Genomic DNA, 133,119 nt, shown 5'->3' on the forward strand with positions numbered 1-133,119 from the left:
AGACACTCTAACCACCCACCCCCCTCTGACATTCACACACACATGCATACACTCCAAGTGGGCTGAAAGGACGCTTTAACTCTTGGAGTACTAAATTGTGATTTGCAAAAAAGGATACAAGAAGAGGGACTGGTCTTTACAAATGTTAAAAAAAAAAAAAAGGAAGTTAAGTTACATGTGTCTGCGCTTGGTTGTGTGTTAACCACTACAAACAGGCACAGCTAAATGTAAAAGACAACTCTATGGTTATTAAATAAGCACAGTTAAAAACAAAATGTTGCTTGATCACCACATTGTGGGTTTCATACGGTTTGTCTTTCAAAAGTTTTTATATACCTTAAATGAGTTCAGATTTTGCCACCCTTTAGCCATAAATGCACTTTATTGGAATATTATGTGGCAAAGCAGCACATAAAGTGATGTACAGAGAGAGAGAATGATCCATGAGTGAACAATTTTACAATTAATCTGAAAAGCATGACATTGTACACAGACTATTTGACAGTATAACCAGGAACCACCTACTCAATTCACAAAATCCACTGATCCTGGTATAAATTCAGGTGTTCTGTAAAAGGTTTCAGGGTTTAGAACAAACAACATCACAAAGCCCAACAAACACAGGTCAGAGATAAAGTTGTGGAGAAGTTGAAAGTAGATTGATGTATAAATCAACAGGCTGGACAAGGAGTGCATTAGCTTGAGAAACAACCAAGAAGCCCATCGTAACTCTGGAGGAGTTACAGAGATTCACAGCTCAGGTGAGAGGATCTGCAGACAGAAAAACCACCAGAGTGGATTGCTGAGTGAGTTTTATATGTCTGGCCTCAATGAAAGAGTAACAAAAATAAAGTCTAGTTTACAGTTTGCCAAAAAAAACAAAAACTAAAAGGTGTCTGTACACTACAGCATTAAGTAAAGTGGGCAAATAAAAATGCGCACCACACTTTTTAACCTTTCTTTTGTAAAAATATGAGAAATCCATACTTTTCCTTCTATCTGGGAATGATTCCCTGCTTAGTCTTTGAGATAAAATCCTAATGACACATTTGTCACAAAAAAAAAGTGAAAAGTTAAAAATACTTTTGCAAAGGCACTATATGACCTTTTCCTTCATATCGCGCTCTGCTCCTGAACATGCAAATGAATGACACAAAGCGTGTGTGTAGACACATTTCACCATTTTGATCACATGAAGGCTCCGCTGAGTTTTAAATGAACCAAAACATTCTGACTCCCAAGATAAGATTATAGGCAAGTGCTCTCTGTGAGAAATATTAAAGAAACACACAGAAGTGAATGAAAGAAGGCCATTATAAGAGCTCAAAGAGGACAGGCTAGCCCAAGGACAGATTGCGAAGCCAGCCCACATAAAACAGAAAAGTATATAATGTCAACAGCCTCATCTTTTCATATACTACTAAAATGACATGGGGGGGATGACATACCATATACTTGCAAAACAAAAAAGGCAGAATTCTCAAATATTTTCACAATGCAAATCGATGTGTGAATTTCAGGGTGGGTTCATTCAGCGTCTCTGCTGAGGCTGGGAAACGAACACGAGCAGGTGGTACCTATTCAGAGCCGGGATCACAATCCATCCAATGAAACACTTTTAATCATAATGTATTGGAATTATATTTAAAACTGCACATAACTTCTCTCATACTAAGGTCAGGGTCGCAGGTTCACCGTTCTTTGCAGTAAATAGACTCATAAAATGCCCAATTTCTTACAAGCGTGAGTGGAAAGGACACAGTTGCAGTGATTACACCCAAAATATCTCCATCCATTTATTTTTAAGCAATGAGAAAAAGTAAGCTGATGTAAAAAAATAAAAATAAAAAAAGTTGGTATCCGGTGCTGCTTTCCTGGCTGTGGCATGCAGGCAGGGGCAGCGGGATGGAGAGAAGAAGACGGGAGGAGAATAGACAAATGAGGGAGAGAAGCTGCGCAGCTTCTGCTTCTTCTCCCAGGCGGCGGCGAAGATCCAGCGGTTCGTGCCTCTGCCGGACACTCAGCTGACAATAAACACCTTTGATGCCGACTTGCTGTTGGGCTGTTAAAAAAAAAAAAGTTCTCAGTAATCCCCTACGGTCCGGGTGTTTGGGGCGGGAAGAGGGAGAACATCCAAGCAGACCGCCTCATATCCCCCCATGACTTAATTAGCGCACTCTGATTCCCCGCATTAGTTTACTGTATAGGAACAACTTTTATCCTTAACTGTAATCAGCTTGCCCAGAAGAACTGAGCACAATAAGAAGCCCCGTTTGAAGTTTTCCTTTTGTGTTATCTTGAGTACTTGAACAAAAGCCCAGTGCAGCTATCCTCAGCGTATAATAATGGTCCAGTAGGCAGTCTGCTTGTTGGAAACCTGCGATGTTGCATGTGCCACCTGCAGTTACTTTTCCCCAGACTAACGCAGTTGTATTTATTATCCCTTAATTACAGCACAAGCGCTTATGGCTTCAGAGGTTCCTCGAGGATTAGATGTTTTTGCGGGTAAGTGATCATATTACATATAAAATTGATTTTGTTAAATTATTTAAGAATTCCAGCAGCCTGGTCCACCAATCTCGTGAAAATGCTCTCTCCTGATTAAAGGATTTATTCCTTAAGTGAATAAATTCTGCCATTTATCACCATTTGCCCTCCTCACCCACTTGAAATAATAAAAAAAAGAATTAAAAAAAAAAGAGAATAATTCTTGAGGTGTCATAAATATGCATAATCAAGGAAGGCTGGACATCACTCCGGCTTTTAGGTCTGTCATCAAGAGACGACCAGGACAGGCTGCAGAGAGTTTATGAAGCTCTTTCAAATCACCCTGAAGCTCAAGGTTGCCTCTGATTTGATGGTAACCTTCATCTATCACGGAAAACACACACAAAATTTATGTTTAGTTGGAGAGTTTAAACGTATAAATATTTACTTTGTTTAAAATTATAAATGACTCTGAGAATCTTCTGTTTAACAAGGTGATTTAGCGTAGATCAGACAAACAGTCTAGCAGTATTTGCATCCAGGAAGTTGAGTAATCTTTCACTTTGACCAGCATGTTTCTTTTGACTAGAAATATCCGTGACTCAAATTTGATGCAGTCTATGGAGGAAGCTACAGATTAGGGCAATAGAAAGGAGACCTTGTGACCCCTAAGCCAGAGAAAATGTGCAAAAAGATGGTCGTCAATTAGAAGAGAAGTTTAACTGTATAATGCCAATAAAGATTTTTTCTTTCATTATTAAGAATGTAAGTCAAAAAAAAAGATTTTGAACTTTTTCTGTGTTAATAAAATGTAAATATGAACAGATAAATCTTTCATCTCCGTGCCTCTCCCAAAAAATTTATAGTCTCTTAACACTGTTTTATATATTCTGAGATATATCAGCGGCCAAAAGTTAAATTAAAAACAATAATGAATCCAACTTCGGCAGATGTATGAACATTTTGGGGCTCAACTATCAATATCTCTGACTTATTATTTAAGTTAGACGAAGATTTCAAGAAAAAAAGTGGTGAAGGCACAAGGAATTAGGCTTTTTTAAATTTTTTATTTAAAGACCATTTGGGTTTCTTTACTGCGTTCGATTTCTTTACCGCTGAGCAGGTTGTATGTGTTGCAGCCGCTCCATGGTAGTCTCTATTCACAGTGCATCTGCACCATCTAGTGTGTAAAGACGAGAAAGGGAGACTTAAGACCTGTCCAGTCACACGCCTCACACACGTTGATTTTACTTATTTGTCCGGAGACTGTTTTTCTGAATAAACCAGAGATCCACAAATGTAAATAAGACATCCTCTCTAACGAGACTAACAGAATAAAAGATTAAAACTCCATCTTTAAAAATGATGTAGCTTTATGTTATTAAAGCTAAAGTTTAATCAGTAATGCTTCTATAACAAATTTATGTCAGATCATGATTTCTTGGTAAATGACAAGTTGTCATGATGAAGACATTTGGAATAATGTCAACTTTGTATTAAAAGTGTCATGATTTACCAAATGACACTTGATGACAACAATCATAAATATTCATCAAGACTTACTCATGTTCAGGACCGTCATGTTTAGAACATTGTCATGACAGTCTTATTCACAACCCGTCCAATAAAAATGACCAATTCTTTTCTCATTGTGGAAAATGACTACATTTCTCTGGAAATTACTTGGCACTTTATTGTTAAGAATCTTTGTCTTTTTTTTCTTTTTTTTTAATATATCATAAGTCTATTTATTTTGTTGGGCTTACTTCGTTCTGTCAAAACAGGTGTTTTTTTGGTAAATGAGATCTTAGACAACCTGTATGAATAAAGTGCAAATAAAAATAAAGACATTTGATTGGTTTCCCGCCCCCAGTGAAACAGCACCAAGCATTTAAGTTCCCAGGATGATGCTTGTCCATGTGGACCGGGGTCACAGGGGGTTCTTAGGATTGCTTTCTGTTTTAACACCAATTGAAAACATCGTTGTGGCTAAATGATTTTGTTTCATCTGACCACAGAGCAGAAGACGAAAGGTCTCATTCTTCAAACCTTAGTAGTAATCAGATTCTATTTACATTTCTGAGACCATGACTTGTTGTACACATTAGATTTTTAAACACCATTTTTGCTCTGACCTCTAGGACATGAGGCCATACACATGGCCTTGTAGCCGCCTTACAAGTTGTGACCTTCCACACTGTTCAGCTGCAGGTTCTCAATGAGCATTTGTTTCAGAGATAAAGTGCCACAATCCACAAAGCAGAGCTCCTTTTTTCACCTGTTAAATTGATGGAAACACCTGTTTCCATCAAACAGGCTTCTGATATATATATATATATATATATATATATAATATATATATATATATATATATATATATATATATATATATATATATATATATATATATATATATATATATATAGGGCATAGCTGTGCCCTGCCAGTAATCAGATACCCTGCTGGAATAATTAGCTGGCCAAAGGAGGAGATAAAAGCCACAGATATTAAGACTAGAAAGCTACTAACCATGCATGGAGGGTTCCATCCCAAATCCAGCACCCTGAGACTGTACACGAGCCGCAAGGACGGAGGCAGAGGACTAGTGAGTGTGAGAACCACTGTCCAGGACGAAACAACTAAGATCCATAAATACATCAGGGACAAAGCCTCAACAGACAATGTGCTCAGTGAATGTCTCAGACAACAGGGAACGGAGGTTGAGGTGCCAGAGATACCATCATGGGAGGACAAACCCCTACATGGGATGTACCACCAGCAAATAACCCAAGTGGCTGATATCAGTAAATCCTACCATGGCTGGAAAAAGCTGGACTCAAGGACAGCACAGAGGCCCTCATCCTGGCCGCCCAGGAACAGGCCCTAAACACCAGAGCAATAGAGGCCCAGATCTACCACACCAGACAAGACCCAAGGTGTAGGTTGTGCAAGGAGGCCCCTGAGACAGTCCAGCACATCACAGCAGGGTGCAAGATACTGGCAGGGAAAGCGTACATGGAGCGACATAACCAAGTGGCAGGCATTGTGTACAGAAACATCTGTGCAGAATATGGACTGGAAACCCCGAGATCAAAGTGGGAAATACCCCCAAAGGTGGTAGAGAACACCAGAGCTAAGATCCTGTGGACTTCCAGATCCAGACAGACAAAATGGTAATGGCGAACCAACCAGACATTGTCGTAGTGGATAAACATCAGAGGTAAGCCGTTGTGGTAGATGTAGCAATACCAAGTGATTGCAACATCAGGAAAAAGGAGCACGGAAAACTGGAGAAATACCAGGGCCTCAGGGAAGAACTGGAGAGGGCCTGGAAGGTGAAGACCACAGTGGTGCCTGTGGTCATCGGGGCCCTCGGGGCAGTAACCCCCAAACTGGAGCAGTGGCTACAACAGATCCCAGGAACAACATCAGACATCTCAGTCCAGAAATGTGCAGTCCTTGGCACAGCCAAGATACTGCGCAGAACCCTCAAGCTCCCAGGCCTCTGGTAGAGGACCCGAGCTCAGAGGATAAGAACCACCCGCGGTGGGTGAGAAGGGAATTTTTATATATATATATATATATATATATATATATATATATATATATATATATATATATATATATATATATATATATATATATATATATATATATATATATATAATTGATATCAATATATATCAATTATACTGATATATAATCCCAATTATATATCAGTATAATTGGGATGCTTCAGAACAGCATGGACTATTTCAATCAGTGTAGAAACTTGAATTTTCTGCAGTTTCATAATTTTCAAAAGATGTAAATAATTTCACAAAGGCTCCTTTACAGAAAATGTAAGTAAAACCTGGAAAAAAAAATGACACGTGTCTCCATTTAAAAGTGTTACTTTTAATCTAAATCTGCCAGGAGAATGAATCAAATTGGGATTAGGTTTATTTGGAGTTCAAATGAAAGCGACTTTCTTATTTCAATTTTACGATTGATGGGCTGCAAGTTTGTTTGGGTTTTTTTTAAGCATCTGATTGCGTGTGCGATCCAGCAGAGGGCGCCACGGTCATCTTTAGAGATTTCCCCCCCCAAACTACGTGGCAAGGGTTACACTCTTATAAAATGATCACACAACGCACTGGGGCTGAGTGTTTTTGATTCTAACGTGAAAAGCCTAAAAACATAAAACACCAAAGTGTTGTCATTAAGACATCTTTAAGTGAGAGTGTTTTCGCTTCTTGCATAAGCGCTCCATTATTTCTCTAACCTTATTATTGGCTTTCACCTGAGGCAGTAAATATTTGGATAGAAGAAACTTTATCAAAACATTCATGTCTTAGCAGGAGAAGCTGGTATAATGAACATCAATTATGATTCATTTTCACCATTGCTCAACACAGTGGCTCACAAGAACATCCATGTGTGAGGGATGCTTGAAAATGTGTTTAAGATGGAAAAATACAACAGCCTCACACACTGACATTACAATATCTTCATTGATAATAGATGGAAATCAGTCAATGTTGACATTACTTTGCAGTCTTTGTAGACACTTTGTTAGTCTTTGCTCACAGAATAAACTTGCTAAGTGCTATTGGTTGTGCCTGAGCTCACAGGACTTAAATTGGACTTCTGTATTTCTTTGTAAGCTTAAACTGTGTTCCGTGTCTTGCAAAAACTTTTACAACTTTTTTCCAAATTTTGAGACGTTACAATAACCATCTTACAAAAGTAAATATGAAAAGTTCGCACAAATAAACATTTTCCATTTCCATGATCGCCGTTTGCTGCAATAGAGTTGCAAGTTTTTTATGGTATGTCTCAACTTGCTGTGAACCCTGCATATATATATATATATATTATTTTTTTTTTATTAAACCAATAGTTGTCTTTGCTTTCCAGAGATAAGGTCATAGGGTTAACAGGCTCTGCATGGAAACTTGGTTGTCTCTATGCCCAACGGCACCCTGCAGTTCATCCAGAGGGATTTTGAAGGGATTCCCAGACCAGAAGAGACATATAATCCCCTGAGTGATCTCTGGGTCTGCACCGAGATCTCCGTCCAGCGGAACATGCCCAAAACATAAATAAATAAATAAACCTCCCTAAGGATATAGCCAAGCGGAATCCTGATCAGATGGTCTCACTAAAATGTCATGTTAGGCCTCACATAATCACGGGGGAAGAATGCTGACTGGAAGAAGTTGTCCCACAGACGGGCACCAACCCCTACGAGGTGGGACAGCCACAAAATATCATTGCTAAAAACACTGGATGTTTGTAGTGGTCCACAATCCTCTTAGTTTGGAAATCAAGGTCTTAAGAGTATGGAGAAACGCTGGAGGCACAGAATCCAAAGCTGCTGTGATTTTTCCAGTCAGTGGTGATTTAGTGAGGAACTTCATCGACTGGCGTTGCTGCATTGTGTTTTATCGAGACCAAAATCAGCAGAGCCGTCCGTCTCAAAGTTTCAGATTGAACGTTGCAATAAAAAAAAAAAAAAAAAAAAAGAACAAAACCTGATGGAAAAAATAAATAAATAAATAATGGCATCGAGATCATTTGGGGAAAAAAAAAAAAAAAAGTTTATTAACTTAACAAGCATACAAAACAACAAATCATTTTTAAACTACCAGTGCAGTTTTAGTGCAATTCCAAAATATATAGATATTTGTATTTTCCATATGGGCATTGTTAATCAATCGTCAGAAACAACCGTTTTAAGTAATTTGATTATCTTTTAAACAATTATCCTAGCCAGAGGAAATTCACACATCATACCATCTTGAGGTAAAACTGTACACATCCAACCCTTTATGTACAAAACAAAGCACTAAAGATCGACACATTAAATATAGAACAGAAACATTAGCACAATACAAATCAATCCATTTGTTAACTTTAAAAAAAGAAAAGAAAAAACAGTCTTTTGGTTTTTGAGTTTAATAAATATGTAGGTAATGCACCATTTCTTACACAGACAGAAATTGGTCTGAAAAGATACAGACTGTCAGTTTCTATTTAAAAATAAAATAAGATTTTTCTCATTAAATGTGTTTTTTTTTCTGAATTAAAAGCTGCAGCATAGATGAACGTGGGGGCAAAGTGACTTATTTAGTCACATTATTTATCCTCAGCCTTCAGGTGAAGAAAAAAAAAAGAAAAAAATATATATTAACGATAAAACATTCAATGTTCGATTCCTCAACAGCGATAGCAGACACCACAAGTAAATTTTATTAATTTCTTACTGAATGCTAATCTCACTGTAACTTTAAGACCAGATCATAGAATTACACAGCAAAGATGCGAGAGCAAGAGCTCAAAGAGGCGAATCAACAAATACAGAGAGAGTAGTTGCTTGTAGTTGGTTCCTGGTCACATCCACCTTTCAAATGTTCCTAGTCTTGCAAGTTTCATGCACAACTTCACCATAAATGAAAAGGAGTAGTCTTTTTACAGGACCAGTCAAGTATCACTTCATATCCACCAGAGAAACACTCTGTACCCATTTCACAATGAATTTTATGGTCATTTCCAATATTTTGCCAACACAAACCATTTTCTGGTTTGTGTCGGAGTCAGTCTGTCAGAACCGCAATTAGTGGAAATATGGCATAATTTCATGTTTTCAGTAAGTACAAGGAATGTAAAATATTTGGGGTTTTAGCATTTTTTTTATGATTGCTCATCAATAGAATTAATCAATTAATTGCTCAATTAATTTAAACTTGTGCACAATGGCTAAGTGCAGGTATGAACCTTTTTCTTGCAGGTAAAAATATACATGTAAGAAGGGAGAAAATGGCAACATTGAGGTACAAACTGGCCAAGGAGCGATTTGACCCAGAGCCCTTTTGAGTTTGAACTCTGACCTGCTGGTCCTTTCTGTCCAACAAACAGAACCGGACAGTGCTTCATTGTCGGCAAACACAATGTGAAAAGAGGTTTGAACCTTAGAAGTTGTCAGCTTCACCATTCAGTGTGCCACCCTGAACAGTTCTCTAAAAAGCTCTGTAGATCAACCTATAAAATGCATGACTAAGGCCCATTTATAAAAGGCAAATATTTTAACTATCCATGATTATTCCCCTTGGTTGACTTGTTTCTTGTTCTTCAGGTGCTGCAGGTATGATGTTGCATAAATAAATTTATCTTGGATCCTGACACCCTTGCAAAGCTTATGTTTGATACATTCCCTCATTTCATTAAATTAGATCCCTCATTTATATTACATACTGTATAAGTTAGTATGTTAGTAAGGAAAACTGGTTTACCTTGGGGTTAAATACTAAATACGCTGCCATCACAAGTGTACAAACCAAAAATAAAATCTATCCATGGTAACATCTTTCACTTGTATACAATTTGAAATTGTATGGTACCTTAAATACTATGTGCCCTTTGAAAAGCAAGGAACGTGTACATCATTGAATATTTGTGCCATTTCTCTAATATGTGAGATTCAAAAAGCACTCGAGGTTTCATTCAGCACCAAGCCACACAGCGAGAACACATATAGGCCTTTAAGACACAGCTCTCAATCACAGCATGTTATCTGTACAGAACACAACTGGGTGAGCTGTGGCCATCCTTTCACAGAGTCGGAAATAAATTAAATGCCATCTTCTATCGCTTCTTCTGCTTTACTCATCGTTAAACAAAAAGAAAGTAAGAGGCAAGAATGTCCTCCGATCTCCTCAGCTACATATTTTATAATAGCTTGAATAAATCAGCTTTATATATATATATATATATATCTGTGCTTTACCATTGTAAATTAAAGAAGAGAAAGGCATGGCCACAGCTTAAAGGGTAACTCAACAAAAACTTTGGTGCACCTCTGCTTCACTGCCACGCCCCAATGATGTCACAGCAGGTGTTCCCCGCTATCCATCAAAGACGAAACACCTGCTGCAGCATCAGTTTGACGAATGATTAGAAGCTGCAGTCACAGCCCACACAGAGGATTACAGCAGAGCTTATCAGCCTTATGCGATTCAGTGTTCAGTTACCCTTTAATGCTTCTCTTTTTGGTCTCCTCCCAGCATAGTCTGTACACTCTTCCAGCTCCACCTCCCCAGTTAATGAATGTCGTCCACTAGGTTCCTCTTACATTGTCCGTGTTGCACTCTACCTAATGCACTCCTCCTCTGACGGGCTTTCCGATTCTTCGTTTTCACTGTCATCCAACTCTGGAAGATCTCCCCAAAGGAGCAGATTTAGACCTGCACGGATATTTAGGTTAAAAAAAATAAATAAAACATTTAAATATTTAACAGGAAGACACCACATGTTTATATCAGCCCACATTGGCGCCCTCTGCAACGACATGGAAGTGGTTGAACAGAATTAATCTTTCACTGCGGCTGCAAAATTTCACACTGAAAATGTATTTAAATATGCCAATTCATTTAGTGGGGGGAGGGAAACAAAACGAACGGAACAGCGGCACAATCAATGCTGTCAATGCTAATCAAACTTGAATAAAATCAGATGACAAACATATCAACTCATCTGTTGATATTTTGGTTTGTTGAAACAAACTTCAACATTAAAAGGAAGATGTCTGGAATAGATAAATGCACTGGGTGTTTACATAAAGTTAAATTAGAAATTTTGAAAACAGCAAGTCACAACAAAAAATCATCTTTTGAGAAGATGGTTGTAAGGATCAGATATTTGTATGAATAGCAAATGATTGGAGCAAAAACCACAGGTGAAGGCTTTCTGATGAAAACATAAACCTCTGTGTATGATGAAATAAATATGGATCTTCATTGTGTGAAACAAAATGACCAGCTGGGTAACAGAAGACGATAAATTGTTAGGATGCTGAGAAATTTAATAAAGACTCAATTTCAGCTACATTTATTTTATCCAAATAGTGAAATGTTACTGACTGTTATATTGAAAAGCAATGGGAGTTTTTCCAACTGACGGAATGGAGTGCAATTTCAAAGGTTCGATTTTTCAACCCTTAATCTTCAGCGGTAAAAGAAAAGTTTCTTTTAAGGTGTCTTGCACATCTTTAACATGGGTGCCTAAAGAACAAAGCTCCTGGTAAAAAAAAAAATAAATAAAAAAATCATAAAAGAGGAGGGAGACCTTATACTAACCCGTAGCATCAAGTCTGTTGAGAGTGGACACAGCGTCGCTGTTGAACATCCAGAAATGGCCATTGTTACATGACAGCAAGCAGGGTTTGCAGGGGGCAACCACATGGTAACCCACAACATTGCCACTGTGAGCAGGAGTTAGAGGGAATAAAGAAGAAACCATAGGTCAGCTCTTTTCCAGGGGACATGTGTGAAAAGTGCCAACTCCACTATTATCTGCCAGGTGTTTGTTTTGTTTTTTTTTGTCCTGTGTACAACAACAAAAGACTGGGAATACAAAAGAGGCTCAAACTGTGCTGCACTGTGAACTCACCTCAAATCTACAGCAATGAAACTGCTTAGCAATTACCAGTGACTCGTTCAAGTAGCCAAAGCAAGTGGGAAATTAAAAGAAGTTAGCTTTTTGTTTATAAAACATAAACAAGCCTAATTTCTGAGTTAATATGATGCCTATTGATAGCCTGGAAGAAAACGATAAAGTGAACTCACCACTTGAGACATGCAATGTCTCTCAGTTTGCATTTGCAGCTATCGGTCGAGTAGCAGCTGGCCACAAAGTCAACCGTCCTGACGGGAGGAAGCATTCAAATAGACACACAATCCATTAAATACGTGGACAAAAAATAATATCGAGTCTTGCCATGCGCAATACTTCACTGAACAACAGCTTTTGAAGCTAATTCCTACCCAGTGGCGGACATAAACAGAGGCTAGCAGCTAGGCTAACCAAGTTAGCACCTACCTGTTTGGAGGGATGTCCGTGGAGAAGAGCTCAACTTCGGTGTCTGCGAGAAGCACAGCCTTCATCCCCCTGGTGCACAACAGACTGTCACAGTAGATGCAGTTCACCTGGGCCACGCATTTGTTCTTAAAGCTGGCGTTGGACGTGGACATTGTTGTTTAGCTAACAAAGATGAACCCCCTCTCGTTGTTCAAAGCCGGCGGTGTTAAACCAGTGTGGATCGGGTAAATAGCGGACGATTAACGTTTACTGTCGATGCTGCAACGGCAACTGGTCCTAACGTCCTTGTACAAAAGCGTTAGTTGTTTTGGGGGTTTTTTCTCCCCTCAGCGCTAAAACGGAAGACAGGTAACCGTACCTAAGAGAAATACATCCGAGGAATGTCCGCAAAACGACAGCTACATTGAAACCGATTAGCTTTATTACTTAAAAGTAACGAATATCGCCTTTTTATTCAGCTATTTCAAGACCAATGCAGCTATACCTAACAGCTAACTCAATAGCTGTCAGCTTTGTTTACAACTTCCTGGTGTTTAACGACGCTTCCTAAAACCACGTTTAAAAGACCCGACATCGGATTCTCATTGGACGACTGCTGCAGGAGCTCATGTTATTGGCCAGATTCTTTGCAGGACGGGAATCTGATTGGTTGAAAATCGAAGTTGAAAAGCCCTCTGTAAATAATGTAAAAAAATATAATAAAATAAAATAAATACACTTGTTAAGTGAAATGCCATTTAAATCTCGTGCCACTGTTTGAGGAGCTAAAAGTCGGTCCGCATCATTTGTCAGCCAACGGGACAGAAAGTGGTGTTCCGGGTAGACGGGATTTGCGCAACCATTTCATCCAGTGCATCCGGGGCATAAACGAGCAGATCCATCGTTGAACTCCTCCACCTTGTTGCTAAAATATAGAACAATAAAGGACGGAAAAAGGAAGTAACATGAGAAATGGCTCTCTGACAAGGTACAAAGTCAAAACAAAACAGAAAAAAGTTATGATCACTTAAGCACTTCATGGAAGTCGTTTAGTGAATGGGACTATGCACACCAGAACAATTTACTGTACACCTTTGATGATGTTTAAATCTTAATTGGTATGGTATGATAAGGTTAAAGGTCTTGGTATTTGATTTGAAGAGTTGAGATTGCATTTTGTTATCTGTTGATTCAAAATCCTGTAACTGAGCAATGACTCAATGTTACTGAGCCATTGCTCAGTTACAAAAGAGAGTCTCTAAAAACATATTGTGATTTATCTTTTTTTCTATTGGTGTTGACAACAACAGTTAATTTTCAGTGTTTCCTTGATTAGAATCACATTAGACTGGGAAGAGCCAGACAAATAAAGTCTGGACTGAGTCGTTCTACAATGGTTGCAAGTGGTTTAAAACTGATTTTGTGAAACCTGATTTTCCATTTGGGGCACTCATAGTTGTTATATTATCTCTGTTAAACTTTGTTGCTCATGTTGCCAGCAATTAATGACATGATAAACTTTGTGAAGAATTGCTTCCCACCCAACTTGAATCAAATTAATAAAATGTCAGGATATTAATTTTTAATTTTGATATTTCATTCAAAATTAAAGCTTCCCTCTGTTAAAAATAGCTAACGCACAATTTGTTTAACGTATTTGCTCTATTTTGATCCCACCAATCAACAAGCCACGCACTAAATTAATAGACATGAACCTGGTATAGTCACACACAGTGACTGTAGAGGGCGCTGTTTCTGCGAAGGTGTTGTGCAATGTTGACCACGAAAACATATATGGGTCGATTAAATATTATCTGAACACATATCTGTAACACGCATCCCCACCGCAATGGCAACAAGTGAAGCATTCAGAAGTGTGTAATAAGTTGAAATATAAAGGGATGGAATTTTAAATCAGCCATCTTTCCACAGGACGTTGCCACCGCATGCTCAAATGTCTAAATGAAGAGGAAACAATGACAGAAACACACAGCTGAGCATTCTGAAACCCAAATAAGCTTTGATTACTTGGATTATTTGAGCTCACCCATACATGTGGAAGTTTGTTAGATTTTATTAAGATTTTTTTATATATATAAACATTGTCTCACAGCAAAAGACATTGTTTATGTTTTTGTTTCACAAAAGACATGACCAATATCTTTTGTTTATGTCTGAAGACAAAACCAAAGACAAACTGACATGTTGTTGAGCGGCAAATTGGACAGTTTAGTGAAATGCCCCCTTACAGACTTCTTCTGCTTTTGATTTTCTTGTCACAATTAATCACGTTCTCACAACAGAGAGTGCTGAACCAAAGTGCTTCCCATGGGTGCAGTAAAGGAAAAAAAAAAGATAAAATAGAGATCAGAATAAAGATGGGTGAAAAACAAGCAATTAGACAACATAGGTAAAAACATGAGAGTGTTTGAGGTTGTTCTGGGTCGTCACCTCCCTGGATGAGTTGTCAGTATCCTCCTGGAGTCATTTCGCTAGAAATAAAGGCAGGACAGAGAACTCCAGGGAATGCTCATCGTTGTGTCGTTGATATTGGCTTTAATTGTGATTTTATGGAGTTTTACACTTTTAGAAATGCCATTGTTATCCTTTCCTGACTGATGTACATTATATTAGTGAATTTGCTTCTTGTGATGTGCTGAGTTTTGAGACTTCTGTTTACCTGTTGAGTTGTTTTGAATTAATTTATTAATTTTTTTTTTTTTTTTCATTTACAGGCCTGGCAGTAATCTTTCTTGGATGTAATTGGTAAAAAAAAAAAAAATTAATAATATATATATATAAAGAAAAACTATGGATAAAGAGGCATAAAACGTAACTCAACAACATAAAGTTACATTTTCAGATAGTTTGAAATGTTTGAAATAGCTTTTCCTCCCTTAATAAATCACTGAAAACTGATTGTTCCATTACCTCTAATGGTCTGATATTAAAATCAGCCTGAGAATCTGGAACGCTTGTTGAAGTGTGACAACATCGCATAAACAACACAAATCTGAAAGAGGCACAAAGCTTTTCGCTGCTCTGGGAACCAAAAAAGGGTCTGTCTGTTAACTTAAAAAACAAACACAAAAAAAAACTCTTTGGACTGTATTCCATGGTGGAGGTATAAGATGTTGCTCCCTTGCTTGCCCGTGTGAGTTCTGCCCATGTGTGCACGCAGGCATCCATGCTTGTCCTGCGCAGTAGAGCTGACCAAACACTCCATCACCACTTCGGTTTCCTGCCTCTTTCTCTCTCTCACTCCAGGAGGAGGAAGAAGAACAGATCAGTTGAGTTCAGGCGGGCGGGCGGGCACCAAGGCGAAAAGCCTCTCGGAGAGTTTTTCGCCGTCGGAGCAAGTTTTGGAAGGGCTCACTTATGCGCTCTGCGTCTCAGGTCTTATTTTCATCGTTCCTTTATGAGGGGAATGACTCTTTTTCCGCTTGAAGTTTTTTTCACCACAACCGGTTTTGAGGAGGCGGAGAGGCAGCAGCAGCAGCAGCAGCCGCCGCGCCAAACTCACAATGCGCCCTGAGTGAAGCCGAGGCAGGGAGACAATACAGACCGCACCGAGAGGAGAGGAGCTGCCGTCTCCCCACCCGGGATCTCCCCGTGCTTTTTTCTTTTTGTTTGTTTGTTTGTTTTTGCTCTAGAAGTGTCGTTTTCTTTTCTTTTCTTTTTTTTCTTTTTCCTACCCACAGCCGGTTAAGCGAGCTGTTCAGAGTGGGGGGAAACAAGTGGGATCTGATCTCCAAACTCAGCCATGACGTCTCCGGCGAAATTCCGAAAGGACAAGGAGATCGTGGCCGAATATGAAACTCAAGTTAAAGGTACAACTTTTCTCCTTTTTTTTTAACGCATTTCGCTGCACAAAGTGACGCAGTGTCGCGTTCGCCTCCCCATCCGCTTCCTTACTATAATATTTTCTATGGATCGGCGTGTGATTTTCTCCCTCCACCTCCTGTGTCTGCGCCCTCACCTCATCCTTTCCTGCGCCTTTTAAATTGCGCCGATCCTTTGCGAGAAAAACGAGTTTTGTCGCCAGGCAGATGAATCAGATCTCCGCTATTTAATTAATCGGGAGTCATTACAGGGTAATTATGATGTCTCCAAGCGTGTGATCGCATGGGTGAGAGGCAGCGCAGAGATGGCTAACAAAGACAGGGGGAGGAAGAAGGAAAAAACGCGCAGAAATCAGAGGTGTAGTCCAGATGTGGCCTCGGCGGTCTGTTAGAGAGAGAGAGGAAAACCATATGCAAAGGTGATGTGTAGTAGAAGCAGGAGGTGGAGGGGAAGGACGGGGGGGTTCAACACAAGCTGGGGTGAAGGGCGTTTTCTTCCCCTCTGTGTCTCCTGCGTGTCTGCCTCGCTATCCTGCGTTATACTCCTCGTTTATGGGCTAAACACACATTGCAATTCAAAGATGGGAGGCATGCTCATTGACTGCATGCTCATCTACAGGTTAGGCTGGTAAAATGAGATAAATAAATCAAAAAATCAGTACAATCCAATTGTACTGATTGGGCTCTGTAGTGGCTTGGGCTATGAGAGTTAAAGTGACTGCTTATCAGATCTGTGAGGTTATGTGGTTCATACCTCAAGCTGCAGGGGGGATAAAGGGAAAAGAAAATCAGGGGTGGCTGGTAGGTGGAGAGGGGATGAAGACAGGATATGATCCTCCCATGTGAACAGCCTGTGTGCTCCAAGCTCTGCCACCGCCTCTGCTGGATCAGTTGATAAGATGGGCCACCACTTGCCTCATCATCATCACCACCACTTCTCACCTCCGCTTAGGACCGGTCTGATCCTTTCTTCTCACTTGCACTGTCACCCTCAGGTGCTCCCCCCGTTTCCTCAGTAAGAAACTGCTTTCCATGATCAACTTGTTTTGTCAGAGCTGGATTAGTCAGCCGCAAGGGGAAGAGGCATAAATTATGCAGTTGGACTGGAATTTCTTGTGTTAAAGTACACAAATTGAAAGGAAAACACAAGATGAACGTTTAGGTGTGGAGCCTTGGAACACTATTTTCCTTTGGAAAAGGTTCAGAAGATAAACGTGCCTCTCTCAGACGACTCAGACCGATGACAAGAAAGGAAAAGTTCATGGTCGTCGGTAATGACCGTAAAGAATTGCAAACCGGGCTTTGTTTGGATTGTGACTAATGACGCTAATAAACGTACAGGGTTTTCAAAATCTTTGACGAATAAAATGCGAAAAGCGTGGCTTGCCTCCTGTTACTCTCATGACCCTAGACCCGATCGATTTGTTTTTCAAGCTCAGTTTAAGACAGCTGTTCTGGGATGACCTCAGAAGGTTCTCATCGAAGTTATGGACACGTCTGAGTATGAGCTATAATCTTGGTAGAATTTCCATCTGTGTGCAAAGTTGGTGGGTAAATACTCAAAAAGACTCCCATCAGCGCAAGGTGGTCCCACGGAGTAGAACGTAAAGTCATGTTAAAATTTTCAGCTTTTGTGTTGCAAAAAATATTGGAGAACCCTTACAGAAAGTTAACAGTTTTACAGTGACAAAATGGCAAAAGATGTTAAGTCGTGTGATTACTTTCATAATGCCCTGCATGTTTCTCCACAGTGAATATTTGCTCCGTTGTCAAAACTATCCGTACTCTGACACCAAAGGTGTTAGTTTACAGGCGTTTCCTGTAAACTGAACAAGAATCTTAGCTGCAGTGACTCACCTCACTGTTCCCTGCTTCCTCTTTGCCTGTTTGAAAACTCTTGTGAAGTCGCCACCACCGTCCCATTAGTGTTTGTGTCTTAATCTCCCTCTAGACAGCTGTTTACGCCGGACAGGCGGCGTGAAGGCTTTTTTATCCTTGCTGCATTGTGACGGCTGCCTGCCACGCATGTCACACCGTGGACTTAATGTTTGTCCATCGACCCACCGCATCGATTTCCACAGTCATTTACTCCACTGCTCCCGGGTGATCAGCTGCACTGCTGCTCTGCCGCCACTGTTTCTGACTTGAACCTGCACATTTTTACACATTCGAACTTACGGAAAGGTAAATCTGCACATCTGCTGAGTCGTTGATTTGTCTGCTGTTAATATGTGCAGGTTGTCTCTTTGCAGGGGCAGTTTGTCATGCTGTTTGTGGTTGTGTGACCGAGGGGATACCTTTCTGAAACGATAACGCTTGCCGCAGCAACACACCGCAGCATCACGGGGAAAATAAATGCAAATCCTTCTGTGGATACGAGACAAGTTTGCCGCAGAAGTAGCAGTACAAGTATGCACCTCACAAATAGCTTTTGCATTGTAAATTGACCAGCTAAGGAATCTACTTAGCCTGACCATTTAAGAGTTATGCTGTAGCTGTTACCTCTTCAGCCTCGTAGTGTTTATATCACGTTTTACTGCACTATATATGTCCAGAATGCTTTCAGTAACAGTGAAGTCATTTCAGTCTGCCATTCCTATTCGTTTTTCACTGTTTCTTTTTTAGATTTTCTTCTAGTTTTCACTTCCTCATCTGTGCTTTACGGGAAATAAAAGAAAAAAGAAATACCCATAAATCCAAATAAGACAGTGTTGGCTCTAACAGATATTGTTCTGTTGCAGTCTGACTGAAGCATGTTGCCGTTATTTGCTTTCGCCGTGCACATTGATGCTTTGGTGCCCTCATTGCTCGCTGAGTCTACTGTACTTCGCACAAATGGAGTGCTGATATGGGATTCTGGCTGAGGAGAGGAATGTTCCTACTTGCTTAGGAACAGGGTGTGTTTGTTAGTGTGCGCGTACGAATGTGTGTGCGCATTTAAAGGGACACAGATAGGTGAAAGAAAATAAAATACAGAATACAGAGGAAAAAAGAAACAGACATGGCAAGAACAACAGTGAGAGGAAACAAGGGGAAATCTCAAATAAGGATGAATACATACAACACAGTTCAGTGTTTTTTTGTTGTTGTTGTTTTTCGGTCTTAGGGCTTTACATTTGAGTTCATTTTTTTGAAGCATGAAAAGAAACAGATTTTATGAGAAATACATTTTCAAAAACAACAAAAAAACCCTGCTTGTGTTCAACCCTCCTGAGTCACTTTGATAAACCCTGAGCCACTGGACTCACAGGCTTTTGAGGTATTCCTCTCACAGCTTTAACCAAAGCAATTGTTAACAAAATAGCTGAAACTCAGTCAAACTGGACGGTGAGTGTATGTGAACATATAGTACATTTCCAAGTCTCCCCATAAATTAAAATTGGATTTAGCTCTACCTTCACTGAGCCATTCTAACTGATAAATATGCCTTGACCTAAAACATTTCACTGTTGCTCCGGTTGTTGGTTTTGGGATTGTTGTTGCCTCCGCCCCTGTGTGGAATCTGTTATTGCCTCTCGCCGGTTTTCTTCCAAAATTGCTCTGCATTTGACTCCATCTACCTTCCCAGCATCTTTGTACTCATTAAAGAAAAGCATCCCTGCAGCATGATGCAGCCGCCACCCTTTTTGTGTGTTAGGATTTAGGATGCTTTCTCCATCTGTACATGTTAGTTTTCTTGCTCACATTGCAAAAACATATTGTGCCTTCTCCCACGTGTTGGTTGTCTCCTTTTACATGGCTCGTAGCAAACAGGAAACAGGACTTTTTATGGCCTTCTTTCAGCAGTGACTGTCTTGTTTCCGCTCTTTCATAAAGGCCAGGTTGGTGGCATGCACGGGTAACAGTTACCATGTGTCCAGATTGTCCCACCTTGTGGTGGTTTGTACATTAGTGTAAATTTTTCTAATCTCTGAGGTCTTCACACGGAAGCTGGATTTACACTCCGATTAAATCACACACAAGTGGATTTCATTCACTAATTAGGTGACCTCTGAAGGCAGTTTGTCGTGTTTTGGTGGATTATAGAATAAACTCAGAGTCTTCAATGCTTTCCATCCATTGAACATTTTGGTAACAGTTAATTTGAAGGCGAGTGCATAAGACTGACATGATACTATTATGAGCATGACATAGCATCTGGCATGAACACGAAGGAGTCTTCATGAATGTTTATGACTGTTGTCATAAACATAATGCAAAGTTGTAATGAAACTTCCATTGAAAGTGCATTAAAAGTGTCAACTTTGCACTAAAAATGTCATTATTTACCATATGAGACTTCATGACAATAGTCATATATATTTATGAAGACTCCTTCATGTTCATAACAGGTGTTATGTTTTGTTTATGACAGTAATTTTCCAGTCTTATGCACACTCCTTCAAATAAAGTGTTACCAAGATTTAAAAAAAAAACAACAAATCAGCATTTTCCCTTCCACATCACAACCACTGTGTTGCCCTGTCATATTAAAATTTCTAATGTAATATATTGAAGTTTATTTTCACAAATGTACACTGCAAATTCAGAAACAGTGTAGATTTGTTTAGGGATTGGGGCCTAAACTGTGTGACAAAGCAGCTGTGGAAACGTATGATTTAGGATAAAAGAGTGCTTTCACTGCCACACAATGGGAGAAGTGGTGAGACAGAGCGGGGCTGTGGGTCTGTGTCTTCGTCTCATTGAAGCCCCGTGCTTGGGCCATACGTTGAGGCGACAGCTGTAATTCATTAAAACGAAACAACAGTCGGGAAGATGTACACAACGGCTCCACGTCGGACGCGCGCGGCTGAAAACACGCCGCGGATTCAGGTCGTGTTCAAATCGATGCAATTCAATGGGGCAATCGTAACACATAGCATTTACTTCCTGCAGCCCCGTCCAAGTGCTCTGATTGAAACTGCTGACATGGCTCAAAATAATCAGACAGGAAGGAAGGATGTTTGTGTGAAACGGGAACACACATGGATCATACAGAAGTGTGTGAAGCTTCCTGTTTAGGCCCGTGGCTTTGTGTTTAGCCAAAGGAATCAGCTGCCTCTCATATAACACATGCACGCACGCGCACACACACACATAAACTGCAGGACTTTGTGGTCTGTGAGGTTTATTTTGACCCTGCAGTTACAATTCTTGCACCCTACAATGAAAAGGAGTAGAATGGGACACACAGCCTCCTCTATCCGTGGCGTGGCAAAAAAACAAACCAGGTGTCCTCTGTCCTGTAAGATGTGTGTGTGTGTGTGTGTGTGTGTATGCTGTGTCAGCACTCTACCCGGCGCTTATTGATTTCCTGCTTCCTCCGCCTGTTTGCTTTCTTATTCTTTGCTGCTCAATATGAAAATTTACTGCCGCACCTGAAAGAAAACACGCAGCTCTACATCTACTAGCTCTGTAAGTGCTGAAGTGGCCTTCTGCAGTGGACGGGCTGCAGCCTCGTGACGCAGCACTGCGTAGTTGCGGTTTGATTGAGACGTCTAATCCATCTCTGTCAGCTCCACAACTTATATGCTTGTTGGCTGAAGGATGGCCTCTGTTACCAGTTCATGCCAAAACAATACAAATGAGAAGGATTTTGAAATATAATCTAGTAAAGAAGAAAAGTGCATTCAAGTTGTGAAAGATCAGAGTTCATCTGCTGTGCCAGATGTTCCAGACGTGAAATCAATTGAGAAACAGATGTTCAGCTCGTTCTGATTGGCTAATCCCGTCACTCTGATTGGCCCCCTCTGGCCCGCCCACCTTTTCAGGTGCTCACTGTTTAATGTGTGTTGAGCTACACCCCTGAAAGTCGGGTTGAATAGGTCAGCTTTTGTGCAACGGCACTCAAACAAGCACGAAAAGCCCAAATTAGTTCATGTAAAGCACAAAGTCGCTCACAGCCGCACTCAGCCCTGCGGGCTTTGCTGGGTTTGTTCTTACCTGCTGCGGGATTTTATTTAATTTTTTTTGCATAATGTCAACTGTCGCATTCCTCTGAGACAGTTGGTTAATGTGCGATGATAAAGTTGTGGTGCAGAAGAAGTTGCTACATGCCTGTGTTTGTATTTGTGGGCACTACGGTTAGGAAGTTGCACCATCTTCTCAAATGATTTTTGTTTCAAGGTGTGAGAAATGTCATTTATAAAACTATTTGGATGTTTGAAAATGAGTCAAAAAGCATTATGAAAATAACATGCTCTGATTAAAAATTATATGCAGCTGAGAAGGTTAACTTAAGAACAACAATATAGATGTGGATGTGCACAAAAAACAAGACTCGGCTTCAGTAATGGTTAGAAAGTCTAACAAAGGACCTGTGATCCACCACCTTTTGTGCCCGTTGGATGCAGCAGTTTGCATTTGAAGTATTAAAATAGGCAGTCATTAGAGTTTCTTAAGCAGATTTCAGTTATTTGTGGTCCTAAAAACCTTGAATACTAGGCGGTCCGATGCAAAATGTGGTTGCAAAAGTGATAGAAAACTGAATTTGGGAAAACCGAAGATGAACTTCAGTGGCCAGGAAAACCGACCACGATTTTTTTTTTTAATCAGCTGTGGAGTCGTCATCAGGGCTGCCGATCATCTAAAAAAATATGTCCGTCCCTCATTTTTACAGTTTATTTCAGTCAGCATTCAGTCAAAATTCACGCCATATTGTCCTCCTTTCTCCCCACTGTGTTTCCTTCCATGGTGTTTGTCAGTTGTCTTGAAATATGACCCTCATCCTCCTATGACAACCTAAACCTATAATCTGCAACCGTTGATTACAGTATACGGCTCACATATGGTGCGTGTGTGCATGCCTCACCCTCTCCTGCTGGACGCTGACTTAAAAACAAGCTGGGATATTTAGGTGTCACTGAGGATGTGCTGGTGGACAGCACTTTTAGGAGGACAAGAGATCTATATGAAACCAAGCAGGGTGGAGACAAGGCCCAGTCACATCCTCTGTAAGACAATCAAATAGGTGAAGAGTCACCCGACTGCAAATAAACAGAGAAGGAAAGGAGAGAAAATACTCCAGAAGACAGGTTGTATAATTCTCCCGAGGGGCACCAAAGGAAACAGGTTGTGTTTGAACAGCCTTCGTTCTGGACGGAGAGCCGGAGGAGACGGAGCGAGGGGCTCTCGCCAAAGGAGGAAAAAGGGCAGGGGGGAAAAAAAGGAGCGGAAAGAGGAGGTGGATCTGGAAAACATGTGAAAGGAAGCCAGGATAGATTTTAAAGATGCTCAGAACTGCCTCTGACACTCCTTGTATGCGTTGCTCTTCTAGCAGCCGTATCTCCGTCTCTTCCTCTCCGCTTCCCCCTCCATCCCGGCGCCGATGAACAGTTTGGTTGCCAGGGTTACCAATTTGCCCCATTTTTTTTTCTGCGTTTGGGAGAAGCAGAAGGAAAAAATGAAAAAGAATGATGTAGATTTGACTCCCCTGCAGGGCCTGGTTAATCGGGTTAGCACCAAACACATGCACAGTTTGAAGCCATTTGCAGACCTTTGTTTTGAAAGGTTTTTCCTCTTTAGTGATTTAAACTCTTATTTACATTTATACCTTAATTACTGCGAGACGCCAGTGCTGTTGTCCCTCTTTTCCCCCTTATTTTTGAGAAAGTAAGAATGAGAGATGAATAAAGTTTCTTTTGTTGTTGTTTTGTTCTGTATGTAAGATTTGGTCGTGTATATTTGCTGCACTCAAAAACAAAGGATTTTTCATCCAGTTTATTGATCCGTTACAGACAAAGTGTGGTGGGAGTTCTGAGTTTTGATTTATTCAATGAACAAGAAAGAAAAACAAATTTTTCAGAATTTAACCTGCCAATCTTTGGTAGATTTATTAGTTCATCTTTAATAAAAAGATAATAATAATAATAAATTCCTGCAGCTGCTTCTCCAGTTTAAGTCGCTGATCCAAACTAATATTATCTGAAGCGCAGCAGATTTCTGGGAGCCTGGTGTTGCATTTTGAACTCTGTAAATAATTAGCAGAGAGAAAACAGGATGTTCTGGGACCGAGGGGAGAATCTGGCTTTTGCGACAGGTTTTTCTCTGTTGGAACAGAGCAGTCGCAGCACACTGGCCCTCTCTATTCAAGTTCACACCTCTCCTAATGCTGTTTTAATGAAGCCATTCATCACCTCTTCTCAGCTGAATCCGCATCACTTTTCACACACACTCACACACACCAAGCTTCCTGCTTTTTCTTCCTTCTGTATGGGCGAGTGTGAGAACGTTGTGTTCCCCCCCGCAACCCCCCACGCTTTGCCATGTGGATGCACCAGTTCTATTTTAGTTTCGCCCAGATTTGGAGCGGCACTGGTAGGGATTTCTCCCACTTCGCGCTTCCAAGTATTTTTCCTGAAACAGGCTGATTTAAAACGCTGAGTCCTACCTTTTGCTTTAAGCCCACGGTTACACGGGAGTGCTGCAGTTTCGCTTCCCACGGTCAGCACGCATGCGCTCGTTATCCGCAGTAAGAATGATTGAAAAAACATGCCGCACATTCCCTTCGAACGACCATCCCCGGGTCTGTGATCCTTAAAACAGAGAGAGTTGAGCGTCTGTGTCTTTTCCCAGATCTCAGTTTCACATCGTCTGTTGTAATGAACGAACAGTTTTGCATCTAGATCAAAGTGTGTCTTAAACTTTTCTTCTTAAAAGACAAAAAAAAATGTTCCTGCATGCATGCAGCCACCAGAAATCTTCTCAAATCAAAGTCAAGGGTTAAAAGACTGATTATTACTGAAAATATTTATCACAGGCCTGTCGGTTTGGTGCATATGAATATAAAACCTGAACACACGCAGAGTGTTGATATGTGGAGCTAAGTGTGAAATGCAATGTTCTGTATATTTTTAGGCAAACTGTCGTGACTCCCAGTGATCACTAAACTCTAAATTTGGGAATATTTCAGCTTATCCTGCAGCTACAGTGGGAATGACCTGAGATAAAGATTGTTCATGGGACTCGAGTTCCAAGCCTCGACTCCAAGTCAGGCCCAGAGTCGGAGTATAAGTCAAATATAAAATGTTTTTATGATTTAAATGTTATTCAGACTTGTGCCACCATTTGGACCAAATTCATTAACAGCCAACAATAGAAAGGCTCAGTAGCTACTAACATCCATGATTTCAGATTGATAATCATGACAACAGTGATCTAGTTGCTTTCACTTCAAACAGAGCAGCAACAATCGGTAACCGCTGGAGTCGGGTTCGTCACTTCTTGGCATTTGAAATGTACTTCAAACATGTTTCTTGTTCAGATTGTTATATTTTTGCTATGCTTATTGTTTATCTTGAGTGCATTTGATGAACTTTACTGTAAACTTTATCAAATGTGCTCAAGATCAACTCTGTCTGGCGTGTGCCTGTTGAAAAAGATACAGCTTATGGGAACATTTTTGTTACTATCATATTATTTTGCATAAAGCGATGCTATTTCAGTCTACACTTTAAACAACAAACACACAGAAAGAAGCCATTCAGGTTTGGTGAGTTTCTGTTAAATTCAAATTAAAAGGTGGCTGCAGTTTTACGCTTAAAAAGTAAAAAAATAAAAACTGCTCAAAGGCGGTTTAAAGACAAAGCACCAACATCATTTTCCAATCAAAGCAGTTTATACTTCAGGGTGTGGTTGTTTCATCTCTCAAGTTTCTAAATAGATTCATCTATTCGTTTTGAGCCAACATGCCGCTGTGGCCCAGTGCCACGGTGCCGGGTTTTGATGATCCCCACCTTAAACTGCGGTTTACCTGCAGCGTGCTGTGTTCTCCGGCTGCCGGGTTGCGCAGGCGGGAAGAAACAGACCCGAGGCCTGTTATTTACCTCGCTGCAGGAGCATGTTAGCTGATGCAGGCTCTTGGAGCGGCTCTCACTGAGAATGGCCGAAGGTGCGGCGGCACGAAGAGCAGGCTCTCTCGTGCTCCTCTCTCTTGCATGTGTGAAGTGTGTCCCGAGGCTGTGGGAGATGTGCTAAACCAGCCGTCTCCAAACCGGAGGGAAAGAGAGCGGATGATTGTTGTGCTGATGCATTTCACACAGTCGCACATTCCGGGGGGCTTTGGTGCAATGACATCATCGTGGATATTATATAGAAGTACAGACAGACTTGAACAAAAGCCTTGCAATGAATTTTTGGGGGATTTTTCTTTTTTTTATTATTATTGTTACAGTTGAGACAGAGGTATGTTGAATGACTAGATGCATATCCACATACCAGTGAGATTAGAGTTGTGATATGCTAAGCATGGTGAAGTACGATTAGTTGAAAAATACTCGTCCATATTGATAAGGCTTTCTGTTCAAGACTCTTTGTGTTGTGATGGTGGAGTCTTCTCATTTCTGTGTCAGTTTTCAACAGGGGCAGCGTGACCTAATAAACAATTCACTAATAAATAAAAGCTTTTTTCACTTGCATCACAAACATATATTTTTTTTGCACATGTCCTGAATGGGGTATTTTGCACAAATTAAGCACTGTTAAAAACATATGCTAAGTTAGTGCTTCAAGAAAATTTTTTATCCGCCATCATCGGTGGCCACGCTAACGAGCCTGAACATTCACAGCAGGCTCCGTTGGTGGGGAACTCGCCGTAGCGCTGCAGGGAGCAAGAGGGAGGGTTTGAGCAGCACGTACACAAGGAGGATTGACAGTGATAAGACCCTTCTCCTTTCTCTGATTGGTTGTTTCTGAAAGGGAGCAGTGTATCTCTGCAGATGGCAGTAGGACTAAAGGGAGGAGGCAAAGGAGCTCAAATTCTTAACGATGATCTGACTCACATTATGCTGCTAGAACGTGGTGACAGTTTTAACAATTATTTTAAAAAGCGTGTGTTTTTTATATATAAGCTGCTTTAAATTCCTGGATTGCAATAGGTATAAAGTAATCCGAACAGTCAGGATTTTTTTTTTCTTTTTTCTGATAGGGCTGAACAATTCACACCAGTGATTTTCCTTCGGAGTGCCTCTCTTTCAGCTTTTAGCCCACAGAAGTGTATAAAGGCCATGTGCCTGCCTGCACTGTGGGATACTCCTCTCTGGTTACTCCCTTCGCCCACCCCCTGTCTTCCTCCCTCTTTTGCTCTTCTCCTCCCCCGGCAGATTCCCGACTCTGTCCATGTGCTTCAAACAGAGTGGAAACGTGAACATCCCACCCCTCATACATGCACACACACATACTCATTCCTGTTGTTCAGTGGCCCATTTAGCACAGGAGTTACAGTGTTATTTCCATTACAGATAATACACTTTGCAGTCCGTTACATCTGATGGAAGAAAGTGGGACGTTTACTTCTGTCTGGACCTGTTCTGAGGTTTTTCGCCAAAATAAGAAAAGTCAACTCCCTCATGTCAGAGGGGTGAAGAATAGAGAGTTGAGAGGGGGGTTGAGGCTTCGCACAAAGACCCCTCCCATCAATCACTCCATCACATTTGTGGCATAGCTGTTTGACACCAGCATGTTCTTGTGACCCTCATCACTCTTTTTTTCTTTTCTCAGAATCTCTTCTCTCCCTTCTGTGCAATTTCTTTCTGTTCGAAGCAGAGTTGCGTGTCAAAGGTTGCTGCCCATGACACATCTGCATATACACACAGGCATTGTCTCTGTGTGCAAAGGTTGCAGTGGGAGGCAGCAGGCTAAGTGACTGGAGAGTGAGAAGAGCTCTTGTTGTAAGCTGGTGGTGTTCCCTATCAGGAATCTGTTCTGGAATGCTGGATTCCATAGCATGATCGTAAAGCGTTGGGAATTATTGTGGCCCTGTTTGCTTGCTGAATTTATGGTATCATCTTGTTAAGTAACTGATCAGAAGCTGTGTCACATATGGTAGGTTTTAAGGAAATCATAAAACCTCAGGCTGGTGCATCAAGCACATCTATTTTACACCTCATCATGGCAATATCCATCCATCCATCCTTTATCTAACACGCTTGTCCCTTGTGGGGTCGTGAGAGGTGCTGGTACCTATCTGCGCTCCGTTTGGTCTGGAAGGGTAAAAGTTAAGCCAAAATATATCCAAACTTCTGGTATTTTTACCCACTTGTTTCTTAGGAATGAAGTAGTGTTAGAGTTTTAAAGTGGCCTGATCAGAGTTCTGACCTGAGCTACATATTAGGGTGATGGCAAAGAGGAATTCCCAACCTTCAAGACTTGGAGATCAGAAACAAACCTTATTATTATTGTGCTATCCCCAATAAAGGATTTTAAAGTAAGAGTATGAAATAGTTTTTGGCATGCCATTTTCTAAAGAAATGGCAGTATAAATAGATAAATAACTTCTTTCAAAAGTTGTGCTCCTTTTACATATTTACATAGTTTTGAGAGTTAAATATCAGAAAAATCCTTACTGGCTAAATTGAGCAGTTTGACTTTTTTGAACGAAGCGCAATAAAAGAATAAACAAAGTTATGTACAAACAAAATAAATTTCAAACAAAGGCTAACAAAACAAAAGAAGAACAGTAGTAATGACAATCATTTACAATTTGATATACTACCTAGATAAATTAATTTGGGCTTATCTGTAAATACAAAGTGACCTGATGTTATCTAATGAAACCGTTTCAATAAATTAGAGCGGCTCTGCTGGGTTTGGATAGAAACACAGCTGTTGCACCGCCACACGTCATGCTAACACTTACTGCCCATTGTTTTCTGCCCCCCTCTTGAGTTACAGCAAACAGCCAGGAAGGCTTTACAGTGTGTGCGTCAGGTTCCTGGTCGTATCCCTCTCCATTGTGCCGTGCTCTCCTGGGGATGACAATGTTGGCCACTGTGTCCTGAATGAAATACATTGCTGACATAGCTTGCATTCTGCACGGGCCTTACGCAGCCAGCACAGCTGTCCTCAGCACCGCGTCTGCTGCATTTTGAATAAATGAATAATTTTGTTGTTTTCTGGAGGTAAAACAGCAGAATGTCTGATTTCTAACAAGAGGAGGGTTCTGGGAGGTGATCCTGGGATTTCTGTGGAAGTATAAGGAGAGTAAGTTCCCATGTTCAGAGAGAGAGAGAGAGAAACAGAGGAGTGTTCGCTTGATGTCTGGGAGCCAGAGAGTCAGAACAGCAGGACTCTGCAAGATCAAACAGGCTTCCTCTGCGGATAAGAAAGATAGCCTGGCGGGAAGGGAGAGAAAACACGAGTTGGGATGGGATAAAGGAAAGCAGGAAGATGGCTCTCAGCAGCCTTTCAAGCTGAGCATGACTGTAAGGCAGCGAGCAACAACACCAACCGCCTTACTGTAGCGGATCATTCAATCATCTGTTTGTTTACCGAGCCAAGTTCAGAACAGGTGCAAACCGCACCTCTGAGAGCACAGACTCTCCCTGAATCAGCTCACGCTTGGCACCACATGGGACGGTCACTGTGTGTTTTCCTGACTGCTCCGCAGACGAGAGAGCTGGAAAGTGGTAATTACCAGGAGGTTCAGTTGTGCAAGGGAGTTTCATCTTCCCGACCTGAAACTCAAAGCGAGCCATCAATAATTTAGCCAAAGATTCGTCTAAGCGCCACCGAGCGCAGACGATTCTCTCTTTTAAAACAAAAAAAAAATCACAGCATTCCTCAGTGTTTATTCTCATTTCATCCATTAGCATGCCCTCATTTTTTTGTGCTTGCTAGTCTTCCTCAGACAGATCTTTTACAAAGCTTTTGCTTTTCTTGCCTTCCTGTGTCTTTGTTTTCGGATCGGCCATGTTGTTATTTCCAGTTTTCTTCTCCCTCCTCCACTCCACTTTGTTCTTGAGGAGCCAAAGAAGAGCCTTCAGGGAGAATGTGGAAGGAAAAGGTGTGTCCACCCACACCGTTGTGCTCCATTGTTTTGCTCTGATTCCGTCATGTCCTTACTCTGACCAAACACACGTTTACCATCACCACGTGGAGCCGTCGACGGCTTGTCCCACTGTTCTCCATGTGGAGTGTATTCTCTTGGTATCAGGGCTGTCCTTTCCTGAGCACAGATAGCTTTATTGAAAGCAGGAATGGACAGTCCTGATACAAGAAGAACACTGTCTCCAGTTTCTGGTCAGTGAGCTCATGTGTTAAAAGCTCACTGACCATCCGGCATGTGTCAAAGGTGAGAAAGCCTGAGACAACGGATCTACAAATGTACAGAGAGGTTGCAAGAGTGGCTTAAAGACAGGCGATTCAGCAGGCAATGAAATATTTTTTGAGAAATTGGCTGGATTACATATTTTTACTGATCAGGACATCAGAAACTCAAAAATCTATTTTTTTACCCTGTCAGTAAACATACTGTACCTTAGTGCTAAAAGGTCATGCTACCCACAACAAGGTTGGACGCTTCAGCTGCTTGTCACTGACTGAAGATGAGTCAGAATTAGTCATTTTCTCTGTCAGTGAAGTGTTTGGAAAACAAAGTCAGAGGAGCAACAGGTGTTAGAAATCTTTAGAAAGGAAGCTGCATTTTCTGTGGAAACATGTAAAAACAGGAAGTGGGACTTCAGTAGACGATAGAAGGTTTTAGTTTTTTCCCTTGTTAGGAAAATGTCTGGAGCATTTCGGGGTTTGTTTTAGAGGGTGAGAATTTGCATCAGTGGTCTCAAACTCCAGGACCAACTACAGGCCTGTAGTTTTTTAATGTTACTGTTTCTGCATCTCAAGCTCTAAAGGTTTTGCTAATATTTAATATATGTTAAAAAAAAATTAAAAATTAAAGAAAGTCCTTTGTGATTTTAGGGAGATGTTTCCCAACTCAACAATCCTGTAATTCAGCCTGACAGCAGGGAGCGTGGGTCTGAACATGCTGCTGCATGTTTTGGTGAGAAGATGGAAAAACAATCAGACTCCACGTTAAGTAAAAAATTGAGTTTGAAGGCTCATCAGATGGCAGGTTATACTACTTTAGGTGAACATTTGCAACTCTCAGTGGATGAATCACAGAATGTAATGAAACTGCATTTGCATCTCTGTGTCTTTTCGACATCCACATGGCTCATAAAGTCATAGCTTTAGAGTTAGATCCTGTGTTAGAAGATCCTCAGGCTGCCTACAGGTGAACTGGAAGGGCTTCAAAAAACTCTCAACCAAGAATGAACAACATGGCAGAGATTTATGGAAGGCTCTGCTCTATTTCGACAGTCCAAATCTGATTTCTTGATAAGGTTTGCTAGTTGTGAGCAAATCTTTAAACTTGTTAAAACAGATCGCAGTGCTTGACTTCAGGGTGGATTTTGATGTGGTGCATGTGGGCAGTTACCCAGGGTGCTATTAAAAAAATACTCTTTCACTTTTTTGCATGTGCAGTGCAGTTGGGATCCTGAGCCTGTTACTGACTTGGCGACCCCTTCACTGGCCCTCAGAACTTTAGATTTCTTGTATTTCAGTTAGTTGGGAGGTGACAACTAATGCCTTCAGGTGTCTGTTTCTGACCTTAGTTTAACATAATATTGATTATCCTAATTGATCACTATCGAGGCCTTTCATTTGGAATAAGTTTTTATGTAAATTTGCTAAAATATCTTAGTTTTTTGTTCTTGAAAAGTAGAAACCATGTCTACTGGTCCTTCTTTAAAGTCCAACGATGTGTGAAAAGTTTCACATGTGCCAGTCAATTCAGCTGAATTTTCCTGTTCTTATATTGTTCTTTGTTTTGTGAGATAATGGGTGCTGATTTGAACAATTACCTACCTCTAAGTGCATCTAAACAGTTGCTTTTCTTTCGCAAAAGCTTGCGATAGATGGATCTATCAAAACTCACAAAAGCAGAATTAGCTAATTGGTTTCTTCTCACATCACTGCACGTAGTGCAGAACTATCATCCCTATAAGAAGTGCTACAGGCTTGGAGACAATTATTAGTGTAATCTGTCTCACTGTCATATTAAGCCTGTTGAAAACCAATGAACTGCCTATAATCTTATTTTCTGCCTTTTTATTTATTGTATCCAGAATTCTAATATATTCATCGATGGACAGGGTTTTTCATTGCAAATTCAGAACAGAAACCACATCTGAAATGTTTTTAATGTGAATTTCACTTCTCATTTCCCTTTTCACTGCAGCCATTTGTTGTTATCACATGATAGCTTTTCACCACCACAGCTAATGGTCAAGCAATATCCCTCTCTGTGTATTAATAACAAAGCCCTGTGCATGCTTTGGGTTTATTTCCTGTTTATCTGTGGCTATGTCTGTTTCACTTCTTTAAACAATTGCCTCGTGTGTGAATTGATGTGATCGTCGCTTTCAGTTATAATTTGCTGTTTTTCACATTGAGTGAGCAATAGAGAGCAGTAGGCTTTTAATTGAATGAAATTATCCACAAACTGAACCATCCGAACACATTTATTATGCCATCGGTCTCTTTTAGCATTATGGATGACTGTAATGTAAACCACTTGATGCAGAACTCATCTTTATATCCCTTGTCATCTAAAAATTAGATATGCCTTATTTGTGTTTTTTTTTAAATGCATGGTAGCAGCATTTTTAAAGAATTACTCAAAAACTTAGCTCAAGTGTAGTATAAAATGAAAGAGGCATAAAAATAGTGATCGCTTCTCTACATTTTGAGCCACAAAGTTACTTTGTCAGAATGAAAGCAACAGCAAACAAATGAGAGAAAAACGACACACATCCGTAAAGTGAATCCTACTCTTGGTGAGGTCTCTAGCAACATCTTTGTGCTAATCTGTTGCAGTATTTTTCCTCCCTATTGTCTGCTGAGTTTGATTCCCTTTCCTTAGAGCTTGGCCCAGTTTCTCCTTTCTGTTCTTTGCCATTGTCCCCGCAGCGCTCAGACAGATGTTTCGGTGGATATGTGCGGAGGTGGGAACGCTGAGTGGTCTGCTTTTTTTACAAAGAGAGAACTGCGGCGTTCACTCAGGCACATTCATAACTCTTTCTGGTGAGCAGATACCGTAGGCTGGAGCTCTCAAACTCCCAGAATGTTTTTTTTTTTTTAACTATTCTCCAGGTGCAGAATTATTGTATCTGCATGGATAGTGTGCTTTGCAAAAATCCTAAAATGTTATTATATTTTTGAGCTTGGTTATGGATACCCATAAATTTTGCTTAGTATGTCTGAGTTTTGGTCCCACAAGCTGATCATTTGAAGACCTCCTCCAATCATGAAGACATAATAAGAGTTCCTGTGGGTACAAAGTGTTTTCCTTTACAGTAAAAAACAATACTGTTCTTCTATGTTGACATGGGGTTGTTAAGATGGCTCTTTCTGTGTTTTTGCGACAGACTGCTGCCACATTGAAAGTCTTCTGTATTTCTTTTGCCGCCTCTGCAGCAGTCATTGTAAAAGCATCCGACGAAAGCATTTAGACTTATATACAAAAGCTGCGTAAGCTTAATGCTATGTCTTTGGTGTCGTTGGTCGGTAAGAACGAGGACGTACAGACGGAGGAGAAAAGAGGACAGGTGAACGCGATCTTGTGGTACCTCACCAGCTAACACACCTTTCGCCGCACTGGAATGATCCAAACATGTGTGAAAAGGTTTAATTCAGTCCCTAAATGCAAATGATGTGACCTCAAGGTGGATTTGCTGATGCTATCTTCTGTTCGTGGTCTCACCCTTCATCTGATGTAACATATCCCTTTGCTCTCTTCTCATTGCCTCTGTGCTCGCCCTGGCGTTCAGATAAGAATCAGTAGCCATCAGCAGATATCTGTGACTGCCCAGCCGCAGTTCCAACTCTATCCTCTGTTTCCATCTTTTCTATTTTCCTGCAGTCATTAGCTGCGTGCCGCTCAAGTCTTGTGGAATGTCGAGATAAGAATCTGCTGTCTAAGGATGTACATACCAGTCACGTAGACAAAGCTGGTATCATTTATGTCCTTCTGTGTGACTTTCCTATGTTTTGTTTATGGTTTACTGTTTGACTCTGGCTGTGTTAGACTGCTCTCAGGCGATGCCTTTACACGCTGTGCTCATCTTCAGACCACTGACCCAAATCGCAAAGTGCAAGATAGGCAGGATACAATTACTTGAATCTAAACCAATATCTGGACTAATATAAAGACAGAAATGTTCCAGTTGAAAGGTTTACATGCAGGATTTATCTTTAATGCTTTAGAGTCTGCATTTTGACACAAACAGCTTTTTGAGGTCTCGTTATTTATTCCTTCCTTTCCTCTAATACCACGTCTGCAAAGCTACACACTTAAGTATTTTTGCAGTAGAACTACTCAATATCAGAAAATGACATATGCGAGTTTTTGGAAAGTGTGATCTGTGATAAATCCATGTCACCCCAGCTGTTTTCATGTATTTTGGATTGGAGTTTCCTTTGAACATAGACCCCAAATAGTGAGTAGAGGATCCAGATTCTACTGTGTGTGCGTGCATGTGAGGCAGAGCAGGAAAAACAAAGAAAGTCATTATTTTTCTATCAACAACATGCTTAATGTCCATCTAAAACTCTGTCTACTGATTTACACAACAGTATTACCAGCATAAGGAACCTGAAAGCACAATACGTATACCCTTAGCTGTCATTTATTACATTACCAATAACCTGTTCATGTCCTGTTGGCTGCTCTGTGACCTGGCTGCTAATTTGCCTGCTAAGTGGCGATTCAGAAGATAGATTTTAATGCCAGGCATGAATTATAGTTGTTAGGTTCCTCTGTTATCATCCTGTGTGGCCAGGGTTGATATTAATATCACTGCTGCTGATATGTCCTCCCAGTCCAGACCTTGAGACCATTGCAAAGCTTGATGTCATGCGGAAGAGGTAATCCAGTTGTTTTATTGGACTGTTTGGAAGCAGGGATGTATCTAAAAGTTGCACTGTATCTCTGAGGGACTGCAGTTGCAGACCCCGGCTGCAAAACGACGTAAATGTGGACAAGCTCAGCCCTGTGCAGTCATCAAGGTCACAGTGGTTTATTAGTGATGACCAGAAAGATTCTAAGAAAAAGATGAAGACAAACTGAGTCAGACTGAAGGACTTTTCACAGCTGTTTAAATTAGAAAAAAGGCGTCTTAACTCATCCAGTCACTGGAATCATGACAAGTACTGACCTTATAATGAAGATGGGATTGAACTTTGACCCAGCCAATGATGGGTCTCCACATACTGTCCACATTTACCCATCACTACATGCAGTTTGAGATAATTCTTCTGATGCCTGGTTGATCGAGCGTACACAGTCTAAGATTTAGAGGCTGAATTAACTTAACTACACACACCATCAGACAGCCCTCTCTTGTGGGCACACAAACACACACACACACACACACACACACCACACACACACACACACACACATACACACACACTCAGTAGGTTTCTTCACATGCTAGTGTTGTGGATTAGCCAAATCCCCCGACTGGTAGCTAAGCTGATTAAGGTGGTTGTTATGCACTGGCTGTTCTGGAAAACTAGTAAGGAAGCAGATAAACACTCATGGAGTGGGACACCTTGGGTTAATATTTCCTCTCATGTTGGCCCAGGTTGCTGTATTCGCCATGTGTGTTTGAGGGAGTTTGTCTGAAAACCGTCCGTACCTCCTCTGACAGATGGCGTCGATCACTCGCGGTCATGCTTTGCAGCCCCGCAGCAAACCCGATGTGCATTTATATGTGTGTGTGACAGAGCAAGAGAGCAAATGAGTTGAAGGAACGAGAGACAGAGATGAAGGCTGTTGGAGCAGACGGAGGCACAGATGGCTACGTCCAGCAGAGACAGGAAATCGAGGTGACACCAGGTGGACGGCATCCTCGAGGATGAAACGCATGCACGGGCGCTCTCAAGTCCGCCCAGAGGCTGCTAATCCATCTTAATCAAAATAGCTGGTGACAAATCTTTGGAGGTGATAAGCTTTACACGGAGATTCTACGCATTTGTTTCGTTTCAGAAGTACACTTTTTTTTTTCCAAACTTAAATTAAAAAAAAGAAAAATCTGTAGTATTTAAGCTCAAATTACTGACCTTGAGTTGTTTGAATAGTAGCTTCATGCGTAGATTCTACATCCAAAAACATTTAAATAGAAATAGTTTCCATTCTTGGTATCCAAATTTTACCATTTTGCTGGGGTTGTTTTGTTGCTCTTTTTTAACTTCAGTTCTCTTTCAAAATTTGTAATGACTGGAACATCCTAGATCATTTCTTTTTATAAGGCTTTGTTGGCTCTAGTGGCCTTTATTTGAAAGTAGTTCAACAGGAAAGAGTGTAATGAGAGAGAAGGAAGACATACAGCAAATGTCGCCAGGCCAGGAGTCGAACCTGCGACCGTCGGCCTCAATATGTAGGTCGTGCTTTGCCCCTGAACCACCACTGCATCCCATCATAGATAATTTCATGTTGTGAACTTGGTACCTCTACTTTGTAAAAAAAAAACAACAACAATTTGTTTAGCATTTAACAGACCCTATTTAAGACCCATAGGTTCTGTGTAGTCTGAATTTAAAGTTGTCTAAAATCTGAATAGTTTAGTCAAAAAGTAAAAAAAACGAAATACTGATGGATAAATGTTAAACTAAAGGAGCGTTGAACCAAATTACAGATAAGAGATCTAATAGACATATAGATTAATGTAAAATTTGCTGTAAATATTAAAGATTATTACTATTTGATCATTTTGAAAATCAGAGATGGTCTGAAAAACTTTGATATTTTCCCATACAAAGCTCTATTTTTCCATAATCATCCAGACCTCGAAAATGGATTCCATGCATTTCCAGACAATTCCAAAACTGTGCAGAAAACCAGGTAAAACTGTGCGACCTTTTGTGTAACCTGTGAACACAGACTAAGATTTTACTGTAAACAAATTAAACACTCTTGCAAACAAACTTCCTCTAATTTCATACCGGTTTGTTGAAAACCGTTTACTTCTAGTTCCTGCAGCATCCACACAAACCCCATCACCCAGTGTCCTTTTCAAGACTGGGACAGTAGAGCAGGAGGTTGCAAGTGGTTGTAAGATGAAAAAGAAGCTGATTAACTTTTGATAAGCTGTGTTTCATTATGTATGAAACTCCCAGCCCACCCTCACATCAAGTCCCACACCCTGCAACCCGTCTGCAGCCGTCCGAGATGGAGTCAGAGCTTTGCACAAGCCGATAAGAGCTGCTGCTGTCAGTGGGGGTAAAGGGTTTTTCAGAGACAAAGAGGGTGCTTCTAGACAGGCTTTAAGAGGTAATGTTGTGTCTGTGGAGAAATTAGCTGTTCATCTTTCAGTGCTCAGTGCATTGTTGCTGGTGTTTTACTACAGTTAAGTGCAAATGTCAGATCACGTGACAGAAGAAACTAGGCAGAGACAAATCCTTTATGACAAAATGAATGAGATACAAATTTTGATTGTGTGTTTATTTTGTGCTGCAAATCAAACAAAAGGTGTGCAGTAAATATGTCCTTCAAGTTATGTCTGTCTTTGTCTTGTTCATCTTGTTCTTCTGAGAACCAGATGAGAAATGTTCTTGTTCACACCCTTTAGAGGTTTATGCAAATGTGCAAAGTAAACCTGATTCTTCCTCCTTGAGAGAAGAATCAAGGCAGAAGTGATGCTTCTTCCTCCAAGTAATGCTCCACAAAAAGGATTGCAAAGTGAACGATATGAATGTGAAAGTGTCAGATTCAAAAGTAACAGAGTGAAAATAAAAAAAAGTTTATAGCAATATCGATGAATGGTTTTGTTACTGATTTTTATAGCACGTTGTCTTCCGTTAGATCGTTGTGAGAGGTGACATGTTGCGAAAATCTTGCATCATGTACCATGAATAGCAATGACTATCAAATTTAACCTGTTAGCCTTTTTTCTCCTAAAGCATGTCGCAGTCCAGTAAAGGGTTAATGAATTCCTGAACTGAACAGGGTGTGAAGTTGTGTGGAGGAATTTATCCCTGCTGAGGACCAGCCTGCACAGTAACTCCCCTCCTCCTCTCAAATGGCAGATCTACTGGTCAAAACCAAGCTGGAAATAATGTAGGGTGACGGGAATTTAATTGGTTTTCTATTAAATGATTGTGATATTTGTCTCTCCTGTATTGCCTAAGTCAGCGGTGATCTATAATCTGCACCCTGCACCTCTTCTTTCCAAATATTCTCACACTTCAGATGAAATCTAATCTTTCGGACGGATTTTTGATTGATTGTTACTTATGTTCATCTATATAGTTTAACATACATGAATAACATTACATTAAGAATACTGAAACTCCTTTTGCAGCTGTCATAAGTTTGAAATAAAAAGAAAGTGCATATGGTAGATTTTATTATTCTTCCAAAATCTCTTGCTGCACCTTTGAGGAATTTATACTTTTCTTGAAATTAGCCGACATATTATCAAATCAAAGTTGAACCTGACCGAAATATTTCCAGAAACTATTATTTACTTGTCTATTTTCCATCTTATCTCTTTTATTACCCCTTCTTATGTATACATCTGTTTTGTGAACCTCTTATGGAGTTGAAAACTGAGAAAAGGTCACGTTAAAGTGCTACAAGACGTCATGCCATGAAAAAACAAGCTGAATGGATGCTGTAGAGAGTTTCAGAATGTCAAAGATGTGAATCCCTTCCAGGTGGAAATCTGGAAAAAAAAAAAAAATCTTATTGCCTCATTTATTTCATAATCCATTTTTTCAAGTGGGTACACTGTTTTATTGCATCATGTTTGCTTGACTTGACCACGCCATTCGAAGTTCTCCATTAGGAAGGAACTTTGATCAAAAGTCCTAAAGTAACAGAGAGGTCTGTAACTTTTCCTGTTTTATAACTCTGGGTTCTTTACTTATTGATGGCACCGCTCAAAGTTTTTTTTTTTTCTTTTTTCTTCCCTGCCCCTCTCGCTCTCCCCTGCTGCACGTTTTGCGCAGTGGTTTGGCTTCGACTGGCTTTTCCATGTCCTCTGGTTGCTAAGCTTGTTAATTTGCATCCATGAGACGACACTGCTTTTCCTTTTGCACCCCATGTGTGAGAACGGAAATGCCAGCATAAGTTTAATGTGTATGTGTTTGTTTTTAGAGGAAACATCCCAGCCCAAGGAAAAGACTTTGGTTGGAATCTTTCCATTCCTGCAATAGTTTTCCCTCCAACACTTACTGTACTGTAACTCTATCTTTTCCTCTTCTCCATCCTTACTTGGTGTGTGTGTGTCTGTCTCTGTTCACTCAAGCAGAGATGTCTGGAACCAATAGATTTCACCCTGATGAAGAGTCGTATTAGGAATCACTACTTGCAACCTGAGGCTCCAGAACCTGTCCATTTAAATTATCTGGAGGAAAACACAACCTGCAGACAGAGGCGCTCACTCATTTATCCTCGTTCAACCTGCAGACTCCTGGCCCAGTTTCCCCCTCCAGTCTTGGTTTCATATTATACTGGTGACCTCCTTGGCTGCCTGTTATTTTGTTAGGGCATTTCATTTATAGGCGCTCACCTCAGTCGATCCCCCTCATCCTGTTCACTCCGTCATACGAGCACACACACACACACGTGCTTCCTGCAGTTGTTTTAGTGTAACCCCCCACCCTCTTTTCACTCTACCGTGTGCTCCCTGCTGGCACTAAACCGGTCCGGCTGACTTCCTGTCTCTCTGTCCTCTCTTCCTGCGTGTACAGGGATGAATGGCCATATTATTCACGCTGATGCAGGGCCCGCCCTCTTACTCACCCTTTACACTACTTTGTGTTTCTTTCTTCTTTTCTTTCTGCTTTTTTTTTTAAATTCTTTTGGGGACAATAGCATGAGCTCACAGTGGTACAACTGAAAACCATTCCCACTCACCCCCGGCCCCCTCCTCTTCTCTTTTCCACAGCTCTGTAGTCTGTGCTGCAGTATCAGCCCCCGGAGCAACAAAGACCAGGCCTTGCTGCATAAACACGTCGGGTATGCGAGCTCGCACTCGCTAAACCACAAAAGAAAGCAAGAAGAATGGCTAATGTTCCACCGCGCTTGTAGCTACATCACCTGGTCGGGTGTCTCTGATTTCTTACGTGTGTGGCATTATGCTACGGCTGTCATTAGTTATTATCTGTCAAGGTTTTTGCTCACTTGCACTCAGAGTTGGCAAATACTTTTATAGCGTAATCTCAGTGGATTAGATCTTGGCTTCCCTGGATTATGCTGAGAGCTCAGTACCTGGAGGAAGAGTTGGGCAATAAAATGGTGTTACAGTGACCTGTGAGAGCCAAAAATCACAACAGAGCTTTAAATAAATAAAGTGCTGTTAAATCAAGAAGTGCTTTAAATACTTCTACTCTCAAATGTCAGTGTTGGCTTGAAAAGGTGAAAACTGTTCACTGGATTTGGCCAGTCAAACACTGTGCAAGACTCAAACTGCATTCCCGACCGTAAGTCTCAGGGCCAGCATAAAAAGGCAACTTGATAGTGATTGCTTCATCCCAGTTTATATTCTGGAAATCACCTCATTGTTTCCTCGTCTAAAAATAATCTTGCTAAAGCATTGATAGGGACATTTTAATGAAGGAAAAGAATGAATGTGTATGTGAAAAATGTTTTTCTGGTTCTGTGAAACTGTTCCAGTCTTAATGCAGGCAAGGTGGCAAACATTTCCTCTCAATTTCTACTCAACACAGCATCAGCTTGAAAGCAAATATCCTCACTGATTCAAAGATCTGATTCCAAAACGTTAATTATCTCCTCAGCCCACTACTGAGTTCTCAAGGAACCTGGCAATGGCAGATTAAATTATGTCACAAATATGTTAAAAACTGACTGATTCTAGGCATCCAGAAGGGATGTGACACTTGGTCATACACAGCGGCACCTATTTCCACAAAGCTGAGCCGAGCTTGAAGACTGCAGCTTCATAGAGCACCCTATCCCCATAGAGCACCCTATCCCCGTGATTTGCTCCACCAGACTAGCGGCAGCAAGAATTAGCAAACACCTGGTGGAGCTGCAAGGTTGCTGCAAACTCCTTCTCAACCCAACCCTACTGATACAAACGTGGACTGTCAAAGCAGGTACTTCTTACAGAGATAGAGGCCAAGTTAAAGGTGTAATGTTGGTGTCAAATTTATTTTAAGTTATGTATATTATTTTTCAACTGATGGTAACAAAGTACCTTGATTTTGCTATAAAATGAAAATATCTGGAAAATACATAAATGTGCCTCAGAAATGCGTTGATCTCTCACCCAAATGACAAAAACGGAGACATATCATTGGAGTGACATCAAATTTGCGGTTCGCTCCAGCTGCCTTTTAAATCAGCTGGCTTGTCTGTACTGCTGGGATATTGCTCCTCTGTTGTTTTTGCTCTGTCACATTTCCTCTGCAGCCAGTTCAAACCATGCCTCAAACAGTCTTCACATGCAGTTGCAAACAGTTGCCACATCTGTGTGTGTGTGTGTCTGCTGTGTTATGAAGCGGTTATAAAGAAGTCAGCTTGGGCTTCCAGGAGTTGTCTGGATGGGTGCTGTCAAACGCGGTTTGCGTGTGAATTGCACAGAAGGGAGCATGCGCCGCCCCTATGATGTTTTTTAAGTGTGATGAGACCTCTGAGCAGCGTGTTTGTCTCCTGTATGTAGGCCAGAACCAGAGCAGAATCCAGGGCGACCGTCTCACCTGTCAGCTCCAGCCAAAGCAACCTAAAGCTCTGGGCGTAATTTTGCTCCAAAACTAAACCCAGCCAAAAGACGTAATGTTGCAGGAAAATTATTTTTAGCCTCGGTGTTGTGCTTGCCAAAGAGGGATGGATGTCACATGACTGACTGTGTTGCAGTATTTTTTTTTTTTTTTGCTTCCTTTTCTGGTTTATTTTTGTTATATCCTGGCCTTGCATTCACATAGTTGAACACGGCCACATGCGAGGGTCTGGTTCGCTTCGAGGCAACCCATACTAACAGCCTCAGAGCCCCAACCCTGCTTCCAAAATTAACTGCAATCATCATCACCCATGGTGGTAACGTCACTCTGTTGTGGTTTGCTGTCTCCGTCCATTATCTCCTTGTTTTCATCTTTATGCCATGCGTAGGACTAAGAAAACAAATCCAGGTTAATGACATGAATTTGTGCTACACCTACACAGGTTGTCAAAAGAAAAAAAAGGAAAGAAAAAGGTGGCTGCAGTGAATATAAGCAGGAAGATGACTGCATTTTCTAACGCTAAATGACTATCCTCCTTTAAATGCAGTTCCTGCAGAGATAACTAGCTGTGTTCAAGATAAATCCTCTTTCCTATTGGTCTGTTGCTCCTGGCTGAACGGAGTGAGTAATGTATGCACAACTCTCCTGCAGACAGAGCGAGACAGCCTGTAGCTTCAGCTGAGAGAGGAGGTGAGACACTGGAAGGCAAGGAGGGAGGAAAGGGGAGAGGAGAGCATCGGTAAAGTAGATTCCCAGAGCTCAATATTAGGACCTGCTCTCATCTGCCTGGAAAATGTGACTGGACTGGCTGGAGGAGGTGGAGGCGTCACATTCCGGTTCATCCCCACTGTGGACTCAGTCAGGATGATGGACATTACAGAGCAACAAAAACAGAAGTTAAGATCCTGCAAAGAGTGTTATTACTTTATTTTTCTGATAATTTCTCACAAATATTATTTCACTCTTATTTCCACACTCTACAGCATTTTACTTTGCAAGTCAATAAGACATGGAACGATCAGGCCTTTTTTTTCTGGCCAGAGCAAATTATTAGTTTTCCTCAAAATCCGTCTCGCTGATTCCTGTTTTGGCAGATTTTCTTTCCAAGAACTATGACTAACTGCATCGAGCTTAGGAAATAAAACGGTGCATAATTTGTGGTTCAGGCAAGAGTTTAGCTGTATATCTTGGTGGAAAACTGACAACCTACTATTTTTTATGTACAGAAGTCAATTTCAAACTCAGTAAAAGTAACACCTCCAATCATTCTGTCAGTTTTTGGACTTGCCAGCATCATTCATAAGAGATTAATGTTGTTATCACAGAGTGACTAATGCTTTCTGACCCAAAGACACACACACACAAAAAAGGCTGATTGATGGGGAAGGCAAATAGTATTATTACATTATTTTACCTCAACAAAGAACAATAAATGTGTTTATTAATATTTAATTGTTCAACCAGATGGGGCTGAGTGACTTGAAGCGAATGCATTGAATTTGAGAGTCCTCCTCCATTATTTTCTTCAAGCCGTCCTCCCACTTGCTCTCTGCCCCCTGTTCCTGCTCTCCCTATTTTTTGGAGGGATTGTTTCCATCCGAAGCGTTGTGCGTGCGTTGCGTTGTTGTTGTCTTGAATGGGTTGATTACAAGGCCACCATCTCGAGGTTTTGTGTCACGGCTTGAAGAAGTGGAACTCTGACTCACTCCCCCGTCATTGGCAGTGCTGCGCAATGAGTAAATTACACACAAACATGTACATGAACAGACTGTGAGACAATAACACATGTTGTCAAAGCAAATCTTCACACCAGGCCATTAGCACAGACATGGGCAGTGCACGTGCATCTGCTTCTTCTGAGAGAGGAGGTGAGACACTGGAAGGCGAGGAGGGAGGGCATCATCGGCGGCGGCTTCGTGGCCTTTTAAACAGCATAAAAATGACCGAACAGCCTCTGGGGGCGAGTGGCAGGACATTAAGGTCCATGTCTATGGGGGCGTGAGAGAGCAAGAGAGAGAGGTGGGAGGAGCGGCGTGGTCACAGACACATTTAGATATCCCACTTCTCTTTGTGGTAATGAGAAACTGCACTCTCAGCTGGTAAACACAAAAGCTGCATCACCGCCGGCGTGACAGGCGGCTGGTCCCTGCGAGTGTTTGTGTGGCTGAGTGTGAGTTGAATACTGCAGCGCAGCGAGGATGGAGGCCAAAACTGTCCGATTTCTCTACAGCCAGCGGTGTAAAGGTAGGAGAAGACGCGTGTGTGTGTTGTTTTCCAACTCGAGAGGATTCGTGCGTCTCAGCGTTGGCAGACTGCGAAGGGAGCATAGCATTAATCTGTCAGCTGTCTGCATTGATCCAGTGCATGTGTGTCGGTGCCAGTGCCCTTGATTTTATCCACGTAAACGCATGCGTTTTGCAGCCGTCTCTCTCTCTCTCCCCTGCAGTGGACAGCGCTCTCCAGGGGATGTTTGTGTTGCCAGTGATTGAACGTGGTTTCTGAGTGTGTCTGCACTGAGTGCACTCTATTAATTTGAGGCCGGGATGAATGCAGGAGCGGGGTAGAAGGGACGGAGGCAGGAGGAAAATGAAAAGTGATAAGCAGGGATAAATGGCTGCCTCTGGAGATGAAAGGGGATATCTGATCCCCTTCACACACACATATGCACGCAGACACGCGCGCGCACACACACGCACCCGGGCAGAGTTGGCTGTAAACATGAAGATGCATACTCATGCTTGGGAGGTTCGTGCTTCATAAACTGGTGGGCGAGAGACAGACGTGGAGTCTGGAGTCTTCCTGCTCCAGGTGTTCTTGATGATGGTTGTCTCGCACGCTGTAATGAAAGCCCGGCTTCACCCTTTGTCATCAGCGCATTCCCTTGTTGTTTAGGTAACAACATTCCATTGACGAGTAAACAAACATTTATCTTAGAATATCAAGAAGCAAATGTTCTACGCAGTTTCTGTGGATATTGTGACTCTTCCAATTCACTTAAATATGTCAGGTCGTCAAACAATCTCAGAGTCAGAAAGCCAGAGTAAATATAAAACACAGTTTTACACTGATTATTTCATTTATTAAGGGATGTAAAATATCCAAACCAACTTGATAAAATCTGTTAGTTCATGTGATAAGTCACATTTTTTTCTTCAGTTCCATTAGCCACGAATGCAATAGTATAGAACTTGTCTGGTTTGTCCGTGCTGCAAAACCATGCAAACATAACTCGGGTTATATTGCATGATATGGACATTTTGTTTGAACAACTGTAACAAAAGAAAAGCTTAAAGTCCTTTGTGTGTGTGAAATAACACCTGCATTATAGCTACCACAACAAAGCTAACTTCATACCCCTCTTCTTTGTGCCTTTGCAGAGGTTCGAGCCCAGTTGGTGGAGCAGCTCAAGTGTTTGGACCAGCAGTGTGAGCTGAGGGTTCAGCTGCTTCAGGACCTGCAGGACTTCTTCAGGAAGAAGGCAGAGATTGAGATGGACTACAGCCGGAACCTGGAGAAGCTGGCTGAGAGGTTCCTCACAAAGACACGCAGCACCAAGGACCATCTGCTCAAGTACGTACTTTAAGAGTCGATCAGTTGAGCACAAAGTTAAGCAGAGCTGCAGGTCGGTACTTTGTGCATGTAGGTTTGTGGGGCCAAAAATAGCCAGTCTTCTTATTTAGCCTTTTTGAGCAACATAGTTTTTCACAGACTGCTGGCTTCCTTCCTGTAAGAATACAGAAGTAGAGGCAGCAGGCAAGGAAACGAAAGAAAAAAATTGCACAAAGAGAGGTGACAGATGTCCTAATTGTACTATTGAATTTTCCCCTAAATCACTCATTGCCTCCTACATAGATTTACTGAAGCAGCGCACGATTCACAGTGATTTCTTTTTTAACATTTTACGTCTTGTGAGAAAGGGTGCATATGACAAAGGGAGAATCTGCTGCCAAAAATGTCCAGGTGGTGTTTCTGTGCTCTCACTCTTTTGTAGCATCTTGTCATGAAGGAAGCCTTTGCTAAATAGGCCAGTCTTTTATCTCCATAGATGGTTTTTCTCTGTCAGTCACTTGAATTTCCATTTTTTTTCCCTTCTTCCATCAGCAGTAGACGATATAAAAGATGCACTCTGAAATTCTCTGGTTTAGGGAGCTCGGTTTATCTGGCAGCTTCTAATAGGAGAGAGCAGGCTGTTTCCCTGTGGGGAAGTGCTAGCTAATCATAAACCTCCTGCACACACACACGCAAACTACTGCAGAGCTACTGCAAATTAAGGAAGCCAGGGGTGACTTTTTACTGACATAACTGTACCTATTTGCATCTGTCTTCTCTGACTTTTGACACTGATTAAAACGTCACAACACCTTTCTTGCCAAAGTGTTTGTGGGAATTCTCGATACAGCTGGGAGTTGCTTCTGTGATCGTTACGACCATGACATTTATTTTTGTTTTTTTGGATGTCAACACACCTTTTGCTTTATGCGAAACCAGACAGAGCAAGGCCCAGAGGAGCACAGCAGCTCATGCCAAAATACATCAACTGCTATAAACATATTCATAGTAACTGTAGGGCTTCTCTGTGGCACAGTTGTTACCATTAGGACTGATATTGCAGCTTAGCGGGAAGGTTCTGGGTTTGAATCCCAGCTTGTGGCCTTTAGGCAAGGAGTTTGCATATTCTTCTCATGGAAGCAATAAGTTTTCTCTGGGTACTCTTGTTTCCTCCCATAGCACAAAAACATGTCTCTCAGGTTTATCGGGTTCTTAAAATTACCCTTGGGAGTGAGTGTTCATGTGTCTGTGTTGCCCTGTGATGGACTGGTGACCTGTCCCAAAGCGATTAGCAATTATATTAGAAATTCTACCTGGTGGCGTATGCTGAAATCTGTTGGGGTTGTTCCTTTGAATAACTTTCCCTCTTTTTGCTCAGTGAAAGCAGAAAAAAATACCAGTGTCTTTTAAAGTATGGTTAAATGCATTTAGTGTGTGGCTTTTAGCAATAAAATTACACCACCTAATAAAGAGGAAGTAACCTCTTTTAATAATTGGTAAGTTGTACTTTAAGAGCAACATTTGTGATTATAGTCCAGTTGGAAAACAGAAGTGTTCACATTTTCTTCAGCCTTCCTGTTGGCCTCTTGGAATAAGCAAGCTGCCATAAAAAAAAGCAGTGATCAAATAAAGCAGCAACCTGTTAATATATTCACTGTGGGAAGACAAGGTTTGAACCGTATCATTTATGTTCTTTACAGTATGATATATAGGTCGACTCATGTTTTCAGTTGCCTTGTTTTGTTGTATTCTGACTTTTGGAGCTTGCTTTCCAATGAACACGTGTGAGATCTGGATGGCATCGTGCTTACTGGTTCATTTAAAATTTGGAACTACATATAAGCATAGTGAAATACAAAAACAAACTCAGATTAAGTTTCACATCATAACTCTTGAGGAATAAAAGTGTGTTTTGCATTAAAAGTTTGTCTTGCCACACTTCAGTCCTAAACATGAACTCTTCAATCTGCAGTGATTCTCATTGAAATGTTAAGGGATAAAAGTTTCAGGCAAAAGCAGCGAAGTACAATATTTTTATGCGTTTAGTTAAATAGAGAGACCTTTTGGGTGGAAATGTGTAGATGTTGATTAATCATGGGTGCAGATTTGAAGAAGCCCAAGGTCTCTCTAATCATCACCGCAGTTTCATAAATCTGCCAATAATCAGTCCATGGAGGCATGAACAGCTGCAATGAGTGAGTCAGGACTTTTTATGACAGCTGTAAGTCATCAGTAAATGCTTACTCTTTCAAAATTATAATTCAGAATCCAGTTCCTCATTCTTCTCTTAGTCTTACATGGAATCAGTGAACACTTAAAAAAGAGACGTGAATGAGTAACAAGGAGACAGATTAGCTTTCTTCTATTGAAACCAGCTTGCTTGTTGGTTGCTGCAACATCTCTGCAGTTCATGCAACATAGTTAAAAGTTTGCTTTAATGCTTGTTTGTAAATGCAACAGTTAAAAGAATTCAAACATTTCAGTGAGAGTGATGCAAACCTTTTGGTGTCAGTGAAATAGTATTTGCCCCTTTTTTCATTTATTCTGTTTTATTCATGTTTTTGCTACACTTAAATGTTTCAGATCATCAAATAAGATTTTATTTTTTAAAGACTGGCTCTATTTGAAAGAGCAATTGTCCCACAAGCCCTAGAAAGCAGTTGTGCCATCGCTGCGCCACACGGCGGCCATCTTGTATGTTTTTGTGTCGCTATAAGGGAATTTTGGCCTTCTCTTCTCTCCAGAAATGTTTCAATTCAGCCATTTACAAGCAGCGTGTTAAAGGTTTTGCCGCAGCATCTCAATCAAATTTAAGTCCAGACTTTGACTACACCCCTTTAAAACGTTCAGTTGACTTGTTGGTATTTTTGTATCATCGTCTTGCTGCATGACCCACGTGTGGTGTGCTAAAGCTCACAAACTAATGGCTGGTTATTCCCCAGCATTTTCTGCTGGAGAGCAAAATTTGTGGCTCCATGAATTATAAGAAGACTTCCAAGTACTGACTGACTGCAGAACCGTTCTGGATCATCGCTCCACCACCGTGCATGACTGTCAAAAAGTGGGACTCTGAATCACTAACACTAAACTAAATTGAGGAGAATAACATTTGAAGTTTTACATGTTGTTCTGAGTTGTGTTGTAACTTCCTGGACGAGCCTTTATCGCGTCTTTGAATAATTTGAAAGCCCTGCCGCTCTTGGGAATCTTCATTTGAAGATTATGGCTTTCACTGTGGTCTGCTGGAGTCCCAAAGCTTTAGAAATGGCTTTATGACCTGTTTAAGACTGATATGTGAAAGGCTATTGCACCTGCTTCATATTGTCATAATTGGGGATGTCGATTCTATGAATGAGGCAGAAATCAGACCTGGGTGGGCATTGATTATTAGAATGTGTTTGATGTGAATCATGTCAGTGTGACAAAAGAGCAAATTCTGAAATATTTTACAAGGTGGCAAATACCCTTTTTACGTCATCGCATGCTTTTTTTTTTCACTTTGGAGATTTTAAAGGACTTATTAAGAAAGGGGAAACATTTGCTGGAGTTTCTGACCGACTGGATGTTCCAAAGTGACTTCAAATCTTTTGAGAAAGGCCGGATCATTTGTCCCTTTCAGTTGCCTCATTTCCTGTTTTTATTTCCCATCCACCAATGACCTCCTAAATTGTCACCTTCCTCTTTTTTTATCCTCCACTGTCGCTCAGCTTGTTTCTTAACCGTCACACTATGCCAGAAACACATTTTTCTCTGCTGGGGGCAAACCCCGCATTCATGGTCCGACTGATTCACAGGCGCAGACTAAAAGGGATCAATAGGTTCTCTAAACGAAACCCAATTCCTACTTTGAGGACATCCACCCCCCTGCCTAGCACAAACCCTCCAGCCCAGATCAATATGCAGGCAGTTGAAGAGCATGTGTTGCTTTTTGGGGAGGGGGAAGGAACAGTGGAAAAGAGAAGGCCAGTGGAACAGAATAAATACAGCCCCTCTGTTTGTTCACATGCTGTGGTCCATCTAGATGTCTTCAAGGAGAAAATATGAAGCCACTAATTACAAAGTGGTCAGCATTTATCCGTGTATTTATTTAGCTTCTCTCTACCTCCAACATCTGTGTATTTAACACTCTTCTTGCATCTGCTGCTGCTCTGTCAGAGTGCCATGCTGGAATTTCAGCTATTTTTCGGTTGTGTGTGTGTGTGTGTGTGTGTGTGTGTGTGTGTGTGTGTGTGTATCTGGCTGTTTGAATCAAGGAGAGCGTGTGTGTGTGTCTGTGTGTGAGAGAGTTGCCTGTGGCTCATACACTCTCAACAGGCCAGGCGTCAATGGTGCTCCTAACAGTGTGGGGTGTGAGGGTTGTAAGTATGTTGATCCCATGGAGATCCCTGGTATGTGTGTTATTTGGCAGACTGCACAGCAGTGGCTGCAGGGTTATATGGTTAAACCGTATGATGTGTGTGTGTGTGTGTGTGTGTGTGTGTGTGTGTGTGTGTGTGTGTGTGTGTGTGTGTGTGTGTGTGAGTACCCTGATTGGTTCAGAGAGTCGTTTTCTGAGCAGTTCCACTCTAATAGCCAAATATTAGGCCAGTTTCCAGTTTCAATTGTCTATGTAACCAAATACTTACATGGATTTAGAAAAACTGTTGTCATTGCTGTGTGACCAAAAGTGGCCTACAAATGTTGCTTTGCATCTGCTGTGCTTCTTTTGGTCTGGCCAATGGCCTTTTCTGCCCCAAAAAGAAACCATATATGTATAAATATAACAAGTTTGGCACTTAACATGATTCAACAAAGGGCCTTTCACAGACAAGGACAAAGACAAAGCTCTCCTTAATCTGCATTTGGTCACTCATGCCTATTAAATAAATCCTGTGAAAATGGGTAACTTCATTCAAGGTTTTAAGAAAGCATGGATAACCGAAAGGTGAGCTTCAGTTAGAGTAAAGGACTGGGGACTTGATTTGGACATTTTGCATGTCTTGTAAAATCTGAGCTAACTCGAACTTGTGCTCTAAAGATGGAAGACTTTAGAGCGCAGAGATCTATGCGCTCTCTGCTCATACGTCTTTAAAGACTTCAAGATCTGCCTTAGATTGCAAGCTAGCAACTCGAAGCTCAAGAACTGTTTCTCATTTCATGCAATAAGTGATGAAATTAAGCCGATACATATGCCACAGCCTGGAGTTTTGACAAGATGTGTCGCGGGTCTCCGCCTCAGCATGTGTGGATTTTTCTATGGAATGTAACAGCAAATTAAAGCTGCAAGCAGCCCTCGAACGGCCCTCGCAGCCAAGCGCCGCTCGGCCTATTGCCACCGCGGGGTACTAGCATCCGGCGCCTCACGCCAGCCACCACAGAAGCTCTCACGCAGTTTTCAGCTCTTCCGCCCGCACCGCGGAAGCTGTTGCTCAGTTTCCATCAACGCTGTCCACGTGCTAACACAGAAGTTGTTGCGCAGTTTCCGCGCCCGTCCACCAGGCGGTACGCACTGATGCGTTCGGAGGCGCTCCTTGACGATGCAAAAAATGTGTTGCAGATTCATTGGTTTAGCGAGGAAATATAGCTGGCGGATTAATGTAGGACGCGCAGTGGAGTCAAAATATATTTCAATGCTGTTGTTCTCTTTAGAGGTCAACAAAGGTCATACGTATCCAATTTGTCGTCAGTCGGATGATCCACGTGTCATTTACAGCCGATCATATGCACATGGCGAAGTACTACTGTTCATCATTTTTCATCATTTTCAGCTGTATTTCTAAAGCACTCTATTTCATTGTTGGAGTAATACTTACTCAGAGTGGCGAATTACTGAAATGGTTTGGAAGAAGTAAGAAAACGCTACATTTACTGCATGATTTAATTGAACAAAAATTATGTGAGACATTTCTATCCTTTTAGAAATTTCATGGCAACGCTCTCACAAAGTTTTCACGCCCATCCGCCCGTGGATCTGTTTGTCATTGGTGGAGGAAACACTGACACCTACTGGCGAAATACTGATATTGTTCTTCATCCTGTTTATCTGATGTTTCATTTGTGGAGCAATACTTACCCCAAGTGGCAAATTACTGAAATGGTTTATAAACGCCAAAAATGGGATCAAAATCTGAACTTCAATCTAAAATGGCCGACTTCCTCTGGGGTTTAGACCATGGCTCCAAGAGACTTTTTTGTAAGTCCTGACATGGTACACACGTGTACAAAGTTTCGTAGTTGTAGGTTAAAGCATGGCTTGGGGCTGATCATTTAAAATTTTCTAGGGGGCGCTATAGAGAAATTAGGCCACACCCTACAAATATTGTGATGGATTCCTGTCGGGGAGTGGATGAAGATCCATCCTTGTGAGTTTGGAGCAGCTGCGCCCAAAAATGTGGAATTGAGAGCCAAACGTATGGCGATGGCGTTACAGGTCACTTCGCCACGCCGCCACGCCCAGCTGCTCCATCGAAGCTGGGTCGGGGTTGGAATCCTCAACACACCAACATGTCTTCTGTGTCTGGGCACAGTTTCATGTTGATGAGGTCAAAGGGGTCAGATAGCGACCGTTCAAAGTAAAACATGACACTTCCTTTTCTCAGGGGGCGTGGCCTAAGTGATGTCATCATTCGACCATAGGGTATTGTAGGACACCCGATGATGATCAATCACAGAAACTTTGGTGCCTCTGTGAATTTCTGTGTAGGAGATATAGCAGTTTATTTTTTTACGGGAGTAGGTGAACTTGACCCCTGCGAACCCCCCTTCAGCATTCTCAAAAACTCACCGTTTTGATAACTTTAGATGGGACATGCCTTATGAGCAGACTGACCGAGTTTGAAGCCAATCAATCGAAATCTCTAGGAGGAGTTCGATCAAATAGGAAGGCTGTAAACGGCAAAAATGGGGTCAAAATCTGAACTTCAATCCAAAATGGCCGACTTCCTGTGGGGTTTAGACCATGGCTCCAAGAGACTTTCTTTTAAGTCCTGACATGATACAAATGTGTACAAAGTTTCGTAATTGTAGGTTAAAGCATGGCTTGGGGCTGATCATTTAAAATTTTCTAGGGGGCGCTATAGAGAAATTAGGCCACGCCCACCAAATATTGTGATGGATTCCTGTAGGGGAGTAGATGAGGGACCATCCTTGTGAGTTTGGAGCAGCTGTGCCTGAAAATGTGGAATTGAGAGCCAAACGTATGGCGATGGCGTTACAGGTCACTTCGCCACGCCCCCATGTCCACCTGCTCCATCGAAGCTGGTCGGGGTTGGAATCCTCAACACCAACATGTTCTCTGTGTCTGGGCACAGTTTCATGTTGATGAGGTCAAAGGGGTCAGATAGTGAAAGTTCACAGTAAAACATTACACTTCCTGTTCTCAGGGGGCGTGGCCTAAGTGATGTCATCACTTGACCATAGGATATTGTAGGAGACCCGATGATGATCAATCACAGTAACTTTGGTGCCTCTGTGAGTTTCTGTGTAGGAGATATAGCAGTTTATTTTTTTATGGCGAGTAGGTGAACTTTGACCCCTGCTAACCCCCCTTCAGCATACTCAAAAACTCACCGTTTTGATAACTTTAGATGGGACATGCCTTATGAACAGACTGACCGAGTTTGAAGCCGATCAATGGAAATCCCTAGGAGGAGTTCGATCAAATACGAAGGCTGTAAACGGCAAAAATGGGGTGAAAATTTGACCTTCAATCCAAAATGGCTGACTTCCTGTGATACTTGCACTATGACATTAATTGTAAATTTTGAGCATCTTGGGGAGCTCTACAAGTGTACCAAATTTCATGTCTCTACGATGAAGTAAGTGAATAGCAAAGGGTCCTTTGAAAATTTCAAGGTGGCGCTATTGAGCCATTTCTTTTGCAATTTTTGCGTCGACTTTAAAATACGTAAATTTGAAACAGGCTTAAGGCCTCCGCCAAGTTTGGTGAGTTTTTGAATATGATAAAGCCCCCAAAAAGCCAATTCATTTGGAGGGAGAATAATAATAAGAAACAGTACAGAAACAATAGGCCTTCGCAGCGCTTAGCTGCTCGGGCCTAATTCTTTTGAATATATGAACATTCAAAAGAAAATGCAGCTTGGGAAGCCGAAACACATTGGCAAAATGCTACTTGGCACGCCGTTCATTTTCCTTTTCTGTACCTGTAATAGCAGAGAGAAGGAAAACGGCGATTTTCTCCAAATATTCTCCACTGTGCACATTAATGCATACTTGATATTTCAACAATTAAAACAGGCAGCTATGAATGTTTTTAGAAGGGGTCGCAAGTATTTACAGATTTTAGTTATTTATGGTCCCTAAATCCTGTGTGTACTTTGGGTCCGCTGTATGCTTGTGTAAAATGGAGACTTTTATTTATTTAACAGAAATTTATACAGCCTGCAGGTTTTCAGTGGTTGTTAATAATCATAACACATTGCTCTATATACAGAATGACTAGACCAAAAGAGGAATTACTAATAGGTGTTGCCTTATTGACACTGTGTATTTTCTGAACTTAAGTGCTTTTATATTTATATTTCCGAGGTAAAAAAGTCACATCACAATATTATTCTTTCCTGTTGAGTGAAATGTTCTAAAATAAAAATAGGTAGGTTGTTATTGAAAAACTTGACATCCAGAAAACTTTTTTGACTTATTTAGATTTTTTTTAAATTTATTTTTGTTTTTTTTACAGTGGAAGGATTCATTTTAATGGCATTTAGAAAAGCCTCTTTCTCTACTTGTGACCTTTGGGTCACCCGGCTTCTTGTCTTGTCTGTGCAGTGGGTAGTATTTGAGTTGACTGGCATCGCTGCGGTGATCACTGGTGAGATAAGGGTGTCGTGTCGCCAGCTTCTTGAATCAACAGAGGAACTGCGCTCTCGTTGTGCAACCGGTGGAGACCAGACGAAGAGCTGCCCCGTTGAGGGAAGTGAGCACACATGACTTTATGATGCATGGAAGCTTTCAGCACTCTTTGGTTTTCAGTGGGGGACTTTTTTTTTTTCTCCCTTTGTCATGCCACGATTGTTATTATCACAGCCATTTGACCTGTGACATCATGTACCACCCCGTCCCGTCCCCCCGGACACACCTCCTCGCAGACAAAACCCCCAACTCAATACCCTTCAATCAAAGACTCTCTGTCTGTTTGACATTGCGTATGCTACGGTCTCAGCTCTACTTTTCCTGAACTCCCTCCCAGCCCCCCCATGTGTGTGTTAGTGTGTGTGATGTAAATGCCTTGCAGCTCTTGCTCTCTCTATCCAGCTAAAGCTGCTCTTAACGACACAAAGGCCGTCTTTCATCCACTTACACTCACTCATAATCCATTTTACCCACTAGATCATCCACGGATCACCCATTACTCGTACTGTACTCACACATGCACACGCGCACACTCGAACAGCCTGTGTGAAAGCAGTTGCAATGCTGCGTAAGCGAGCGATTACCTACTACCGTGGCATTACTCTAATGGCACCGTGGCCACTTGAAACAACGTCAGTGCTGTAGTGTTGAGTTATTATGTGTTTAATAAAATAGCTGTGAGTTTTTCTTTCTTCTTCCTCCCACTTTGATTTCTTAGAAATGACAGCTGTGCTATTTGCAGGGAGTGCTACCTCTTCCTGATGGCTTTTTCACCTCGGCAGAGGCCTGTGTTTGGACTGGCTGTCGGTCTCTCTGTGGGGGTGCGCGTGTGTGTGTGAGTTCAAAAAAGAAACGATTGCTAGCGTTTGCTCTGATCTGTCTGGGATTTCGGTTCTGTTTCTGAGGTTGAGATTGTATATTTTTGTTGTGTGTGTTTAAACCTCACACACACAAAAAGCTGAACTTAGCAGCTGAGAGAGGAGCTTTAAACGACGACGTTTTCAAATATTACGACTGAAATACACAAGGTTTATTGTTTAATTGGCAGGTTATGTATTTTTGCTGAAATTATTGAGTCTTGTTTTTGTTGGTTTTAATATTTGTAGTGATAGAGAATGTGTACTAAAATGGGGGAAAATCTATTTAATCCTTTGATCTTCCACCATTTTGTTTGTATCTTGACGCTGGATGTGATTATCTGTTGGAGAACGCTCCGAACCATTGGAATGTGTTTGACTAATGACAGCCCGTGAATTAAATATTTAATCTTGTGAGTTCAGCAGTGTGTCAGAGTCCCACTTTCAGACAACTGGGTCATTTTGGCTCATGAACAGCTTTGATCTAAGTCACCCCATCGCAGCTCCGGCCTCGCTGGATGGTGAACCTCCACCCCCAGCCTCAAGTTATGTGCAGCCTGTAAAAGACTTTCTTTCATGACTTCCCTGAGTACATTTCCCTGCAGCTTCCATGTTCCTGCTGAAGAACAGCACACCCACAGCATGGTGCCGCCACCGCTGTGTTTCATATAGAGACCAGTCGTTCAGGATGATGTTCCGGGCTACTGGATGTTTTTTGTCTCATGTAATCACACTCATGTTTAACATTTTCCTGGCGGGAGCTGATTAATGTCAGATTGAACGTTGATCTTTGTCCCACCTCAAAATGGTGCACTTATTTTTGCTTTTTTGTTTTTTTTGTGTGTGTGTCAAAAAAGACCAATAGTACACGTTGAAGTTTGTTGTTGCAACTTGACTAATGTGTGTGTGTGTTTACAGGAAGGAGCAGACCATCTCTTCTCCGGTGAACTGCTGGAACCTGTTGCTGCTTCAGGTGAAGAGGGAGAGTCGGGACCACGCCACGTTGTCCGACCTCTACCTCAACAACATCATCCCGCGGTTCGCGCAGATCAGCGAGGACTCGGGGCGCCTCTTCAAGAAGGTAATCCCACGCCTACACTCAGACACACACAACGCAGTTACGAGGAACTCAGGTGATGCAGAGATAGAGGGCATAATAAATCCATGTCCTGTTTCAGGCATGTCCATCCGTCTCCCTTGCGTCTGTTTTTTGTCCTGACTGATTTATTGACAGCTGAACCATAAGCCTGTGCAGTTTATAGTGTCTGGGTTTCATACAGGAGTCTGCATTTATCAAGCCTCCCCCGGTCTGTGAGATAAAACAGATAAGAATAGAGAATTGTAATGGAAGAGCAGAAAAAGCAAAGGAAGAAGATAAAGATGGAGGTGATGGGGAGGCTAAGCATGATGAAGCAAATACCAGAGCGCAGTTCTCCCCTGGGAGACGGCTGTTCATCGCCAGGAAGGACATCTTAGACTATTTGTTCTGCAGGAGTCCCGCAGAGCGAGTGTTGCTGCGGGATGAGGTCATTTTTACCGAAAGTCGGTGCTTCTGGAGATCAGACTTTGGCTCCGATTTAATTTCAGGTTGGAATAGTTTGGGTTGGATGAAAGCAAAAGAGGGCTGGAACAGTAGAGGAGAAGAATGTGGAGAATCTGAAACCCTCTCAGGTAGAGGAAGATAACTGTTTAGTACAAGTGTGGAGCGTGAAGGGAAGTTGCGTCTGCGTGTCTGGAATGTTGTGACAGCGGCGGCCGATTTCCATCCTGAATCTGATCCTGATACCAAAACAAATCAACTAAAAAAACTACATGTTTTTTTTCTTCACTTTTTTCCTTTCTGGATTTTAATGAGACGTCGTTAATTTTCTTTTTGGGGGTATTTTTCTTGTGCTGGTTGTTCTACTGAAGGGTTGATTTCATCTTGTCTGGTTCTTAAGCACCCTGCAAACAACACACCCACATAGTGCTCTAAAGTCTAATTAAGCGCATAACGAGTCCATTTATTATGTTTCCATTCAGTGGCAGTAATACTAGTAATGCCAGAGGCTATGACGGTCTCACCACAGCTCATATTTGACAAGGCAGTGTTAAAGGAGGCAAACAATGACGGCGTTTGACTGAAAGAAGCACTGAAATCAACTGTGCTGAACTCATACAACTATAAAAATCCCTCAACATTCAAGATTTAATTATTTTGTAAATTCTCTTCTTTTTTTTTTTTGTCTAAGCCTTTCTCCAAACTGTAATATATTCAGTTTGGATATATTGCAACATAGAAATTGACCCAATATTGGGTTGAATACCATTACAAACATTACAAAGTACTGGATGCTCGGAGAAAAAAAAAACAGACAAGAACAGCTCAAATACATCAGCATAGCTGATATTCCAGCTACGTTGCAATAAGTAAAGTTGCATATAAAATGCTGCTTCAGGTGAACGATACAATCTCAAAATGATTCACTTTCATTTTGTGAATCATTTCACAATGATTCTTTACAAGAATCATTCATAATTAGGGGAACACTCTTTTAATTTTATGGTCTTCTATAAAATATGATTTATGGCCTCCAGCTTCTGCTACCGTTCCTCCAAACTTTCTGCCAATTCCTCATTTTCTAGAAGCCTTGATTCACTAGTTTTCTTGGGTTTGTGTGCTACACCCATTTTTGCTGTCAAATAAAAAAAAAGATTTTCAAAGAGTTAAAGTTAAGGAACTTTGGTGGCTATTTTAGTATCTTCAAGGACTTCTTTTGAAACCGAGCCTGAGTGAAAATTAGGGACATTGTCACATCTCTTGGTCTGAATCAGACCAAAGTGAACAAATTTTAACTTTAACTATTTTGGTCCAGTTCTTTTTATCTTATGCTTCTCCAAGCATACTGTTGATCCATGGATTTGAAAAGTTTGGATTCATCGCTTCTCAGAATAAAATCTCAAACGCTTTTTAGTTCATTTTTGCAGTTGTGAGCAAATTGGAGATGATTTTTCAGCAACACTTTATTTGAAGTGGTGTGCATAAGATTGGCGTGATACTGTCATAAACATGACATAACACTTGTTGTGACTGTTGTCATAAAGTGTCATTTGGTAAATAATGACATTTTTAGAGCAAAGTTGTCTGTTTTAAATGGACTTTTAATGCAACTTTCAGTACAACTTTGTTTAAAAGTGTCATTATCTGCTGAATGACACTTCATGACAACAGTCATAAACATTCATAAAGACTGCTTCATGTTTATAATAGATGTCATGTGATGTTTATGACAGTGTCATGTCAGTCTCATGCACAACCCTGCAAATAAAATGTTAGCGATTTTTCTTATGCTTTTGCATCAGTAGTGTCACAATAACTTCAGTCGTGCAAATTATTCTTCCAGCTACATGTCTAGGAACACCCATGACCTTTGCTGTCTTTTGTTGTCCTTTTGTGCCTGGCAATTATATCTTTTCTTTTTATACAGTTCACTTAACTTGCCATAATTGTAACATGCAATAAATCCTTAGTGTCATTAGTTTATCTTTACATCTGATAAGTCAAATGAAACTCTTGATTAATTACTTCAGGCATGCGTGAGACCACATTTGCAAATGGATGCTCAGTCCCATGAGGAATTGAAATGAGGTTCTTGAATAATTTTGAGACATTGAGAGTAAGATTTTGTGCTGGATTCAGATCAAACAGATGAGCCCTCTTCTTTGTAATCTTTGTATTGCAAACACATGAGCAATTTTGAGTGAATCAATGTTTTCAAAACTGTTTTCAGCAAAATGTTTATTCTGGCACATTTTTTAAACAGTCTCTCAAAACGTTTCTTTACTCTTGGTATAATTCCTCTACGTGGCCCGACATCATCCATAATTAAGCTGTTTGTTTGCTATGGAAAAAAAATTGATGTCGCAATATTTCCTGCTTTGATAAAGCTAAGTAACGGATCACTGGCCCAGCTTTCTACAGGCGAAGATCAAACAGATCTGGGTCTTGTCACTTTGACGGCTGAGATAGTTGATGTTGATTTAACTTTCATGTCAGCTCATTAAAGAAATCAACAAAAGTGCCTTTTTATGTCTACAGTAAATGCATTTGTTATTAATTTATTTGTTGTTTTGAGGTCTTTCTCCAAGTTGGTGATGGCAAGGTTTAAATGCTTTAAGCCAAATTTATCAATAAGCGCTTTAAAAACAGCACAACTGACCAAATAGATGAAAAGATGTCAGATGTGAGCATCAGATAGTGCAGATTAGCATTAGAGGCTCTCTAGTTCGGTTCAGCTTGTTCTCGGAAGCCAAAGTTTAAAATCTCCTGGGGAGAAAAATCAGCTGTCCTGTCCACCGACGTTTAAATTCTGATTTGTAGCACAGTGACAGTCCAATATGTTTGCTCAGAAAGTCCGGTGGTAGCTGTGGTGATAAGTAACTTAAATGTACGCTGAACTGCATCTGTTTGGTTTTTCAGTGTTTGAAGATGTAAATGCAGGCAAAAACTTAATTAGCCTGCACTGCTAACTCTCCTTGGCCTTGTCGCTGAGAACAGCAATTAGCAAATTTCGCTGGCTTTTCGACATGTATGTATTGGGTGTGACATCATTTCCTCCATAACCTCAGCTGAATGTCCCCCACATATGACATTTAGTTGAGCTAACAGACTTTTCAGGACTTTTGTTTTGGTCCACTTCCCTTTCGCTTGAACTTTGTCATGCAGTCTGGCCTCGGAGCAAACTATTTTGCATAATTGTCTGCACTTTAAAAGGCTTGAGGAGTTTACATTCTGCACATGTTATCTTTCTATTCCAGCCTTAAAGACAGGAAGTGACATGCGGTGTCCACTCTGTGAAGCTCACTGAGACAAATCTGTGTTGTTGGGCTACAAAATAAAAATGAACTGAGCTGACCTTCATCCCTCTCTTTGCACCAGCAGTAAAACCAGCATGGGGGAAACCATGAATATGTCCTCAATTGATTTTTTGCTTATTTACCCGGGTTTTACACATTTCTGTCCATGCTAGATAGACTATTTAATCTTAGATAGATGGACATTTGTTTTGCAGACTATGTTAATGTATGACTTAGAGCACTTTGTTCACATAGCAGGTATGTTTTCTCTTTTCAGAGCAAAGAGGTTGGAGTACAGCTGCAGGAAGACCTGATGAAAGTCCTCAATGAACTTTACACGGTAGGAAACCTCTCTGGGCTATTACCACACATGATGTTCTCTGCTTATGTTAGGATTAGAAATCTCTTCCTCTGAGGTGGTCACTGATGCTGAAACAGCATTAATTTGACCTTTTATTTCAATATCACCACACAGAACTAAAGTATTTTACAAAGGTTATCATCAGCACCAATGTCTGATGTGACCAACCCTGATTTTGAGTCTCAATACCACCTGATGTTACCCATAATTTGGAGACATAGTTAAATATTTTTCACAACTCCTTCTTGACTCGGTAGAAACAAAACTGGAGTGGTGCAAGGCTTCAGTGGCTGTAGGATTTCTCTTTTGTTTCTGACAAAAGACTATAATCCATTTCTCTCTCTAATGCTAGACTCGCACGATGTGTTTTAGTGGTATTTACCCAGAATGCCACGTTTTGTGGCCCGCTTCCTGCTTTTGGAGTGATCTCCGGTCCACTTGCGTTCACATATGCATTCGATCTACACCAGAGTTCATTTCAACTGAACTGAGACCAGAGTCGGGTTTTTTTTTTGGTCTGCATCAGGGTTTGATTGCGCATTCACACTTCCCAAAATGAACCGGACTTTCCAGGCATACAAAACTAGAGTGTGATAAAAGTGGACTAAATAGTACTATTTAGTACTAAATAGTACACACATCTCTAAAATACATTGTTGTTTTATATATCTTCCATTTCACAATGGCCATCATAATAACATCCCATACTATAATTCTCACTCTTATTTTTGTTTGTTTTTTTTTACATACATGGATTATAATATCCAAATGTCCCATGATACATTGACTGAGGCAATCAGAGGGTATTTCTGGGTTTACACTAAAACACGCTACATATCTTTAGGTTTGCCAGACCCATAAAGGCAAATCTTATTCTATAATTATAGTGTATAGCAAGAGATAGAAATAGATCTGGTTTGAGTGACGCTCACATGTACGCTCGCGCACTGGAAACTGTGCTCGTCTGCTGTTTGAGGGGCTGAGGCTCCGAGCAGAACTGTGTAATGACAGCTCTGGTGGTGGTCAATGAAATACAGCTGACACTGCACATAAATGCTCACATCAACTGTTTTAGCACTTTAATGCAAGCTCATAGCTCAGGAGGGGCGAAAACGTGCCGTCGTGCTCATTGATTAAAGGATCGGATTCCTGCTCACAGGTGATGAAGACGTACCACATGTACAACACCGACAGCATCAATGCCGAGTCCAAGCTGAAAGAGGCGGAGAAGCAGGAGGAGAAGCAGATGGGACGCTCCAGTCGACAGGAAGACAAGCAGACCCCGCGCTCCCCCGACACGCTGGGCAACATCAGGACCGAAGAGAGAGTCGTCCGCCGTTCCAGTGTGAAAAAAATCGAGAAGATGAAGGAGAAGGTAATGGGTCGGGGTGGGGGACAGGGGTCACACAGGCATGTCTGCGACTCATGAATGATTTATAGCTGCTCGACAGGCTTACTGCTAACCTTGTCTGCCAAAGCGGCAGCTTGTCAGAGTTACAAGGGTCTGCAGCTATTATCCCCTTTAATCAATACTGAGGCGTTTCACTTTAACACCTATTACCCCCAGTCATTCCTCCACACATCCTGTCATCAGTGTTCCCCTTTTACTGATTCTTTTTTACAATTCTCGGTTTCCCGCTTTGTTTTTCTTCTTCTTCTTCTTCTTATCAGAGACAAGCTAAGTACACAGAGAACAAGCTGAAGGCCATCAAGGCCAGGAATGAGTACCTGCTGGCGCTGGAGGCCACCAACAGCTGCGTCTTCAAATATTACATCCATGACCTCTCCGACATCATCGATGTGAGTATGAACACGCTGTTACCCTGTGATGCGAGCTGGATGTTGCCGGCTCAGTGTGTGTCCTTTGTCGTATGTTTTGAGCCCGCGGTTTCCCCTGGGTTCGTCTCTTCACATTAGCTTCAGCGTCTCTAATGAAGACTGCAAAGCGGCCGCCCTTTGTCACCGCTTCCCTTTTTGTTTCAACAATCAGTGGCAACAGCTTCTATGTTAGGATTTATGTGCTGCATTTTCTGCCCTGAGCTGAACCACAGAGCACCAGAGAACAGATGTGCCACAAACGCGATTATGAAAGCTTCGAGAAACAGTAATGGTTTATGGTTTACTGGGTAAATGCTCTGAAGGAGACATCCTGTTGTTTAGTTTTACAGCATATATTTAATATAATGTTGACATAAAAGGTTAGGAAACAGACTCGGCTTCGTAGACAACTGCAGCTGCACAAGATAGGTTTCCTAAACAGCCTGGAAAAGTGTGGGATTTAATTAAATTTTTGGAAAATATGGGGGAAAAATTCTACCTCCTGACTTAATTCTGTATTTATTATCCAAACATTATTCTTTCCTTGGATCCTCATAGACTTTCTTCATCTGTCCTTATTTTTCTATTTCCTTGTTCTTTCTTTTTTCTTACTTCCTTCCTTGCCACTTCTGTTTTTGCCTTCTATCTTTGTGACCTATCTCCCGTCGCTCGTTTGTTTTTTCTTTCTTTCTCATATTTTTCTTTCTTTTTGTCGTCCTTACTTTCTTTCTTGCCCCTCTTTGTATACCGACTCCTTCCCGTGTGTGTCTGAGTCACCTTTGTTGCTCCTCAGTGTGATGCATGAGAGACTGCAGCAGAGGTAGTCATAGAGCCAAATTGGTGTGAGCGTGTCATGTGGATGGCAGCATGTACAGCACACCGCTCTAATGAACAACGCTGTCAGCACTCAGTGGAGGCTGGCTTAGTGTGTGAAGTCATATGCCAGGGCGCGAAGCTGCATTTTTTTTTCTGTGGGTGTTTATTTTCCTACACCTTGCTTTGTAGCTTATATCTGGAAAAAGTCTTTCACAAACTGGTTAAGGCTGGAGCTAAGACTAGTCCTCAGGGTTATCTATCCGTTTTCTGAACACCCTTGTCTCTAGTGGGGTGGGGAGAGACAGGGTCACCCTGGACAGGTTGCCAGTCTGTCGCAGGGCAACACAGAGACAGACAACCATGCACACACACGCTTCCACCGACAGCAACAGCATGGAGTCGGTGAAGTCCACTGCCAATTTACCTGACAGTCGTGTTTTTGGACTGTGGGATGAAGCCGGAGAGAACCACGCATGCACAGGGAGAACATGCAAACTCTGTGCAGAAAGAACCCAGGACAACAGTGCTACCAACTGCACCACTGTGCAGCCCTCTCAGGGTTTTCTTAATTATAATTTGTGCCACTTGTAAAAATGTCACAGACCAAAATGAACAGTGGCTTTCAAAAGGCTACATTTAAAAAAAGGCGATTTAAAAACCTTGGTAATTTACTGCACAGCATTTTTCCCATATAAAGTGACATTTATGCTGTACCTGAAACTTGATTTTCTTATCAGAGGAATAAAGCAGCTTACCAAGAGACACCAGAAACAAAAATTCATGCAGTTTGTTGAGAACCTCAGCTCAGTCTGAAGAAAAGTAGCCTCACATCATAAAGCTTCCACCATATTTTATATAGAAATGGTTAGTTTTGAGGTGGAAGGAGGACCTTTTTTTTTTGAGGTATTTAGCATGTCATTGTCCACAGCATACTGCTGCTACTACCATGTTTCAGCATGTGGATGGTGTGTTTATTGTGACCGGTTGAGTTGATATATTGATCGATTTTTATCCTGAAGGCTGATCTGAAAGTCAATTTGAACCAAGACAGGCTGTATTTTTGTTAGCTCGCTCATCCGAATCAGAAATAGCTTCCCTGTCCCCAGTGGGCCAGTGTTACTGTATATTGCTGCTGTCAGCAGTGTAATGCACGTTGTCACAAAGCCTCAATTATCTCAAGTTGTTTACTAGAAAATAACGAGTGTTCACTGAACTCACCGTCCACCAGGCCCTGTGGGAGTTTGTTTGGGAGAACTGCATCTTATATCCACTCATCTAAAATCTGCAGTGACTGCAGTGGGTCAGAGGAGGAGGTTTAATGAATGTTTGTTGCATGTTGTTGAACAAGTGGCACAAATTATAGCTATTCTGAAGAGAAAAAGGCAAAAATGTCTGGAGGAGTGGGTAGTGTCTATATTTATCTATGCTACAATATATGTGCAAAAGTGGAGATAATAAGTGTATCTGATTGTTGCATAACAGAATACTATTTCATCTCAACATTCCTGTTTCATCATGTCTCTCGCCGGCTCTCTTTTTTTCTTTCGCTCTGCGCGAAACTTGGGGAGATAAGACTACTTGTTACATATCATTCTTAGTATTTGTCTTTATCTGCATGCATGTGTGACAGTGCTGCGACCTGGGCTACCATGCCAGCCTGCATCGAGCCCTGAGGACCTACCTGTCTGCGGAGCAGAACGTAGAGACGTCCAAACACACGGGTTTGGAGACACTGGAAGGAGCGGCAGAGAGCCTGGAGCCCAACGGGGACAAGCAAAAACTGATGGAGACCTACAACAACGTCTTCTGCCCACCAGCCCGATTTGATTTTCAGTCCCACATGGGGGACATGGTATGGATCGTTTTCTTCTTTCTATTGGGTCAAAGTGAGAGAATGTCTTTTTTAAAGGCAGTGGTGTGCTTACCGGTGTTTGTGTGTGCTTCTTTTTTTTTTTTAGATGGGAGTGATGTGTGCACAACAGCCTCTGGAAGTGGACCTCCGTCAGAGGTGTCAGTCGCTGCAGTCGCGCCTCTCCACTCTTAAGATCGAGAATGAAGAGGTCAGGACGAGTTTTTGCTTTCGTTATTATGTTTCTTCTTTTGTTTCTTAGCTACAACCTTAAATAAATAAAAAAAATGTTTTTCTTCTCACCGTCTACCAGGTGAAGAAGACCATGGAGGCCACTATGTCCACCATCCAGGACATGGTGACGGTGGAGGACTACGACGTCTCAGAGTGCTTCCACCACAGCAACAGCATGGAGTCGGTGAAGTCCACGTTCAGCGAGTCGTATCTGAGCAAACCGAGTCTGGCCAAGCGGCGTGCCAATCAGCAAGAGACTGAGCAGTTTTACTTCACGGTCAGTGGAGCGGATTGAGGGACAGGCCCGATCTCGACCTGGTCCGGCGGTTCAATTAACATAAATATCACCAATAGAAAATTACTTAGAAGTACAACACAGATGGAAACTATGCTGAGCTTCTACTTGAAACTGGGATTGCCATAGCTGATCTGATCAATATTTATAAATCTGAAGACATTTTCTCTCTAAAATCAAACTAAAACTAAAATCATAGAAACATTTCAGTATACAGGCTTTGTGTTGATGACATCATATCATGTCAGCCCATGCTAAGTTTTCATGTTGTCGTCTTTTCAACCATATAAACTCTCAGTAGCAATGTATTTTAGTAAATCGACATAACCAGCAGCTCTGGTGACCCTGGCATTTGTACGTTTGAATATTTTACAGAAGCTAAAGGAGTTTCTGGAAGGCAGGAGTCTGATCACCAAACTGGACGCCAAGCATGACTTAATCCAGAAGACCCTGGGAGAGAGTGAGTGTCCTTCATACCTTTTGCATATTGTCCTGTTTTCCAGTCGCGTGGGTCCGGTATAGGGCCGGCCCCCCTGCCTTCTTCCCCACCTCCAGCAAACTGAAGAGCGGTGGGGGCATCAGAGGGATGGGGACTGGAGTGGGGACACGTCAGGGTCACAGCAGTGAAGCAGAATGAGTTTAATATATCTAATAATCACAAGATGTGTGCGAGTCAAAGGGAAGGTCACAGCAACGCTGACCATATGTGGATGCAGCTGTGGTCTCCAGCATGTCTGTTTGGGGTGTGTTCCTCCTGGTCACACGTGTCAGTTTCCACAGCCTCAGAAACATCTTCTGCATTGTGTCTGTGTGTGTGTGGCTTTAAAGGGGAACTTTGTCTCCCTGTTTTCATCTGAAGCCATTTCCTCATGGGTCTTGTTCCTGCTGTAACTGCCTATCTCTGTGTCTCTCTGCTGTCATAAACCCCCCTCTTCCCTCTTCCCCTCCCTCTCTTCTTCTTCTTCTTCTTTCTGTTTCTCCCTTCTATAGGTCAGAAAACCGACTGTTGCCTTGCCAGGTAGGTGTGGCAAAGGAAGGAAATGTGCTGTCGCTCACACACACACACACACACACACACACACACACACACACACACACACACACACACACACACACACACACACACACACACACACACACACACACACACACGCACACACACACACACACTCACTCATAAATGTGCATATGCATCGCAGTCAGTGGTCTTTGTGGTCGTTTATAGACATCCTCAAATGTATTTGTGTGTCTGTTAGGACAAATAGAGCATTACAAGAGCTGTGCATATAAATAGACTTTCTCTGGTGGCATAATGACAGAGTGCTGTTACCTCTTTTTCTTTTTTCCCTCTATAGTGGAAGGAGAAATTCAACCGTGCGGAAGCAGGTAATTATCTGAGTCAGGGTGTTTGTGTCTCTACTTTTAACTCAGGCTTCATCTTTTCTCAGGAAAATTCAACATCCGCAGGGTGAACTGGCGCAGTTGGGTTGTTAACTCACATACATAGACCATTATTCACATATATGGGGGCTTTCCTGTGGCTAGATAATCAAAGAAAAACCTCAGAAGTGGAGAAGTACATATTTGTAGCTCCCCCTTGTGGCACCACTTAGGTTATGTTTGACATTAACTCACTCCTAATAGAGAAATCAGTTTATTTCCTAATCTGAAAATAAATCTTCAACAAATAAATTGCATTTGAGTTGACATTAAACTGGCTACCAATATCATACAGTATAATTTGAAGCCAAACCTCACCAGATTTCTGGGGGGGGGGGGAAACGAGACAAAGGAAAATTGAAAAGTGTGGTTTCCTAGCAACAGCTGCACCCATCATGTCTTCCTCATGTCTGATGTGTTTTACCCCCTAAATTGGTCCATCTTTGCAAATTGATGTGAAAGCATGTATTATGTAGGGGACAAACTGTGTGTGTGTGCATGGTCATATTTTTTGCACCGGTTTCCTGTAGCAGCTTTAATTTACCGCAGGTCATTTCTAATCTCTCTATTTCAGGACTCAGGTGAAACCATTCCACTGATGGTCGAGAGCTGCATCCGCTTCATCAGTCGCCATGGTGAGGAAATCCTCCCTGTTAGGCGATAGGTTCAGCCCCAGCTTTTTGATTCAGTGATTGGTTGTGGAATTTTTTTTTTTTTTCTTTTCTCTCATGTGAAGAGTTGGATTGGTTGAGATTTGACTGAATCACATTTTCTGTGTACTTTTTAACGTAAAACTACAAACGAAAAAAAAGAGAAAAATCCAGTTTACGCATCGACTGCTATGAGATTCTTACAGTATGTTAACATTTACCACTGTTGAATAGAAACTAACAACAAAACAAAAATGTTAATTTGATGGTAAATAAATGTAGTGCTGTGGCTGCCCTACATTTTTCATGTCTGGAAATGTTTCCAAGCAGTAAAATTGATCCATCTTTCAGTCTGGTTTCTGGCACTTTGCAGGGCGTAGTTCTGTATCACACAAGTCGCAAAACCTTTGAACTTTAGAACATCATTAAGTTGATAAAATGGAAAGATGCCACTGCTTTAGTTTTCACACTCTGACTGATTTGAGTTTTGTCCAAGCAGACACTTTTGTGTCTATTATTTGTCATTGACAGGCAATCTGCAGTAATAGACTATGGACTTAAACACCAGAGAAAACTCCAGTTACTCCAGCACTTTCTTTGGCATTTAATAATAATAATAATAAATACATTTAAATCACAGAAATAATAGCTTTAAAAATGTATTTCTTTCAACTAATTTTCAGTATTCCTACGAAAAGCTTAGGAACTACGAGGATAACTTTTCTGTGTGCTTCTGGGTAGGTCTGCAGCATGAGGGCATCTTCAGGGTGTCTGGGTCGCAGGTGGAGGTCAATGACATCAAGAATGCCTTTGAGAGAGGTAACATTACAATCGAGAGCGAGACGTTGCCTCAGACATGTTGTTGCTGGTTTGATTTGTTACATTTCCTCTGTTTCCTTCCTCTTCGCCCCCATGTAGGCGAGGACCCTCTGGCAGGGGACCAGAATGACCATGACATGGACTCTATTGCTGGAGTGCTGAAGCTTTACTTCAGAGGCCTGGAGCACGCCCTCTTTCCTAAAGAAGTCTTCCATGACCTCATATCCTGTGTCTGTGAGTATCACCGCTTCAGCCTCCATACAGCAACCTCTTAGTCATCACTGATGTGTTCATGTTGGGGGTTTTTTTTTCAGCAATGGAGAGCCTTCAGGAACGAGCGGTCCACATTAGAAAGGTTCTGCAAGGCCTGCCAAGCAAAACGCTCATCATCATGAGATACCTGTTTGCCTTCCTCAACCAGTGAGTAGCAGCACACGCAGAACTTGAATGTCTCCTGCATCAATTAGCGGCCGGGCTTTACAAAATAAGCTGGACGGACAAAAGCCGCTTAATATTAATGAGCTCTAAAATAATCTGCAGTTAAATCACAACTGATACGTCCTATGGCTTACATATGTGCCACAAAGTTACCGTTATAACTCCAGCAATGAAACCAATGTGTCTTGTTTGGTGGGTTTCCATTGTGCTATCCTGAATCTTTATCCCCTTATATTTAATTACTCTGAAACCTCAAACTCCCCAGGGCTCCTTGGCGGATGTTCTTCCTGCAGAAAAACTACCAACTGATTATTTTGTCACAGAATCATATCTTATGTAAAGTCCTTCTATGCTGTATGGGATGGTAGAGCTGTACCAAATGTTACATTCATATCAGAAATGCAGACATCTGCTTTTACTGAATATGTGACAAAGGAGAGATGAGCGCGATCTCTGATTGAGATTATCTCCCCGTGTTGCACGGCCATAACGGTTACCCTTTGAAACCAAATTAAAATTGTTTTAAATTTTGCAGAAAGGTACTAAATTAAGTCTGAGTTATGTCTCTAGAGAGTTGTGGTTGTTGCTGCAGCAAAATGTTTTTTTATATATATAAGCAAGGGAAAAACCCTTGCACAGTGACACTAGTACAGTGACACTGCTACATTGTGACACATTGAACAATTATGACCTGTGTTTGTAGGAATGTTTTAATTTTGATTTTATTTGGCCGTATCTGGACTGGACTTCATGAATGCAGTTCATAAAGTCCTGCATTCATGAAAACAATATTTGACTGTCCCTGTGTTTACTTTGAGCAAATAGATTGACTAAACAGTCCTGCTGAGTGAAAACTGTGATTGTCAGAAATTGGCTTTATAGAAACAAAATAAAAATTGCACAACTATTGGGTGTTAGGGAGTTTAAGCAACCCTGCTAAGGTATCTAGAAACAGAAATGGCTCTTTTATTTTACATTTTGGTAGCTAAAGATCTTTCTGTCAACTTTGACCCTTCTGCATTGAGTTTTCCACAAATACCAGATTATTTTTGGGCCTAACACCACATCTAAACTTCCTCTAACCTTTGTCACAGGTCAGTGTGGGTTGTCATGAAGTATTAAACTGCAAACACAGGAAATGAAAACTTTCCAGATTAATTATCACCTTAATTTCCTCTTTCAAATCAAGTTCACAATTCATCGTAGCACATTGTAGCAATATTAAGATCCTTTGCTTGGACATCAACCACAAACCAAAGCTTCCCATTGAACAAATCCCCACTGAAGCATGTAAAAGGATAAATTTTGCTTAGATGGAACAAAACATTTATTACAACATATTTGGACACACATGCTTGCATATGGAGAAAATCAATTTGTCCCAATTTGACCTTGAAATCCTGGCCGAGGCCTCATGCAAAGCAGAAGACATGGTTTGGAGAGCAGAGGAGGGAACTGACATTTAAGCCTCCAGCTAAGAAGACAGTAAAGATTCCTCTGACTTGACTGATCTACCGTCATTCCTGTGTTCCTGTTTCTTCTCACTCCTTGTAAGCACACATCACCACTTTGTTCTGGATCACCGCAGGAAGGGGTGTCCTTTCACCCCGGACAGTTAGTGACGCAGATAGTAGAATCCAAGGCTTTTCAGTAGTTTGGCTGGAGTTGATCTTTTGTCTTTAATACAACAGCTTGCAAAGTATTTATGCATGTATTTTATTGATATTTTATGTAGATTGACACAAATTGTGCAAAATTGTAAAAGAAATAAAGTAATATAGTTTTATTGTCTTTTTTAAGATGTATTATTGTACTGCACTACTCTGAAACACCTTAATAAAATCTGGAGAAACCAAAACCCTGCAGAAGACACAGAAGCAGTGTTTTTTTTATTCTCTATACACATGCAGTTGTTCTGAGAAGGCCTTAGTGTTTTTTTTTTTGGAGATTGTTAGAGAAAAAACAGCTTCACAAAGACAAAAATGTAGATTTTGAACAATTTATTATGGTCAGAAAGTTTTAGGAAAGCTTGAAAATTGCTGTTCGCTAAACCAGTCTAACTAAGCTTGAGCAGTTTTGCAAAAAAAAGAATGAGCAAACATTTTGTTCTGGTAGAGATAGACTTGCAGCTGGGATTGCAGTGAAACTTGTTTCTGCAAAGTATTCATTCTGGGCAGGTGATTGCAAATGCAGATTTTTATTTGCATGAAACAAACTTTTACCTCCACTTCGAGGTTACTTTCTGCTGGTTTAGAATATAAAGCATAAATAAAACTTTGTGATAAAATGTAAAACAAAAATCTAAATGTGTGAATGTTTTTGCAGAGCATGCAGTCTATTTAAGACAGAAGAATAAAAATAATGTTAAATATCTGCATTTTCTCCTTCTCCCCCCAGTCTGTCCCAGTACAGCGAGGACAACATGATGGACCCCTACAACTTGGCCATCTGCTTCGGCCCCACCCTGATGTCTGTCCCTGAAGGCCACGACCAGGTCTCCTGCCAGGCTCACGTCAACGAACTCATTAAAACTATCATCATCCACCACGACAGCATCTTCCCAGGCCTGCAGGACCTGCCAGGCCCCATATATACGATCCCTGGAGCTGGAGACGACTTCTGGTGAGAGCAGGGATACAGTAAAAATATCAATGGGAACAGGCCCTGGGACGGTTCTTTACAGGTCTTTTCAAACGGTTGTTGGAGATTTGGGAGGGAAAGAATTGAGGAGGGAGTGAAGGATTTACTTAAGGGCTGCTAGGGAGAGATTTAGAGCGGGGGCTACACAGATCCAGGGGGCCACGGGAATCAGCTTACTGTCCATCACATGGGAGATTAAAGCCCCACCTGACCACATCAGGCAGCACACGACAGCACAGGCAATGGTTAATTTTCAATCTCAATCTTGGAGCTTGTTATTGAAATTACTGCCCGTCAGTCAATGTGAATGGGCTTAAATTATGTTATCACACTGGCCACACTTGGGATTTGTGGCACTTATGGCTTTTGATTTCAGAATAAAAAGACACTCGTGATTTAATTTAATTTAGGGATAAGGCGACCTTTGACCTTCCTGTAACTAGATGCATGCCTCGCCCACTTGGATTTATTTTGGTTGGCTGACCGTAGCATTGTCAGAAAAGGCATCCTGAATGCTTTTGTCCCATTTTCCCAAGAAATATTTAACTTTAACAAATATCCTGTATTACTGTATGTGTTTTTTACTGTGTAACAAAGTGCAGAGGGAAAAAAAAAAGCAAAACCTCATTTCAAAACTCATAAAACATGACAAGTTGGTAGCAAGAAAAATAACTTTAAAACATTATTTCTTAAAAAAAACAGCCTTTTTAGCCCAAAAATCTGAACTTCTGTGCCTTGGCAAATGATTAAAGAGCCTTAGATTTCATCACATTCTGCAACTTTGTTATTTGGAAATTTTATGGAAGAGTAAACTAAAACAAAGCAGTGCGCCACTGTGACACAGAAGGAACACAAAAGACACATAAGACTTTTTCAAATCTTTTTTGATTTCTCCTCCACTTCACAAGTGAGCCTTCCTTTGTGTCAGTCTGTCACACAAATGGAGTCCCAATAAAACACACAGGATATAAACTCCTTTGCAAGCCGTTGAAACTGAAATCTTCACCTCCTTCTTAAACGTCTGCCGCTGTGTGTGTCTGCTGCAGTGACAGTCCGCAGTGTGAGCCCCCCCTAGTGGAAGAGCCGGCACCTGACACCGTCTCAGTCAGCCACAACAGTGAAGACGGTGCGTACTTTCACTCTGTTTACTTCAACAAACCCTGTTCTGCTGCTCACTGACTATAATTTTGTCATCATAGCTCCCAATCTGCTTGCTTTAACTTATTAATAATGCATTTTTATCATCACTGTAAGGCAGGGGCACTAAACAGCTTTGCACTAATGTGGCTCTCCACCCCTTTCTCTCTCTCTCTCTCTCTCTTTTTTCCCTTTTGCACCCTGCTTTCTGCCGCTCCACCTGCCCCTGTTGACCCTCCCTCTGAATCTCAGGCACCTTGGCTGTTTCAGAATCGGAACCGGTCGAAGCCATCGCCAAGTTCGACTACACGGGCCGCTCTGGTCGGGAGCTCACGTTCAAAAAGGGCGCCTCTCTCCTGCTTTTCCAGCGAGCCTCCGATGACTGGTGGGAGGGGCAGCACAACGGAGTGGACGGTCTGGTGCCGCACCAGTACATCTCTATCCAGGAGGCGTAAGATCTTTTACGGCCTTGTGTCGACGGCGCTGTTATTATGAATGTTTGTTTTTACTTCCGTGTCTTTGTGATTGTTCGGATGTTTCACTCACAGGACAAAGAGCCCTCTGTTCAAAACCTAAACAGGGAAGAGATCAAACACATGTTTGACATTTCTGACCAAATGGCAAAAGTTCATCCACTGTTGGAAATCCCCATTGCTAAGGAAGTTGAGCAGGAGTGATACAAGCTGCATGTGATTAGAGATCAGTTTCCCTCTCAGCTTGAGATAGAAAACTTCGGGGTTTTTTTTAAGTTTTCACAGTTGTGTTTAATCTGACCAAATGAAAGGTTCAGATTTCCAGATTTTGTCTCTGATAAGTAAGAATACACAGTAACGCAATATTGTTTTCCAACTGTGGTGCAGTTCTTTTAGGATTTTGAAGATTAGATTATGTTCATGAAAGATGGACACAGTACATTGTAAAACTTTTAATACCCCTTTTAGTTTTCCACATTCAGTCAACTTACAACCAGAGTCTTTAATATATTTTATAGGAATACGACAAGTAAGAAAAGAAAGAGGTACATCGTTTTGAACTGCACAGAAACCGATACACAATTTGATCGTGTTTTGCAGATACATATCTGAATCATTTGGCATTCATTCAGCACCTTCAAGCCAGTTATTTTTAGAATCCCCTTAAGGTTTTGTATTCACTTCTCAAAGCCCAGAACTTAATCTGATAGTGAATTTGTGGCAGGACTTGAGCATCTTGACACAGCTAGAATAGTTATGCAAGAAAGAATGAAGTAAAACTGCAGCATTGGGAGGAGCGAGCCAAACGACATATTCACAGAGACCATATGCTGTGATTGTAGCCAAAGGTGCATCTACTAAATACTGACATCTCTTAATTTGTTGTAAATATTTTCATTTTATTTATTAGAAATAGGTTTTTACTTTTATTGTCATTTATTTTGTCAAAAAAAACCAACTCAGATCTTGTCGATCAAGATTGATTTGTAAAAGCAATAAAAAGTGTAAAACATCCAAAGGAGTGAATACTTTTTATACAAACTGTAGCTAATCGCTCCTTCTGTTCTGATCAGCTTCCCTGTAACTTCTGAAAAAAAAACACAACCCCACAGCATGATACTGCCACTAAGACTGTGTCCTGATTAATTTATAAAATCCTCCCTGACTTCCAGACACACAGTAGTGTTGTTCACGTGTGTCCTTACTCTTGCTTCTTTGTTGTGCGATTAAAGCAATGGGGTTTTTTCTACAATTTTTCAGATCTGATGCTGAACGCGGCAGTCCAAAGCCAGAAGTGGACAGCAGGGACCAGCTGGAGGAGAGGGTGTCCACTCGGGGCAGCGCACCGTCTCCCACAGGAGGCCATGTGGCCGACATCTATCTGGCCAACCTCAAGTGGGTTGCATGTCCGCAGAATATTACCATTTTAAATATCTGGGCGTCGGGGATTTCCTGCAGTTCCCTGCCGAGTTCAGTTAAACTCAGTAACCATTTTTTGTTCTTTAGGCTGAAGAAACGGCCCGAGCCCGGGAACATCCGGAGAGCGTTCAGATCGGAGAGCGACACCATGAGTCCGGTGGCCAGCGGCAGTGGAGCAGGAGGTGCCAGAACAGCGCCTCTCACTGGTGGAGCTCAGGTGAAAGACTCGGGAGAGAAACGTCCCGTCAGCGCTCACAACATCCTCAACTCGGTCACTCGGCACTCTTCACTCAAGACAAAGGTACAGTACATGTAGTGTAGATTTTATTCTGTTTTTTTTTTTCCTCCAGAGGAAGACATTTTCTTGAGACACATTGTCTGCTGATGCAGAAGTTTGCTAAATAATCTGTAATGTTTATTACTATTTAATCTTAAGAATTTATCATTGAAGTCAGAGAAAGCTGTTTATTCCTATTTTAGCAGTTGGTTCATTGGTAGTTTAATCAATACACTCTGTGACAACCAGCCCTTTCAGGACATTTGTGAGTTTTAAATGGACTGAAATTAAAATGAGTTTGACGCCCCTGGTTCAGGTGGAGAGTCCACAGTTACGGAAGGCCACCCCGGCAGGACGCTCCAAGAGTTTCAGCAACCACAGACCCCTGGACCCAGAGGTGATAGGTCATGTGGAGCTCACCGCACAGGTACGGCTTTTTGCTGCGTTGGAGCTTGGTTCTTTTCATCCTCTGGGTTTGCTCACATCATGTCTGGCTGCTGCGTTGCAGGACACCCAGGACTCTGCCCTGAGCGAGCTCAGTAAGTTTGAAAGACAAACGCCCTCCAAACACACGCACACCCCCGACGTGGTGCTGGACACACTGGAGCAGCTGAAGGGCATGAGCGGAAGCGGCGGAGGAGGAGCTTCCGAGCCCTCTAGCCCGCTCCACTCCCGTCTGCTGCGGGACGGCGAGGGCGGCCCCTCTTACGTCCACCCGCTCCAGCGCAGCGCCTCGTCGGCGAGCGACGTTCCCTCATCTTTCCGTCCTCCTAAGACCCAGCCGCGGAGCCCGCTGCCGTCTGCCACGTCCCCCTCCCTGTCTTCGTCGACCCTCTCCTCGTCCGTACCTTCCTTCAGAGAGCTGCGTCCACCAGCGACCAGACCGAAGCCCGTGGTGTTCCCAAAGGGAGGAGGGACCGGGAGCCCGGCCATGGGCTCTCCGACCTCCATCGTCCCCCCAACACCACCTCCTCCACTCGTGGGCCACACACACTCACTCACCCACACGCCCCCTCCTCCTCCACCTCCTCCCCAGTCTAATGATAAATCCTGTCCCGCTTAATTTTTCCTCAATTCATTTTAACAATCCTTACAGCTCTTTCAGCGAGTGCAAAAAGCACTTCAGTCGTTACACATAACCCCTCTACTCACATGTAGCAGTTTCTTAGCAACCTCTTTGGTGTCATTGTCTTTAGCAGGAAGAGTGTGCCCTCTGCTGGCAGCTCTGCTTTACTGCAAGGAGAAGCTTGGATTTTTCTGTTCCTCTGCAGAGAGATCTCCGAACAACGCTGGATTTCAAAACCTCCAGCAGGGGAACAACATCTACACACACACACTAACATTTTTTTGGGGGGTAGCAAGGGTTTGCATATAAAATTATCGGTGAGTGCAGGTGTAAGAGTTATTTGCCTTTGCAAAGGAGCTCTATGTGTAAAGAACAAAAAGCACTGTTTAATTTTTGTATAATAGACATGACAGGGTTTTTTTTTTTTTTTTTTTTTTTTTGACAAGCCTGTCTGTGGAGAAACAGATGGGAGTGTTTGATTTACGAGAACAGACTGTGAAAGCCAAGCTCCCACTTTGAAGAACCGAAACACACTGACTTGCTGCTCCATAAGAGGCAGATGGGATTTTTATTTTCTCTTCGGAACGATGAGAAAAAGGAAAAACTTGGCCAAATATCAGTGTAAATCAAGAGCTTTATTTACCTCTCCTTCTGTGTTTTAATACATCTGTGTGTTTTTAATTGCATAACATAAACATGTACCTAATATGGCCAATTCTGAAATTCTGAATCTAACATAGCAATAAAATTATGAAAGCAAAATGTGTCTGTGTGTAGGGGACCACTGAAACCCAACATCTTTTTATGGTATTTTTTGGACTGCGCACACATTTTCCCCTAATGCGTGGCTATTGAGGCAGCTAAACGCCTTTCAGGTTTTTATCATGCATGCTGGGGCCACTCACAGTACCAACTAGCCAAACTGGGGATACCAGCTGTATCACAAGTTCCAAAAAGTCCATAATTTAGAAGTAAAGAAAATGTCTTCATCTTGTGTTTTTACTATTTAATAATCATGCTGATAACTGGAAGCATGCAGCTGAGGATCTTCCTGAGTGTGTGCACATGTAAGCACAACCAACCACCTCATCTTCTGTTTTCCCAAGTTTATGCCAAGAATTGGTTGGGTGGGGGAAATTATGGACTGTTATACCTATCTGTATGCATGTGTGTAAATGTGCACATGCATGGATAGAGAATACTTATGCACCTCCCCGGCCTGCACATAAATGAATGCCAACTGAAAACTACATTCAGGAGACATGTGGGACGCCAGTTCTCAATATCTTGAAAATGCGTCATTTACAGCTGCAAATGTATTTCTATGTCCCTTTAGTTTTTTTTTGTCACTTTTTTGCCACATTAAAACCATAATGTTTTATATATTTAAATGTAATCTTATAGGATCAGCTCAACACAAAGTAGCTCATAATTGTGAAGTGGAAGGAAGGAAACAATGGGATTTGTTTTATCCAGTACACCTCAGCAGCATTCAGTTTACTTCAGTAGTCACCTAATTACTAAAGAGTCTGAGTGCAACTTCACCTGATAAATTGCAGGTGAAAAAACAGCAGTTCTGCAAAATAGTGATGGATATTTGTCACATTGTAGACTTTTGATGTATGATGATAAACATCAAATATAACTGACGATGTTTGCAAAACTCCCAAAACTGACTGATTAGTTCATTTTACTGTTTAAAGGATTATTTCCCCTGTTGACTCCATGAGAGAGTAAGTGTATGTTAGTACAAACAAACTTTTCATACCATTCACCTTTTACGTTATGCACCACTTTGTGCTGGGCGATCATGTAAAATCCTACAAAAATAAAATGAAATAAAACACTCAAGTTTATGGTTGTAGCGTGACAAACTGTGAGAAGATTTAAGGGATGCTATTACTTTTGCAAGGCACTATAAACGAGGAACAAACCGGCTAAGATAGCTGATGTTTTGTCTTCAGTCATTGTAGCAATGGCAGACAAGCTTGCTGTCATTAAAAAGACAATGCGAAAAACAACATTTCTGTCCTTTTTTTTTTGTCTTATTATTTACCCTTTGCAAAAATGAATTTGCATTATGTGAAAAAAAAAATGAAACTCACATTAAGAGAGAGCACAAATCCATGCCTTTCCAGTGTATGTTAGTTTTTTGGAAACATATTACATGGGATCACAGCTTCCCCTCTCCCCCGGCTCTACAGCGCAGTCTGCATTCCTGTAATGAACTGTATCTGTCAAGTCTCTTTGAAATCTTTGTATAGTTTTTGTGCATACCTGGTGTATTTGTGTTGCTCTTACCTCAGTATCACAACTGGAGGGACTGTGTGATGCAGAACCATTACTGTTCACGCGTACAGTACAAACATGCATGTGGGTGGTCGGTGCATTTGTGAAAAGACGCAAAAGATCTTCTGTGAACTCTAATCAGTCATTGTGCACTTAGCTTGCATGTGGACTAACTGTGTGGGGATGATGTGTTGGAGTTGAATATTGTTGATGAGTATGCATTTTTTGTGTGTGCATTTTGGGGGTGGGGGTGGGAGAAATCACAGAACTAAAAAAAAAGACAATAATGTCAAATCTATTTATAGTTGTCTCTGTATTACTGGAGAATCATGTGCTCAGATGTACTTTGTATATACAATGTTGTACATTACAGAGGTACACTTTTGGTACAGTATTGTACAGTAATAGCAATAGTAGTTTAATCAAACAGGCCTTATATAATTCTATGTGTAGTTCTTGTAGTAGATCTGTTTTTTTAATAAACATGGCTTGCTATAAGACTTGTTGGTCCACTGAAACACACACACAAAACACGCACACATCTGGAACATGAAGGTAACATATAGTTAGACATATCTAACTCAAAACAGGATAAAAAAGAGCTCTCAATTGGTTTTTGTATCAAGAAAGTGGTTTCACCTCATGTAGGACTTTGATATCTCTAGCAAAGATATGTGAAAAAATGAAAAATAAAGCATAAATTTTTGCATTAGCATAATATTACACTGGAATTTATTTTCGGAAAACTCAACCTTTAATTTGAGTACACATATGTAGATATTGACATATATGTAGATATTGACCACTGAGAAAAAGTATTTGCCTCTCCACATATTTTTGTTGTTGTTTTTACTTCTTTAATCACATTTAAATTTTTCAGAGGAGCAAAATTATAAGACAATCATAAACTGAGTAAACATAAATTGCAATTTTCAACTACTGATTTACTGATCAAGGAAAAAATATATATATTCAAACCAACCAAAGGCATCTGTGGTAGCCAAGCAATGAGCAAACAAAAGCAAATAGCTGTCTACCTTACACTAACCAAGTGTCTCTCTACAAGGAGACAAGATAACCACACCCATCGTTTCTGGCACTATATTGCTCACTATTGACATTGTGACATGTCTTACAGACGTGTCTCTTGAGTTAAAGAGCCCACTTGGGTTTTGCAAATTGTTCCAGCTCATCTAGTTTGTGTGGCACCTTAAGCGCTCACCATACATTCTCAATGGGATTGAGATCTGGGCTCTCATGTGAGAGGTCCATCTGAGAAGGTGGACCTTTAAAGGTCCACTCCAGGACCTAGAAAGGCTTGTGAGAAAATTGGAGGTGTGCTTTGGGATATTTTGTCGAACGACAACAAGACACCCCAAATCTGGCCAAATACGAGACTTGCAGCAGCCTTATTTAAATTATTCTTCCAAATGCCAAAATTCTGCTCTTCTTTCCATGATTCATGAAAACAAAACAAGGTGCAACCACCAGGTGTAACTGTGTTTTAGGTTTGAAGGTTTCTCTCTTCCTTTCCCAAACAAAAATAACAAGTTGCAAACTTAGGTTTCAAGTTGCAATCCAGCACATCAATAAAACAAATCTATGGAGATTTTGACTTTGCTCTTTTGGAAGCAGTAAAAGTATGAACAGTTTTCCATAGGGGTTTTAAGAATTTGTGTGATTTCTGACTTTAACTATGTTTTTTGTTTTTGTTTTTGTTTTTAACTGTGCTTAGAGTGACAGAAAGCATTGTGTGGAAAATGTGTTTGGGTTAGAGTACATACGCTTTCCTTATTCGGAGAGAGCTTTACCTGGAGACAGTGAGACCAATTTGAAAAGTATGAGCATTTATTGAATCATTAATTAGGTGTTCATATTACCAAGACTGAAACAATCTAGGGATACTGTTTGATCTACTCCATTTTCTACATATTAGATTTTGTACGTATAAACTATCTTGTGAAAAACACAAACACTAAAAGTGATGTGAAACATGTGCCTATTCATTGCATGTCTCAGTGATCAGCAGCCTGTAAATAGACTGGTTATTTACTCAGCTATGGTTCAATAAGCAAGAAGTCGGAAGTTCCCCAGTTATTTCCGCCGTCATTACCCAAAGAGAAACGTCCGCCCCTTTTTGAAGCCTACACACTTCCTTCATCACACACACCACGGCTCAGCTATGCACAGAGGCTGCTGCCTTTCAGGAATCTAATAAACTTTGAGTCCTGGTGTGAAATCCAGGAGGCCTGCGGCTCCCAGCGAGCGTTTCCCCCGCCGGGTCACAGCGGCCGTCACTCCGTCATGCTGTCACTTTTTTCCGCGGAGCGAGTTTTACGCGTCGGCGTAATTTGTTTCCAGTCAAGTCAGTTTTATCGCTTTGAGTGAAACGGGTTGGAGCCACTGACCCGGACTCAACAAAACGCTGAAGATGAATAACAGCTCGGCCAACTGCAGAACCGGAACCAGGTAAGCTAACATGTAGCTGCTAACATGACAACTTCTTAACATGCTAACAAACTTACAGAACCGAGTTTTAAAAGTCCGTGTAGCTAGCTCGTTATTACAGCAGAGGTTAGTAACAAATAAATGCGCATTTATTTGTGTGAGTTTTTATTTATACACACGTAAAAGAATAGGCGAATCTGCTGTCACCTTCACAAACTTTCTGTTTCTGTGTTGTTGTTGCAGGTAGGGCTGAAAGTATCAGACATCTAAAAGTGACCTGATTTGAAGAACAGTAAAATGACAGATTAATGCGTCAACTAAGTTAAATAAATAAATGCATAACTAAATATTAAGCACGCCTATTCCCATTGTCTTACATCCAGGTGAAAAAGTTAAAGATTGTCTGTCTGAATTGGGTTCAGTAAAGAAACCAACCCACTGTGGGCTTCCTGAACACAAGGACAATGTTTTTAACTGCACTCTTGAAACAGAATAAAGGAGTGAGTTTCCTATGAGTGCTTTAGATGTGCAAACAGTCTGGTGTTTTCACATGGATTTTGAAGAAAAATAAACTTCTACATGCTGTTTTTTTGTTTGCAGCTTGTTCCAGTCTACTGAAAAAGCATTTCCCTTTCCAGTCATCACTTACTGTGGAAATTTCACATTGGATGTCTAGCAGCGTGTTCTCTTCTTACTTCTTCCAGACTTTTGGAAATTAAATTTCAAATCAAATGTCATGTTTAGTTTGGCAGAGCCTGGGTAAAATGCTACTGGTTCAGAGACAACAATATAAAAGATAAATCATAGTGAATCAATAAAATGTGTTTTCCTTTTTGAACTGAAGGACTGAAAACAACTTTTGAATGAGGTTGTAATTAATTGAGATGCAGTTATTCTACTACTATGGCCACCTTTTCTCATATATTTCAAATTGTGATTTGCCATGTGTTTCTGACTCTTCTCTCTGCCTCTTTTAGTATGTCGGGTATAACGGGAAGCACAGCAAACTACCTGTGGTCTGTACATGATGTCCTTGGCCAGGGGGCCACTGCCAGTGTCTACAAAGCGCGCAACAAGGTAGCCACCACCACAGAGCCATTTCCCATCAGTAATGCTTCCCTGCGTCATTTTAGTCACCATCTCATACAACGCAGCCTTTGCTGTTGCACCTTCAAAGATAAGGAAAGGCTGTGGTTTCAGTGATGTGGGTTGTCTGACGTTCTCTTGTGATGATCTGTGCTGACGATTACGCCGCAATGTGCGTACTTGTGTAGAGATCAGGCGAGCTGGTGGCGGTGAAAGTGTTCAACGTGCTGAGCTACAGCCGCCCCCATGATGTCCAGATGAGAGAGTTTGAGATGCTCAGGAAGCTCAACCACAGCAACATTGTGAGGCTGTTTGCTGTCGAGGAGGTAATGGAACCAAAGGAAGAGGAAACAGAAACATAACGACACGTTGCAACTAAGCGTGACGCAATAAGCGATAAATCAATTGATTGCATGATAAATTAAAGCGAGCTCAATAATTTCCATTTGCATCACAGTTTGTTTTTTTTTGGTTCTTTCTACCAAAGATTGGATGACAAAAGGGCTTCATTGGGCTGAACTAACCTTTTGTTTGAAGGACAGTTTTGTTTACAGAGACTTCCGCATCCATTTTATCAGTTGTTTTGGGTGCTTTGCTTACTTATTTTGGATACGTAAAATGTCTTTCAGTTCCACGTTTATTGATCTTTGAGAGGGTGTACCTGCATCATTATGCCGTTATTATTATATTAGTTGAAAATGATATTAAAACAACAATATTATCAATAACTTCTGGAACTATTTATCATCCAGCAAAATCTGCTATTGTGACAGGCCTCGTTGCAACAACTGGAATATTTGACATAGATTTTTTTAAAGTTGCTACTAAAACTTTTCTTATAAAGAGGTGCAGCTGTCTGACTTTGTCGGTTTTCTGCCAGCTGCAAACAAAGCAGAAGGTCCTGGTGATGGAGTATTGTTCAGGAGGGAGTCTGCTCAACCTGCTTGAGGACCCAGAAAATGCATTTGGCTTGCCTGAAGCGGAGTTCCTCACTGTATTGCAGTGCATAGGTCGGTCCATGGGTTTGATTTTGCTCTACGGTTTCGTGTGAGCCTGTGTATGACCTCCGTCTTTGTTTTGTCTGCAGTGCAGGGTATGAATCATCTGCGGGAAAACGGAGTAGTGCATCGGGACATTAAGCCGGGGAATATAATGAGGCAAGTTGGAGAGGACAGCAAGTCCGTTTACAAGCTGACGGACTTTGGAGCAGCGCGAGAACTGGAAGACGACGAGAAGTTTATGTCCATTTATGGAACTGAGGAATATCTGGTAGGATTTTAGTGTTGGCACCAAACTTATCTGCTCTGGGCAGCAGTGTGTTTTTTCTTTTTGAGAATAGGGAGTTGAAAAATTTAAGTTACTCTAATTAAAGATAGAAAAAAAAAACTTTAAAGTGGCGACGAAGATAGAAGCTCTTTAAATATAGAATTTTACTAATAGAGAAAAATATTAATGTAATTTTACAAATTTGGGTAAGTGTAAAAACACTGCAATCTTCAATTCAAGAGTAAAATCCCAATAATATTTCTTAAATAATGCACCGGATTTTATATTTCTAGTTTAATACCACAATTTATTTTTTGAAAGGTCCCAAACTTGACAAAATGCATAACAGAATCAGCATTTTTTTTTGTAGAATGTGACAACTGTTATTCAACAAGTTCAAATAGTTACATGTCATGAAATAGAGTTTGTCCATCTGTGAAAAAACGCAACAAAATGGCACTGTACCACACCCTGACTGGAGGCCAGTAACAGTAAAATTTTGTGCACCTATAGATGAGTTCAGGGCAAGCATTTTTCTCAAGAAGTGAATCTAAAAACATAAAACTGGAAAAGTACAGAATTTTACCATGGAAAATGTTTAGGAGGTCCATAATTTCCTGACTTCTGCGCTACCTAAATGTCATGTTCTTGGGTCTCATTCTGAAGTCACTATGCTGCATTTGGACAAAGGATAAAGGAAGAAATCTCAATAAAATACACAAAAAGTTTTGATTTAGTGATAAAATGCAGAATGACATTAATTTTGAGATCCTTGTATAGATTAATCGCAGCTTCTTTTAGCTAGGAGGCATATTTGCGGCTTCTTTTGTCAACTCTTTGTATTCTGTTAAAAGCAGCACAGTGGAATGAAAAAATGTCTCGGCTCTCCTGACTGAAGACCTGCTTTTAGTCAAATGAGGAAATATGCTCCTAATTGTGATTATTTGTATTGGCAACAACAGATTAAATAACAGAGAAAATAAAGCATTGCTTATGTAATTTTTTTCTCCATTTTCTCTCTGTGTGAGCAGCACCCAGACATGTATGAGCGCGCTGTGCTCCGTAAGCCTCATCTGAAATCCTACGGAGTGAGCGTTGACTTGTGGAGCATCGGCGTGACGTTATACCACTCTGCCACAGGGAGTCTCCCTTTCACACCTTTTGAAGGACCCCGTAAAAACAAACTCACCATGTAAGCTGCAGGCTTTAACTCATACCTAAAACCTAACTGGAGTTTGAAATGAAACACTTTCCTTCCTTGTTTGACTCATCCTTCAGGTACAAGATAACCACAGAGAAACCCATGGGCGCAATAGCCGGCACACAGCGAGTGGAAGGTGGTCCTATAGAGTGGAGCTACCACTTACCTTACAGCTGCCAGCTTTCACAGTAATTCCTCAGTTTATAGGAGTGTGTTAACTAGTGACATATTTAGCCTGTGTACACATATTTCTTCCCATTTACATTCATACCTGTGTCTGTCTACAGGGGTCTGAAAGCCCTTCTAGTTCCTGTCCTTGCAGGCATCATGGAGGCTGACCAAGGCAGGTGTTGGGGTTTTGACCAGTTCTTCACAGCCACTACAGACGTATTGCAGCGGCAGCCCGTTTATGTGTTCTCCCTGCAGCAGGCCACGGCTCACAGTATTTACGTCCATCACTACAACACGTACGTCTGCACTGGCATGATGTGGCATGATCAAACTAAAACTGTATCTGTATTTCATTGTGATTTTAAGTCATCATTTTATTGGCAAAATGGCTCAGACTTCCATACGTTTTTGGCAAGTTACTGAATTATTTGTTTCTAAAGATTTTGTCAAATTAATGACTTTGTTTGTTTGTTGGACCACTTTGTTGTGTATCGGCTTTGTCAGACAAAGATTTACAGCTGCAGACCTGGTGAAGTAGAAGATAAGCTTTCTGCCACAATGCTGCAGCTATGCAACTAAACCTAGTAAAATTGAGCGCACTACCCCAGTTCTAAGGTCTTTACTGTAGCTTAGATAATAGGCTTTGAAATACTTCTGTTAGTTTATAAGTCACTAAATTGATTAGCACCAAAATACATGAAATATCTGTTGTTGGCGTGTCAACCTTCCTGACCGCTCAGGCCTTCTGGTTCTGGCCTGCCCTGCATCCGCAGAAACAAACACGGAGAAGCAATATTCAGTTTTTATGCTCCACTAATCTGGGTTATTTTTGCCTTTTGTATCTTATAGTGTGAAATGTACAAGGTTTGGAAACCATAGGGGTAAATTCTTGGCTTTTCATAAAATCTTACCTAAGATAAACCTAAAATGTCTCCTTTGTGCTAAGCAGGGTGTCGGTGTTCTTTGAAGAGGTGGCAGCTCAGACTGGCATTGGCATCCCGCAGCAACATCTCATGTACCTGGGCCATGATCTGGTTCTGGAGGGCGGCATGAAGGTGGTGAACCTTCCATGCACTTCATCTTCCCAGCCTCTCATTCTGCTGAGCAGCACACCGGAGACCAACAGCAGCCTGCCCTTCAGAGAGCGTAAGGCAAACAGAAACGACCTTTGTGTTTTTATTGGCCGTCTCCCATCTTGTTAATTTAATGAAATCTGTCTGGGAGCTACACCAACAGCAAGAAGAAAGTCACATTCAGAATAAAACATGAGTTGGGAGTCATTAGTAAAACCTAAACAATGTCATGAAACATATTTCTTTGGATTTCTTTTTTCTGTAGCGGAGACGCCTCCCGTTCCATCCAAGTTTGACGTAGTGACAGATTACAATTTCTCCAAGGTACTGTTAATCATACTATTTTCCACTAAATTCAAGTTTATTTTAGCATTGTTTAATTAGAAATTTACAATGATGATCTGTTTGTTTCTTTTTGTAGGTAATAGTGGGAATTGTTCACCAGTACAAGAGGATCGTACTGTTGCTTCACACGTATAGAGAGCTGCTGCTGCAGGGCTACTACAGCTACATGTGAGACCTTTGCATGCAGAAACAGATAAATTATCTCTCCAGGTTTTCTTGTCCTTCTTACTCCGGTCTTTCTCGCTCTTGTTTCTCAGGATGAAGTTGCGTCACGAGTGCACAGAGGCCATGCACAGCATTGCAATCATCACCATTAGACTGCAGTCCTGCCTCAGCGCACAGCACAGGATTCAAAAACTGTATGTTTAGTTGAAGCAGATCTCATAGCCACCGTGTTGTAGCTGTAGTTTTCTCAACCTTGCACAAGCATTAAAATTCAGGTCTGGATTTGTTCCCTATAATGTGAACATCTCTGGATTCATACAGTTGGATTTCCAATACTGTCATTATCTCGTCTAATTTCTGTCTACAACTGTGTGTGTTTTAGAGCTTCATACTCAGCTGAAAATCAAGGCTCCGTTGATGACTCCAGTCAAAAGCTGCAGCTGGTAAGCCCCTCCAGGAACCAACACCCGAGTTCAGCCTGACTAATGTAGGACTGTTTTACCCCCAGGCTGATTTAGTACAGACTAGCCATCAGCAGTGTTTTCCCCACTTTGAATTGTACATTATTAATACACACAGTTTTACCTGTTCACCGTGAGTCATGGAAATGATACGAGAACTGTATGCTAGGCTAAATACCTGAAGGTATTTTTGGTGGAATATTTTTTACTAACTTTTGTTGAGGAGAGCTAACTGGACTCAGATTTTAACCTCTCTGCACTGGTTTCGTAGCGTTTTAAAAACATTTGGTTTTACATGTTTGCAGTTTATTTCTATCTAATGTTAATTGACACTTTTATTTTCTGTTATTCCTGTTTGCTATTATGAATTGGTCTTACTTGGTTTATGATTGTGGGGCATCAGGTGAGGAAAGGAGGCTTGTTTTTCATTCCTGCATTTTCTTTGGTTTGGTTCCTTGTCATGTATTTTAGAATTTCATGATTTATTAAGTCATATGTTTGATTTTTAAATTCACTTTTCTTCAAGTAAGTTATTACTTTTAGCAGAGCAGAAAGTCCGTGTATCACAGGAGACGGAAGATGGTCATTAATAGCTTAAATCAAATAGAACTAATTGTAAATGCATTCATGTGAATAATAACAGCAAACAGGTTGTTTCTTTTTGCATTATGTAACAGAATGTATTGCTGCTGTCATCCCAGGTTCATCAGCATCTGCCTATTTATTCTGCCGGCATCCGGGAGTTTCAGACTCAGCTGGAGCACCTGCAGATACAGCAGGCTAAGCTGGCCGAGACCCTCTCTCATGATAAGGGGTATTGTGGGAGAGCTGTGTTGTTTTTTTCACTAGGATTTATTGTTGAGAATGCAATTTGGTTGTTCATTGTTTATTGTTTTGGGGGTTTTTTGCTCCACAGCTGTCAGAAGATGCAGATGCTGCTGGAGAAGATAACAGCAATTCATCACCAGTATCGCAAAGACAGACTCACAGGAAGTATGAAGGCTTTTATCACCACGCATTTTTTGTCTCAATTAATTTGAGGTTTTACTAGATTTATTTTAAGCACATATTCTGATTTTTAATTTGGGTGGAAATAGAATGCTGTGAAAATAATTTTACAATTCATTTTCTATTTTTGCTTTTCTAACACCCATCGACTGTTACAGATCATTAGAATATCTGCATCAAAGATAACCGGAGTTAATACAAAATTCAGTTTTAAACTATGAGTTTTTTAAGAGAAAAATATCTGTGGGTTTTATATTCATCAAATCCCAACTTAACAGTTTCGGATAGCAAAGTTGTTAGTTAATTATTTAGAAAGGGGCCTGGTTACAGCCAGACTTGTTGAACCAAGAAATTACTTACATAGAAACTGACAACCGGAAGTGAAGAATTTCAAAAAGAAAGATATAAGAAACAAAACCACTACAATATATTTACGTGAAAGGATTACAGTGGCATTTCTAAAATTATGGGACTCTTACCAAATCACAGCAAAAATCAGCATCATCATAAAAAACAGACATGAAAACCTCCCAAAGAGTGACTAGACTACCGAAATGACTAAAATGACTCTGAGAATGAATCGACAATCATACAGGAAGTCACAAAAAAAACGAGAACAACACAGAAAACACAACAGGCCTCACTTCCCACAGTTAAGGTCAGAGTTCATTATTCAGCAGTTAGAAAGACATTTGGCCAAAATAGAATCCACAAGTGACGTTTAAGATGAAAACCACTGGTGGAAGAAAAACAAAAACATAACTTCCTGTTTCACATTTGCCAAAAACTTTCATGATCCTGAAAACTTTTACAAAAGATTCTGTGTACTGGAAAAAGGTGGAACTTCACTGGAAGGTCAGCATCTGTTTAGAGTTTTTTTTTTAGAAACTTCAACAGAGTTCAGGAAAAAAGAGCAGCTTACCTACAATTAAATATGGGAGAGGTAGTTTAATATGAAGAGGACATATTCTTAATATACCTGGGTCAAACAGCAGGTCAATCATTCACGGCAAATATTGTTTCATAGCATTGTCCCAATAAATTAATCCTGTCAGTTTTAGCCCTTGTAAATTGTCTTTAAAACATTCAGTACATTTTGATGAACAACTAAAAGCAAAAACTTGTCATTAACACAAATATTGACTCTTCTGATTTGTTACTTTTTTTTAACCAGAACTTCTGTATAACGATGAGCAAATACACAAGTTTGAAAAGTGAGTTGACTCTTTTTTATCTGGCTTCTACCTGATTGAGACCTTGGCGTAGGAAGCATTTGAACTTGTCCGCTGTCCTTTTTCCCAGAATCCACCTGATGTCTCACATTAAGCGGGTGAAATCTCTCTTCAGAGACGAATGTGTGCAGAGGTATAAAGAGCTCTTGGCCTCAACAAGGACGTGGAGCAGGTCAGAGCAGCAACACGATCAAAGCCTGCTTTAAAGAGATTCCAGATCTTCACATTGCTTGTCCTCTTTAACTTTTTTAAACATCGTATTTGTAAGGTGACACTTGAGTTTTGTTTAATTCATTCACATTTTTATTTTTAAATAATTAGAAATTAGAAATTTATTCCAGTAAGTTCGAAAATATTGATTACTCCCAGACTAGTTACCTAATGGTATTTTATAAAATAAGATTGGAAAATTTATTTTCTCATGCTTTTCTGTCTCACTTTTTACTGATCTGAGCCTATAGTTCAAAAAGTTTCCGGTTTTGGCCAGGAAACTACTCCGTCCCAGCGTGTTCCAGTATTAGTATTTTCCCATAAATTTCCCGATCTAGAGTCATTACCCCGCACCCAAATACAGGAACTTTTATTCTTGTATTTGTGCAAGAAAGTTTGTGTTTAAGTTATTGTGATTAAAAAAAATGGAGGTTAAAAGGTATTTAAAAACGCTGCAGTATTTTTGGAAACTGCTTCGAATCAGAACATCAGAAATGCTGATAAAACCTTTCCCTGCCTATCATTAAATAGGCGACTTCAGCAAACCCGTTTTGTAACACTCAAGAGCACAAAATAATTTCATTCAATAATTTTTTTTCAAATATATTGATATTTGTAGATGATCCCATGAAGCCAAAAGTAGGAAAATGTAACTGTGCAAAATGCACAACCTAAATCTTCATGGGAGACATCAATAAAATTAAATTGTAATTTTATTGATGATAAATTTAAATTCTTATTATAGTCACTATTTCCATGATCAATGATACTGCTGCCCATTCCTAAAATAAATGCATATATTTAGCAGAACTTACCGTAACACAGAAATCATGAAATAGAAGTGATAATAGTGTCTTTCTTAAATGTCTTCACAAATTGAAGTGCAAAACTCAAAACTGGGAGGAAATGTACACAAAGGAACTGTTTTATAGTAACATATTGGGGAAATTTAATGTATTTAAAGAGAGTTTTAAGGAGTTATTCAAACATATATTCAGCTTCATAATGTTACTGTAGTTGAGACACTGGAATAATCTTTATTGGCGACTTTTCTGCGTTAATTATCTCTCTGCATTACAAAAACAAACACAAGTGGGTTTTATAGTATCCAGTCCCACCTCTGTATTGTAGGTGGTTGTAATAATTTATAATAGTCGTGAGTTAAACATTTCTGCTTTCATTCATATTTGCAGCATTTTGCTGGACATGCAGACACGACTGCAGGACTTCACTTCTTTCTCTGCTGGCTTACTGGGAGACCTGGATATTAGCGAGCAGCAGCAGAATAAGGTCAACATGAGTTTTTATGACTTTCAGATTTTTTGTTCTGTTAGAAGCTCTGCTTTCTGTCTTTGGGAAGGTCAAACCTTTCTCTTTGTTCATGAACATCTGCTCTTGTACTTTGGATTCTTTATTTTGTTTTGTTTTTTCACGTTGAGGATGTTTGGCATCTCTGAAGTTGTTTCATCTCGTGTGTCTCTTCCACAGACTATGAACAGAATCCTTAGCTCTCCTCAGTTTGGTAGAGCTGAACAGCAGCCTGAAATCACACCCAGGGACAAGTCTCAGATGGTCTTCAGGTGGGTTTAAGTTTAAACCTGTTGTAATTCATCAGTGGGACCAACTGGTCTTGTCTCAAGGATGTGCCATCTTGTTATTGTGGTGGTTTGAGGTGAACTTGCAGTAATAGAGCTTAATAACTTGATGCCAGCTTGTGTAGCTGTAGATACAAAGTCCGAGTGGCCTGATTTCATGTGTTGCTTTTGTTGCAGGATGCATCATCTGAGGGATGAAATGGAGCTTCTGGTCAGAGAACTACAGTGTAACAACAGCATCATAGAGAGGCGAGTTGTGTAAACAGCTTTAATTCTTTAAACTCTTCCTCACAGTTTGATGATATTTCTTTGTTCTCACAGCCTCGGCGGAGTGAATTCTTCAGATGCTCTGGGGGCCGGTCCGACCAGACCATCCACACTGTGACATTGATGTGCAGTCTTTTCACCTCTCAAGTCCACATGCAGCGTCTCTGGCAATCACTGCCACTGATGAATTGTGTGGTGGAGCTTCTATCTGTGGATGGCTTTCATCATGTAAAAGGAAGCAGTCAGAGACTTTCAGTAGAATGTGAATCTCAATTTAAAGAGAGATGCAGGATGAGGCTCCGATGAATGGTTTTTAATCATTGTGTTTGTGTGAGGGTGTGTGTTTGCTGCCTCGGTGATGCAGTTCAATGCAAACCTCATTAATGCCGTTTGTGTTATTGTATTTTTAATAGGCTGCCATAGTGATAGACTGTGGGCACGAAACAAAACAAATGCTCTGTCAGCAGCTGGAGTGTTTTATTGGTTGCATTTCCTGTTTTCCCTTCTACCAGAGAAGCTCTGGAGAATCCAAACATTTTGCCTCTGAGTGCATTTACATATATTCTGGTATTCTAGAGTTTATGATAAGGGGCACAGATTTAATACATTTATTTTTTTGTTCATGTCTGTTTTCATAATTGTATTTAGTAAATCCTGATTTGTGATCATCTGTGTACAGTATTTTTTTTAAACTATTTTATAAGTGCTTTGACATTTAAAGTGTTTAGTTTTTATAGAAGACGCATTATTCTGGAAGAGGAAGTCCGTCGCTTCCAGTAAATCAACCAGGAAGTAGAAATGAGATGGATACAGCAACCCCTTGGTCATCTCTTAAAATCGAAATTGAGGCCTGATTAAAATTTTGCGGTTTATATGAAAGAGAATTAAGTTTCAATTGTTCTAATTTAATAGCTCCATGTATCATTAAGTTAATGCAATGGTTGTAAAAACAAATCTCATTGCAAGCTGTTTGAATGAATCACTGTATTCCTGGTGACCATGATGGCGTATTAAAAGCATTTTCATACCCCATTAGAAAAACAATGTTTAGTATGCTTTACTGGGATTTTGTGTGATTCGCCAGGAAAGTAAAGGGGGATTCAGAGAAAAAAGCATATATATGTGTCTTTATTACTATTTTTTAAAATATTGTATTTTAGCTCCATGTCGGGCTGCCACTTAAAATCCTGATATTTTAGCTTGTAGTTGAAGAAAAAGTCAAATACAGACATGTTTAATGGCTATGAATACTTTCATCAGGACTGTATCTGATGTCATGTTTTGTTTGTGTTTATTGTGTTTTTTTTTTTTTTGTTTTTTTTTTTACCATGTGTTTTCCCTGAAAAGAGAGTAAACATGGTCAGGGGAAACTACAATGAACCCTGCTGTCACTTCACTGACGGTACATTAGAGTAGCATTAAATAATCACAGTGGCTGTGATCTTCCCTGTAGGGGAAATCCAGGGCATTGTTGTTTGTGGTTGAAAAAGGGTTTTCTCAAAGGAAAGACCTTTATGAGGTCAAACGTACTTTGTCCTTTCACACATGCAAAGTTGATTGCTGTTAATTAATTTATTTTTTTATCCCTTGAGATTTAAGGCGTGATGTACGTTTCTCCATTGTCATACACAGCCTTCATAAAAACAAATGAATTGTAAGATTGGCATAATTTCAAAGTTATTGCAACTTAGATTACAGAAAATGAAATGTAATTTCTCTGTGTGTGTGAGTGGGTGTGTTTGAGAAAACCCTCGTAGTTTCAGATTAGTGTGAGAGGGGGAAGAAGCGGGGGTAAATTCAGATGCCTCTGTGGGTTTTCAGCCACTCATATGACGTGCAAAGTGGAAAGTTTTCTAGCCCACACGAACAAGTCAGACATTGTGTTGTTTTTCATACTGTTGAACATCTTTCTGTTACTACAGCCAGCAATCCAAAGTATTTATAAGGTGGGATGTCTTACTAAAATATTAAGGAATGTCTGAATTTGTTAAAGATTCATCCATGCATTCATCTGTCCATTTTCTAACTCCCTTGTCCTCAGTGGGGTCTGGGCGATTGGTGGGGTCACCCCGGTCAGGTCGCCACTCTGTCGCATAAAGATTCATTGGTGTAGTCTTTTTTTTTCCATTGACATTGTTTGTGGACATTAAAAGCACAGCTCGACGTAAACTTTAATTTTCAATTGCAGTCATAAAACGCAAAGTATTAAGAATTTGACTAGAGTAACCCTGAAACCATTAACTGTTAATAATCTGTTTGGATTCCAGTTTTATTTTTTTTTTTCCCCATCTGATTAGTTTCCATACACACAATATTAACCTCTCCTGAATCTATGAAATACTATATTCTGCTTGTATTTTGTGTTTTTCCAGTGTAGTTTTTCATTGAGTTCATTCTGCTTCATTTTAACTGAGCACATTATAACATCCTTTGAGCATGATGACCTGTTATTGTCTTGCTTCTGCCCTCTGATGTTATGTTGGTTCTGGTCTGACTGGGTTTTCTGGCGGGACTGGGCTCATAATTCGGGTTTGATCATTTATGGCGGCATCTGAACCAAGTTGACTCAGCCAGTTTGGCTGAAAAACACGTTTATATTTATTTTTATTTGTTGTGCATGTGAACCAAGAGTCTATTGAATAAATCAATAATATACAGATTTTCTATAATTAACAATCTGACCTCTTGTTTTAGGCGGGTTAGAATTTCTCTATGTGTATTTTTTAGACATTCTTTGTAGCTTTCATCTAAAATCTAAAATGTTAAAAGTGTGAAGTTTTCTACTAATTCAGTATTTCTGCTTGTTTTGTCTGGGGAGGAGAGAGAAAAACACAGATCAAATCGTCTAGTAGAGCTGATTTCCTGAAAGCTTCGCGCTCTCTAGTGAAAATCTCAGAGTGAACCTGTGAAGGGGAGCGCGCTCCCGACGCTCGGAAACTGGGCGCGCTCCCGGCATTCAATGCTCCTGATCCCCCCGGTTGCGAACCTACGTGAAGCTGACACCCCACCTACGTCATAAAATCCAGCAGATAGTCTGATTGGTTAGTGCCGTTAGTGCAGGTTTGTGCCGTTAAAATTTTCGTTTGTGCAGCTTTGGTTTCCGAGATATTAAAAATTATTTTTTTAGGTCATCAGAGTTCACCATCCCCCCATATAGCTCCAAAACAAACCAAAGTGGGCTGGTTCGTTAGTGCTCGGTTAGTGCAGGTTTGTGCCGTTAAAATTGTCGTTTGTGCAGCTTTCATTGTTGAGATATTAAAAGTTATAATTTGGCCGATTACGTAACCATCCCCCCATATAGCTCCAAAACAAACCAAAGTGGGCTACTTTTTTAGTGCTCGGTTAGTGCAGGTTTGTGCCGTTAAACTTTTCGTTTGTGCAGCTTTCGTTGTTGAGATATTAAAATTTATAATTTTGGCCGATTACGTAACCATCCCCCCATTACGCACCAAAACAAACCAAAGTGGGCTACTTTTTTAGTGCTCGGTTAGTGCAGGTTTGTGCCGTTAAAATTGTCGTTTGTGCAGCTTTCATTGTTGAGATATTAAAAGTTATTTTTTTAGGTCATCAGAGTTCACCATCCCCCCATATCGCTCCAAAACAAACCAAAGTGGGCTGGTTCGTTAGTGCTCGGTTAGTGCAGGTTTGTGCCGTTAAAATTGTCGTTTGTGCAGCTTTCGTTGTTGAGATATTAAAAGTTATAATTTTGGCCGATGACGTCACCCCCCCCCCCCCATACAGCACCAAAACAAACCAAAGTGGGCTACTTTTTTAGTGCTTGGTTAGTGCAGGTTTGTGCCGTTAAAATTTTCGTTTGTGCAGCTTTCGTTGTTGAGATATTAAAAGTTATAATTTTGGCCGATTACGTCACCATCCCCCCATTACGCACCAAAACAAACCAAAGTGGGCTACTTTTTTAGTGCTCGGTTAGTGCAGGTTTGTGCCGTTAAAATTTCGTTTGTGCAGCTTTCATTGTTGAGATATTAAAAGTTATTTTTTTAGGTCATCAGAGTTCACCATCCCCCATATCGCTCCAAAACAAACCAAAGTGGGCTGGTTCGTTAGTGCTCGGTTAGTGCAGGTTTGTGCCGTTAAAATTGTCGTTGTGCAGCTTTCGTTGTTGAGATATTAAAAGTTATAATTTTGGCCGATGACGTCACCACCCCCCCCCCCATACACCAAAACAAACCAAAGTGGGCTACGTTTTTAGTGCTTGGTTAGTGCAGGTTTGTGCCGTTAAAATTTTCGTTTGTGCAGCTTTCGTTGTTGAGATATTAAAAGTTATAATTTTGGCCGATTACGTCACCATCCCCCCATTACGCACCAAAACAAACCAAAATAGTCACCCGGTAGTGCTAGGTTTTGCGGCTGTCCCTTAGGAGATATTTTCTTTCAGATTACAACTGACTACACCTCAATAGATGACTGTGGCCTGCGTTGGACATAACCACAAAGCATGCTGTCATAAATTTCTTATGTCATTGTGTCAGTTAAGTTCTGCAGATTTTCAGCTGTTGTACAATGTACCTTTCTTTGTTTGAACTTCAATAAAGCTTTAGAAAAAGAACAAAATGTCTCATTTTAATAAATGTATTTACATAGTAATTTTTTTCACCAATATAGCTCTCTCCAATAATTGAATCCTGTCAATAGAGGACATATGTAATGTGTATAAGCTGTATGACTGTTCAACTGTGCTTTGGTTTTGGAGGTGATCTGAACATCAACAATTATTGGCATTGTTGACGTCTTCTGATTATGCATTTTAAAAAGGATTTTGTGAAAATCTATAGCTAACATGCTAGCTGTTTGAGCAAATAAATTTTTTGGCCTAGTAAAACCGGAAGTGCACGGCAGCTTCATTGGTTGAACAAAGTTCATCCAGGTAATGTAGCCTACTTAATATTTAGTAAATATATTTTAAACCCAACGAGTTTCATTTAATACAATTATGACACAAAATGTATGTGCATGGGTTTCAAGTACTTTTAAAAATACAAAATGTTTCGGCAACTTTTACGTAGTTGTGGCTACGTAAGCTTGGCTCCACCTACACTGTACTGATTCCCCCTCCCCCACCTTCCCTTGTTTTTGTGGAGTAGCAAGTGTAATTTCAACCGATCGTGAAAAGTTAGCTAGCAGTCTGAAAGAAATCGTTTTGAAAAAGTAATCTTTGGAATTTTTCCAACCCTCTGATTTTGATTTTCCAACAAGGTAAGTAAACTAATCCTCAGTTTTTATGTAAAATATTGACTCAATCCACCCATAAAAGTTGAGATTTATATATGGAAAGCTTACATATGCATTTATTTAAATTCACAACTTATATTTCAAGTATTGACACATAGATAGTGAGGCATTTTCTTTAAGCCTTTAAATTTCATCATGAAACTTAAAGGGCACATCTTCTGAACTCAAATAAAATATAATTTATTCCAAAGGGAAATTAAAATTTAACAAGTACATAAATTGCCAATTCAAGAGTCGTAACAATGCATTCTTGAATGTATATATATATATATATATATATATATATATATATATTAGTTAATTAGTAGAAATATAGTTAAATAGTAGAAATGAAATTGGGGAAGCCAACATAAGTTTTTTTAGTTTAAGAGTTTTGTAATTTACAATGCTAAAATATCAATGTTTTGTGGCTTTTTAAAAATTATTTAGGCCAGAATTATTACTTTGAGCAATACTAATCAAAGTCTTTTTGTTTTTTAACTAGATGCCTCGACAGCCAGCCGTAGACAGAGAGTCTCTTTTTGCATTTCTCTGCAAGGCAAAAGAGGCTATCCTAGAAAACGGCAATATAGCCACTCCAGCTGCTCCTGTCTGGACAGAGCTAAGTCAGCAGTTGGAAAACAAAATGTCAGCAAAAGCCCTATACACTTTTGTGAAAATGAACAGACACAACATCTGGGCAACATTAGAAATAAATGTTCAAGAAAGTGACACTGAAAGCCCTGTGGACACAGAGTGTGAATCTGGCACCACTTCTGGACAACTTTCAGATTTTCAGGTTGAAGTTCCATTTGAAGAATGGGTTAAATTTATCCCTGAAACTGTTGAATACAACGACCAGTTTTCATCATCTGGCAAAAGAAGCTACACAATTTTAAAACCTGGCACTTGGACTCATATCATTAATGATCTGGTGTGGAAAAAATTAAAACACGGTTGTACTTTTGTATTCCAAAGAGCAAAAGTTTATCCAACGGTCACTAATAAGTACATCGACATCAAAGGATTCTGTAAAGACTGTCAAGGCCATGTTACAATGACATGCGACAGCAAGCCAGCGGTCAACAGCCCAATGGTGCTCCAGTGTTCCATCGAAGGTGCTGACATCTCCCTGCACACTGGCCAGTCCAAAAGATTCATGTCAGGAACCCTTCGTGCACAAATTTCAAAAGAGCTGTGTGAGGGTAGGATGGAGCCAGCTGTATGGAGGTCAGCAAAGGCATCAGAGTTGATGGCTTTTGGAGATCCCGAACCAAGCCACCTTCCAAACCTTGCAACCTTACGAAAAGCCAAGCAAGAGAGAAAAGACTTGGAATTAGGCGACAAAGACCCCATTCTATCTTTGCAGTTATTAAAATATAGCACACCCAACAGTGGCAGTATAAGAGATATTGGTCTGGATAAATTCTTTTGTCACTATTGGAGTCAAACCCAGATACATGTTTATAAGGCACTGACCAAAAAATGTCCCTCAGTAGTTTGCTTTGATGCAACTGGTTCAGTCGTCAGAAAACTCACACGACCAAATGGTAAATCTGGCCACATCTTCTTATATCAAGGTGTTCTGAAGGGAGACAACTGCTCAGTCCCAGTGGTACAAATGCTATCAGAAAGACATGACATTAATGCAATTGCAACATGGCTGACAGACTGGCTTCGCTCAGGTGCAGCTGTACCAAAAGAAGCTGTGAGTGACTTTTCCCTGGCTATTCTAGGTGCTCTGGTGAAGGCCTTCACTCCTCTTTCTGACCTGAAGTCATACATTGATGAATGCTTCCGTGTGCTACGTGGGAACCAGTCTGCAAAACTTCCTCCCTGTTACATCAGGGTTGATGTTGCCCACTGCATAAAGATGGTATGCCAGTGGGACTGCCTGAAAAAGAAGTCACACCGTGTCAAAGACTTCTTTGTCAGAGGAATAGCAAAGCTTCTTCAAGCACAAAGCTTGGACCATGCAAAGCAGCTAATACATGCCATCACTGTTGTGGCTCTCAGTGAGGCAGAAGGTGATGATAGCTCTGGAACCCCTCTTGAGTCAGAGAGGTGCAAAAAATACCTGAAAGCACAGATTGCAGAAGACTCCATCATCATTCCAGAAGAAGATGCACAGGAAGTGCATCAAGTCGATCCATGTGATGACTTCCAGACTGACCTACGAGACTGGGTGTCAAACATTTGTGAGGAGAGCAGGACACACGCTGCATCTAATGGGGATAGGGATAACATCCATTTCCTCCCTGAGATTGTGCCACACATTATAAGACTTGCAAGTTACTTACCACTGTGGACAGGAATAATGGTTCCCCTCTTCAAAAGTACCAGCCTCACAGCAAGCTCAGCCAATGTTGAAGCAGAATTCAAAAATGTAAAACATGGCCTCTTCAAACATGATAACTTACCCATTCGAGTCGACCGCTTCATTTCTAGGCATCTTTCCTTCATCGAAGGAAATATGCGGATTTGCTCTGCAAAAGCACAACAGGAGGAGGGACAAGTTGCATCAGCAGAAGTTACAGAAGCTGACCCTGCATCCATAATTACCCACAATGCAGAAGGTAGCAGAAACATGAATTTGAGCGATGTGATGGAATCGGAAGCCACCAGAAACCTTTCCACTGCAGATGAAAACGCGGTTGAAAACTGGAGAGGACAAATTCTTCCACCCAAAAAGAGGAATAGGTCTTCATACCTGAGTTCCTGCACTGAATGGCTCCATGCAGATTCATCATCTGGGGCCAAAAGAGTGAAAGTGGGACTATTGAAAAATGGAAACATGCATCAGCCTGTTAAAGTTGGGACTTTGTCACTCTCTGTGTTAAACACCTGCTCCTTTGATGCCTTTTGTCAGTGCTTATGCTGTACTTTCTGTGACAGCTCTGCATTTCAAAATATTGTCATGAATGACAGTGATGACCCACTCTTGCAGCTGGTGAAATCCATAGCTACAGATGGTGTGACCCCAAAGACATACTTGCAGAGGGCAGATCTGCTTAGTTCAATGTTTGCAAAAACACAGTTGAGGTCTGGCGCCCACCAAATTGATGCACAGTGCAATATTTCCACTATTATTGGGAAGACAATGAGAAATGTATCAAGCGTTTACCTCTCAAAACACTGCTCTTCACAATACTGCCACCTAAACAAAGGAATGACGAGGGAAGTACCATTTCTTTTACCTGACATTTCTGTCCTGAAGAATTCTGGCATGACTCAGCTTGGCACTTCAGTAGAAAAAGGACTCCTCCTTCCACAGTCTCCCTGTCTCCGACCACTGGAGAATGAATCAGAATGCCCATCTGAATTCAAAACAGTAGCCAGGAACTCAGGAAACGTTCTCTGTGCAGGAACTGTTACTCACACATACAGCTTTGGAGGAATACTATGGGTTGACACTGACCTTTCAAACCCAACAGAATTTGCGTTAAGTGAATTTCCCTCCACTATGGTTCTCCAAGAAAAAACACTAACTTTGAGAGGAATCGTTGCTTTCAGGGGAAGCTTGACCAAAGATGGCCTTGGACATTACACTGCATACTGCCGGAGAGCTCCATCTGTGTGGGAGCTTTATGATGACCTTGCCAATATCATGAAGACAGTGTCTGAAACAAACAAAATACTTCCACATGCAGTGCTATACACAGCAGATCTGTGATAGAAAAAAGTTGGGGAGAAAGTTTGAAGAGAGCAACATACCATGTTTACATACCCCTGATCAGACTTTTTTTTCCTTTTTGCAAGTTCTTATGTGGAAAAGGATTTGATATTTTGAGTTTCAGTTGGGTAAATGTTTTCATATTTCTTTCTGCATAAATCTCAAAACAGAGTTTTGTATTCAAAGAGGAGAAATTAATTTCCAATTGTCAATGTTTGTTGTTGTTTCAATTGTTAAAGTTCATTGTTCAAATCAACACCGTTTCTTATTTGACTGTCAAATTATATTGCATTTTCAAAACAGTCACTTTCATGGTTCATTACTTCTCAATTGCCTCACAATGCAGATATTTGGGTGGGTGAATAGCTAACCATAACACACATGTATGCAAGTTCATGCATCACAAAAAAATAAATTACCAGAGATATTTTTCTTCTGTAACTGCATTGATTATGCCATGACTTCTTGCAAACAGTACCTTTTCTATAATAATTAATAACCTCAATTGCATAAAAAAGACACCGAAAACAAAACTTACCCATAGACAGAAATTTGCTGGAAGACAACTGGCGAAGAAATGAAACAGGGAGTACAGCATGCAGCAGGTGAAATTAATTGACCCCTAATTAGGTGAATGTGCTTAGTGAATATTACAATCTGGAAGCACCAAATGAAGTAAAGTAAGATTTTGTTGGTATATTTAGAAAATAGTAAGAATAACAATAATGGGGTCATCTCAAATTCTCATTTGCATAACAAACTAGCCTATTTCTTTTTTTTTTTTTTTTTTTGGAGCAAGAAAGGGGGTGGGGAAGGTGACATAATCTGAAAATATGATAACTTTTAATATCTCAACAACGAAAGCTGCACAAACGAAAATTTTAACGGCACAAACCTGCACTAACCGAGCACTAAAAAAGTAGCCCACTTTGGTTTGTTTTGGTGCGTAATGGGGGGATGGTTACGTAATCGGCCAAAATTATAAATTTTAATATCTCAACAATGAAAGCTGCACAAACGACAATTTTAACGGCACAAACCTGCACTAACCGAGCACTAACGAACCAGCCCACTTTGGTTTGTTTTGGAGCTATATGGGGGGATGGTGAACTCTGATGACCTAAAAAAATAATTTTTAATATCTCGGAAACCAAAGCTGCACAAACGAAAATTTTAACGGCACAAACCTGCACTAACGGAGCACTAACCAATCAGACTATCTGCTGGATTTTATGACGTAGGTGGGGTGTCAGCTTCACGTAGGTCGCGTGCGACCGTCGCGTCACCAACAGATTTGTTGACACTGGCTGGCGGGAGCTCAGTTTACATTCAGCGCACGGACTGAAAGCACTCAGCTGCCACATACCTACACGCTCCCAGCGGCCAAACACACAGTGGTAACGGGGAGCGCAGCGTAATGGCGTCTGTGAGCGTGGTGGGGCAGCAGCCCGGTCCACACAGACTGGACTCGGAACCGCCGGTCCTGCTCTTCAAACTGTCCAGCACCAAGAAGAAAATCACGCTGCCGAGGAGGTCGTCCTGGGAGAAGGTGATGCTCGCCAGGAGCGGCGCGGACGCTGCCGAGGAGGAGATGCGAACTCATCCTTTACGGCGTCCAGGACCGGCCGGTGGGACGATGCCCGCCGGAGGATGCGGCGCCTCAGCCGCCCTCCAAGCGCCACGTAGCCCCACGCAGGACGGAGACGCCGGCAGCTGCGGCAGCGTTGCACGAGGGACGGCCGGGCATATTACCAATGGCCACATGAGGTGTGACCCAAACCAAAACACGAGTTGTCGCAGGGGGGGGTCGCTGAAGGAGCCTGGAGTCTGCGCCATGCCAAGCGGTACGACCAACAGACCGAGAAGAGCACACCGGCACCGGGACGCGTCGCACGGGAGACGGGGCTCCCGGAATGGAGACGGTCACGGCGGACAAAAGAGCAATTCATCCGCGGTCTCACCCCCCGCAGAGCGCCGCGGGCCGCCGCTGGAGCGGCTCACGCAGGGCAAGACCGGGGTGGTGAAGCTGGCCCGCGCCGAGCCTCACCGCAGGGAGGCCTGGTCCATCTTCCCCCGAGAGATGGACCCCCGAGTGAGGACAGAGAGAGGGGAAGGACACCGGTTCGAGACCAAGCCGGTGAGGCAGGACTGGTGTGACGCCTGCAGCAGACAGATCACAGCGCAGGGACTCAAGTGTCAAAGTAAGTGACGCCGTTTATGATAATGACCGATGGCTATGTGGTTCCTAAACATGCATTTCACTTGATATTGAAAACAAAAGTTCCATCCGGTTCAGCATAGGATCATCTGAGTGAAGGGCATCCAGGGCAAAAGGATTTCTGCTGATGTTTGGCGACAGAGGCGGTCCAGATCCGCGCGGGACGCCTGTAGAATTAGATCTAAATTCAGCGCTGATTCACATTCTTCTATTAAACATATAACAGCACTCAGTTGCTTCTTGCTGATGTCACAACTTACTCTGATTAGTCTGCCATATTGTCAATTTATGGTTAAAGCTCAATAAAAGTTAAGAACATTTGAGAAATGTTGCTCATACACATGAGCAAACTTGGCCATGTTTTGGCCGTAATGTCTTGTTCCCATCTATTTTGATGTGCTATTTTCAATGTCTTTATGTTTATATTCTCATTCAGACGTTGTGATTTTATTTATTTAAATCCTACATAAAGGATTTATGATTTAAGTAGGAAATATATATACATATAAGGTTACATCTAATCTCGTCCAAGCCCAACGACAAATTTAAAGCTCTGACTTTCAGCTGTCAAAGCACTTTTTGGGGCTCCCTGCTGGGCTGGGGTCGGAGGAGATTCGCTGAGCTGCGGATTAGGTTTTGTGCCTTGGGTCGACTCTGCTTATACTCAAAAAATGGAGCATCTCGATAAGCGTGTTGGGTATGGACATATCCAATATTACTCCTCAGACTGAACCAGAATCCTTCTGCGTAAATCCCTTTATCTTTGCCTCCCAGTGTTCCCACTCTCACCAGAAAGTAACTGGAGGACAGAGACTGGAATTCAAGCTGCAACAATACAATGCTGCAAAGAGACGTTTTCTTCAGCTCTGGTTAGCTGCGAGAAAACGTCAGACCTAAAAATCACCTTCTTTTTATTTGGACTCCTATTTTCTGAAACAAAGTGGCCATTTTTAAGAAATAAAATGAAATGCCAGGAAATCCCCCCCATCTGATAAATTAACACACATGTTGATTGTAATTTAAAAACCCACTCATAAAGGGTGGGTTTGATTTGATTTGACTTGTTTTGCAGAAAGTCAAGTTAATCTCAACTGTGAGACAAAGAAAGGTTTAGCCAGGCTAATTTGACCTGGTCATGACTTAACATGTTTACAGGCAAACACGCCGCCGCTGTTTTGCCGCAAACACTTAACTTAACAACAGCAACCTTTGTGAGCTTCACGCCACCCATGTACTGTATATGTGACTGTCTGTGTGTAAATGTGCAGCTGCTGAGCAAGCATTGTGTCAGCAACAATCTGTGACAGGGAGGCTGCGTCTGCAGAGGAGCGTGGGATGAACCAAACGGTGGACTGATTGAAAGTGATGAAAGTAGGGAGTGGAGAAAGGAACAGATAATGAATCAGTGGGGGGAAGAAAGGGAAAAGTTACCGTAGATTCTCTGAAAAAGTGCTGCTAACTTGATGGGAATGGAGAGAGACGAAGGATCTGCGAGAGGAGAGACTTAACGCGGATGCGGGATGGAAGAAAAGAGCTCCAGTTGGTCCAGCACTGCGGAGCTGTCTGATTTAGTGTGCTATCGGCAGGAGGTCGCTGAAGCAAGAGCAGAGATTACTGGAGCATTAATCACACAGAGGGAGACGCGGACGGACACACAGTTTCTTCACAGCTCAAGAACTTCTTTCTTTGTGGATCAAAGTGGTTACAAATCTTTGTAGAAGTATTCACATCTTCTCAGGTTGAAACCACGAGCTAGAAGTGTATTTTATTGGCTGTTTATGACACAGACACTCTGTTTCAACACACCTGGGTTCTATTCGCTTGGCTAAATGTTGAATTAGCATGTGAAATGCAAGTTAATAACTCCTGGAATACAGTAGCCAACAATTACTGCGCTCCAATCAGTAATTTGCTATGTGAATATTGCACACACTGATACAGTGATGGTGAAATATTTGTGATATTTTGTGCTGGCTTAACCATTAGGTAACAAACAGCATTACAAACACCAATGAACACAGCAGACAGGTCAGTGATGATGTGCTGCAGAGACGTTTACAGCTGGATTAGAGCATAGAACAATATCCCAAGGTCTCAACTTCTCAAACAGTGAGTTACTAGTCGTACAAATCTGGGCTTTATGACAGAGTGGCAGGAAGGCAGTGAATTGTTCAAAGTATTTGGTTGTGATCTGACAAAACATGAAAAAACATTCAGGGATATGAAAGCTTGTGGAAGGCACGGCAGCTTTGCTTTGTTGTCGGCTGTCAGTGAACCTCTGTTTGCTTCTTTGTGACGCAATCAGAGGTGAGAGTTCTGCAGAGTCCTGTGGCCAACAACACAGAGTCGGTCCTTTCAGGGTATGCTCAGAAAAGAAAAGCAAACAGACGTGTCAAAACAGCAGCAGCACACATGGACACATAATTGCCTTTCCTCTCCTCCCATCAAATAACAGAGGACGAGAGACGGAGATTTGTAGCCATGAACATTATTCTGCGTCTTTGTTTTGGTTGCTTTGCTCTGTCGGCACTTCTCGGATTTATCGCACTCCCTCAGTTTGCTGCAGCCTGCTTGCAGATGAAGCCTACAGAAGCTGGTCCCACTGGGACTCCTGTGGCCTTGCCCTATAGAGGAATCTGTCAGTCGAACGTCTTCTCCCAGCCTCGTCGTCTGACGCCACTGCCGCCTTTCATCTTTGTGGGTTTAGCTTTTCCAGTTTTTATTTTCATTCCTCATCTTGACAGTTAGATGAGAGTGTCACGAGTGATATAGCATTCCCACTTAAAAAACACAAGAAAGGCAGTCCACAAAAAACTCGCACTATGTGTTTTAATTTGACTGTAACTGGGCAGAAAATGAAGCATAGCTCCGTCAACCCCAGAGGTCTAACGGCCATCATCTGTTGATGAGTCAAAAGGCAGGCAGACTTATGCTGAAGAGAAGCTTTTTAGCTCTATAAACTGAATAGAACATGAGCAAACTCACAGACCCCAGTCATCAGTCATTGTTTTTCTTGCATTGTTTTTTTCCACTCAAAGCAATAAGCCATTTCTCTTGGTTTTTAAGCACAGTGTACTCCTGCCTAGCCACGGTTCAGAATTCGCCTATTCAACCTGACACCAACTTATTGGCAGAAATAATCCACTTACTCAAGGAAACTTAAACTGAAATATCTCGGCGCAGTGCCGGTTTACACATTATTGGCTGGCGTTTGCAAAGCAGCCAATCCAGGAGGGCCATTACTTTTTCTTGGTGCTGCTTGGCTGTGTCTCCCAAGAGCAGAAATAATTAAAGGTGTTGATATTAGGTTCTGTGTAGCACTGAGACGGTTTCCACTGTGCGCATTAATGGATAATAATTTATATTTGGGATCCGAAGTATCGAAATAGGCAGTTATATGTGTTTGCAGAAGGTCTTTAATGTTCTGGTGGATTTTAGCTATTTGCAGACAGTTGTGACCTCTACCTTTATGAACATTGGGAGTCCACTATATTCTGATGATTTGTAGTCATCAGAATATAGTGATATCAATTATGTAAAAACTCTTCATCTGGGTTATTTCATTTAAGATGTCATGTTAAATAACGTCTTAAATTTCGTTTAACATTACAAATGTGTTTCCTTGATTTTATTTGTTGATTCTCGTCATCTCAGAGATTTAAGCGGGAATGATCTGGGAATGGCAGCCACTATAATCCCAGCTCTGAATGTCTCCTGTCTAGGATTAAATCCCGGGAATAGAGTCATTGGGGTTATAGTCAGATGTCAGATTAATATGTGATTTAATGTTTTCAGGCTCTCATACTGTTGTGGATCCAGAGCTTTGACTCCTGGATTTGGTGGTGTGGTTTGTTTGGTCTCATGCTTCTACACAGCTACATTTTGAGCAGTAGCTATTTGAAACCCGCTGGTTAACAACGGGGTTTAGCACCCAAACAGCAGAGGAAGACATGTAATGATCAGTTATGTCTTAAAACATGCATTAAGAGTTCGTTCATGGATAATTAAGCATGATTATATATATTTTTCACCAATGTCAGATGGACAATAACCATATTTAAATACATTCCAGACTGTAAAAATATTTCAAGCGCTTTTCCATCTGTGCCTAAAAATGTTCTTTCTAAACCACTTCATATTTTTTCAGCTGAAAACAACAGACAGCAAACTTTGTAAGCAATGACCAAAATGATTTCAGTTATGCACCTTGTATGCACAAATAAAACCTAGTACAGCCAATTGCCTTCAGATATCGGACAATTATTGTATATGTTAGTGTGTCGTTTCATCTCAGTATAAATCCAGCTGTTCTGTGAAGGCCTTAGAGAGCAAACAGCATCATGAAGAGGAAGGAACATAGCAGACAGGTCAGGGAAGGGAGTTGTGGAGAAGTTTCAAGAACTTTGACATTTTAAAGTTATATATCACCCGTGAGGCATGATGTTCAGTCATTTGAAAATGAAAAGATCACGGCACATCTCAAAGCCTCAGAGAGATGGCTCTGCACCTGAACCTACTGACCTGGCAAGACGAGCAAAAAATTGCAGATGCAGCCGAGAGGCGAATGGTAAATCTGGAGGAGCTGCAGAGATCCTTTTGCCAGGACGACTCATGGAGTTCACAAATCTCTTTCTTAATGAGACAGAGGCTAGAAGAAAGCCAGGAGAAGACATGTTTACAAATCGTCACAAGCCGCTTTAAAACATGATGGTGGCAGAAACATGCTGACGGGATGTTTCACCTAGTAGTGGCTGGAAACCTGGACTTTTAGTGGAACCGTGACCCTGAACATAGAGTCAGAGTTGCATAATGATATTTTGAAATGGCCTAGTCAAAACCTAGCTCTAAATCCAATTGCAAATCTGTGGAACATCTTGAAAATAGCTGTTCAAAGACGGTCTGCATTCAGTCTGACTGACCATTTTGCAAAGAACAGGCTAACACTTCTAGTCTCTAGATGAGCAAAGCTGGTAGAGACTTCTGTGAAGTGTTAAAAGAAAATATATTTTTCTTTTAAAGTAGGTTTGAATTCATTTTAGAATTAGGTTCTCATTTGTGTATAAGTTCAAAGGGTTAGGACATTTTCTTGAGATCTGAACCATAAGGAAAGCTGCATCTCTAGTGCTGACTGCATTGAAGAACAATGGTGACTTTCAATGAAATGTATTTTTAGGATGCCCTTGGCTGGATACTGTTCTGAGGACTGCAGACCTGTCTTACACCAGAGATAGCACATGAAAAGAATGCATTTCCTCCACCAGCACACAGAATTGGACAGCTGCTCCCTCGGCGTAAAAACCTACTTCTGACGACCTTGCTTGTGATTATGTAATGATAACCGTAAGTCAAAGGGGTGAGCGCATCGTCCTGTTTCTTCTGTTTCAGAAGTAGGACAGGAGAAGAACATGTGGGTCTTCTTCTTTCCTCTTCACAGAGCATATTAATAACTGACGGACCGCGCGTCAGCTCAACCCACACGATGCGTTCGCTTTGCACAGACAAAATATTCCACTGTTGTGGTGCGAAAGAGACTGGCTGACTCACTTCCCCTCAGAGAGGAGACTGAAAAGAGGGATAAGAGACGAGACAGTGTCAGTGATCGCCTCTCTGGAGTCAGTGAAATGGTTGCTGAAAATCAATCACTGACGAAGAGGAAGATGTGTTTGTTGTTGGGGGAAAAAGAGGAGAGAGAGTAGCAGAGGAGCTTTGAGAGGAGTGTTTGTATTTGGGGGTGTCTGTCTCTTTAAGCTGGCTGGTTGATACTGCAGAGTGTGTGGGTGCTGCAGTAGACACAGAGAGGATGAGGGAGCAGTGGCAACAGCAGGACGAGAGAGGAACAATCCGTCCGGCACAGATTCAGGTCTCAAGTCTCCAGGTGTGAGGTGCATCGTTCACGAGGTGGGAGCATAGGGGACTCTGTGTGGAGAACAGGTGGAGGGGTGGCAGAGCGGGTGGAGAGGGGGCTGTTTATTCGGAGCGTGGCACCGGTGGCAGAGTGGCTCCGCTGGGATGGCAGAGGGGGGCAGCTGGTGGGCTGGCGCTGGGGCAGTCCACAAAGGGACAGGGTCAGCCGGCGACAGGACAGGCGATCCAGCGACGGGTACGCACACCGGACGGTGCCCACCGGATGGTGTCAACATGCTCCATCCATGGCACAGATAGCACCTCTCCGCCCGGGGCAGGACGAGGGAAAACGGGAGGATGGGGAAGGGCTGGGGCGAGTTGAACCAGTGGGGAGGACGTTTCTGGGCCAGGTGTCCTTGTGTCTGGAGGAAGTCCAGGGGGATTCAGAAGTGGATGCCGGTAGCGCGTGCTTCGGCCATGTGTCACGGCGGCTGGGCCGGCTGCTGAAGAGGCTGCCCAAGTCTCGCTCCTGGAGTGACAGCTTGAGGATCCTGCGAAGATCATCGTCTAATGGATCCCTGCTTACCAGCTCAGGTATGACAACGGCTGATAAAAATCTCCTCATGTTTGTCATGATGAGAACGGGAGTGTACTTTGAGGGAAGAGAAAAAGTTGACGAGCTGACAAGTTGAGCTGCAGTGGCCTCAGAGGCCAGCTGCAGGCCAAAATATTTCTGTTTTGTGTCGACCGTTCTGTCCACTATTGAACAGGCCTGCCTCGAAACACCGTGTTAGCCTTTGTCTCTAAAACACTATTGACTGATCCATTCCTGTTGCTTTTTGTGTAAGAGAAGATGGTATCGACTCACCACATTCCAGAATCTAATAGATGTATAACTGGATCAATAAATATTCACTTATTTAAAAAATCTGATCAAATTAGATATAATTGTTAATTAAATACAATTATCAATAGTTAAAAACAGGTTTTTTGTAAATAAATGTAAAAATGTATAATTTACTATTTTTAAACTATTATGTGTTCATAATTATATATTTTATAATTATTTCAGTGTCAGCATCATCATGCAGGGTTAAATTGGAGGAAAACATTTTATGACCCATTTTATGTTTATTTAATATGAAAGGATTTTTTTTTTTTTTTTTACATTTCTCACATTTAATAAAAAAAAACTTTTACAAATTTAGTTATTAACTGCAATACTTTGCAAGTTTACTGAAGTTATCACATTAAAGATATTTCATTTCACTTTTGGCCTTCCATACCTTTCACCCATCATCGGGATCCGGCCCGCGCACTGGTTGGAAACAACCGAGTGAAAAAGGTCAGCTGGCAGCTGCAGTTGCTTTTGCACCTCCAGAAAGTCGCCATTTCACTCAGACGGATCCAAAACACACTTTCAGTTTGAGCCTCTAAAATCCCCCATAAGTGAATTATGATATTGACTTTGTTCTGTCTGGCAGAAATTTGAGAATAGATGGAGCCTACCATGGGCTGCGCAGCATTGATTTTCCCCCATGTTTTACGCAAATAAAGGACTGAGCTAATGTGCTTTTTTTTTTTTTGTTGTATTTTGTTTTCTAGAGGGCAATGAATACATGATGTAACATTAGCCTGAAGTGCGACTGGGGTGAAAAGAGGCCGGGAGCGAATAATGGCTGGATGCTGCAGATTCATTGATTCACCCACAGACAGAATGACACAAATCTTTAAAGAAAAAGATTTCACACACACATTTTATTGTGTGTGTGTGTGACCTTCTGTGAGAGTGTGATAAGACCCTGACCAAACATGACTCAGGGAGCACTTCTTCACCACCACTCAACCTGAGTGACGTCATGCTGCAGCCTTCAAAGCCTAAGAAGCAGCTTCACCAGCGCAGGCTCACTGCAGACTGATAAGGGCTATTTATAGACGGCGTTCCCTGGAAGGAAACCCAGTTAATCCCTTTACAGAATAAAAACTGGGACAAACTGGACACTTCACGTCTTGAATTGTTTACTCTGTTAGGATTTCTGCATATTTGAATGTTTTCAAACATTTATAAAAGATGCGGTTCAGAGAGTTTAACGTCAACGGGCCGGATGTGGAGAAATTCAAACGTCACTTTGAGCGAGAAAGTTATAACTTCGATCTGATAAAGTGCTAACAATCAGACGCCACTGACACACGCAGTGGTTTTTTTGAATTCAAGCAGAGAATTGTGCTTTTCCAGGAAACACAGCAGTCAAGAAGTTTCCTTGGGGTTTTCTAGAGTTTCTTCTGTATGAGAATGTTCGGGCTTCAGGGCTAACTTTAATGGTCTTTATAATTGGACCCCCCAACCCCAACCACACTAGGGACAAGGGTGAAAGAAAAGGGACGAAAGGATGGATAATATCCCTTTTCTTCCAAGCGTAAACAGTGAGTTCAAAAAGGATTTCAAGTAAAGGCATCTCATCCCTTAAGCCTAATTCCAAAGCAGTTCAGCTGCAGGTTGGCTGGCTGAATCTTTATGGCGACCAAGAACTTTAAGAGTGAAGCTTCTACAGTATAAGGCGAGCACCGTCTTTATTGGCACCAAAGATGCATAGAGAAATTGCCTGTGGGGCATCGTTGTTTTTGGCTTGCTCACTCCTGAACACACATCCTGCCTGTGACCTGCTGACAACACTCATCAGTGTGGATACAGTTACTGTGTGAAGAAACCTCACAGTTTAAGTTAGAGGAAACACAAAGGCAGTTTAAAAGTTATTTAATTTATATAGTATGTAAAGACATGTTTCACAAATCACAAATTCTCAATTTGTAATTTTCTTCCCCAGTTGAGTGAAGAAACCTCAAATAAAAGGTTGGAGGTTGAAGTTTCTCAGTGTGTGCTCATGGTACTGCAATGCAGGATTCATTTATTTCATATGTCTTTAACAGTCATCCCAATGAATGTAAAATCTACCAGATCTATCTGGTTGACCTTAACAGCGCATGTCGTAAAAGACCCAAGAGAGGCCAGCCAGAAGCTAAATGAGGGAATACCTTAAAATGAAACTGAAAACATACAAAAGGAGAAACAAGCCGGTGATGAAATTCAACTATGGGCAGGTCAGAGTGTGATACAAAGCACAGACCTCAACAAGTGAGTGTGTGGCCTGGGAAAAAAGTAAGCAACACAGGAATGACTCAGAATGTAAATACCAAAATACACCAGAATAAAAAAACCACCAAAAACTGACTGAAATAGAAACCACAACACAAGACAACCAAACTAAACCAAAGTTCTTTCATCGTAAAAGGCCAAACCGTCCCTGACTTCACTATTTTCAGCTTTTGTTCTCTGTTGGTTAATCTGTCCCAAGCCGAAAACAGAAAAAGTAGAAGGAAAATTGGTGTACACGACTATCTGTGTGCCCTGTGATAGACCAGCAGTTTTCCTAAGGCGGACCCTTCCTCACAGCTCATGTCATCTGAACAGGGCAGTCTTTGCTGACTGCAAGGTCGATAAGATCCTGTTTATGGGGCTCAGTCTTTTTCAGCACAAAGTGACACTTTTAACTAGATATGAATGGTTACAGTTTTCAGTATGCTTGTGCACACATTTGTGAATTTGGATGGTTTAGTAGGAATTTTGATAATTGAGTTATAAATGTTTGAACATCTCTCTTCAGCAAAAGATTGATTTTGTGCGTATCATTCCGGTATTTTATTGGGGAGCTTTCGCATCAATTATCATTTTTATGTTGGCAATTGAAACAACACAATTTAGGTTTTAGTCCGACTCATTGATTATTTTTAGTTTATAAGCTGACAACAGACAACCAACTTTTTTATGAACACAGTTCACTGCTCTGGGGCCTCCAGACCTTCTTAGATTGGGGTTCCAAGTTGGTTGTGGTTTAGATGCCAAACAAAGCAGTCCAGTTTATTACATTTTCAAGAAGGGTATCACAAACTGCGCTCTGGCGAACCTGCATTTAGCCTAGATTAACCCAGACTAAATTTGAGACATTTCATATTTGAAAAAAACGTTTGTACTTAAATATCCAAAGTGACGAGAACTGTGAAATAAATCTTGAGATGGAAAATGCATTGGAACTGTACATTCAATTGTACAGCTATATTTCTGAATCTCAATGATACCAACATTTCTTGTGTATTGTGGGAGCATCTGTATCCACACAGATCAGTATTTAAAGAACGAGGCAGAAGAGAGACTCTTGGTTATCAAATATGAAGCTATGGTACGGATAAACAAACACAGATGTCAGGAGGAAGGGGGTCAGATTTGATGAAGCTTGAGGATTACACTTGTGTGTTTATGTCTGGCGGGTCCTCACACAAAGGGATTTTTTTCTGTGAATATGTGCTTGCAAAAGGAGCAGAGACGGATGCGAGGCTGTATGCTTAAAAACGGAAGCAAGTAATACCTTGAAATACTAATAGAAAGGAAAAACGGAGCGTGTGAAACATGGTGTGTCTGTGTATGCAATTCACACATGGGAGAATATAAATAATAACTCCAAATCAGCTGTGATAGGATCAGACTAGTTAAACGTCCCCCCAAAGACCCTCTAAGCTGCTTTCAGGTCCTTCTTACACAGCTTAGATTCATTAGCGTCGGTGTTAGTATCCCTGCCCCTTATGTTAAAGCTATCTAACCCCACAACATCTCCTTCCTGAACCAGACTTGCAGTAAGTATAATGACCCCCCACCCCCTCTCTATCTGCAACCATGCAGACATCCTCTTTAACCTGAGAGACACTGCTAATCTGTCCCACACCCACTGTCTCACAGGAACAGAAAAACAACCACCCGCATCCCCGCATCTTGTAATTCCTGTCTCAGCCCATTTAGTGATTGCACATAGCGATGTTTCATGTTACTTCAAATGAAGATGGATCTTTGGGCTTCATGGGAGACTGAAGAAAAAGAGATGCATTTTGGAATGAAGACAAGAAACGCTGTGTCTTGTGCGAGGGAGACCAAGGCCCACGTTTTCCTTCTTCCAGCTGATTATCGACCGCTGCCGCAGTTGAAGTTAACACAGCCTCCACAAATGGATCTTTACTAAGTGCAGGTCGGAGTGCCCTTCCTCTCCTCGGCTGCACTGATGCACGTCTCCGAAGACGTGCCTTTCTCCTCGCCCTGCGTCTCACTGTTGAGGCAAGGTCAGTCAGGAGGTGAATACCCTCCATGGTTCTTTTTCTGCAAAGCAGAAACAAGTCAGACCGGTTCATCAGAGTGACACACAACACCAGAGTCAACAATCATGTTGGGACAACACACAAGGCTCTTGGCATCAACACTGCATTGGAAGATTGGATGCTGATGATTGTTTATGGTACAAGTTCATTACAGCCTCTGTGTGACCTGTCTTACTTACACTGGACCATAGTGGAACAAATATGTGTACCTGTTCCCTCATCTATGGTCATTGCATATGCATCATGTTCAAACCAACATGGTGCTATGTTCAAAATCATGCATCAGGTCACTTAAAGTAGACAACAGAAAATTGGCCAAAAAATCTCAAAAAGAAAGCAAGAAACTAAGGGTGCATTCACACCAGTCCTGTTTAGTCCACTTTAATTGAACTCCAGCTCGTTTGCCCGGAAAGTTTGATCGGTTTGTAGAGTTGAAAATCCCAAATCAAACTCTGATGCAGACCAAATGAGAAGTGACATATGCTTGGACAACATAAATTCACAATTAAATGTGTATAGCTTGTCTTTAAATGAAGAAAATTGATGGAATAGTGAATCATTTGGACAATATGGATCTTGTGTTTCAAAATGGTTCTGGCACAGATCAGTTGTTGGCCACCACTGAATCAGTATGAACATTTTCTGGCTCCGCCATTACAGGGACAGCTTGAGATCCGCCAGAAATAGTAGGAGTGTCGATGGAACCAGGAATGTCTGGGTGTACCTCCTGGACCTGTTACCTCTGTGACCCAACCTCTAATAAGCAGAAGTCAATAGCTGGATTGGTTGATTTTCAAAGAGACTTTCTATTCCCATAAGTGGCACTTTTTCAGCTGAAGAGAGCAAACTATGAGGAGACCAACTTCCCAGTTGAGGGAATTCCCCTCTGCTGCTCCCCCACAAACAAAAGTAAAAATATGAAGTAAAATGTTGCTCTTGGCCCAGTCTGTAAAAAAAATAAAATAAATGTCAATAGTTCCTGTAAGTGAGTCAGAAATTCCAACTTAACTTCTCTATCTGAAAGGGGGGTTATGAAATTTCCACTGAAGTGAAAAGGGAAAATCCCCCCTCTTCTCCCAACAAACACCAACAAACTGACACACATCACTTAACAAGCTGCACAAGAAGAACAGCCATCCCTACTTCTTCTGTCTCACATTTCTTTCACTTTTATTTTGTACTTCGCCCACATGCATGTTGTCGTACCGTGACTGACTGAATGCATCCCGGATCACCTGCCGTGGTTTCTCCCTTTCATTGCTCTCTCTCTCTGGAGTGCAACACAGAAGCCTTCATACTTTCACGTCACTGCAAACAAGCAATGTGAAGACTCTCTGCTGAATTATGTAACGCTCACGTTTCAGGGTTGAACTGATACCAATGAAGGCAGAATGAGTTAGATGCCTGATGCGTTATGGATGGGTTGTTCCGTTGGCTGCGATAGGAATGCAAGTGCAAACGTTAGACGTGGAGGTGATGCCAGTGTAAATATGGATGAGGGAAAACCAAAGACAGGAAAAGGAGTCTCTCTTTTCCTTTCCTTTCAGCTTCCTTTCTGTCTGTCTCCCTGCACTGACCTTCAAATGTCATGAGTGGACCATCCTCTTATCTGAACTCTTCCCTCTGGTCGACACATCCCCACCTATCAGTGTCTTTTCCTTCTCCCGGTTTATCTGCCAATCCAGTTGCTGTCATTCACACATACTTATATCTGTTCTCCTGTTCCAGTGCAGGCCCCTTCAGTTATCAGTGTCTTCCTTACATGTATATATTATGCCATGTGTAGTCACATCTTCCTTCTTTGTTCTTCGCCAAAGCTAAGTAGTTGACAGAGTTGCACTGTCTTTACAACTCTTTTGTATTTTTCCGAAGTTTATTTCTTGCAGGAAAAAAAAGTCATTTAAGTTGGATTTTAACCAAATAAATCTTTGTTTTCAGTGCAAGTCACCAAGTCATGCTGCCATTATGTTCTTCCCAGTGGAAAAGGTCACTGATGTTGGCAGGGAAAGGGAAAAACAGGGTTTATCTTATTTTTTCAGGAATTTATTTGTTTTAATAGCCATCAGATGGCTGAAATATGATCTCTTTGCGATGTTTTTTTCTAAAGGTTTTGTCATGTTTATCCCTACAAAAAGACTGAAAATCTTGTTGACAAAGGGTTAATATGAGTGTAATATAAGGATAATTTTTTTTTTATCTGTACTGAACCTGTTCTGTTTTAGCATGTCAATGAAAAAACAAACAAACAAACAAACAAACAGCAAAACATAATTCACTTTTGCAATTTTATCCTTTTTTTTTTACTCTTTCACCTTCTGTTAGATATTTGGAATTACTTGCTTTTTATTAAATTACATTTCAGAAGAAAAAGGCCACTTCGGTAAATGATAAGAGGAAGCGAAAAAGTGTTTTTGAGGATTATTTGACTCCCGTTTCCCCCTAGAGGAAAGCTGTTCTGGCCTGGGCAGTTTTATAGTCTCTGTTTTTTTTTCTGCTATTGTGTCATTGAGGTGAAGTGAGATCTGAGGCTGGGAAAAACCTCTGACCACAAGAAAGTCTTGGAGGCATAGCAGGCAGGCCCACATAGAGCTAGTCTAAAAGCAGAGAACAAAAGACAACTATTTTAAGAGGTTTTTTTTTTTTAGCAGAAGCAGATCACAGTTGAATATTGTATGTCGGGGAAACTGCTTTATACTTAATCACTTAAAAGCTTTAAGAGTCAGTTCATTGCTGTAGTACATTATAGTCATTTAACGCAGCTCTACATTATAGCTTATAAATCCATTATGAGTTTTTCAATGGGCCTGGATCAGAAGAGACTTATAGGAGATGTTCACTAACAAAATTGAAGTTTGTAAGTGATCAAACTTACAAACTTTTTTGTACGTTTGTAAGTTACAAAAAATAAATGGGTTACTTAACCCATTTATTAAGTAATATTATTACTTATTTGGCTTTCTCTATTTTCTGTTTTCTATTTTCTGTGTGCAGGCATCTGGGGTCAAACCCATTTTTGCACCTAAACACATTTTATCATTGAAGGTTTAGGTCTTCCTCAGGTGAGTCTGGCTTCCACCACTAGATGGAGCCATTTCCTTTTTATGAAGAATCAAGTTTTAATTCTGGCCTACTTTCCTCGTCTTGCACTGCTGCTGGTGGGACGCCTCTGGGGGAGCATTAATTATGTTATTTTATCAGTCCTGTCCGCTGATTGGTTACTGCATGAACTGATGTGTGTTTTTTCGTCCCATCAGACTGCAGCTACACCTGTCACCTGGAGTGTGAGAGACAGGTCCGGCTCGACTGCAACCAGAGGGACAGAGAGACGGAAGGTAGCCCAAGTCCCAAAGACCGCTCTTCCTCCTCCTCCTCTTCTGCAGCTCCTCGGTTCAAGGTGAGACAATCTGGGTTCGGTTGGAAGAGCGAGGTGAACACGACTCGGTTCTTTATAGTTAATAGGATTGTCTTTGCGTCATCTTTCCATGCCTCCACTGTTACGTAAACGTCCTCCGCTCCAACAATAGGCTATCCAGCATCACTTCAGGATTTATTTATGTCCTCAGTTACCTTTTTCGCTCACAGAATGTTCCCAGAACCGGACGCTACATTAAATCAACATCTGCCTACAACCTCCTCCGATGCTGACTCTCCAGTTCCCCGCTTTTTTTTTTTCTTTTTTTTAGACTCCCCATCACCTCTCTTCAGCAGCAGGGGTTCACTCTGTCGAATCAGTTCTGGCCCATGATGGCCTCACTCCCTCTCTTCCTGTCAGGAGGAGGAAACCAATTAGGTTAATCACTGTTTCTCCCGAGGGACGTCAGTCACGGCAAAGCTGCATTATCCCAACACGTTTTCTTTGATCGCCTTCCCCCGTCACAGACTGACATAAGTGTGAATGTTGGTCGACATTTTCCTTTAATCTCAAATCATTTCTAAAAGTTAAGATGCAATTGTGTCAGATTAATCCTCAAATAATGAGCCATGAAAGGAGTTTGGTTTAATTATGTAAATCTGTTCTATCTCCATTATGAGTTAATGTTACAGTGGGCTGCAGGATCAGTGTTGGTGTAATCTGTATTTTACTGGCAGAGATGAGCCTATTAAGATTACTACATTTTTAAGGGACTAGATAACACTGTTTAGGGTTCATACAGCTGGAAAACCCCCCCATCTAATTGGCTTTTAGAGTTTTCCAGGTTTCCATTAGTGAGGAAAAAAGAAAACCCAGAATAAAAGACGGGTTGACTTTACAGACTTTTGTCCTTCTTTCATTTTCAAAAGAACAAAATCCTAATAATCCTAATAAATAGTGTTTTTTTTTAAGTAGTTTGGATTTCAATCTGCAGACAGTCAAATGGAGGTTAAATGAAATAGTTCTTTAGTTCAGCAATTAAACGAAGCTACAAAGCAGATGCAAACTTTACTAACAGCACATCTAAAAGGGGCATAACAGTTTCAGGATTTATTTATATCAACAAATTCACAAATCATTAGTAAACAATGTTCTTACTATCCTAAACACCATATATCAACTCAAAAACTGTGCAAATAGCAGCTCCATGAATTGGTACAAGCTAAGAAGCCAAAAGCACTTACTGTCAAATCTAGGGCCCATGTCACCAACACACACTTCACCAGATAAAATCACATGCTGACAGCAAACTAATGATGTTATGTGGCACGCACATCCCTTTGACGAGATTTTAATATCGTGGGATCTCATGGCCCAAGATCGATACCTGAAGAACACATGGGGCAAAGGTGACATCACACAAACTGGATGTTTCTGTAAATGAATAAAAGCGTGGAGACCGATCAGGGAAGACAGCAACAACAATACCAGAGGAGCTTTTTCATGAGAATGTCAATTTCTGCAAATATAGCAATCACAATCGCGTACAAATTCTGCCCAAACTTGATGCATATTTTTAGTGGCTGGGATGCAAAAACCTACAAAGAATTACGGGGACAATGTGATGAAGAAAAATTAAGACTAAGGACAGGAAAATATGGGTTTTTCATAATTTATATCCGTATCACATTATAACACCATACTATCATAATTCCTTTTTTTTCTGATTTTGCACCCCTAATCCTTGTCTGGACTAAGGATTAGGGGTGCAACTTATTAGTTATTGTGCTGGATATGATGCTTAACAGATGTGTGTTTCTCTGTCATTTATGGCAGTGCACACCTCCCGTACGCCCTTAAAATGTTGTTTGCTGAATTTAGGAAGCAAATGAACAACAAGCTCATCATAATAAGCTATGCCTAAAAGAAGCAAAACAAGTGCAATCCCTGTTTTGCACATATTTGTGAGACTGAGGTTTGTCTCTGTGTACACTGCGGTTTGGCACAAAATATCACAGCAGTGAAAGCAGAGAAAAGACGAGTGTTTATTTCCTGCTGTCCCCCTTTTTTCATTTGCTCTGTTTTATCGCTGTAGCTGTGTGTCTGGTTGCTTTTTTTTTTTCAACAGCCTTTTGTTGCTTTGTGTGTATCTCAGCAAAAATTGATCCCCACACGCCCAGATGCTGCTGTGGCTGCACTCACAATTCAAAGCACTGACCATGTTTCATTGATCCGAGACGCGTGTGTGTGTGTGTGTGTGTGTGGGGGGGTGGGGTGTGTGTGTGTGTGTGTGTTTTTGCATCCCACTCCCCCTTTTTGCGATCTTCCCCTTTAGCGTTTATAGAGGAACAAATCTGCATGTGGTTCCCTTTGAGCAGAACCGAAGCTTACAGGCAGATGCAGAGTAACGTGGTGAATCAGTTCTACCGTAACAGAAACCAGTTCTGCATTTGTGAAGATTCAAAAGCAGCTCACTGAAGCTCGTTCAGATGGAATCGATATCATGAAGGGGGAGGCTTTGGCTCTTTTCTGACATGGGAGGTCACTCCCAGAGAGAAAGGGCAGATTGTGTATTCAGTGTTAGGTCAAAGGTGACTGGAGTCGCCTTTACTGGGTAAATTATCAATATTTTATTCCTCTTAGTCGACACAAACCCATCTCGTCAGTAGAAAATCAGCAGACGTAAGACAGAAGGTTTGGGAATCTCTCAGCTTTTAAAGGTGCATTTCAATAAATTACAACGTAATTGAAGAATCCATTTATGCCAAGTAATTTTATGTTCTTTCAGACGATTATGGCTTACAGCTAACGAAAACCCAAAATAGAGTTTTGTAAATGATTGCAAAAAGACTATTAAACTAGACAGTCATGGGTAAAGAAGCAAGAAGCTGGCTGTTTATAGTGTTATATCCAAATATATTAGAAAACTAAGAGGAAGGAAAACGTGTTTTTATGTACTGTACAGTATTTGCAGTAGTGGCTTCTTTTGAAATTCATCATTAGACCATGGCATAGAGGCGATCGTGTCAGTCTGTCTCCTGTCTGAGATTTTAAAAATGCCCAGATTGTTCTAATAGCCAAGTCTGTCTGGAAAATAAAAATAATCCCCTTAAACCGTACTAACTTAGAGCTTTAAAATTCACTGAAGGAGCAAACCTCAAGCAGCTAGATTTCAAAAATAAAATGATAAATTTACTTTCATCTAAACAGAAATATCTAATCAGTTGTCTGGGTCTTTTGCTCAGGCTGCTTGTGCACCTTTTTTCTACCTCACTTTTTCCTTCCACTCAACTTTCCACAAACATACTTAGAGGCAGCACTCTGTGAACAGCTAGCCTCAGTAGTAGAATTTCCTCATTATTGTCTCGCCTGTGACATAACATTTCTCTATTAAAAATTATGACTGACCCAATTGAACTGTCGGTTTTCTCTGTAAATAACGTGAGTTTCACTTTTCCTATTGAACTACATAAATAATCTCACTTTTTAATGACACTAGCCCACCGAGACACACCCGGTTGGTGGTCTTGCCGGTTTCAAGTCAACTGTTAACACACAATGACAGAATTTCAGCAATATAGCAGCCATGTTTCCTGGCCCTGCTGCTTCCTGTCTCCGCCATTCAAACATTTGGCGCATGCAAGAGCAGTGAGGCTTCATATCTCCAGCTCATCAACGTTTGTCTTTCTGTTTACTCATGTCTCTCCTCCGTCCACCCCCCACCTCTCTGTTGCTTTCGTCGTCTTCTGCGAGAGGAAGTGGCCGTGCTCTGCAGGGTGCAGTTGCCTGCAGGAAGAGAGAAAGAGGGGGAGAGAGAGAGAACGGAGAGAGAAGGGGGAGGGCGCTCTCCGCCTGATAACACGCTCAAACCACAGATGGTTGAGGGAGGTTGCGAGACCGAGGGAGAGAAACGATCGCAGAGAGAGGAGGATTGAGAAAGAGAGGCTCTTGTGTGGGAGGGATCAGTCCAAAGCGATGGAGAGAGGAGGAAAGCGTCTCGTCGTCTCCGCAGAAATCTCTTCTGCTACTTTGGGAGCGGATGGGGATCACTGAGCTCCTGCTTTGCTCCACAGCCAGAACTTGACCCCAGCTGCCATTTGCCCCCTTCGCCAGTGTGACGCAGAGCCCAGTCTGAAACAGGATGTGGTTTTGCATGCATGCCTTCATTCGTCTGCCAGCTTAGCAGGTGCCGTCAGGTGAGCGGGGTTAACTTGACACCAGGCTGTAAGCCGACTCTGAACCGGTGTGGACATGAAGGAGTCCCGGCCTTCTGCGTGAGGGAGCATCAGCTGATGACAGAGAGCTGCTCTGCAGCCTGTTTGTGACAGCAGCACCAGAGCTTTCTCGAACGCAGGCTCGTGAGGAGGAAGTGACACGTCTGTGATCGCTCTTGTATTTCCTGGTCCCGTTCTCCAGCGGCGCTTCACGGTGCCGGATCCGAGTCGAGCTCAGCTGCTGCCAGCCCACTGCCGGCACCGTTTGAACTGAATGCGCCAGCGCAGCGGCTCTGACCTCTCCTGGGTGAGCGAGGGACAGTTGGATGCTTTCGGACTCTTGACTGCGGCTGAGAGTCCCTTCAGCCGCCACGTTCCGAGACGACCCGACGCTCTCCTCAAGCCGCCCGCCGCTTAGGTGTCCTGGAAGACCTCTCCATGACCGTCAGCACGGTGCTGACCCCCTCCATGACCAGCAGTAACAGCATGAGCAGCGGGTACTGCAGCCTGGACGACGAAAGCGAGGACTTCACTTTCGTCACAGCCAAGACCTCATTCTTCCGCAAGCCCAAGCATGCACCGAAGGTACAGATCTGCATCATTTTCTCCGCGATGGATTAAGATGTTGATGAAAGAGGTGGAGGGGAGACTCTTTGATAGATAAGATGGTTTGATTCAGTGTGTCTGGAAACAACAACAACAACAAAAAACCCTGTCATTTATATGAAAAAAAATGCAGCCTGAAAGCAGAAGTCTGGAGAGGAAGTGGTGGTGTTGTTCAAGCAGGCCTCTAGGTGTGTGTGAGAGTACAGGAGGGGAGTTACTTTCACACATCTGCACTGTTTGTCCATGATCTACCTTAAAAACCCATTTCAACTCCTTCCTCGGTCATCTGAGGCATTCAGAGTTGAAACTGAACTCCTGCTGCTGCTTCTCCAGTCTCCTCAGCCCAGCCTGCCGGCGGACAAAATGTGTCTGCAGAGATGCTAATGATCTGAGCCAGCCGTCATAATGGCTTCCTCTCCACTGCTTCCGAGTGGGAGAGGTTTCTGTAGAAACGCCGCCGATGCCCGTGCGCCCGGTTTCTGTCGTCGTTTGTGCGTGCAAGGTGCAGATCACTTTACCAGTACTTTGTGGTTGCCATGGCAACTCTCGGCTCCGTTTGCATGTTCTGAGAAATTTCACTCTGCTTTGCACTCGGTCACTTCACACAGAGCTGCTTGATGGAGCAGCGGCGGCGGCAGACATGCAGCGCTGCTCGCCCTCTGGAGTTCTGCTCATGTCTGTGTGTGTAGGGTCAGGATGCTCGGCGGGTGACTGTCACTGAGGCACGGCGGCTTGGATGGCTGCATTAATGAGCGACTCCTCCGGCTGCCTCACGCTGACCTTGTCCTGGCCTCTCTTTGGTTGTCTGACGGTGTATTCTCTGAATAATTCACCAGCGGCGCAGAGTCAGGGTTGCTGACACAGACGGCTTTTAAGGTGTCAGATCTGTCAGCATGGAGACGCGTTAACACAGATCCACGGACAAATAGTGTGGCATTAATTGTAATAAAACTGAACTCCTAGGTGCGAGAACATAGAGGGGAGCCATTGTGCACATTCAGTCAGGAACTGATTGGGTTCTGGGTTTTATTTCCCCTTATTTGAATATGAAAAAGAGGGACAAACAGATCCGAGTGGCGTCCTGTGGATACACACAGCATCCTTTTATTTTTAGCTGTAAATCGCTAAATTTGTGTCAGTGGGATGTCTTTTTTCTTTTCTTTTTTTAGTTGCATCCGCACAGTCTCATCCTTTATGAATTATTTCCACAGCTTGTCGTTTTTCCTTCAGATCAGCCGGTCTGCATTTATGCATGTATGTGCCAGTGTGGGCGGGTGTGCAGCTGTTGAACGTGGGACACGCGCATGCAAAGCAAGGGGTGGTATCTCTGCAGCTTAGATGCATATTTGCATGAAAACTTTGGAGACATTCATGCAGCTTGCTGCAGTAACTGTAATCTTGATGTAGCTGAATTTGATCCAATATAATTGAGCTAGAAAGTATCTGGTTACGTGATCCATTCAAACTGTATGAATATGTACAGTTCCTTGTAAAACATTTCATGTTCCTTTGCAATTACATACTCTAAATGTAGGAGCCATTTGTATTCAGCCCCTCTTACTCTGATACCCCTGAATAAAATCTAGTGTCACCGAATAACCTTAAAGAGTCACCTAATTGTTGAAGGCAATCTGTGTGTAATTGAATCTGACTATAAATACATCTGTACTCTATAGGAAGTCTCTAAACTTGTCACAGCAAACAATTAATCAAGCAATTGCACAATAAATTAAAGTGAGCTCAATAATTTCCATTTTGATTGATTGTTTAACAGAGACGTCATAATCCATTATATTTATGTGTTCTGTTGTGTGAGGTTTTTATTTCCAGTTCATTTATTGGTTTTGGTTGTCAAGTTTTATTTTGGATATTTAAGATATCTTTTCCAGGTCCAGTGCAAAGTGTTCTTTACAAAATTAAAGTTTATTGGTCTTCAAAAGAGTAAACCTGAATTTCTTGTGCCATTATCAATAAATTACTGGAAAATTTGTCTCAAAACACCATTTAAAAATAACAATAAAAATTCAGTATGTCATTAATACATTTGAGCATAATTATGTTTGTTTCTTCTGAAGTATGAAGGGTTCATATTACAAAGCGTGAAGTTTACCCATAATACTATATTTCTATTTTTTAAGGATGTGAAGAAAACGCATTTCCTTATTCAGTAATCAGTAGTATTATATGTGAAAACTGTCAGATTGAATTGTACAACACAACCAGTTTTCTCTGAAGGAATAACAACATGATTTTGCATCTTCTAACACATTTACACACACTCTCTCTCTCACATGTGAGAAAACCTGAAAGCTGTGAAAATAAAACTTCATGTGTGAGTGTGTGTTCGTGCAAACGCTCTCTGCCAACACCCTGCGTTCATTGCACACTAGCACATGCAATCTATTCTCACACAGAAACACAGATGGTGTGATTTGGCATTGGCTATCACAGGTTAATGAACAGCTGGTCAGATTAAGGAAACATGGAGCATGCTGCAGCTCTGACATTTCAAGCAGTCCTGACCTCTCTTGTCTCATGTCAGCAGTGCAAGACAGACCAACGATTACTCATTTCACCCTCATGGCATATATGTGTCTGTCTCTGTGTGTGTGTGTGTGTATCGCCTACATGGCCGTCAGACATCCTACACATTTGTTTTCACCCGACACCTGCCACACTAACACTGATGGATTAGATAACATGGCATCTGTCTGCTCTCTGTCACCTGCAGTGTTATTATCTTCACCAGACAGGAACTGAACATCCAGCTAACAGATGCTAGACTCTCAGCAATCAGGCTGGGCTTTTTATAAACTTAGTAGGGAATCACCTGTGTCATGCCCTGCTCTGAGTTGAAAGGGATGGTAAATTTTCCCTGTTTGTGTTCTACAAGAGATTGAAAACACAAGCTGAAACTATTTCACGTTTTGTCTCCACAAACTTAAAGATTTTTTATTTTTTTTAGATTATATGTGATACATGAACACAAAGTTTTCCACAACATGATTCTGCCACCATCATGTTTCACCACAGTGATAGTGTTTTCTGGGTGATGTGCAGTGCTGGTTTTCCACACAGTTCAAAACGGTAGACTTTTGAACTTAATTCAAGACCAGATCCAGGCGTCGACACCTGAGCTGTGGATCTCTGCAGCTACTCCAGGGTTACCACAAACCTTTAACTCCTCAACTTAATAAGACTCCCTCCAGGAGAAATTAGTTGCAGTGAATTATTTTAGGGATATCAGTTAAAAATGATACCCACTTCTCATGGCACCACTTCTTAAATTTTTATTTGCAAAAACGATCATCTTCACTGCTATGAACTCCTTTGTGCTGATTTTAAAATCCCAATAAAACACACTGTGCTTTTCAGTGATAGATAAAACATGAAAAGGATTATAAATACTTTTTCAAGCCAAGGTAAAAGCAGATAACATCCTGTGTGTGCAAGTTGTTTGGACAGAAGAGTACGTCCTGACAGAGGGAACACGAAGCCCTGACAACACATGACCTCCTAGTAGTTACTGCAGATGTAGCTGTTCATCATTCTGACTCTGTGTGCTCTCGGTCAGCGGCTCCAAAGCGACCCGGCCCAACCGGGTAACTTCGTGGGACTCCGAAGCTACACCCACTCCGTCCTGCTCCATTGTGCTCCCATCACTCTCACTGGTATGCAGAATGGGAGGGCAGGGCACGGCCTCCGTTACATTTAGAAACTCTCATACAAACGCAGGAATTCCTGCAAGGCTCCTTTCACTCCGTTGCTTTCAACTGTGAGGAATTCTGGAAGGAGTCCGACTCCTACATACAATAACCCTCAGATTCTTTTCCCAACCCTGGAGCGCTCAGCGCTTGCTCAACATTTATGCAGCTTCATTGTGTTTTTCTTTGACTTTTTTATGCTTGAGAACAGGTCAGTAAACTCAATAGGTTATGAGTGTGTAAAGATAAAGACAAAAGGTCAGAGTTGGAGCATCTCTACAGTATATCTCCTGTTTTATTGATTATTTGTTTAACAGTGTTATTACATGCACTGAGAAGTTTCTGACTGTAAAGTAGCTTGCAAATGTATTCATGCCTGCTTTCCTTTTCCCCTTTTTTCATGTGATAACAACAAACTTTAATATATTAAATTTGGATATTTTCCTGGGAAGTCAAGTGAAGTGGAAGGAAAAATTGCACATGGGAGACAGAAATTTAAGTCCCAGAAACATTGCGACATAGTTGAAACTCAGTCAGGTTAGATGTAAAGCATCTGTAAAAAAAAAAATTAAATAAATAAAAGACAAAGTTTTGCTGCGAGTATTTAGATCCATCAATTCTCTGACCTGCTTCCCGTCCCTTCTGAAAAAAAGCAATCCCACAGCATGACGCTCCCACCACCTCAGGTCACCATGGCAATGGTGTGTTTCACAAAACAAAAACATGTGCTGTGTGCAACACCGGTGAATGTTGCAGTGATGAGGTGATAAAATAGACTTTCAGTGTTTGCCGATTGTGGCTTCACTGCAGACATGGAGGCCAGAATTTGAGCAATTTATGCAGAAAACTACAAAAAATGAAATTTGTTATTTCTTTCCTAACAGAGTTTTATCGTTGCTGTTTTTGGTCACAAAATTAATAACTAGCAAAACATCCTAATGGCTAAAGTGACACGAAATCCAGTCCCAGCATATAAATCTGGTACAGTCAACTGAGCCAATAATTATTCATACACTGGGATGTTGTAGATGCGCTGATCTGACTTTCACTGTCTGAGGCAGATTTCTTTTTTTCTAAAAGGTCTGATCACCGGTCAAGAAAATGTTTTATTAACTACCCAACATCCAAGAAGATCTTTGCTGAAACTGCACAAACTTGTGTCATCGTGGTGAGAACTTTCAGCCACACAGAGCACTTCACGTGAAGTCCAAATATGTCTATTTCAGGTCCCCAGAAAAAAATATTCAAAAGATATGAATAGTGTGTGTGCTGCACAGAGTAATGTTTGCCATTTCACCAAGTTGCAATTGAATATTTCTGAACTAAACTCAAGAACCATCCTTAAACTTTATCCCTCACGATGCCACGGGCTCCTCTTGCTCTCCTGTCCTCCAGGATTCATCGCAGCCTGTCTGTCTGTACTTCAGGCACAAACTCATCCTTCCTGCAGCCGTGACCCCGTCAGCCCCCGTTCTTCTCCTCCCCCGCCCCCTCCAATGTTTTCTCTTCCTCCCACGCTCTCCCACTGCCTCAGAAAATGCAAACAAACTGTAAAAGAGGGAGAAGGAAGTGGCGCGGAGGGGGGGTGGAGAAGAAGCTATTGTGAGATAGAGAGGATGGATCTCATTGTACTATAAATAACCTAGTCAAACTCTGTGTTGCTAAGGCTTGCTCAGCACCCATTCTTTCATCATTTCTCACCCCTCACTCAGGGCCTCCCACTGTTTGACTCCCTTCATCCTTCTCCTCCTTTTTTAATGCGTTTTCTCCCTCACTCCCCATCTCTCCGTCAGAGGCATGAATAAGAGCGAGGGGGAAGGCGTTCTTCTCGTGTCGACTGTGTTATTACCTCCATTCACAATATTTCTTGACTCCAAATACAGCTGGAGTATTGAGTCATCTCACCGCTGAGGATGGCTGACGAGCAAAAATAAATAAATAAAAGCAGCTTTCTTTTATGTGGGAAAGAGCATGGAGACTGTTCCGTTTGGGCTTTTTAACTCCATTATCATTAACATCATTCATCAGTTTAATAATTCCTTCAAAGACAAAAAAAAATACAGGTTAAAAAGTTTGTGCTCATTCAACGTTTCCAAACCTCAATGAAATTTTTATTTCTTTTTTTTGTCTTTTTTACTGTAGCAGCGCCATCTGCTGTAAAATATAGGGCACTGATTCAATCATGAGAGTCCTCCACTTACTTACTGATATTTCCTTTCTCATTCCAGCAAAGTGAAACAAAGGAGGAAGAGGAGAGAGGAGGCACTCAGGAGCTGTCGGAGGAAGAAGTCCGGGCCAAGATAGAGTCGTACAACTCTCAGGTGTCTGAAAATGGCATGAGTCTGGTAAGTTCTGGAAACCATCAAGTCTAATTATAGATGAATGGAAAAAGTACTATGTTAATTTATTTATTACATTTGTTTCTTCCTTGTGGTAAAGGAATGCAAACGGATGATTTAGAAAAACATAAAAGAGTATGTTGCGTTAGTATGTGTTCGAAAGAAGCGTTGTCATCCTGTCAACTAATAAGGTTGATTAGAATTGTTACTTTGTGCTGTTTAGCAGCACATTTGTACTATTTGATGTAAATACTGGAGGAAAGCAGGTTATTTTTTTGTGAGGGAAAATAATAATATTATGAAAAATTGGTAGTATTTTGTGAAATCAAGTGAATATCAAATGAAACTGTGCAGTTTCACAACTTAATGGAATCACCTTTAGATTTTATGAGTGTCAGCCCTCAGCTTGGTAATATTAGCAGACATTCTCCAAATTGTCAGATCAGGAGGACGAGTCTTGTTGTCAGCGCTCTTCTAAGGACTCCACCGACGTTTTCAGTTCTGAACTTTGACTAGCCCATTCAAATTTCTTCTTTTCTTCCCATTAAGTCTTTCATGTGTTGGAATGAGTGCTGCCGGTGTTATGTAGCAGAAGTCTTAACAGCCTGAAAAGATTCAGATTTACTGGATCATAACACAATTTCCGTTAAGGTTTTGGGAGATTATATGTGGGCCAGTACCAGTTGAAATTATTTGTCGGCTTCTCTGCAACTTCCTTGACCAATTTATGTTTCATGTTTTTCATTCATTTTGTATAAAGTCCAGTTTTTTAACGCTTATCACCTCTTTGCATATCATTGCTTTAGCAAAAGGATTCAAACAAACAAATGTCAGGAATGGTCCAGCCAGCTCAACTCTATGGTTAATCAGTTTTATAATATCTGATGGCAGATGTGAATTTGATAAGATTGAATGTGGAACCTTAATCCGATGTTGCTTTTACAACATAAAGGCATAAGTGACACATGTTTATATGACATGTTTACTTCCAGGTTTTAGAAAATACTGTCCTCGGATAAATGTGTGATTTTTGCTTTGAATTTTGCTTAATGTCTTTTAAAATATGCTAGAAAAAGGTTTAGGAATGATTTATCATGCTCTTGATGTTTATGACAGAAAATCAAATGCATTTTTTCAGGAGTCTGTGCACTTTTGAAAGTCACCGTTTGCAGATATGGAAACAATTCTGTCACATGGAATTTCAATTTTTTAGTGAACTCATATTTTTTTCCTGTTGATCACAATTAAACGTTGGACTTTTTTTTCTGACTGCAAAAGATAGTTTCATCGCTCATGTATGTACATTTTTTAGCAGTATTTAATTCCTGCTAAAGAACATATTTTAGTTCTGAACTCTCCCCTTTGTTGCCATTTTTCCGTTATGTGCTTCAGGCTGCAGACGGGTCTTTCACCGGCTTCATCAAGGTCCGCCTGCGACTCAGTCGGCCGGTCACGGTGGAGGGCAACCGGGGGCGCGCCTTGTCAGAAGACCAGGATGGAGAGCAGGAGGAGCGTACAGAAAAGCGGACGTCCTTTTACTTACCATGCGACTGTGTGAAGCAGATCCACATCGGCTCTCTGACCACCACCAGCGAGGTGATACAGGGCCTGCTGAAGAAGTTCATGGTGCTGGACGATCCTCGCAAGTTCGCATTGTACAGGCAGACGCACAGAGACGGACAGGGTGAGGAAAAGACCCCGCATATGTTATTTAATGCAAATTATGCCCAACAAATCCCTGATTTTTGTTTTTTTTCTTTTTTGTTATTGTCCTGGTACAGACTTGTTCCAGAAGCTCCCTCTGTCTGAACATCCTCTTGTCCTACGGTTGATAGCAGGACCAGATCCTGAGCAGCTCACCTTTGTCCTAAAGGAAAATGAGACTGGAGAGGTTGAGGTGAGGGAGCCTTGAAACACGTACAATCATGCAAATATAATGCTTTCCAAGAGAAGAGCTTTCTCTTTGTCACATTTTGTTACATTACAACCGAATTTGGTTGCAGTATTTTATTAGGATTTTGTGTAACAGACCAACAAAGGGTAGTGCAATAGTTTAGAAAATTCTGAAAAGCATGGTTTGGTCTATAATTTAATAAGATCCTAATGAAGCCCATTGAGATTGAGATTCTTGTAAAATGTGGAAATGGACTATGAACAAAGCTGTGTGCATGTGCATTATCTTTTCATGCAGAGGCAGAGTTTTATAAATTCAAAGTGAAAACAAGAGTCTGAATTAAAAAGAGGCTGTAAGAGTGAACTCATGTCCTTCCTTGATTTCGCTCTTCATTCCACAGTGGCACGCGTTCTCTGTCCCCGAGCTTCAAAACTTCTTGGTCATCCTGGAGAAAGAGGAGGCAGAGCGCGTGCGAGCTGTGCAGCAAAAGTACACCATTTACCGACAGAAGCTGGAGCAGGCCCTTCAACAGCACAGCCCTTGACCCCTGACCCCGACCCCTGATGTCTCCGACCCGGGGATGCACGGACCTTTAGGACACCATGTGATCTGAGTTCAGAGAGCGGAGCCTGAGCTGAACTTACCTTTGGACTCCTCGTCGACAAACGTTCAGACACAGACAAGAGACACACTGATGCATATACTTTCTCAGGTCGTACGCAGGCTCCCTTACAGGCTCCACAACCGGATCAGGACAACAGTTGTTTACCCTGCCAAGGAAGATCTGGAACTGCAACCTTCTTCTTGAGATCTCTTTTATGACTGATGTGAATCAGCAAAGTTTCTTAAACTTTTCCCTTCTCTTCTGCTACTACAACAAGTACTGCTGCTGCTGCTACTGCAAGTGTTACTTATGCATGAGTCTCTCAGCTCATCTGCCCTGCACATAGGATTAGGATTAAAACAGAAGGCATGATTACTTTTAGCTGGATCGAGCTGGAGCTGAAGGACAATCATACGGTGTGTTTGTTTTTCCTAGACATGACGTGTCTGATGTCATCTGATGTAATTTTTTTTTTCTGGATTTGCCAATTTGATCAGGAAACGTCATGAAACAGAATACTTGATTTGCTTTCAGTTCACTGAACAGAAAGCAGAATTAGATCCATTCGACCTCTTACTGTCCACCACAGCAGCACAATGCTGCTGCCACCATGTTCTTAGTAAGTGTTTACATATGTTCACCCATACATGAAATGATCTGAAAGTAAGAAAGATGCTTGTCGTTTTTCTCCTCTAATTCACTCAGTCCCAACATGTCCACTGATGCCAGATGTTGTTAGTTTTTTCCCTTTTTTTGTTTTTGTTGGTTTTGCTGTTTAAATCCACAACTAAGAACCCTGGAGTGATGATGAGATGAGGCTCTTATGCCTTTAGTTGCAAGCAAACCCTTGCTGTTTGGGGGTTGTTTTTGAATGAGAGAGGACGTTTTCACCTCCTGACTTTTACAAGGAGGATTTCAATTGAATTGGAGGTGGTGGATTTAAAAAGAAAAAAAAATCAGCTTCTGTTTTGCACGTCTTGATCCAGGCCACAACTCTGAGGCTGGGCATGAATTTTAGTTCATTTTCTGACCCCTAAAAAGGAACAAAAATATGTAAAACAAATAATAATGGCTTTGATATGTTTGGAATGCATATAAATTGTGTAGACACTGGAAAAAAGAGTGAAAAGATTTAACGTTGTTGCTAATATGATTTCTTTTATTTTTACATAATTTCCACTGGTGTGTGTGCGCATGGTCATCCTGCGTAGAGAGGATCCATTAAACACTCTTATGTTTGTTATAATCCTCAGATAAGTGAGGCCTGCTGTCCATGAGCACATACTTCCCTGTAAAACCCACACCTGTGTGTTCCCATCCTCACCACCCGAGCTGTTCCTGCTGGCAGTGCCTTTTGTCCCATGTGTTTTCTGCATTAACGTGGGTTTCAGCACACATTCAGGTGCCTGATTGAGTTACAAGTGTGGATCCTTCTGCTTGTGTGCGATTTTCTGGAATGGCGTTGGTTTTTATTTGTACTTTTTTTTCTTTTAATCCCCATTTTCAGAATGCTCCTCTTTTCCCTCCGCAAATCCCATGTGGGAGTGTGTGTGCATGTTTGCGTGTGCATGTGCGTGTGTGTGTGAGCGTTTTATTTATTTCATGGTTCACAACCATCCGTGTGAAATTATGTATAGGGTGTTGCTTTATTTTTGCAATTTATTTAGTTTTACTTGTACAACTGTGTATAAATAGGACTAGACCTGTACAGAAATTTAAATGAAATAAAAGGTAACCTCTTTATTGAAATGTGTTTGTTTAAACAGTTGTTTTGCTTCACATTCGTATCGAGCTGCATTCAAAGATTCCTAATTAAGTGTTAGTATGTTTATTTTGGTCAGTGACTCAGCTGTGCACCATCTACTAGATCCCTGGTGTAGTTTGGTCATGAACCTCAGAAAGTGCTGATCTGCCTGTCATGAGTTCCTTCTGAAAACCCCACTTGCACTACTTTCAAACCACCAGCAGGTGGCGAAACCTCATCTAAACCACAAGCACCATCTGTACATGCTGCATGCAAGCTACAGCTGTTCGTCCTACTTCGTGTTTTCTTTTTTTATCTGCTGACAGAAAACCCTAGAGCAGCAGTGCCTTCTTACAATGCACTGAGCTTCCCAAATTACTGCGATGATGTCAAAAGCTGATGTGGCTCTCCGCCCAGGGTGGCCTCACTTTTGTAAGAAGGGCGGAAGGGGGATGGTTGCAGCAGCTCAGTGATGTGTCTGTGCACATCAGAGATGGCCAGTTATGCGGAACTCGGTGCTTGAACTTTCAAGTCAGCTCTAAACTAAAGAAGTTTTTTCTTCCTGCATCTGATTATCTATGGTTCTATAAAAATACATAAACTAAGCCGGATCTCCACTGAATGTGGATTATGTGAACAAAACTTAAGATCATGAAACTTTTATTCTACTTGTGAACAAAAGAGACTTTAATGAGCATGAAAAGCACAACAGACACGCAATTCATTCATAAAATGAAGTCAATATTTTTTAAATCTTAATGTCTCTGACAACTTACGTAAAATGTAATGCTTAACTTTTTGCAGACTTGTGTGACAGATGATCAAAGCAACATAACCTTGACTTTTTGTTGGGAGGTTGGATTTATTTAAATAGAGTAGATTATAAAAAATTCCCTTGGATCTTTCCTTTAAGTCTTTTTAGATTTTTACACAAAACATCCCCCTGTTAGATATACACATGAATGGTAAATGTCCTGCGATAGATGACTTCAAAACCTGGTATGAAGTGGAGACTGGGTGAAATAACCAGCACCTCAACATTTCCCATTTCTTGTGTCCATGATAAAAAGAAACATTATTCAATTGCACTGCATGTTTTTATGTAGAAGTGATTTACAAATTCAAAGTCAGAAAAATAAATAGAAATAAAATTCAAAGATTGAAATATAAACGTTACTAACCAATCACAATCGTGATTGATAGTTTAATATTGAATCTCAGTTAAATTATCTGAACTAGCTAAAATACTACATCAGAAGTCCCTTTTCCTAGTGTTTCAGCTGCTCATCTTTTTGATTATGTCCCTTATTTGCCCTACACTGACATTTATTTACCTTGTATTTAATTTTTAATAGGCTGAAACAACATTTCCTCTAAATATTACCAAGGCAGCCTGAGCTCCAGCCTTGGTGTTTGTATCACAGCGACAGTTTGGTTTCACAATGAGTTCCCTTTTTTAGGGCTGAGTTAGTTGAACTCTGTTTTCACTGTCCTTTTAGAATATGGTGTTAAAGCAATAAACTAACAGGTGTCAGTGTCTGTCACGGGATTTATGACCAAATACAGCCAGAAACCCCCACAAGGACCTATAGGTAGCTTTGCACCTGGCCCTATGTTTTGCTGTAGCTGTAAATTCAGCAGTCGGGGTTAAACAGGGTGCCTGGCCACACTCTTACATGCCCAACCTACTTTAGAGGAAAGTGCGAAAAGCGTTTCAGTTTATAGGTATTGTCACATACACAGCCTAAGAATAATCAATATGGTGTTTAAGGGTTGGCTGTTGGCCAGAAGCTCACTAAATCTGTGTCAGCATGCATATTTATGGAAGCAAATATAGACAGGGCCCTCTTCTCACCTCTGAGAAAGAGCTATGATTAGCTTTACTCTCTGTAGCCACCATGTATCACTTTCTGAATTTAGCCCCGGTCCCCTTCTCATGCCAGCCCGGTCTTACTCCATCTGTCCTATTCGCTGCCTCCAACTATTTGTGTCTCAGTATGGATCTTCATGGCCTCTCAAGTTTCAGTTCGCAGTTTTCCTCTTAGGGTATTTGGAGTGAATGACCGTCAGCAATGTGTGGCCCTAACAAATTCTGCAAAAAAAAAAAAAGCCTATGCTTTAAATATTTAACAAGATAAACGCTGCTTTTCTTTACTTCTTTAAAAGGCTGAGCTGATTTTGCAGAA

At 41.3% G+C, this 133,119-nt stretch overlaps 4 protein-coding genes across 11 annotated transcripts; 3 read left to right on the forward strand and 1 right to left on the reverse strand.

Annotated features, from left to right (window-relative positions):
• Positions 1-3,549: 3,549 nt before the first annotated feature.
• Positions 3,550-12,880, reverse strand: fam72a (family with sequence similarity 72 member A). Of its 3 annotated transcripts, none has more exons than XR_008605806.1 (5): positions 12,346-12,880; positions 12,093-12,170; positions 11,604-11,728; positions 10,500-10,712; positions 3,550-3,667 (listed from the first exon to the last, which is right to left on the reverse strand). XR_008605806.1 is itself a non-coding variant. In XM_055027525.1 (5 exons), exons 1-4 carry the CDS (start codon positions 12,495-12,497, stop codon positions 10,618-10,620), a joined length of 450 nt encoding a protein of 149 aa, XP_054883500.1. In that variant the 5' UTR covers positions 12,498-12,880; the 3' UTR covers positions 3,550-3,667; positions 10,601-10,617. The 3 variants fall into 3 exon arrangements, 2 of the variants coding, with proteins under 2 accessions (XP_054883500.1, XP_054883501.1); XM_055027525.1 differs by having other exon boundaries at positions 10,601-10,712; XM_055027526.1 differs by lacking the exon at positions 3,550-3,667 and adding an exon at positions 8,054-8,622 and having other exon boundaries at positions 10,601-10,712.
• Positions 12,881-15,610: 2,730 nt separating this feature from the next.
• Positions 15,611-78,283, forward strand: srgap2 (SLIT-ROBO Rho GTPase activating protein 2). Of its 4 annotated transcripts, none has more exons than XM_055024669.1 (23): positions 15,611-16,154; positions 45,050-45,242; positions 55,847-56,009; positions 60,042-60,104; positions 61,285-61,500; positions 61,797-61,925; positions 64,390-64,611; positions 64,718-64,819; positions 64,922-65,119; positions 65,513-65,597; positions 66,128-66,155; positions 66,493-66,523; positions 67,152-67,212; positions 67,969-68,046; positions 68,146-68,280; positions 68,361-68,466; positions 70,882-71,106; positions 72,171-72,250; positions 72,514-72,712; positions 73,995-74,129; positions 74,241-74,454; positions 74,747-74,857; positions 74,939-78,283. In XM_055024669.1, the coding sequence occupies exons 1-23, from the start codon at positions 16,088-16,090 to the stop codon at positions 75,491-75,493; spliced, it is 3,396 nt and encodes a 1,131-aa protein (XP_054880644.1). In that variant the 5' UTR covers positions 15,611-16,087; the 3' UTR covers positions 75,494-78,283. The 4 variants fall into 4 exon arrangements, with proteins under 4 accessions (XP_054880644.1, XP_054880652.1, XP_054880661.1 ...); XM_055024677.1 differs by having other exon boundaries at positions 72,532-72,712; XM_055024681.1 differs by lacking the exon at positions 15,611-16,154 and adding an exon at positions 43,634-43,916.
• A 1,630-nt stretch (positions 78,284-79,913) lies between these two features.
• Positions 79,914-90,978, forward strand: ikbke (inhibitor of nuclear factor kappa B kinase subunit epsilon). Its single transcript, XM_055027382.1, has 21 exons — positions 79,914-80,254; positions 81,211-81,310; positions 81,508-81,645; positions 82,200-82,329; positions 82,407-82,588; positions 83,617-83,777; positions 83,864-83,974; positions 84,074-84,253; positions 84,907-85,103; positions 85,296-85,354; positions 85,452-85,543; positions 85,633-85,734; positions 85,923-85,983; positions 86,703-86,815; positions 86,918-86,994; positions 88,184-88,223; positions 88,312-88,413; positions 89,645-89,741; positions 89,940-90,031; positions 90,224-90,295; positions 90,368-90,978. The coding sequence occupies exons 1-21, from the start codon at positions 80,217-80,219 to the stop codon at positions 90,429-90,431; spliced, it is 2,208 nt and encodes a 735-aa protein (XP_054883357.1). The 5' UTR covers positions 79,914-80,216; the 3' UTR covers positions 90,432-90,978.
• A 9,554-nt stretch (positions 90,979-100,532) lies between these two features.
• Positions 100,533-130,942, forward strand: rassf5 (Ras association domain family member 5). 3 transcript variants are annotated; one of them, XM_055027207.1, is made up of 6 exons: positions 100,533-101,416; positions 115,731-115,870; positions 126,581-126,697; positions 128,084-128,375; positions 128,473-128,588; positions 128,986-130,942. In XM_055027207.1, the coding sequence occupies exons 1-6, from the start codon at positions 100,633-100,635 to the stop codon at positions 129,127-129,129; spliced, it is 1,593 nt and encodes a 530-aa protein (XP_054883182.1). In that variant the 5' UTR covers positions 100,533-100,632; the 3' UTR covers positions 129,130-130,942. The 3 variants fall into 3 exon arrangements, with proteins under 3 accessions (XP_054883182.1, XP_054883183.1, XP_054883184.1); XM_055027208.1 differs by lacking the exon at positions 100,533-101,416 and adding an exon at positions 106,703-107,871; XM_055027209.1 differs by lacking the exons at positions 100,533-101,416; positions 115,731-115,870 and adding an exon at positions 119,692-120,627.
• Positions 130,943-133,119: the final 2,177 nt, after the last annotated feature.

This window comes from Poeciliopsis prolifica, unplaced genomic scaffold (genome assembly GCF_027474105.1).
Source record: "Poeciliopsis prolifica strain line A6 unplaced genomic scaffold, Auburn_PproV2 SCAFFOLD003, whole genome shotgun sequence".
NCBI classification, from domain to species: Eukaryota; Metazoa; Chordata; class Actinopteri; order Cyprinodontiformes; family Poeciliidae; genus Poeciliopsis; species Poeciliopsis prolifica.

What these genes read in the sequence shown, in the direction of transcription:
- ikbke (XM_055027382.1), top strand. Translation starts at nt 80,217, where the DNA reads ATGAATAACAGCTCGGCCAACTGCAGAACCGGAACCAG. An exon ending in CAGGGCTACTACAGCTACAT is followed by an intron (nt 85,544 to 85,632) that starts GTGAGACCTTTG and finishes CTTGTTTCTCAG; the next exon opens with GATGAAGTTGCGTCACGAGT. An exon ending in CAGCACAGGATTCAAAAACT is followed by an intron (nt 85,735 to 85,922) that starts GTATGTTTAGTT and finishes TGTGTGTTTTAG; the next exon opens with AGCTTCATACTCAGCTGAAA.
- rassf5 (XM_055027207.1), top strand. Translation starts at nt 100,633, where the DNA reads ATGGCGTCTGTGAGCGTGGTGGGGCAGCAGCCCGGTCCACACAGACTG. An exon ending in CTGCAGCTCCTCGGTTCAAG is followed by an intron (nt 115,871 to 126,580) that starts GTGAGACAATCT and finishes TTCTCATTCCAG; the next exon opens with CAAAGTGAAACAAAGGAGGA. An exon ending in CTGAAAATGGCATGAGTCTG is followed by an intron (nt 126,698 to 128,083) that starts GTAAGTTCTGGA and finishes TATGTGCTTCAG; the next exon opens with GCTGCAGACGGGTCTTTCAC.
- fam72a (XM_055027525.1), bottom strand. Translation starts at nt 12,497, where the DNA reads ATGTCCACGTCCAACGCCAGCTTTAAGAACAAATGCGTGGCCCAGGTG. An exon ending in GACATTGCATGTCTCAAGTG is followed by an intron (nt 11,729 to 12,092) that starts GTGAGTTCACTT and finishes TCCTGCTCACAG; the next exon opens with TGGCAATGTTGTGGGTTACC. An exon ending in CAACAGACTTGATGCTACGG is followed by an intron (nt 10,713 to 11,603) that starts GTTAGTATAAGG and finishes ATATCCGTGCAG; the next exon opens with GTCTAAATCTGCTCCTTTGG.
- srgap2 (XM_055024669.1), top strand. Translation starts at nt 16,088, where the DNA reads ATGACGTCTCCGGCGAAATTCCGAAAGGACAAGGAGATCGTGGCCGAA. An exon ending in AGTCCCACATGGGGGACATG is followed by an intron (nt 64,612 to 64,717) that starts GTATGGATCGTT and finishes TTTTTTTTTTAG; the next exon opens with ATGGGAGTGATGTGTGCACA. An exon ending in TACATCTCTATCCAGGAGGC is followed by an intron (nt 72,713 to 73,994) that starts GTAAGATCTTTT and finishes ACAATTTTTCAG; the next exon opens with ATCTGATGCTGAACGCGGCA.